The following is a 133,425-nucleotide window of genomic DNA, read 5'->3' on the forward strand; positions in this document are numbered from 1 at the left end:
CTAAATTCCAGAACCTTACAAAACAAATTACTTACCTCATTCCCCATAAAGATAGACCTAAAGTTTTCATGTGACTTCCTATTACCTTTCTTAAACAGAGGCACTGCTACAGAATTGTCCCATGAGTTAGGCCAACAAGCTTTCTGTACTACAAACGAGAAAATTGCAGCCAACATGGGTATTAAAGTTGTCCTTCCTAACTTCAGAACCTTTGTAGATATACCATCTGTTCCTGGACTCTAATTTCCATTCATCCTTGTCAACTGATCCCAAATTTCTTGTGGGGATACAGGCCTAATTAAGTCATAATCTTTCTGCCTTAAAGGATATGTTGCCGTCCCTAGACCTGGCTCTCTATCCTCTGAACCATTCGACTCATTCGCCCTAACATATTCTGATTCTCTATTCTCATAATAATCTGGCCATGTCCCAACTGCTGGAACGGCTCCTCTTATTCCCGGGCCCTGGACTTATAACTACTAACCAAAACTCTCTTTGGCTCTTTACACTATAAGACCACTCAATTTCCTCAATAATTTTCATCTGCCTCTCTCTCTTTTTAACTCTTTTAACCCTATTATAATCTGACCTTAGTTTCCTATATTCAGCTAACCTGCGCAAATTCGTTTCCTGATCCAATGGCATGTGACACTTTCGTTTTTTAAATGCTCAAATGGAATAAAGATACATGCGAAATAATAGTCACTCGCGTTAGTTTTTTACTCTGGTTTTGGGGCCCACTGTTGTAACACCGTCCTAATTTGTGTAATTTATCTTTGTTTTAGAGTTAGTTTTAATTGTTCATTTTATTTTATTTTCGTTTTCTTTCATTTCTTTATTCGTCTGAATTTTTGATCGTTTAGGCTTCTCATCGCGTATGAGTTAATTTCTTGGGGGGTTCAAGTTTAAACTTGTTCTTTTATTTCCATGGTGAAATGTTGTTCTGTTTAGTTTAATTTCTGTTTGATTTTTAATTGACATAGTTTTTAATGCATTGGCTACTAATGACACAGTTTTATTGGCTACTAATTTAAAAAAAAAACAGTCAATGCTAATTAGATGTAAAAATGCGAAGTAGCAGCCCAAATGGGAGTAGTCGTGGCAAGAGCAGCCACAGAAGAATTTCGGAATTCTATATTGTTTTATCAGCCTCAGATTTTTAACAACAAGCTCATAAATTCAGCGAATTAACAATCGTGTGATTATTCTGTGTTTCTCATAATCTGTGTTTCTGCGTTTTACTAAGGTCTACTGTCGTAGACCTTCTTTTAATCTTGGTCCTAGACACTTTAATCAAGCCTCATTTTTCGTACGGCACTTCTGACACACAAGTCAGAATGAGCTGTCTTTAGCAAAGCAAATAAATAAATAAAAAAATGGACTTACAATACTACTACTGCTACTACTAACAATTCAGGCTTACAATAAAATACGACACAATTAAAACTAAAACTTCTTAGCAACTTCTAAGAGCCGTCTTCAGCTAAGCAAATGACTAAATATAAAATTGGACTTACAATACTACTACTCCTAACAAATATCATGGTCTCTCCCCTACGGACAGCCAAGTAAAGAAGAACGACCACAACCCAGTATTTATACTTACAGCAGGACTCAAGTATCTCAGCTCTCACCGATGTCCAGTAGCTTCGTCATTGTGGTAAGCCAAGAGACTCGATCATTCGTTCAATCAATTTGAGCCAGGACTTATCCCACCTTCGTCCATACTTCTTGAAGTCACCAAATGGGTCTAGATCTGCCTTGATTCAGGCTTGCAACATTTTCTTCTGTCCTTCTTGTGACTTTTTCCATCCGGAAGAGGCGTACATCTGAGGACTTTATTGACGAAGGTGTGCTGTCCACGGCGATGTTCATGGCCGGATGATTAGAGTCTTATTTGTTTGATTATAGTAGCCAAATCATAATGTTAATGTCAAATTTTGTGAAGTTCATCATTACTGAATCGATCTCGAAGATTGATGCCAATGATTCTCCTTAGACATGAGTGGTCTAATGCGTTGAGGGCTTGTATGTCGGATGCTTGTAGAGGCCGTGTCTCAGAGCCGTATAGTACGACACGCCGAACGAGGGCCTGATAGATCCTTCTTCTTGTCTTCAAAGGACTTCTTCTGATTTCATAGAGAGTAGTCTAGCTGGGTGAAGACTCCAGTAGCTGCAGCAATTCTGGACTGAATTTCTGATGTGACTCTGATGTGAATTTCTTTTGAAAATAACTTTAAAGTGAGGAAGATTCCCCATTTGAAGTTGATACAGGAATGATAACATTTATTTCAATTAATCTTAATAATAAATGTCTATTCTGAAAACATATTTGTGGGAGTTTCATAATTAGTCTGAAAGCCCAAAAAGTATTGTATAACATCGTCTAGTAGAATCATGTGATTCCGGCTAAGATTAAAACAATCAGAATTATAAAAGGGACCTCATTCAAAGGTTCTCTAATACCCATCTTATGTTGTCTTTCATTACTCTTCTCCTGAGACTTTTCACTAAGCTATGTCCAATTCAAGTAAATAGATTTTGAAAACCAGTATTGCTTAAAACCAGTAATTATCAATCAGAAAGGAATAAAGCTCGGAAGAATAGGAAGATAAATCTGCAAATCCAGATTATAATATTGGAAGCACTGTATATAAATTATATACAGTATAATCACGACTCAGTAATATTTGGCTACTACAGTCTTGGCACGTATAAAAGCTCCACCCATATCCTCGTCCGTCAACAATTCATTGTAGCCTATATTACCCTAGAAGACGTACGTTGGATGAGACTTTCTCAAAATACCTTTGCAACCAACTCGAAACTTCGCATTCTACGTATAATTTCTAAAAACATCTAATAATAACAATACACTACTAATTACCGATTTTTATATATGTATTGGAATAAATTAATTTAAAATTATATTATTTAAAATTTAGTCTTATAAAGGTGAAGCCAAGTTTCACGTTCAAGAGAAATCTGACTTGTCTACCCGTGAAAAAATCTAATGTCGCTTATGTTTCTACGTTCTCCGGAGCGCTTGAATTTTGGTCCGGCTTTGTGTAATGGTTGAGATAAGGAATGATTGTACTGTATAAATGTATATACAGTGATTGGAAGCTACAGTGGTGACAGTGGTCAAATATAGTTCTGAAGCATCGGCGCTCCGAAAACTGAGGAACATTTGCTAGATGTTTACCAGAAAAATTGCCAACGGATTGTTCTGAATACCCTGCTGACTGACCGTATTTCAAACAGTAGGCTGTACGAAAAGTGTGGTTCAAAACCGCTCTCTAGGGCTATAATGACAGAAAGGTTGAGATGGCTAGGTCACGTTCTGCGGATGAAGGATGATAGCCGAAGACTGTCCTTTTCTGCCAACCGTCTAGGGCTAAACGGAAAGTAGGTCGTCCGCGGTTGGGGTGTTGTAAAGAAAGATTTCATGGAATGGGAACTTCCTGGGAGGGTTTAAAGAGGGAGGCTTTGGATAGATTAGGATGGAGGAGGAGCGTGCATAGCTGTGTCAGTCTCATGTGGCTTGGTGCTGCGGTGAGTTGTTACTATTAGTAGTTGTAGTTTATTAATGAATTTTCATCTGAGGTCTAACTTTCATCATCATGGTACTCGGACAAGAGCATATATTGAGGTTCTTTGCCTAGTTTCGATTAGGAGGGGCCTAATATATAGGGGCCAAGCTTTGGAATAAGCTTAGCCGAAGTTTTAAGGAATTACTCATTAATCAATTAAGTTTGAACTACGCCTGGGGCTGTTTGGTAAGTATACCTTGGAGCAGATTGAGATTGAATGGGAATAAAATTGATAATATTGTTCTGGAATGATTTTTTATTTATTCATTAGGCTATTGTTGCCTTGGTATTATAATGTTATGTTGTTTTACTGTGTTTGACTTTTTCTGTTTATAATTCTTGGTACTCTCATCGGTTTCACCCTCCAGCTCTTTATGTTATATATGTATTGTCGCTATTATATTCTTGTTAGCAGCACCCCTCGTAAGCAACGCTATTAGTGTGTTACCGATTGATTTTGTTTGTGCTTTTTTTAAAATAACTTCTTATTACTACTAAAAAAATGCTTCAGAATTGAGAGAATGTCTAGGCACAGAGTTCAAAGGTAATTCTACTGGAGTGTGTATTCCCTCGCTTTGGACTTGTGATGGTGAAAGAGATTGCCAAGATGGGGAAGATGAAATGGAGGGCTGTGCTGCTATTAAACCACACGTTAAATGTCAACATCACGAGTATCGATGCATCAACAAGATTTGTATACCAAAGGTAATTTCTTACAAAATTATCAGGTTTTCCTTTGAAACTTTGAAAAAGTTCGCTTTATTCAACACCCATTGCTTCTGCAAATAGATTCCCTGTAGAAGCATTATTAAGGAGCCTTAGCAAAAAGAGCTTTTGCTGCCGCTTATAGGGTTCGAGTCCAATTCAATTGACGTTGACAATTAACAATTGAGATTTTTTTTTTCAACGATGAATTGCTCTTTAGTTACATCAGTAAAGAAAAGAATTGTTTATTTTTTGATGAAAACCCCAAAAATAAAACAATAAAGTTTATATTTTTAATCAAAAAGGGATGAAGAAAGAGTGAGAATTTATTCCGGTGACATGTTGTGGCCTCGGGTGCTTTAGTATTGTCATAAGTTAACAGTAGCAATAAAAGTATTGATAAACAGAATGGAATGAAATAGAGTAAGCGGAATGTTAAGAAAAAGAAAATGCATAAAATAACTCGACTGTGCATAAACAAAATTAACAATTAAGCTGTCTCTGTCATAGAAGAACTAAGCCAAAAAATATAAATGTTTTTACTTTTATAACTTTAATAAATCAAATAATATTAACATTTTGATTACTAAATATCAGTATATGTATATTAAACTGACAATGCACAGTCATTTGTATTTTTTCAGAAAAGTGCAAATTTTTTTCTGGCCTTGGGAAGGCATAGGGGTTTTGCGCACAACTTATGTTAATTTCTGCTCGTTTTGAGTTTGACTCGGTTATTTATTGTAATTTCTGTTCGTTTTGGGTTCGATTTATTTATCAATGGTGATTTATAGTTGTTTTATGATTTGGCAATTATTTTACTTTGTTTCTGCTCGTTTTTTTGGTTAATGGAGCTCTTCACTTCACTTTTATAAACTAATATTGTGAAAAGAGTTTTTTTAATTGATTTCTTTTAGTTTTATATTCACATAGTCTTGTCAGGGAAAATATATAAAAATGCACTCAACGCCTTCGTTTTTTAAGAATCCATAGTCTTACCAGCCTTTTTTATGCTGGAGAGACCGTGTCAGTCATTTTTTCCAATGTACACCCTTTTATAATTATAGATACAAATACTTCTGTTTAAATTTGTTTCATACCTCTCGTGGTTGACCTGAAATGAAAAACTTTATTCCATTTGCAAAAAGACCTGTTCACTTTCTTTGATATCTTGGATACACTTACACTATTGTGATTTGATAAAAATCAGAAGTAGCCCCGAAAGTATGAACATAATATCCCCAGTCGTTCTTGGGATACTGCTGAGATACCTTATTGGGAATTAGCATTATCACGGTGCATTTTGATTTAATCTTAAGGCAACATTTAGTTTTTAAACATAATGGGAAAATGGGAGGGTGGGAGTGGAAGGCAGACTAGTTGTCCTCCAATCACTTTTGACTATTAAAAAGGGCATCAGCCCTTTCTATTTTCAATCGAATGAGCCCTTTTCAAAGTTCCCACGACAAATCCTTTGATACGAAGTGCCCTGATCTAAACAACAACAAAAAATAGTACATTATACCCACATCGATCTTTACTGTAAAAACGTCCACCCTTCCAATCACTTTCGACTATTAAAAAAGGCACTCGGCGTTTTGATTTCCAATCGAATGAGCCTTTTTGGAAACGACAACGGTTTCTATAAACACTTTATCTGCCTCCAGGGCATAAATTACAACCCTTACCCTAAGGTCATTCTCAAATACCTAATTTCCAGAACTTTCTACTACGTTGAACGAATTGACTATCTGATTGATTGAATGTGTTTGGAGGAATGGGGGCGTGAGAGGGAGGTTAGTTACGTTCCAATTACTTTTTACTACTAAAAAGTGCACTCGTCCTCTCATTCTCAAATGGAATTAGCCTCTTTTAAAGTTTTACAAAAGCACCATCTATATCATCTTATATACCCCCCGGATATAAGATTAAACATTTGCAGTTGGTGTTCCTGAGTGTTTGTTAACCTAAACTATATAATTTCCAGAACTTTCAACCATGTTGAATAAAATATCTCTATACTTGGAATGAATGTCTTTCGTGAAATGATGATTGTAAGAGTGGGATTAAATACTCTTCACTCACTTTCGACTATTAAAAATGGCAATTTCAATTTCCAATCAAATGAGCCCTTTTTTAAATATCTATAACAACTTTCGATATAAACTTTAATGCCCCCAGGGCATAACTTACAACCCTTGCACTGAGGGCTCTGAGGGGGTTATCATCCGAAAAGACCTAGATTTCCAGAACTTTCAACTACGTTGAACAACATAGATATCTCAAAATTTTGATTGGATGTGTTTTGGAAAATGATGGGCGTGAGAGGGACGTTAGCCACTATCCAATCACTTGCTACTATTAAAAAAGGCACTAGCCCTTTCAATTTCCAATTGAATGAGCCCAATTGAAGTTTCTACGACAACACTTTCAATAAGAACTTTATATGCCCCCAGGGCATAACTTACGACCCTTGCCCTGAGGGCTTCGAGAGGAGGGGTTGTCATCATTAAAGACCTAATTTCCAAAACTTTCAACAACGTTGAATAAAATGGTTATCTAAAAATTTCGATTGGATGTGTTTGGGGAAAACGTGGGCGTGAGAGGGGGGGGGATATTTGCCCTCAAATCCCTTTCGACTATTAAAAAGGGCACTAGCACTTTGAATTTCAATTAGAATGAGCCCTTTTTCAAGTTTCTACGACAAAGGTTTCAATAAAAACCTTATATGTCCCCAGGGCAAAACTTATAATCCTTGCACTGAGGGTTGTGGGGGAGTGTATGGGGAAAAGGTGGGCGTGAGTGGGGGGTGAGTTACCCTCAAATCACTTTTGACTATTAAAAAGGGTACTAGCCCTTTGACTTTCAAATTGAAGGAGCCCTTTTTCAAGTTTCTACGACAAAGATTTTAGTAAAAACCTAATCTCTATGTGTATCTTTGTGTATTATCTCTATGTGTGTCGTCTCTATTTGTGTGTCGTCTCTATGTATGTATAGTCTCTGTTTGTTAGTGATCTCTGTGTTTGTGTCACCTTTATGTTTGTGTCATCTCTGTGTGTGTGTCAGCTCTCTGTGTGTGTCTTCTCTCTGTGTGTGTCGTCTCTGTGTGTGTGTCGTCTTTGTGTGTTTGTCGTCTCTGTGTGTGTGTCGTATCTTTGTGTGTGTCGTTTCTGTGTGTGGGTCGTCTGTGTTTGTGTGTCGTCTCTGTCTGTTTGTTGTCTGTGTGTGTGTGTCGTCTGTGTTTGTATCGTCTGTGTGTGTGTCGTCTCTTGCGTGTGTCGTCTCTGTGTGTTTGTTATCTGTGTGTGTGTGTCGTCGCTTTATACGTATCGTCTCTGTGTGAGTGTCGTATCTCTGTGTCTGTCGTCTGTGTGTGTGTCATGTCTGGATTATTTTACGTTATGTTAGGGGAGCTAGTTGTCCTCAAATAACTTTCGATTATTAAAAAGAATACTAGCCCTTTGAATTTCAAATTGAATGAGCCCTTTTTCAAGTTTCTACGACGAAGATTTCAATAAAACCATATATGCCCCCAGGGCATAACTTATAATCCTTACGCTGAGGGTTGTGGGGGAGTGTCCTCCTCAAAAATATGTTTTCTATCTGAAAATCAACTACGCTGAACAAAATGGCTATCTCAAAATTTTTATTGGATGTGTTTGGAGGAAGGATGGGTGTGGGAGGGGGGGGGCTTGTTGCCCTCCAATCACTTTTGACTATTAAAAAGGGCACTACCCCTTTGAGTTTCCAATCGAATTAGCTTTTTTGAAGTTTCTACGACAACGCCTTCTATAAAAACCTTATATGACCCCAGGGCATAACTTAAAACCCTTGCCCTGAGGGCTGTGGGGAAGTGTCCTCCTCTAAAACATATTTTATATCTGGAATTTAACTATGCTGAACAAAGTGGCTATCTCAAGATTTCGATTGGATGTGTTTGAGAGAATGAAGGGCGTGGGGGGGCTAGTTGCCCTCCAATCACTTCGACTATTGAAAAGGGTACTACCTCTTTGAATTTCCAATCGAATGAGCATATTTTGAAGTTTCTACGACAATACCTACTTTAAAAACCGTATATGTCCCCAGGGCTTAACTTAAAATCCTTGCCCCGAGGGCTATGGGGGAGTGTCCTCCTCAGAAACATATTTTCTATCTCGAAATAAACTACGCTGAACAAAATCGTTATTTTAAAATTTTGATTGGATGTGTTTGGAGAACTGAGGGGCGTGGGGGGGGGGGGGCTAGTTGCCCTCCAATCACTTTCGACTATTAAAAAGGGTACTAGCCCTTTGAATTTCCAATTGAATGAGCCCAATTGAAGTTTCTACGACAATACTTTCAATAAAAACTTTATATGCTCCCAGGGCATAACTTGCGACCCTTGCCCTGAGGGCTGCGGGGGGAGGGGTTGTCATCCTTAAAGACCTAATTTCCAAAACTTTCAACTACGTTGAATAAAATGGCTATCTAAAAATTGGGATTGGATTTGTTTGGGGAAAACGTGGGCGTGAGAGGGGGGGGGGGTATTTGCCCTCAAATCACTTTCGACTATTAAAAAGAGTACTAGCCCTTTGAATTTCAATTCGAATGAGCCCTTTTTCAAGTTTCTACGACAAAGATTTTCAATAAAAACCTCATATGTCCCCAGGGCAAAACTTATAATCCTTGCACTGAGGGTTGTGGGGGAGTATCGGGGGAAAAGGTGGGCGTGAGTGGGGGGTGAGTTACCCTCAAATCACTTTTGACTATTAAAAAGGGTACTAGCCCTTTGACTTTCAAATTGAAGGAGCCCTTTTTCAAGTTTCTACGACAAAGATTTTAGTAAAAACCTAATCTCTATGTGTATCTTTGTGTATTATCTCTATGTGTGTCGTCTCTCTTTGTGTGTCGTCTCTTTGTGTGTATCGTCTCTGTGTGTGTGTCGTCTCTGTGTGTTTGCCGTCTCTGTGTGTGTGTCGTCTCTGTGTGTTTGTCGTCTCTCTGTGCGTGTCGTCTCTGTGTGTGTGTCGTCTCTGTGTGTGTGTCGTCTTTGTGTGCGTGTCATCTCTGTGTGTGTATCTTCTCTGTGTGTGTATGGTGTCTGTGTGCTTTCCGTTTGTGTGTGTGTGTCGTCTGTGTTTGTATATCGGCTGTGTGTGTGTGTCTTCTGTGTGTGTGTTTTATATCTTTTAGTGTATCTTCTGTGTGTGTGTGTCATGTGTGTGTGTTTGTCGTGTCTATATTTGTCTTGTCTGTCTGTGTGTATCGTCTGTGTGTGTGTGTCGTCTCTGGTTTATGTTAGGGGGGTTAGTTGTCCTCAAATCACTTTCAACTATCAAAAAGGGCACTAGCCCTTTGAACTTCCAATCAAATGAGCCCTCTTTCAAGTTTCTACGACAAGGATTTCAATAAAACCTTATATGCCCCCAGGGCATAACTTATAATCCTTACCCTGAGGGTTGTGGGGGATTGTCCTCCTCAAAAATATGTTTTCTATCTGGAAATCAACTACGCTGAGCAAAATGGCTATCTCAAAATTTTTATTGGATGTGTTTGGGGGAATGATGGGCGTGGGAGGGGAGGGGGACTATTTGCCCTCCAATCACTTTTGACTATTAAAAAGGGCACTAGCCCTTTGAATTTCCAATCGAATGAGCTTTTTTTGAAGTTTCTACGAAAACGCCTTCTATAAAAACCTTCTAGGCCCCCAGGGCATAACTTAAAACCCTTGGCCTCAGGGTTATGGGGGATTGTTCGCCTCAAAACATATTTTCTATCTGGAAATCAACTACGCTGAGCAAAATGGCCGCCTCAAAATTTTGATTGGAAGTGTTTGGGGAAATGAAGGGCGTGGGGGGGGGGGTAGTTGCCCTCCAATCACTTTTGACTATTAAAAAGGGTACTACCTCTGAATTTCCAATCGAATGAGCATATTTTGAAGTTTCTACGACAATACCTTCTATAAAAACCTTATATGCCCCCAGGGCATAACTTAAAACCCTTGCCCTGAGGGTTTTGGGGGAGTGTCCTCCTCAAAAACATATTTTCTATTTCGAAATCAACTACGCTGAACAAAATGGCTGTTTAAAACGTTTGATTGAATATGTTTGGGGGAAAGTGAGGCGTGGGAGGGGGGCTAGTTGCCCTTCAATCACTTTTGACTATTAAAAAGCGCACTAGCTCTTCGAATATCTAATCGGATGAGCCTGTTTTGAAGTTTTTATGACAACACCTTCTATAAAAACCTTATATGCCCCCAGGACATAACTTAAAACCCTTGCCCTGAGGGTTGTGGAGGAGTGTCCACCTCAAAAACATATTTTTTTATCTGGAAATCAACTACGCTGAACAAAATGGCTATCTCAAAATTTTTATTGGATGTGTTTGGGGGAATGATGGGCGTGGGGGGGGGGAGGTCTAGTTGCCCTCTAATACCTTTTGAATGAGTGAATGGACACTATTCACTTACATATCCATTTCAATAAGTTATATTTGAACTTTCTACGACAACTCCTTCGATACGCCGTGCCCGGGTATGGAGAAAAAAAAACAAAAAAAAACACATTGTGCCCACAACGTTCATGACTTAGGCAACGCTGGCACACTGCCTATGAAACTTCAAAAAAAGCTCATTTGATTGGAAACTGGAAGGGCTAGCACCCATTATAATTGTCGAAAGTGATTAGAGAGCAACTAACCCCCTTCTGACAAAAAGGAAACTTCAAAAAGGAATCATTTGATTGGAAATTGGAATGGCTAGTGTCCTTCTTAATAGTCGAAAGTGATTGGAAAGCAACTAACACCCCTTCCACGCCCACCTTTTCACCAAACATATCCAATCAAAATTTTGAGATAGCCATTTTGTTCAATGTAGTTGAAAATTCTGGAAATTATATATTTGAGTATGACAAACCCCCCAAACCACTCAGGGCAAGGGTTGTAAGTTATGCCCTGTGGGCATATAAGGGTTTTATAGACAGTATTTTCGTAGAAACTTCAAAAAAGGTTCATTTGATAGGAAATTCAAAGGGCTAGTGGCCTTTTTAATAGACAGTGTTTTCGTAGAAACTTCAAAAAGGGTTCATTTGATTGGAAATTCAAAGGGCTAGTGGCCTTTTTAATAGTCGAAAGTGATTGGAGGGTAACTAGCCCCCCTCTCACGCCCACCATTTCCCCAAACACGTGTAATCAAAATTTTGAGATAGACATTTTGTTCAACGTAGTTGATTTCCAGATAGAAATTATGTTTTTTGAGGAGGACTCTCCCCCCACAGTCCTCAGGGTAAGGGTTATAAGTTATGCGCTGGGGAATATAAGGCCTTTATAGAAAGCGCTGTCGTAAAAACTTCAAAAAGGGCTAACTCGACTGGAAGTTGAAAGGGCTAGTGCCCATTTTAATAGTTGAAAGTAATTAGAGGATAACTAACCTCCCTCTCACGCCGACCTTTTCCCCAAACACATGCAGTCAAAATTTTCAGATAGCTATTTTGTTCAACGTAGTTAAAAGTTTTGGACATTAGGTCTTTGAGGATGATGACCCCCTCAGAGTCCTTGGGACAAGGGTTGTAAGATGTTCTCTTGGGGGCATATAAGATTTTTATAGAAAGTCTTGCCGTAGAAACTTCAAAAAAAGCTCATTTGATTGGAAATTGAAAGGGCTACTGCCCTTTTTAATAGTCGAAAGTGATTGAAGAGCAAATAACCCCCCTCTCACGCCCACCATTTCCCTAAACACATCCAATTAAAATTTTTAAGATAGGCATTTTCTTCAACGTATTTGAAAGTTTTGGAAGCTATGTCTTTGAGGCTGACAAACCCCCCAAACTCCTCAGAGCAAGTAGGGTCCATTCGATTGGAAATTCTAAGGGCTAGTGCCCTTTTCAATAGTTGAAAGCTATTGGAGGGCAACTAACCCTCCTCTCACGCCCACATTTCCCCAAACACATCCAATAAAAATTTTGAGATAGCCATTTTGTTCAACGGAGTTGCAAGTCCTGGAAATTATGTCTTTGAGGATGACACCCCCCCCCATCCTTCAAGGCAATGGTTGTAAGTTATGCCCTAGGGGCATATAAGGTGGGGTTTTTTTATAGAAAATGCTGTCAAAAAGTGCTCATTCAATTGAAAATTTAAAGGGCCAGTGCCCTTTTTAATAGGCTACTCGAAACTGATTGAAAGGGGGAAAAAATCCCCCTGTCAGGCTTGAAATTTTGAGGCAGCAATTTTTTTCAACGTAGTTGAAAGTTCTGGATATTTTGTCTTTGAGGATGGTTGTAAGTTAAGGGTTGTAAGTTATGCCCTGGGGACAAGGTTTTTATAGAAAGTAGGGTCATATAAACTTCGGAGGGGGCTCATTGGATTGGTATTCAGATGTTCTAGTGCTCTTTTTAAGAGTCAAAGTGATCTGAAAGCAGCTACCCCTCCCCCCTACACACACGTCGTATTATCCCGGCTGTTTAACTTCAGAAGAGGCTCAGTCTTTCTCCCTGAAAAAGACTATATAAAACGAAATATAAAACGAAAAGAAATTAACCAAAAAAACTTTTGGCACGAAATAAGTCTTTCAAAATAAACTTAAAGAACATTGCCATTGCTAGAAATGATTCAGAAAATTGTCTTTTGCTGTGGAGAAGGACTGGTGTTTTGATTTAAAAAATGCCCTTGTGATGAGTTTGTAAAAATTCTTAAGAAGTATTAAATTTAATTCTGCTGTGTATGATGGCCTGAATCTTTGGACATTTAAAGCCACGACATTTATAGCTACCTTCCTTTTCTGCTTCATATAATTAATCAAAACAACTTTTTGAACAGAATAAGTTTTTCAAGAAAAAGTAAAGAACTCCATTAAACCAAAAAGGAACAAAAATGAAACCAAATAAATAAAACCCAAAACAAACAGAAATTAAGATAATTCGAAATCGAAATGAGCAGAAATGAATATGAGTAGTGTTCTAAACCATACGCTTTCTAAGGGCTATGTTTTACGTTTTACTTTTCTGAAAAAAATAATTTTAAATGTTTCTACTTATAACCTTAAGAAAACGAAAATCCGTTATGATTTTAAGGAATAAATATCGGCATATGTATATTAAACTGACAATGCACATTTTTCAGTAAGTTCATTTGAATTTTTTTCAATAAACTACAAATTATATTCTGGCTTTTAGAAAGCATAGAGTTTAGAATCCTACTCATATTAATTTCTGCTCGTTTTGAGTTTGACTTATTTTAATTTCTGTTTGTTTTGGGTTTCATTTATTTATTGATACTGATTTGTAGTACTAAATAAAAATGTAATTTTTACTTGCCTTTTTCTTCGAAGTATCCTCAATTACATCAAAATCAGTGACAAATTGAAAACAAACTAAGGCACAACTTATTAAAACTTGAGCAAATGGGGTAAATGGTGCATATTATGTACCCTAAGGTTTCATTCCTCCACATTCTCGAGGATTTTTGTTTGAAAAGGTGAGTGAGGTCAATTTAATGGTTTATTTTTATTATACTTGCGTGAGTATGACTCACGCAGAAATTTTAATCAAAATTTCTCGGGAAAAAATGTCACATTGTACCCGGATATACTCGATTTCTGTTAACTCATGGCTATTAATGCTACAAAAGCAAAAGAAAAACGGTTCAAATTCATTGAAACTCAAAAAAGAGGAGGGAGTTTTCAAATTTTTAATTAAAATTCACAAAAGGTGCCTCTTAAAATTGGGAGGGGGATTTTTCAATGAGATTACACAAAAAGATATTTCTCAAAATATAAAGGCAGCAACTGTCTCTCGCTTCTAAGTGTCGCTCTTGGTAGCAAAATTTAATTAAAAAAACAAGTTTTTTAAACTGAAAGTAAGGAGCGACATTAAAACTTAAAACGAACAGAAATTATTCCATATATGAAAGGGGCTGTCCCCTACTCAACGCCTCGCTCTTTACGCTAAAGTTTTTTATTGTTTAACAAAAATAGAGTTGTGAGAAAGTCAAACTTTAGCGTAAAGAGCAAAGCGTTGAGGAAGGGACAGCCCCTTTCATATACGGAATAATTTCTGTTCGTTTTAAGTTTTAATGTCGCTCCTTACTTTCAGTTTAAAAAACTTGTTTTTTTTATTTAATTTCTGATCGTTTTTTAGTTAATGCAGCTTTTATTTTGGCTCACCGTCATTGAATAAGTAAACAAAATTTGCATAAAAATTTTACTCTTCTTTTGCTAAATGTTCTGGACTGTCTCTAAATTTGGTTCTGACGTAATTTACAAATTAACTTACGTAACGAACTTCTATATTCGTATATTTTTCTTCTGGCAAAAAATACAAAGTTGCAGATTTTTGCAGATATGAGCTTGAAACCTATGTAATAGGGTTTTCTGATAGGCTGAATCTGACGGTGTGATTTTCATTAGAATTCTCTCACTTGTAGGGGATGTTTCCCCTCTCTTTAAAAAATCAGGTAAATTTTCTCAGGCTCATAGCCTTTGATGAGTAATACTAAACTTAATAAAATCTATATATTTAGAATCAGCATTATAAGCCCATTCTTTTGATACATTTATTGACATCAAAATTCCGTTTTTAAAAGTTTCGATTACTATTGAGCCGTATCACTTGTTTTTTTTTTTTTTTTTTTTTTACGTATATGTTATTTCGTATATGAGGGGGTTCTCCCCTTAGTCAATACCACGCTCTTAACGTTAAAAGTTTGTTTAATTCACAAACCCCTGAATCACAAAGGCCGTTTAATTAGAATAGATAGCTCTTTTGAAAGCACTAAAAAAAAACTGTTGCGTAAAGAGCGAGATATTGACTTGGGGGCGAACCCCCTCATATACGTAATAATTTATGTTCGTTTTAAGTTCTAATGTTGCTTCTTACTTTCAGTTGAAAAAACTTCTTTTTTTTAATTTAATTTCTGATCGTTTTTTTAATAATGCTTGGAAATCCGGCGCCCCCTTCATAAAAATGTCCCTTACCCCAAAGAAACATCCTCCACGGACAGATTCTCCCGAGTAATCCCCTCCTCCAGTCCCCCCCCCCCACCAGAAAAAATTCGTCCTGAAAATGTCTGTATACTTCCCAATAACCAATACAATATGTAAGCAATGGGCAAAGTTCATAACTTGCAGCCCTTCCCCTGGGAAGTGTGTGGGATTAAGCCATCCTAAAAGACATATTTATTAGATTTTTTGACTATGCTGAACAAAATGGCTATCTTAAAATTTTGATCTGGTGACTTTGGTGAAAAAAATGAGCGTAGGAGGGGGCCTAGTTGCCCTCCATTTTTTGGTCGCTTAAAAAGGGCACTATAACTTTTAATTTTCGTTCCAATGAGCCCTCCTACGATGTTCTAGGACCACTGGGTCAATACGATTACCCCTGGGAAAAAAAAAACAAATAAACACGCATCCGTGATCTTTCTTCTGGCAAAAAATGGAAATTCCACATTTTTGTAACGAACTTCTATATTCGTATATTTTTAATACGTATATTAGAGGGTTCGCCCCCTAGTTAATACCTTGCTCTTTAAGCAGAAGTTCAAATTTTGTTCTAATTCTTTAAAAATGACCTCTTAATCACAAATGCCGTTAATTAGAATAAATAGCTCTTATGAAAGTACTAAATAATATTTGGCTTAAAGAGCGAGGTATTGACTAGGAGGTGAACCAAATCATATACTTAGTGTTTTCTGTCGTTTTAAGCTTTGATGTTGCTCCTTACTTTCAGTTGAAAAACTTGTTTTTTTTATATATAATTAATGATCTTTTTTTAAATAATGCTGGGATATCCGGCGCCCTCTTCATAGCAATATCCCTTCCCCTATGAAAACTTCCTTAATGGAAAGATCCTCCCACATAACCCCCGACCCAATCCCCCCCACTACCAGAGAAAATCCCCCCTGAAAACGTCTGTATATTTCCCAATAACCAATACTATGTGTTAACATTGGGTAAAGTTCATAACTTTCAGCCGTCCCCCCGGCGACTTCGGGGAAGTAAGTCATCATAAAAGACATAGGTATTATATTTTCGACCCTGCTGAACAAAATGGCTATCTCAAAATTTTGATCGGGTGACTGTGAGAAAAAAATGAGCGTGGGAGGGGGTCTAGTTGCCCTTCATTTTTTTTGTCACTTATAAAGGGCACTAGAACTTTTAATTTCTGTTCAAATGAGCCCTCCCACGAAATTCTAGGACTACTGGGTCGATACGATCACCCCTGGAAAAAAAAAAAAAAAAAAAAAAAAAAAAAAAAGAAAAAACACGTATCCATGATCTTTCTTCTGGCAAAAAATGCAAAACTCCGCATTTTTGTAGATAAGAGCTTGAAACCTCTGCAGTAGGGTTCTCTGATACGCTGAATATGATGGTGTGATTTTCATTAAGGTTTTATAACTTTTAGGTGGTCTTTAACCCTTTTTTCGAAAATCATCCAAATAAAATCTGATTCTTTTGATGTATCTATTGGTATCAAAATTCCGTTTTCTACAGTTTCGGTTACCATTGAGCCAGGTCGCTCCTTACTTACAGTTCGTTACCACGAACTGTTTGATGAAAGCACCCTGCCTTGAAAAGAGACTTACCTATAAAGAGTTACGAAAAAGTTACGTTTTAATAGTTTGGACGATACGAAATTTTTGGTCCAGTGGCAACCCTGGTGTCAAATAGCGTAAAGCCACTATCTATGGAGTGTTAGTGAAGTTGTATTTTTGTTTAATTTATCCGAAGCTGACATAAAATAGTTGCCTTAGTGGGCTTTTTAAATTTCGCAAAACCAACTTAGCACAATTGTGGCCTAGTTGACTGGCCAAGGCCTTCAATAATAAGATCTTATTTACTCTAAGTAAGGGACTGCGTTCACACGCAAATTAGGAATTACAAGGGTGCCTGGTGGTACCTAAGGCCAGGTAAATGTTACTCCCCAAATCACTCTGACACTATAAAACACTTAATATGTGTTTGCAGGGTACAAAGAGGTCTGGAGCAACAAGAGGCATCAGGGTGGCTTACACAGACAAATTTCCAGTCTTGGATCAAACTGGATTTCAAAATGTTCAAATGTCAAAATTAAAACTTTTGACCCAAAAATGACAAAAATTAGCTGCAAGAATATACGTTAACAGGCTGCTTCCTGTACATGAAGTACATAATAAGGCGCTTTTCGCTTTTTTACTATTTGAGTATTCATGTGATGGTTTTAAGAAATAAAATTTATGATACTTTCATGTTTTTTTTATTTTTTGAGCTTTGAGGCAAGTAATGCTTCAGTCTAGCCTTTCCGATGGTTTCCATTATATGGGTGATTTTCTTGCGACTCGAAGAGTTTCTCACTGCGAAATTTTGTGTGCTAAATAATATTGATGCAATTTCTAGTTTCCACTCCGAACATCATATGTGATATGGTTTTCTCCTCCAAATCACAGATATTTTTGTTTTAATACAGTTTAGGGAAGGAAAAAATGTCTCAAAACAATCCTAGAAGTTAGATTAGAAGTTAGATAGGGGCTAGAGAGTTAGATTACGCATAGAAGATAAGAACAAAGGATTTTACTGCTACCCAAGCCAAAAAAAACTATTAATCTCGAGTCCTTAGATGTAAGAGTGTAATTAATGAAAGATTAAGAACATTTCAATTTATTAATATATATTACGTAACATCCGCCACTCAAAGCTACCAACAGTAGATTGATACAAGGAGTTTTTTCATTGTAAATATCTTTTCTTACTCACCAAAAAAAAAAAAAATAAATAAATGTCAAATGCGCTAAATATAAGCAACATGTTGTGAAGAGGCCATTGTTTTACGTTCGTGAATTTACTCCAAACGCATGATTATATTTTGATCACTATGGCCTGTGGCTGGATCTTTTCTTGGTTGCAGCTATTGCATCAACCATGATTTAAGTGGTTCAAAGTTGAAGAAACGTAATTAGATAAAAGTTAAACCCAAAGAGTATAAGCAAATTATAAGAGTGGGAACTGGCGCTAGTGCTGACAAAAGAAACTATAGACGCCATCTAGCACGTGCCGTATGTCGTAGGGTCGCCAAACACCAACTATTTTGTCGGAACTAGTGCCAGTTCCTAATCTTATAAGTTGCCCATACTCTTTGAGCCTAAAAGGTAAATCTTAGATATTCAATTCAATTTATTTATAACCTGTCGAAACAAAAAAGGGCGCAAGTCCCCTAAATGACAGAGTACATAAGAGAAACAAAAGGAACAAGAAAAGGAAACTTGTTCACTGAGCAAAAACAAACAGTTTTTACAATAATAATACACAGACATAATAACAAATCATATATAATAATTACAAGACAAGAAATAAATCAAAAGACATAAAAAAAACTCATAAAAATAAAGAAGACCAATCATGATTTAGTTTACTGGCGGAAGATTTAAAATCTTTTATTCTTTTATCAATAATTGTCGAAGGGAAAATGAGCTTGAATTTTTGGGACTAAAAAGAGTTACTAGTCCAAGGGGGCATATGTAAAAGGAATTTAGCAAATTTAAAATAAATCCGATTAACAAGTTTTTCTTTTGAAGCAGGAAAAATTTGCCAAATAGGAGACAGGGCAAGAAGGTGAGGCACAGTTAGACTATTATAAATTTTAGAAAGATGGAAACGATTAATGTGTGTAAAGTTAGAGACAAGTGACGCATAAGGTAACCTTGTCTTTTTTTCAAGATTTTGAATGGCAAGCTTAATAGTTTACTTAATTGAATTTCCAGTTGGCATTCCCAGGTAAATAAGGTTTTTAGAGAGGGGGATACAAGTTTCAGTAAGTTGGAGGGATTTATCAGAGTATCCTTTGAGGTTGAAACCGACAGCTACAGTTTTATCCACAATTAAACTTAAACCAATCTGCTGATATTCTAGTTTTAATTTCGAAAAAGTGCTCTCACAACCAGATAAAGAGCGACTCAGATTTAGGATATCATCAGCATACGTAAGTAAAGAGGCATCTAAACCCCCACAAATACAGGTGGTCACGATAGAACTTAGGACAGGAAAGACTGAGTTAGTACAAAGCGCGGGGGAGGCGAATCCTTCTTGTTTAATACTCCTTATCATCCTGAAAGTATTTGAACTATGTACCATGTAGGCCTAAAGACGCTTATACATGCTTCGAAGACATTTTATAGTTCATGATTAAACTATTCATTGTAGACCTTCTACAGGGCTCTGGAAAAAAATACATGAATCCAATGTTCTGGATATGTCTAGTGAACATAGAACAATGAAATCTCCGGAACCCTCTACATCTGCAAGAACCGTAAAAAGGGAAAAAAAAGCATTGCTTACGACTAAGTTCTTTCTGAAACCCGAACTGATGCGCAGGCATAGAACACTTTTGGGAAATATCTCTAAGAATAATAGACTCAAATATTTTAAAAGTGGTGCTTGAGACGGTTATAGGCCGATATGATCGAAAATCATCGAGATCGTTTTTCCCTTTTTTCGGTATAGGTGTAATCTGGCCAATACAAAACTGTTGAGGCACAATACCAGAAGAAATAGACATTTGAAAAAGTAACGAAAGGTGCTGCAACAAAAGACTACTATAATGTTCAAAGTGTTTAGCATATATTAAGTCACCACCGGCAAAGTTTTCTTGTTAATTTTTTTTAGATTAAGCTCAATATCAGACGGCGTCACTAAGAGCACAACGAATAGAATTAGCAAGCAAACGATCGAGCTCTTTTTCATATTTACTTTCAATAACAAGGTTAGGAGACAAAAACTCACTATTTTAATAATTAATCCAGCTTTTTTTTGGAATACTACCGACAGAAGTCCGGTCACTGCGTTTAAAACTTTTCTACAGAAGTGAAGGATCACTAGCTGTCGTATCAACATTTTTTTTAATCAACATTATTTTGTGGTCTTTAAGGGTTCTTGTGAACTTTCTTTTTGTCTTCAGTCGCAATTCGTTTATTATACCGGAGCGTGGTTTATCGGATTCGTTCCAGATTCGGAGCCAAAATTTAGCTGAATTACAAGCTGCAACAAGACTTTGATTTTTACCCCAATCGGTGATTTATGTCTTTTTGCGAACACGTCTAGATGGGACTGCACACTTTTCTGCGCATCGAAGCGTGTGGTTGATTTTTACAAGATAAATCGTAAGCTTTATTTTGATCTCGTACTCATTGACAAAAGACCTGCATTCTGAACAAAGTAGATGAACATGAATTTTAATTTTTCTGAGTAAAGTGTCACGCTCGGACATAAATAACTGAGGATCAGCGTGGGTCCATTCTTGAATATGAAATCCCTTTTCTTCATGCGTGGTTTTAATCTCAACATTGTACTCGATTGTGGCACAAATAGGTCAGTGGTCAGAGTAGTAGCCTTCACGAAGTACAGTGGCTTGTTTGATGGGAAAGCAACAAACAGTTTGATCGGGGTTTGAAGTTGATGAGCTGGGGCCAACGTAGACATGTGATTCATTTTCTTCAGTTAGTGAATACGAAGGAAGAGCGGATCTCTAAAGAAGAGGGCTTCTAGAGAGCCTTTTATAAGTCAAATCACAGTTAAAGCGATTTATTAATATCAAACGCGGGACTGTGGATTTTGCGTTTTTCTTGATCAGCTTACACAGTTTCTTGCAAGCCCCCCCCCCTCGGATTTCTCGTTACGATAGTTACATAGATGCGATAGATATAGATGCACATAGGCCTAATGGGGACATGAGAAAAATATAAAATGCCTAATATTAAATTTAAATTTAAATTCTCTTAAAATCCCTGCCACTACGCGTAGATTTGCAGTCAATTTCATGCAGGAAATTACTTAAATGCGGCGTCCCCAGTTTTCCCTCAAATAGTATTTTCTTTAGTAACAAACAATTTGATCTTTATTGTAGACATAATTCCAGTTAAAAAAACTCACATTCCTTATTCTTTCTGTAACTTCAAAAAGTATCGATTGCTGGACTTTGTAAGAATTTTGCAGGACATGAAGTTTGCGAAAGGATTAATTTGTTCTTTCTTTTCTTAATAAAAATATATACAAGATGACTACCCCAGGGTTTCCCCTTTAGATAAGATTGTTTCAAAACGTGTTTTTGAGTTTTTGGTTGCTATGGGCTAGAGTTCGTTCTCTAAACCAGACCCCAGCTTCTGATGGGCTTTGGCAGTATTATTAGCTTGTGAAAGGATTATTCTGTAGTTTTTTTGTTAACAAAAAATCGACACAGGATGGCTGAAAAGTCAAACCCCAGCTTCTACATATCTTAATTTTGATTCGTAATCAAAATTGAGCAAATTCAGTTTTTCGTTTAATCATTATAATAATATTTGAAACATGTTTTTTTGGTAAAATTTGAAAAGATAATAATGTAGACAAGCTGCTTACAAATTTCTTACAGAATGACTCAAGAATCCCAACATTCTTCTCCCTGTCAAATTCTTTGAGTCTAAAAATATTCCTCGAAGTCTCTGGATACTATTTGTCCCTGTAGTTGCCCGAAAACAATCTGGGAAGATACGTTAGGGGATACTGGCACATCACTTAACATAAGCTCTGAGACTGATAACTTGGCCCCTAACGCACCCTTTCATCCAACCTTAGAACAAATCTGACCTCCTTTAACCTATTCACAAAAAAGGCCAGCTAATACAGGGTGTTTAATGTTTCTTTTACCATTTTTTTTGACAAAAATAGACACATTTACATATCCTTTTTAAGACTATGGGGATTCCACCCTTTAGGACCCCTCCTCCAAGCTATGCAGCTTTATATGAAAAAAACAAGAAAGAATAAATTCCGTCGTTCTGGAACCACACGATCGTCAAAAGCGGCCCTTGATAGCGTGCTCTTATAGGTATCACAGGTTATACCTACCGATTAACCTCACTTACCGACAGAATATCTTGGGCCCCTCCAGATTGAACCTCCCAACCAGCTCAATTCACTCTCCCAACCATTTCAACTTCCTAATCAGCTCAGATGCACACTTCCTGGGCCATGCAGATTGGCCGGACTATATTAATGGTTGCATTGATATTTCCCACAGCCCCTAATTGTTAAAGGGCTCCATTGATATTCTGAATTCTGGTTTTTATGGGACGCTTCTTCCATTCAATCTGGAGTGTGATATTGTCCTTGATTATCTTAAGAGAGCCTTTCATCTAGTTGCGTCTTTCACTTTAAAACTCAGCTAAATCAAAAACAGAGCTCAAACATTCCGCCACCATCTAGTACTGCCTTGGAGTGTCATGCCAAGCATGTTTTTTTCTAGCAAACCGTGCAAAGGCACTGTACCTACACCACCTATGGTTTGGCTGGAGATTTTAGCACGATGAGTTAACCAAATCGTGTCCAACCTTAAGGTATCCCCAGATGATATAGCCCCTGAGCACTGCTCATTCAAATGCCACAGAAAATATTCTTCACAAAAGATGAAACTTATCATTTATCTTTATGGTCATGCTGCGAGATGTTTAAACACTTAAAAATATTGTATAATTACTTGTTCTAGTTTAAAAAAGAGAAAAACAAGTTGTTTTTCAACAGAAAGTAAGGAGCAACACTAAAACTCAAAATGAACGGAAACTATACCGTATACCCCAGAATTAACTGAGTTTATGCGAAATTACAAATAATCGCACAAAAAAGATACAGAATTCATGCAACCGAGGCAAACCATCATTTTATGAAAATGGAAAAAGGGGTATATGGTAATAAAATTAGAAATTAAAAACCTTAAGATTGGGGGAGATTTTGCAAAGAAAAAGGTAGCTTAGATATTTGAAGTACAACACATTATGCACAACATTTATGCGCAGCATTTCACTTATTGTCTCGTTTAAGGCCCATTCAAAATGAAATTTTACTAATTTGAGCTAATTTCATAGGATTTTCTGATTGGCTAAAAAATTCTATGGCTCTTTTCCACCAATTAAAATAATGTAAGTATTTTTTGGGTACTATATCCTGTGGTCATAATTTGGAACCCCTTATCATATCTTTGTTTTTGCCACAATCATATAAGATTTAATTTAATTTTTGCCGCTGGAAGAGGGGTTATGAATTTACTTCATTTTGAATTCATGAATTCAAATGAGTTTGAATTCTTTTATCCCAATAAAAAATACTATACGCAAACAATGGACAGATTTCATAACTTACAGCCCCTTTCCAACGGCTGTAGGGGGTCAGGTTACCCCAAAAACATAGTTATTTGATCTTTCAAATATGTTGAACAAAATAGTTATCTCAAACCGTTGATCAGAAGACTTTGGGGTAAAAGGGGGCATGGAAGGGGGGTTTTGCGCCCTTCAATCTTTTTGGTCACTTAGAAAGGGAACTATTACTTTTAATATCCGTTCAGATTTCCACTATTGTAATCTTCTAGGACCTTTAGTTCGATACGATCACCTGTTTGAAAAAAAAAACAAAAAAACAAATAAACACGCATCCGTACCTTTCTTCTGGTACGGATCTTTGCTGATAGAAGCTTGACTCCTCTGTAGTAGGTTTCTCCGATACGTTATATATGAGGGTACAATTTTCATTAAGATTCTTGAACTATTGGTGAGTGTTTCCCCCCTTTTTCAGAAATCAGGCACTTTTTCTCAGGTTGGTAGCTTTTGATGATAACACTAGACTCAATGAATCTTATATGTTTGGAATCAGCATAAAATGCCCATTCTTTTCATCAATCTATTGATATCAAAATTCAGTATTTTAGTTTTGGTTACTGTTGACATTAAAAGAGCGACATTAAATCTTAAAACGAACAGAAATTATTCCGTATATGAAAGAGGCTGTGCCCTCCTCAACGCCTCGCTCTTTACGCTAAAGTTTGACTTTCTCACAACTCTTTTTTTAAACAATAAAAACTTTAGCGTAAAGAGCGAGGCGTTGAGGAGGGCACAGCCCCTTTCATATACGGAATAATTTCTGTTCGTTATAAGATTTAATGTCGCTCCTTACTTTCAGTTAAAAATTTTTTTTTTTATTTAAAGGCTGCGAAAGCGGGGGTTTGGGGGCGGCAGCCCCCCAACTGTGCCTCCTAATCCCTGTACGTTTTAAGGTTCGACCTTGTAACTCAGCCTCTTTAACTCTTTAGAAAACGTAGTTTTTTTCAAATAATTTCTGCACGTTTTTGTACAGTTTATTACTTATTATTGCTTGACTAACTGTTAGCTGATCGTGTCAGGAGTTGAAGTTGGGGGCTGCCGCCCCCCAAACCCCCCGCTCTTGAACATTCTTGTGTTAAGGCTTTTAATTCCTGAATACTCAAATCACGTCGTACAGGGTGCCTCCTAATCCCTGTACGTTTTAAGGTTCGAACTTGTGACTCAGCCTCTTTAACAGCCCCCCCCCCAACTGTGCCTCCTAATCCCTATACGTCTTAAGGGTTGACCTTGTAACTCAGCCTCTTTAACTCTTTAGAAAACGTAGTTTTTTTCAAATAATACACATAAACAGGTTAGACATGCTTTGTTATGAAAATTTACGCGCAGATATTTTCATAACAAATCATGTCTAACCTGTTTATCTGTATTATTTGAAAAAAACTAAGGTTGTTCGTAAATGTAAATTCGGGGGATGATTTTTTCGGTCTGAAAATATCAAAAAGCCCTAACAGGTTGGATTCTGCTTCGAATGAGTCCTCATTCAACCGGATCCGTTGCCAACTGTGGCCTGTAGGCGTGGCTAAGAAAAAAAAGAAATGATGATGAATTTTAAGTGGCTATATTTGGTTTTTTGAAAACAGGGAAGGAGAGATCGGATTGAGCTGAAATTTTGAGGATAAGCTCCCGGGCCCTAGGAAAGCTTAACCTCTAAATTTCAGCCCAATCGGACAACGTTAAAGGGGGGCTGTGGTGGGAGGGTCCAAACTTCCGGCCCAGTTTACCCCATGAAGATAAAGTCGGAGGAGGATGAAATTTTGCAAGTTTCTTAGTTTGAGCTTGGGCTACAAAATGCAATTACCGCCGTCTCTCTGCGACCTCTAGGACCTGAAATCGCTTAACATTGTGGTGGGTCGCCTCTTTATAGAGGCACAAGTGTGCCTCCTTGATAGGGAATTTTAGAGAATTTCCTATTCTAACGCGTGAAATCTCGGAATATTAATTGGACGATAATTAACTTCCGAACTGTTTTGCCAGACAGTTTGCAATTTATGGTGTTAATTAGACCCCGGTGCCGCGCCGAGAAGGGAAGACCGGCGGCGGCGGGGCCAAAAATAGCGCGCCACGCCGTGCCGCCGGTAAGATGTTAGCGGTGGAGCGCCCGCGCGATCAATGTTGACCGCAAACGATAATGTTTTCATCAGCCTTTCTAAATTTACAGCTTAAATTTACAACAGATTCGAGCCTATTCGTGATTTCAAAAATTCACAGGTCGCTGGCTGGAAACTGGTCTTCTTCGTTATTCATCAAGAGAAGTAGAAATCTGGTAGAAACGAAATGACTGTGGCGTTTCAGAACCCTTGCATAATACGAGTATTTGAAGTATCTATTAGCTATGCATTCTTAACATGAATAATTATCAAAATTAGTAGTTTTTTTTCATCGAGCATTACTGCATACAAAACTTCAAATACCGTATCACAAAATTCGTCAGTTGTAACTTTGAATATAACTTTGAACTTGGAAGCTTAATTTTTTCATAATGCCCTTTGCTAAAATCTGTTTTGTCACCTTTAAAACAGTTGAAATGGGCGACTTTGATATTGATTTTTTTTTGTTTTTTTTTGGCTTTTTTGGATTCCTAAAAAGCCTTCTTGTATTAAAAACTGGTTTTTAATAACAATTTTTAAAAAATGCATTTTAAAGTGTTTTTTTTTGCTTCTTTATAGAATATATGTCATGTAGGCTAAGGCTGAACTGCTGCTTTTTTATTGGTTTTGGCTGCTCTTTTGGATATTCATTTTTCTTTTGGGGATTCATTCCAAATTATAAACTGATAAATACCTAATATCAGTCAAATTATAAACTGCATCTAAAATGAGTAAAATTATCAAATTGAAAAATTCATGATGAACACTTCACAGAACATTTCAATTACAATGAAACAAAAAACACTTCATGGTTTATTCGGTATGAAGAAAAATAAAGTGCCAGCTATTTTCTTGGGTAAAAAATGAAAAGCTCATCCGTTTTAAATGTAATTAAATGAAATAATATACAGACTGAAGTAGCTCCAGGAAGATGTCGAGATTTTCATCCTAGTTCGTCACTTTTAATCCAAGCAAAATGTTAGGACACTTAATATCAGTTATTGAGTTTAAGCTTTGATTTCCAAATGCTCACAAAAATTATCAAATTTAAGAAAGTCGCAACAATAAGTCACATATGGTCAAAATACTCAAAGACTCCTCTTTGATCCCCACCCAGGCACAAAGCTTCTGCTATGGTCATCTCCATGGAAATCTCCAAGGAGTTTCTTTTTAACATAGCTTTTAAGCGTAGTTAGGGGTATTTAGCCTTTTTTGCTTTTCTTCAAAGCTTTGAAAAAAGTGTTATAATAATCCAAATGTTACATTTGTTATATTTGTGCATATTTTTGGTAATCATTTTTGGGGTGATCGAATTTTTTAAACCACTGTAGATACTTAAGAACGTTACAACATCTAGTACCCTGAGGTCATAAGACTGTCAAAGACTCCTCCTTGAACCTCCCAAATTGAAAGCTTTTATCGTGTGCTGACCTTTTAATGTAACTTGGGCAGTGGAACAAGGGCTCAGTTGTCACTCAAGCGCAGCGTTAGGTGGAGGTGTCGATATCGCTTTTGTCACACCAATTTGATTTGGTATGAATCTGCCTGGTACTTGTGAATGAAAGTTTTCAAAGTAAACCCGTTTCATCAATAAGAAAAAAAACGGGTTGGACGCATATGTCCCTTTCCCTTTGGACGACAAAACCATGCAAGTGCTGTATCAAGTATAACTCACGAAAATCTTGTTAATTTTTGTCAAATTTTCAACTTTTTGGCATCCCTGCTTTCAATAAAAAAAAAATCAAGGTACTATCACTTAAATATAATAACTCCCTTTGCCACCCCCCTCTGGATACCATCTTGATAGGATACCGTCTCTGCTTTAAATAAAAAAAAATAATTAACTTATTGGCACCCCTGCTTTAAAAAAAAAATCGAGGTATTATCATTTAAATATGATAGCTCACTACCCCCTCCCCTCGGGACACCACCTTGATAGGATGCCGTTTCTGCTTTAAATTAAAAAAAATTACTTTTTGGCATCCCTGCTTTCAATAAAAAACAAATTCGATATATTGTCATTTAAATGTAATACCTCCTTACCCCCCCCCTCTGGATACAACCTTGATAGGATACCGTCTCAGCGTTCATTAGAAAAATAATTTACTCAATAATTAACTAGGTCAATTTATGGTTCAAACAAACACGCAAAATAACGTTGAACAGCTTAGTGTTCCTTGAAAAAAAATTGAGGGTATGAGTAAAGGGGTACAAAGACAAAAACAGAAATGTCGAAATTATTCAGATATACCTCAAATTACTGAAAAACTGAGTCATAGATTCGTCGTGGCATTCAATAAGATCCAAAGAATCTAATTAAAAGGGAGCACACAAAAAAGCCAAATTAGGCCAGTAGCCTATGAGAAATCGCAAAATACCCAAGATAATGAACAAGTCCTAATGGGGGGCCCTGGGTCTATCAAAATATTTCAATGGTTTTCCAGGGAATTTGATATCATTTTCTTCTGTCTCCACTTTAAATGAAAAAATTGTTATCTTTTTGGCATCCCTGCTTTCAATAAAAAAAAATGAGGTATTATCATTGAAAAATGATAGCCCCCTATCCCCCCCCCCCTATAGGCAAAAATTTACAATTTTTTTATGAAGCATATTTTTGGGGTAACTTGCGGTTCAATCTTTAATTACCCAACCTTGTACATAGCTTAGTTTATAGCTAAATTTTGTATCAATATAAGGTTTTTTTTTGGGGGGGGGGGGGTGTAAAAATGTTTAAGAAAGAAAATTGTATTTTCTATCAGGGCTCAACAACTGAGCAATAAACATTAAGAAAATCTTGTCTAAAAACAGCAAAACTAAATCTGCAAATTTACAATTCAGCTGTAGAAACAATCTGTCGGCTGTCAATTTCAAAATCAAACTGAAGCCTGAAGCTGTATGGTAGTGAATGCGTTCTATAATTCTATTCAACTTGAAAATAAAATTCTTGACTATGAATGATGTAAGAAATAGCGATTAGGAAACTTCATTCGAAATGACTTAAACTCATTTCATAAAGACGATTCTTTTTTTGTCAACATATAAAGAACTGTGTATATTGAAATATTTGCAATTGCATATTGCATCTGTCTGGTTTTTATGCAAAGTAACAAGAGACGAAAATTAATGAACAAGAGAGTAGTGAATAATTATGGTATGCAAAGTAATTTTTGGCAGGGAAAGTCACTGGTGATAAATCGCTAGGGGTGGCACCGTGAGTGGGTGATGTTCGGGGATTCGGGGAACAAATTTGTTTCGGGGTGACGCATAGATTTTTGGGGAAATACCCGAATATTCGGGGATAGTGCAAGCCCTGCCTGATTTCTAATCAGGAAAATCGAAATACTAAACCACACGAGAAGAAAAAGCTCCGACTTTGCGGTTGACGCAATAAAGAATTGCTGCAAAGTTAATTTGAAGTCGACCGAACGCCGCCACCTCTGCCGGCGGCGGCGTGCCTGTGGCACGCCGGCGGCAGTACGACACTTCAGCGGCGTTCAACCAGGCCTCTCGTCGGCGGCGTTTGGTCGATCCGTCGGCGCGGCGCCGGGGTCCAGTGTTAATGAACATGTAATTGTCTTTCTATTTCATATTAGCTCGCACATTAATTAGCTCCAAGTAGTACTAAATTTTGGCATTTTTACCATTTTTAGGCATTTTAATGTTGGCATTTCTAGAACATTCCAAATTACTTGACAATATTTATAAAACCTTGGCATAAACTCCCATTTGAAAAGTGTACCTCAACGCTGATACTTTGAAAAAAAGAAATGAATTTTATTGAAGAATAAAAAAACGAAACGCTCAAACTGAAAATTTAGCCGTTTCGGGTTCGACTAGAAACCCTACACATCTACGTTAAGTTGAAAGAAACTAGCGAAAGAAACCGGCTTACAGCGTGTCAATGCATGAACAACTTGTTATGCAGGGGGTATATCATACAAGTACCAAAGGTATTAAAAAAGAAAAGTTGTTGAATCTACCCTCATTTCCATCATAGGTTTTGTTGATATTCTATATTCAATATGTATGTAATACTGTTTAAATTTGTATTTGAATTCTTGAAGTACTATATTTTGGTATTAAAGCTAACCGCTAAAATTCCCTGAATTCGTGAAAGCTTCGAGAAGATCAGTCGATGAAGATCGATCATTCTTGGATTTCTTTCTAGTATAAAACTTATCTGTGAAGAACGGCTAATTTGAACATTTCAGAACCCTGACCTGTGTGGATCAGATACCCGCTGTAGCCATATTTATTAAACTATTTAGAGCCAAATAGCCCTCTATAGATTTGACCCGATGCCATAGAGCATCAAACGGGCGTCCAGGGGCGAAAAAGGGCATAAGAAAATGTCTGATTGCCCTTCCATCATTTTCAGCGAGAAAAAACGATACTAGAACTATCAATTTCGGATCGAATGGGCCCCCTTCTAAAATCTTTGACCACTCTTTCCATGCCAAGTAACCGCAGAAAAAAATAATCGTGGGAGGGACAGGCTCTTTAATAAGTCAACGAAACTTTGGATTTTCCAAGTGCTAAGACCCAAATGGACCTCATTCTGTATTTCTTTATAGGTTTGTTCTCTTCCTTCTTCTTTCTTGATGAATTGTAAAACAAAATTACACCAATTAAGTTAGTTGCTAATGTGAAAATAATAAATAAAAAGAAGACCTTGACTAAAAAATTGTTCAAATTATTTTTCTTGTTGCAAATCAAAGGCTTGTATAGCGTCTTTCTCCGCTTGAAGTTAAAAAAAATGATATATTAATAAAATGCAAAGCTTTTTGAATATATATTATATGCAAAAATTCTGTTTCATTGTCAGATTAGGTCCATCCCTTTTCATTGTTGGCCGTTATTATATATAGCATCATTTTATGATTTCTACTCTTCTGATTTCGTAATACAAAAAGCCAAAATAAATAATATATCCACTGATATGCAGTATGTGTATATTACCTTTTCAGGATACTAATTTAATTAAAGATTTCCAAGTACTAAGCTTTAGCATGATTTACTACATTGATTTTAACAAAAATTGATTTATTCAGATATCGCCATTTCGGTGAATTTTTGGTTTACTATCCTTCATTTCCTTTTGAAGAGGTTCATGTCCAACAGCGGCTATAATTAAAAATCTCGTGACTGAGCTTTAATAACTTTAATTAAAGTAGCAAGTTTATTTTTTAATATATATTAATGCATTAGCATAAATTGTAACTCTGAATAATGAGGTTTCCTATTTTATGTAAAATTCAAAAAACCCAATATGTCCTATTTCAAATATAGCCACCACAATATATGGCCGTATACACCAAATATCATAAGTAATCAAAGATAGATAGTGATCAAAGCAGGGGCAACAATTTACAAAAATGCGGGGGGGGGGACATATGTATTTTCAAAAATCTAGGGAGTGACAATTTTATTATTTTTTAATTATATTTCATTATTTATTATTATTTTTTTCCCCAATGAAAATACCAAAAAAAGGGTATTTTTTCACTGAAAATACCATAAAGACATTTTTTTAACAAAAATACCAAAAAGACATTTTTCTAAACTTGAAAGGTGGAGGGGCCAAAAAAATTTAGGGGGCAATTGGACTAGAAGATTTTCGATTCGATTTTATAATTGGGTTGGCTTGTTTCGCTATTTTTCTTCTTTTTTTTCAATATTATTTTCAGTAAATACTGAATCCAAAAATATAATCTTGACATATCTATAAATATATGCTGGCGTTGTTGGACTTTGAGGCATTATTCTGGCGTTGGTTTTTGTTGACGTTAGGCAAGGGCAAAGATTTTGATTGGAGGAAATGTAAACAAAATGGTATGCTGAGGTGTATGTCAATTTCAATCTTTCATGACAAATCAACACTGACACGATACTGAACCCCATTTGTCTGTAGTCCCTTCGTTCATAAAGAATATTCATATAATCATATATAATCTAAATAAGAAGGCTAGCTTTCAATATTTAGTGACATAAATTTTCAGATGTTCAATTTAATTAATGAGTTCTTTCCTCTTGTGTAGAAATTCGAACCTGTACACGAATCCTTTGAAATGCAAACTTTCAATCTATTCTAAAATAGCCTCTTTGATTTCTAAAGTACCACACTTTAGTGCCATCTACCACATTACTTGCACTTACAACAGCTCGTTGCAGCACCAAGCCAAGCTCATTGCAGCACCGCCTGAGACCAACACAGCTCCTCCTCCACCACAGTCTATTCAAAGCTTCACTCATTACCTCCTCACATATTATATTTAAATCCTTTCTTATGGCCTCTTTCCGTCATAGTTGCAGCAGTAGCTGCAACGTAGTAAAGGAGGAACCAAGGCCCATAGTAACCAAAAAAAAACATGAAATCCTCCAAAAACGGTGTCAGATTGAAACAAAAAAGTAGATTATTGGGATCATCTTGGCCGAAAAACCCTATACAGAAGACTTTCAGTCTCTGGTCTTGAAGAACAAGGAAATTTTTTATTTTTTTTTGCATGGGATATAATATCAATGTCCTCTTTATTTTCTCCACGGCTAGCGAGGTTCTGGAACATCATAGAGCTATTTAAGCGCTCATTTTATAGGACATACTACATCTAGTACTTTTGTAATTAACAAAACATAATATTGAAAATAATTTTTGACAATCCCATTCAGGAACGACATCTATTTGTTTGGCCCCACATATTTGGTTAAAAGTTTCAATCTGTGACAATCCTTCATCCGTAAAACGTGGCCTAGCCATCTTAACCTATCTTTTATTATAGCCCTATAAAGTGAGCTCGACCCACATTTTTGCTCACTTTATAGTTTGATGCAGATTCAGTCAAACTAAACAAATATAAGAAGTTAATGAGGAATTTCCTGAAGACAGTGATTGTATTGCAACGTCAATTTGTTCATTTTTATAGGAAAAAGAAATTTTTATCAAAATAGCCTATTAATTAATGCAAAGATTTTCGTAGAACTAAAACTTACATCCTTTCGCCTCAAATCAATCTATTGCTACTAATTTAATTTTTTCACATTGTGCTCTGAGGATGTCCCCTTTTTTTAAGAATTGGTTTTGTGCTTTAAACACCTGTACTATTAGTTAGAAACAGAAATGTTAAGCATCAAAATTGTCACTGTTGCATTTTTGATGCCTAAAAAACATTTCTTTTACAAAGAACTTTGTTTTAATAACTGAAAAAATAAAATTTTCGCTTTTTCAATAACTTATTATAATTAATTGTAATAAGCATGTTCAATGACATTGCAAGATTGTTATCTTGTTTTTCCTATTTTTTCGTAGATAAAGGCTTCTGGGCATTAAGTATTTCGTATAAATGAGTATTTCGGTTATACGAGTATACTCGTATAAACGAGTGTTTCGGTTATACGAGTATACTTGTATAAACGAGTATTATATGACTAATAGCCCTCTTCAGCAAAATATAATGTGTTTAACATTAATTAATTAACAATAGCAGTATAGCTCAATCAAAATTTCTGCAATAGAATAACGGTAAAGTAAAAAGATTTACATCTTCAGTGCATCGCCATCTTTACATTAATTTTAACGATAAAACTTGTTTAATGAAGTTTCATTCGGTTTTAACTCATATAGAAAATTTTGGCGCTTTTCATACTTTTTATTTTGTACCTGGTACTTTCTGTAACTTGGTAAATAAATAAGTCATAAGAATGTTTAAAATAGAATATTTTATTCAAGATGTTCTCAATTTTTTTGCTGAAACACCTTTCTTTGTTTTCACCTTTCTCTTCTTTCCCTTCTCCTTCTCTTTGGTCATATTGGCTGTCACCTCATCCTGAAGTTTGGCAAAGAAAGCGCGAGATGATTTCAACGAATTTTCAATCTTGTCAATCTCTTTCAACTGAAATAAAATTGGGTATATTAATAATTGTAAATAGAAATATCAAGCCAATTTTTTTGAATCAGTAACTCTAAAGGGAAAAAAACGAATAGTACAAAATTGACATAGAACTATGGCAAACTCGCAAAAATCATGAGAAACTACTTCAACCCCCCCCCCCCCATATATCTATAAAATTGACATCAAGCCTAATAACTGAAATTTAAAAAATATGTTTTTATTACTATTTGCAAAATTATTATTTATTTTAACATATTTACAAAATAACTCAAAAGCAAAAACTTGAAAAAAGCGAATAGTGCGAAACTGACATCGAGCTATGGCTTCAGCACTGCATAAAGATAATTAGCAGTAAGTTCACCGCAGATGGTTTCTGGCTCATCATTCTCGGTGCGAACAAACAGCTCCTCCCAGATACTCTTTCAGTAGCGCGTACAAAGAGCTCCTCTCATTTGATCTGCCATCAGCGGTCCAATTACCCTGGAACACGGATTTTGGCAGAAACTTTATCAAAATACCTTTAAAACCAACTCGAGTCTTCGAAACCTACTTTAATTCCTAAAAACATCTAGTAATAACATTGCACTACTAATTACCAATTTTCATGTATGTATTGGAATAAATTAATTTAAAATTAGTTTCTTTAAAATTTAGTGTTCCAACGTTGAAGCCAAGTTTCGCGTTCAAGAGAAATCTGACTTGTCTACCCATGAAAAGATCTAATGTCGCTTATGTTTTTACGTTATCCAGAGCACTCGCACCTCGGTCCGGGTCTTTATAATGGGTGAGATAGGGGACGATCATACTGTCTAATATTTATACACTGTGGGCTCGCGAAAATACTTTAAAGACTCCTTCCCCTCATATATCCATAAAATTAACATAAAACCTAATAATTGAAATGTACAAATTATCCAAGGATATTTTAGATTTTGGACATTTAGAACATTTTACCTTAGTACATCGTTATCTTATAATGTGTAAACAGGCAAAGAGGGAACTTTGATATGCTTCTTTTTATTTATTTTTTTCTTCTTTTTTTTTCTTCTATTTTTTTCTTCTTTTTTTTTTATTTTTAGCTTTCATACATAAAGCCAGCTAGGAAATGCTGTCTTGTATTGAAGAAAAAAATGGTAATTTATATTTTGCGTCTTCATCAAAGCACTTAAGAAAATGCTGGCATTTGACAGCACATTTTGGCAAAAGGCCAAAGTGAGCTACGATTTTTTTGTTGCACATAGACGTACCTACGTCTTGAACTGTACTCTTCCCAATATCTTACGAATAAAGGCGAACATAATTTTCCATTCTGTCTCCCAAAAATTTTCAGGCCGAATTTTAACAAAATTTTAATTTAGTAACCAATTTTTTCATTCATTTAAATCCGACTTTTCTTACTCTATATGGGAAAAACTGATTATATCCAAGATGAGTATAAATATTAGATTATTTATTTGAAATTTTGCACCCCTAAAATTTCTGCACCCGGAGCAAGCACCCACTCTATCCCTCCCCCCTAAGCCGCCTCTGTTGCTCTGTAACATGATGTAAAGACAAGGTTTTCATTTGGGGAATTAAGAGCATCAGCCTGTGATTTGGGAGGAAAAAAAACCCGAGGTAAGCAGACAGACATTAGTGCAAAAACGAGTATTTCTGTTCATTTTTTTTCGCAAATTTTATGCCAAAGAAAAAGGGGGTAAATCAAGTTCTAATTATAGTCACAAATTATAGTCACTAATTCACTAATTATAGTCACGCAACAAATAGTCAAAAATCCATTAATTGCAGTTAACACCTTGAAAACCTTCTTTTCCATCATATTCTTGCTCATCGGCTAAAAACCAGTTCAATACAGTTTTGATTTTAGCTTAAAACCAGTAATAAAAGTATATTTTCAAAATAATAAATAGCATAAAACAGATACAACTGCGCAAAACTAAACGGAATTCCCTCCCCAACCAAAAACATTAGTTGCGCTTGGCCTTCACCACCCCCACCACCCCCCCCTACACCAAGACAAGACTTCTTGACTCGTGCATGATCATTTAGATAGTAAGTAAATGTTTTATTGCTATTTTTTCCCGTCAGCTCGATACAGTTTTGTTTGTAAAATTTTGTTCTTTGCATTTAATACAAAAAAAAAAAAAACTTCTAGATTAAATAAGTAAAGTAGATACTCTAATAAAAGGTAATAGAAGTACATATTTCAAATACTAAACAGTAATAGAATAGATGCAACTCTACAAAACCAAGCTTAAGCCCCCCCCCCCCGACCAGAAAATACGTTGATCCTGACCCCCGCCTCCACAACTCGACTGGATTCCTGGGCTCGTCCACCATGATTTTAGCAGTTTGTTGGGCTTTTTTTTGCATCTTCAAAAAACAATATCCTTCTAGATTAAAATAGCAAGTTAAAGTAGACACTTAAAAAATAAAAAGCAGACACTTGAAGAAATAAAAGTATAGGCTTAAAGTAACGAAAGTAGATTTTTTTTTTCATCCCTTCAAAAATTCTATATTAAAGTAGCATATTAAGGTAGACACTTAAGATGTTTAAAGAAATAAAATAAAAACTTAAGTAACAAAAATAGATACCACTCAAGGACGTATCAAGGGTTCTTGTTCGGGTAGAGGGAGAAGGCGGGGGGGAGGGGGTACAAGAAAAATTTACAGACCGCATCAAAATTTGTTTGTGGACATTTTTGCCACTTTTCACAAGCCGGATTTTTTGGACGGAGGGGGGAGGGGGTCGGACCGAAAAACCCCCACCCCTTAGATATGGCCTTAATACCGCTACACGGAACTAAGCGGAAGCCCCCTCAAGATGGAGATGGGTGCTACCTTCCGCCTCCAACCAGCCCCCAAATGGCTTCCTGGGTAAGTCCCTTATCAATTTTTTTTTCCTTTTTTTTATTCCCTAAAATAAATAAATTTTAAGATAGATCAAAGGACAAAAATTGAAATAAACAAAGAAGTATAAAAGTCGGACAAAGAACAATAAGTAGAAGAACAAAGAAGAGAGAAGAATAAGTAGTAACTATTTACTTACCGTAGATATTTTGCCCTCTTTATGAGATTTGACGAGCTTTTCGAGTGCCGCAGTTTTATTACTGCTATCTTTGTTCTCCCTTTCTCTGTCTTCTTTTCTAAGTCTCTTATCGTGCTGCAGAGACTTTTTCATTCGCCTTTCTCGCTTTTTATCCGTAATCGTTCGTTCTGTCTGTCCTTTCACCTCCCCTCTTGGTTTTTCTGTAATAATTGTTTCAATTAGTAATTACTTAATTAAAACTAATATAATCAAATAATCAATACAACTTTAATAATTTTGTGAATAAAATGATTTTATTCTTATTTTGTAATTCTATTTAATATCGAATTTTAATATTTAATGACTGAGCGTCCCAATACTTAAAAACAAGTTCAAAAACAAAAACAAGTTAAAAACAAGTAAGGCTTTTATAATATGTAGTTTACATTTTTCAATCTTTCATTATTTCTTGAAATGAAGTAAATTTAAAAATCGGTTGGTGTGGGGTTTATCATTCCCAAAACTTAAAAACAAGTTCCAAAGGAAAAAAGTTCCTTTTTTGAGGTTGTAAGAAGTTGAAAGGGTTGAACAAGGACATCTTTTCAGGTAGCCTAGAAGACAAAAATGGTGGATACTGGATTAAGTGCCTGTTTTTGGAGGTTAGACACAACCCATACGCTTGTCATCCCATTACTTTTAGTTTTGTAGTGGATTATTTTTGGATTAACTAAGGCCCATTGTGGCTTGGACTATTTAAGGATGTGGAAGTGGTAGTGTAATGACTAGGTTATCCGTGCGGAAATCAGGCGTTTACACCGGACCCGGCATCGATATTATTAAAGACCTCTTTGGAACATATTGAGCAATCTCCTTCCAGCTGTCTGCCAATGAGAGTCACTGTGTTGACCATCTATGACCAAGCTTTCTAAATCGCTCGATAGGTTCAAGAGCTGACTTGGCCAGATTCCACCAGTTCTTCCTCTGTCCTCCTTAAAGTCTCCTGCACGAGCTAACAGGCTCGAAGCAATACACGGCCCAACCATTTCAAGCGCTTTTCTTTAATAGTGAGCCCAACATCCCTCTGTATGATGCACATTCGACATAAATTCACGTTGAATATATGGTAACATTGTTATATTCTGAGAATTCTTTGATGACAGGTAGGCTCAAACACCTTCAGTGTATTCTCCTGCTGCACTTTTACTGACCACGTTTCGCAACCATAGACAACGAACGGTGGAGACTAGTTCCATGTAAAATTGAACTTTCACTCGGACACTAACTTCGCAGCGATGCCATAGGGGTTTACAAAGGGAGGCAAAACTGTCTGTACTTTCTGCCTTCTCTATGAGACATCAGTGTCGGAAGATCCGTCACTACAAAGTTGACAGCTGGTTGAGAAAGGGTTGACTTATTCCAGATGAACTTGATTGACAGTTAGTGAGATTAGTCCTCTGTGGTTAATAGCCACGAATTTTGTTTTCTCGGTGCTGATTTTCATGCTGATCAGGTCTGTCCGGGCCGTCATGTCATCAAGCATGTTGGGCTCCTTCGAGGTCTGAGAGGAGGTCAACATCATCTGCATGATCAAGGTAAGTCAGTGAGAGATTCTGATCTATATGAAAGCTTGGATAAGAATGCAGTGCGTTTTTATGCACCTTAATTGAACGGAGTAGAAGCACCCTTGATTTGATCCGTACTCAACTAGGAACTCACCAGTTTCTACGCCATAGACTGGAACTCGGCCCACTGACTCGCGTTGTATGCCTTCATCAGTTCTATTGACTTCAGCGGCATTCCGTCATTCTCAAGGGTTTCCAAAGTTTCTGGCGAGTGACAGAGTCGAAGGCGGCAATGAAGTTCATGAACATCAAGGTCAGGGAGAGGGTAGATCCTTTAAAACTGCTAGACAATGAGGCGAAGAGCAAAGATATTATCATTACAACCTCTACCTTACCAAAAGCCGACGTGATTTCCTCTTGGAAGGGAAGGGATCTCTCCTCCCTTGTCCCTAATTAATAAATCTAAATTTATTATAAAAACAAGACAGTTAAAGAAGCTTCTCTGGGGATGACAACCGTCTCATGGTACCCGTGAGGGTAATATGCATAAATTGAACCTGTAACTGCTCATTTCAGTCACCATCCAGCCAATGGGCGTCCTTCCCGGTGTCTGACCATGAGGCAGCGTATTTTGTGGAATATCCTCCCATTTGATTGTTTGAACTGAAGTCAGTAAAGGCTGCTAAAACCATGCCATGAGGCTGCTAAATGCCAGTAAAGGCTGCTAAAACCAGGGTATGGGGATTGCTCTTAGACATTAACCCACCTTGGTACAAGAAAAGATCAGGAGCATTAGATTATTTTGCATTAACTGCGACTCCTTAGCCCATAGGGTTTAGATCAACTAAGTGGAAATTAGAGTAGCAATGGGTTATTTACGGATGACGCTACAGATACTACTCCGTTTTCTTTTTTTGGACTTTTGTAATGAGTTGATAGCGCATTAGTGAGGTTTTTCTGGGATGGTTGGAAGAAAGAAATTATTCCTTCCGGGCCAATTCTCAGAAACGCGGAGGATGGGTAATAAGTCTTTTCTATTTGTTTTTAAATGAATACAAACAACTTTTTTCCGAAAAGCAGGGCAAGAAGGGCATTTTTTTAAATGAAAATACAAGAGAGATATTTTCCAAAATCTGAGGAGGACAAACTTTTCAGCTTTCATCCAAAACAAACCGAGGTAAACTTAGGCAGGGCGAAAATCAGCTCGAGTCAGGAGTAATTCAGGATTCAGAAGTCATTCATGGTCGATTGAAGCTTTTCAATACAAATTCCTACCCACAAATCCCATAGTAAAGGCAGTCAGTACGAGCAAAAGCAAGGAAATTCAGACATTAATATGAATTTTATATATAGGGGGTTTTCATATATATTAGACATAATTTTTCCAGCCGGAAAAACAATATTTTCAACTTCTATCCAAAACAAAAATAGGCAATTATTCATGTTCATAGAGGGTTTTTTTTCATCGAGTAATGTGAAATCTGGTTCCCATTACGAAATTTGACTCCTATTAGAAAAGAGCTGAATACAACTATTTGGACGCTAAACTATTCCAATCAAGAGGAAAAGAGTACCCAGCGTTTTTCCTCCCCCCCCCCCCATAAGAAATGACTCACATAAACTTACTTTCGGGTTGTTTAAAGAAATAATCGAGTCACCTTCCTCCCATCACAACCCTTTAGTAGTAAAAATATCAGGTACAGGCCTGCAATATAGACCAGCTTGAGTTTAAGTGTTATTAGTTTAATATAATCTATACTATCAGCAATAAGTACATACTTTAATTATATACCTTTAATTAATAGTATACCTTCAATTTGTTTAATACACCTATACTTAAATATTTTCTGAGACCACACTGGGTAAGCACAATGAAACGAAAAAAATTGCAAAGAAGAGAAAACGAGGATAATAACAGCCAGTGAAGTATAGAAGAAGTGAAGTATAGAAGTGAAGTGAAGTATAGAAGGCAACTTTGCAAATATTTCAGTCGAGACGTCCACTTGACCATCCTCAATGCCGAATAATGGTCTAAGGTTCGGTTTTTATATTGCCCTTCGAACTTTTATTATTTTTTTTTATTTTATTCTGCACTGAGGAGGGTCGAACAGAGGAGTCGACCAAATATTTGCATAGTTCTCTTCTGCATTTCACTGGTTGTTATTATCCTCGGTTTCTCTTCTTTGTATTTTTTTTCGTTTTATCATTTTGGGAAGGAGGGTTGTAAGAGGGCCAGTTGCACTTTACTGAAAACGATTAATATTTCAGTTAATGTGTGTTTTATTTGTAATAATAGCAACAACAACACAGCAAAAAAGAATATTCCAAGGTTAATACAGGTTAACAAATAAAAGTGCCCCCCTCCTACTCTAAAATCTCCAAGTGGTTTAGGTGTCATTTGCGCTTTACTGAAAACCCAACATATTCTATACATTCAGTTATGTATACGGTATGTAGATTATGAACAAATTATGTAAAGCAATATACCTTTAATTTCTTCTGGCGCTAAAAGAGCTTGATCACTCACAGAAATAGGCACAACTTCGTCGACAGCTAGCGCAGGCGTATTCGTCAGTATTTTAACCTTGGGAGTGGGCTAGAAAAAAAAATGCAATTTTGCATTAGTTTATTTTCCTAAAAAAAAAATGGCTGAAAAAAAAAATGGATAGCGCGAGCTCATCAGCGGTGCTCCGCTGAGAAATTATTAGCCAAAATGGAATATGAAAAAAATACAGAAGAAAATCAGACCTAAAATTAGCCACATCTGAAAAGTCACCCAAAATGGCTAAAATGGAACACATATTTCAGCAAATTATATTAAAAGCATAAAAAATACACTAATAATTAGAATATTAATGCACTGTTAATTTATTCATAAATTGAGAAGATACTTTTGTGAATTGATATAAAAAGCCAGTATTCAGTTGACTAATTGTATATATTTTGTAAAAACCATACATTTTAAAGTAGAATAAAGTTTTGTTTTGAAAAGTGAGTATTCAAAGTAATGAGACACATCAAATATAGAAAGCTCAATTCCACAAAGGTCAAATTACAAATTAAAGTTTCTTTTTGCTGATTTTTCTTGCTACCATTTTTCCTGTAAATGGATTTTGGAGAATTATATTCAAAACCTAGCAAAAAATAATAAACCAATAATTAGAAATATAATAATTATTCTAATGCACAAATTCTAAAAAAATGCATGTATTCAGAAATATTCTAATGCATATTCTTCTAAGCTCGGTAAAAAGTTTTATTCTTTCTGAACTTCGACGAAAAGCATTTTCAATTAATCCCTAATTGCTGGCAATATTGCTAAACCACTAAGGGCGTAAATAATGATGAAGACCACACTGCCTTTCTATAACGCTAAAACAAAATGTAGAATAACGAGAAATTATTTTGAGAAAGTGAAAACCACTAAATGAATAAACTGCGTTAACAGCAATGCGGAGAATTCATTCGCAATCGAATTTCTTTTTATTTTAATTTCTATAATTGCATTCCATTTCTATTCAAACAGTGCCCGGTTCATCTAAAAATAATTATAATTTTGATACCAATAGATACATCAGGGGGAAATACCCCCTAAAAGTCATAGAATCTTACTGAAAATCACACCATCATATTCAGCGTATCAGAGAAGCCTACTGTAGAAGTTTCAAGCTCCTATTGGCAAAAAAGTGAAATTTTGTATTTTTTTTGCCAGAAGAAAGATCACGGATGAGTGTTTATCTGTTTGTTTTTTTCCATGGGTGATCTTATCGACCCAGAGGTCCTAGAATATTGCGAGAGGGCTCATTCGCGCGGAAACTAAAAGTTTTAGTGCCATTTTTAAGTGACAAGAAAATTGGAGGGCAACTAGGCCCCCTCCCACACTCATTTTTCCCAAAGTCACCAGAACAAAGTTTTGAGATAGCCATTTTGTTCAGCATAGTTGAAAAAATCTAATAACTATCTCTTTGAGTATGATTTATTCCCTCACAGTCCCCGGGGATAGGGCTACAAGTTGTGAACTTTGCCCATTGTTTACATGAAGTATAGGTTATTGCAAAGTATACAGACGTTTTCAGGGGGATTTTTTCTGGTGGCGGGGTCGGGGGACGGGGTTTACGTTGGAGGATCTTTCCATGGAGGGATTTTTCATGGGAGGAGGACATTTTCCATGAAGGGGGCGCCGGCCTTCCTAGCATTATTTAAAAAACGATCAGAAATTGAATTAAAAAAAACAAGTTTTTCAAGTGAAAGTAAGGAGCAACATTAAAAATTAAAACGAACAGAAATTATTACGTATATGAGAGGGCTCGCCCCATCGTCAATACCTCGATCTTTACGCTAAAATTTTTTATTAGTACTTTCAAAAGAGCCCTTTATTCCAATTAAACGGCCTTTATGATTCAGGGGTCATTCTTAAAGAATTTGAATAAAATTCAAACTTTAGAGTAAAGAACGAGGTCTTTAGGAGGGGGCAATCCTCTTTATATACGTAATAATTTCTGTTCGTTTTAAGTTTTAATGCTGCTCTTTACTTTCAGTTGAAAAAACTGAAGTGCCTGACTAAATCCAGCTATCTATTTGCTTCTTAGGTGAGAAGGTGGTTTGCTTGATTTCCGGCTTGTATTTCTCGAGTTCTTTAATTTCGGCTTAATAATAAAAAAAAAATTAAGAGCTAAAAGAAAAAAAAAAAAGCTGCAAAACTTATATTTAACACGGCGAATAAAAAAAATAAGCTGCAAAACTTAATTTAACACGGCGAATATTATTAATTATCAATAAATAATAATACTTTATCTAATCAATATAATAAGTTAGAAAAGAAAGTGAAGAAAAAACTCAGCACAGTAGAAGGCATCGGTAATAAACAATAACTGATGATATTCTACGCCCCTGGACAATGGAATCTGAGCAGACATATTTTGAACAAAATAATCCTGCGATAACAAGGCCGTATTCAGGGGAGGGGCTAGGGGGTTTGTCCCCCCTCCAAATGTTTTTCCGACTCGAAAAAAAAACGTAATAAAAATGGTTGGGTACAGCGGGTTCCATATATTCAATTTTTGCACCCTGTTCGTTTTTGTAACCTTTTGAAGAACACTCAAACAGAGCAGAAGAAACAATTAATCAAACAAACAAACAAACAAATTAAAAATAAATTGTTTGTTTCAGTGTTTCTCCTGCTCTATTTGAGTTTATTTCAAAAGGTTAGTTTTTTCTTAAATTTTCCTTTTTTTGCACAGAAGATGGCTTAGCGTAGGTCTTTGCCGAAATATCTGCTTTTATCCTTTTCGCTTCTTTTCTATCCACTGGCTGACATTACCCTCGTTTTCTCGACTATAATTTTTTTTAACTAATTTTTTTTCTGTTTGTCATACGCATCGATGCGTAATATATGCATTGCTTCAAATATGTACAATTTAAAAATATAGATAAAGTATATCTATATCTATAAATCTATATAATAAAGTTTATCTATAAAAATATAGATAAAGTATATCTATATCTATATATCTATATAATAAAGTTTATCTATAAAAATATAGATAAAGTTTAGAAACATAAAAACGAATAAAGTTTTCAGAAAAGGTCAAAAATTAAAAATCGATCCCTCTAAGTCGACTTCACATATCGAATCCACTTTCGACGTGAAACCGAAGTCAATGAGTATGGGTAAACATCAATGCCATCTAGCATTTGGCGACACTTGGTATTTTTCAAGTTTTGTAATCGTTTTCCTGTCAGGAACTGAGATCAGACCCTTATTACTTCACTAATTTTATTACTATACAAATTTAATCAATTATTTTTTAAGGTCACCAAACACTAGATGCCGTTTTCGTCGACACTAGTACCAGTTCTCACTCTTATAAGTTAGTCTTACTCATTGAGCTATATCTTGAGCATCAGGTTATTTTTCAGCGTCTAACTCCAAAAATCGAACAAACTCGCTCCTTACTTCCACAAAAAAAAACATTTTTTATATTTATTTACGAAATCTCAAGTTCAAATATAGAGACCTAAAGGTAATTTAGTTAAAAATTAATCAAAAAACAAAAGAAAAATGTCCAGCCTGCAGCCCTGCTTCTCAAGTTCAAATTAAATAATGAAATAATAAAATATGCCAGCTTCTGTGCATCATGATAATTCCCCAAAGCATCAAATTTCTCGAACCCATTTCTAAGAATATGTTTTAGTTACAATTTTTACTAGATGTTGCTGTGGTAAGAACCATATCTTGAGCATCGGCTAATTCTTCAGTGGATAACTCCAAAAACTAAGCAGTCACTCTTTACTTCAATTGAAAAACGTTTCTTAAACTAATCAATTACAAAGTCTCCAGATCAAATATACAAATCTAAAATTTGAAATTCACCTAAAAATTAAACGAAAACAACAAGAATATTGTTCAACCAGCAACACGGCTCCTCAGAAAAGTAAAGAGTTCAAATTAAATAGTTAAACAATAAAATGTACCAGCTTTGGCGTATAATGATAATTTCCTAAGGCGTCTAATTTCATAAAAAGGCTCTCCATAGCCGATTTAATTTTTTCATGTGCTTCATTGACATCGACCTCAAGCGGATCCAAAAGCCGAGGATTCTCTTCCTCTGTTTTCTCTTGAGCTTTTAAATATTCCTGAAAAAAAATTCAATCTCATTTATGTCTCTTCATTTATATTCATATGTAGTATATAGGCTACATACCGATTCAAAAACAAGAGATCTCGTATAAATACACGGTAAATCTTACCTATAATTATAATTATGGTTAACTTTATTATGGAATGCGATTACAGTTAGCCTATGATTGTGGAAGGGAAAAAATCAAGGAATGTGGAGCGGAGAGTCGAAGTTTTAGTAAATTTTGCTGAATAGTCGGAGTTGGGATCGGTATGTTGAAAATGCCTGGAGTCGAGTTGGATTAAACAGGCCTTTAAAAGGGGGTTGTGCAGTCGGAGCCATGAAGTTTAGTGAACTTCGCTGAATTGAGTCGCAATCGGTATATTGAAAATGTCTGGAGTCGGAGTTGGAGTAAACAGGACTTTAAAACAGGGTTGTGGAGTCGCAGTCATGGAATTTAATGAACTTCGCTGAATTGAGTCGCAGTCGGTATATTGAAAAGGTCTGGAGTCGGGAGTCGGAATTGGAGACGGAATGGGCTATAAATTATAATCGACTCCACAGCCCTGACAAAATCTCAGCCTATTTTACATTCTCATTTTATTTATACATTTTTATTTTATTATGCTTCTCCTACATTTTTATTTTATTTCCCTTCGGACCAATCTCAGGGGTGGGATCTTCCCTTCCCCTCTGTACAAGTAGTCTTTGTAGTTTTACCATGGACATTCCATAACGAATGCTACGCAATGTTACATAACGACCTCACATTGAATACTATATAACGATCTCGCTTTTGCGTGCCACATAAAACTGTCACTGTATCATATTTGGCACAAATACCACAAGCCGGTACAAAACCGGTAATATTAATCAAACCAATAAATCTGACACCAATAAATTTGTGTCAATCAAAAATCACACCCATAAATTCGACACGTAATAAAGTGCATTCTACCCACAAAAAAGGCGGTATCCAGTGTTTCGGCCATATCCCCGAAGTGTTTGTACGATTCGTAAAAACGCAACAAAAATGAATATAAACAAGTTTTTGATGTGTTTTTTAAAGTTTTTCGTAAACCCCCCTCGAAAAAAATACTTTTGTAACCCCCTCCCTCTCGAAAAGGGTGTCCATAACGTTCTACAATGGAGACACAAACATAGCTAAGAAGAGGTTCTTTAGTCAAAACCCCGAAGAACTATCCATAAACCGAAACCTGGTACATAAAATGAACGAACAATTTTGTTCAGTTACAAAACCCGTACAGAGAATTCCACTATCTAATCTACAAAATAGTGCAAAATACAGAGCAAATGCGCACGCTCTTCCTCCATCCCGATCTATACAAATATTCACTTTTTTTTTCTTTTTATTAAATCTCACTTCCTCTCCTCTCGGTGACAAAATAATCTTTTTCACTTAAATCTCAACCTTTAGTATCACCTACACTAATTTAAAACTTTCTTTTATTTTTTAATCAATTTTTATTTTGGGTATACAAAGATAATTGATGAAAACAAGGTATACTACTATAAATTACCATTCGGAGGACTTGCACAAAAAACCCTCAGAAAACGCATAAAAAATTTGTCCATATTCCTTCTTCTTACGTTTTTACGAGTCGGAAAAGTATTTCGGGGGGGGGGGGGTCTTTTATTTTTAATTAACTTTTATTTTGGGTATCCAAAGATAATTCATGAAAACAAGGTATACTACTATAAATTACCAAACGACAAAAATGTTTTTTTCGGAGGGGTGTTTTTCGGAGGACTTGCACAAAAAACCCTCAGAAAACGCATAAAAAATTTGTCCATATTCCTTTTTCTTACGTTTTTACGAGTCGGAAAAGTATTTCGGGGGGAGGGTCTTTTATTTTTAATTAATGTTTATTTTGGTTATCCAAAGATAATTGATGAAAACAAGGTATACTACAACAAATTACCAAACGACAAAAATTCTACTATCCTATGTGGTTTGGTAAACTACTACCAAACCACAAAAGTACCATTCCCTGTTTTCAGGGTGACATTCCACCATAGGCCATCCCTTTCACGTGGAAATACATTAATAATACATACACAAAAATTATTTTTGAAACCTAGTTCTCAATCAACTTCTCCAAATATTCACTCATTACCTTCTCCCATGAAGTTTCAAATTTATTTAAAGTAGCTCGTTATGGCCTCTTCCAATTCCATTCAAGGAAGACTATGGCTGGATCTGGCATTGGCTTTAAACATTGGATCTGACTTTTCCCCAGATCCATTGATACTAAACCTTGAAACTTTATTTCAAAATAATTAGAACCATTTTCTTTCAATTTTAGGAAATATGAACTATATTTCTGTACTTCTTTTCTTTCGTGAAACCAGATAAATCGTTGAAAACGTAACGTCACTGAATGCCTCTTGATCGTTGAAATGTTTCATAATGGAGGCCCGATATTTTAGTCAAACAGCATTATTATATAGAATTTCGCCTATTTATTTCCAAATTAGAGACTTATTGTCTTTTCGTGTAAACTTTATGAGTGTAAACTTCATGAAAATAAAAAAATGAAATGGAAACCCAACAATAAGAGTTTGTGAATTCTGATATGTTTAGCATTAATTAATACTAAATTAATTAACTGATTAAAACTGGGTATATTAAAAATGTTCGACACGTAGTTATAGCATATTCCGGCATATATGTTTGTTAATTCCAAACATATCAGAATTCAGACACTCTTATAACTTGGTTTGCGTTACAATTTTTTTTCATTTTCGTGAAGTTTACACTCAAAAAGATAATAAGTCACTACATCACCACAATCATTAGCTGAAATAAAATAATAAAATAATAATAATATATAAAATAAATAATACAATCATTAATAAAATAAATCTAATTTACAATGACAAGCGACAATGTGTGCTAGTTTGTAATAAGGAGTTATTATAATTTGAAGAATATGAGAATGATCATTAACAAACTGAAGGGTCCAGGTCTTAACAGCTTATGAGAGTAGCCCATACCACTTCATTCACTGTGTCGTTTACAATGCCTTAGCTTGTTCGAGGGACACCCACTCCTCAAGGTCACCCTCGTATACCATTTGTAATCACAGTTCTGGGTAGGAAAACTCGTCAAAGGTCCAATCTGGTGCCACTATGAGTCCACGTTGGCAGGGTTTCCCTTCCGGAGATAGAGGAAAAAACTTATGACAGTTTTAAACAATAAGTTTAGACTTGTATATTTTCTGCTCGTTGGCATGGTTTTTATGACGTTTATAAATGGTTCCAAGTCTTTTTTTATACTATTTATTTGCTATTGATTTATTTATTTTTCAATCTTCAAGTACTAAAAAGACTAGCTGATTTAAGACTACTACTACTGTCTACCCCAAGCAACTACCCCAAGCATATCCCAGTGCCGGCAGAGCTCCAATCTCTTGTAGGGTGCAGAAACATGTGGAAGAGGATATACGCAGCTGTGTTGCCTTCAGGCGGCATGGCCCTGCAGCGATTTGCTAGTAGTAGTGGTAATATTATAAGGTCTTTGTCGGGATTCAACTAATTGGGCTGAAAACGACAAAAGAAACATATCTGCTTCTATAAAAAGAGCAATACGGTAAAATTTTGCCTAAGAACTACGAGGTGATGCTATTAAACTATGACTATGATGTGACAACTACGACGTGATGCTATTAAACTATGACTAGGACATGACGACTACGATGATTTTAAAATATGACTATGACGTGACAACTATGACGTGATACTATTAAACTATGACTAGTACATTACGACTATGATGATGTTAAACTACGACTATGACGTGACAACTATGACGTGATGCTATTAAACTATGACTAGGACATGACGACTATGATGATATTAAACTATGACTATGACGTGACAACTATGACGTGATGCTATTAAACGGGCATCACGCGACTGAACAAAACGGGACAGAGGCGACTGAACAACTTAGCTGTTCTTCATGCCCCCCCCCCCCAAAAAAAAAAGAACAAACTATAAATTATCAAATTATTAAATAGGGATTTTGTTGAGCCGGATCAAGGGCGGGAAGGTCCAAGGGAGGAAAATTGACCAGGGAAAAGTGAGTTCGTGTTTTTAAATAACAAGGGAATATACGTTGAATATTATACAAAGTTTTAGTATGTTCACAACGTCATAATGCTGAAAAAAAAGACGAGGATAATAAATTCAAAATATTTTTTTCGCTATATTTTAATTTTTCTTTCGTTCAACGAAAAAAAAATATATATATCATATCATAAAGAACATTCCCATTTTTTATTTCTATTATATACTTTGATTTTCTTCCTTTTTTCTCCGATTACGACAATTACTACTTAATTGATCATACCTTCTATCCAACCTTATTTTCCATTATATACTCTCTTTTTCTCTTGTTGCATTTCTGGTTGGACCACGACACTTACTATTCAATTGATCACTAACTTTTATCTATCGTTCTTTCTTAAAGTAATATATAGGGTCGATATCTCAAACCTCAACAGATTCTAGAAATATCAAGGGTACATATTTCAATTAACAACCATTAAAATTGTTGAAGTAAAAAACTTAAAGTTTTTTATCTTTAGCTTGTAAAATACGTTTTAGATTTTTAGGTTTTTAGCTTACTTTTCACTGATCTCTCACCTTTTTTCTTAATTTGACACCCACTTCTACCAAAACCTACATAACTGCACACGAAGGCTCTTTTCGCTAAAAATTGCTTTTACCATACTTTTAGGTTTTTCGGTTTTTAGCTTACTTTTTTTTATTTTTCACCCTTTTTTTAATACTTTTACCATACTTTTTAGTGATTTTAGGTTTTTTTTCTTACTTGTCACCCTTTTTTTTAATTTGGCACACGATACTACCAAAACTACGTAACTGCATACGAAGGCCCTTTTTCACTAAAAATTGTATTCCCGACTTACACAATTTTTAAATATATATATATGGTTATATAGTTTCCACTAAATTAATTCAAACAGCCCAATTACACTTTCACTGTCCTTGGTACTTAAAAACCCGTAAATGAGTAACCCCAAAAAATTGAGGGAACTAATCTCACTGTCGGTTATGGCCACTCTTGTGCCCAGGACGAAATCTTAATTAGCAACCCCCCCCCCCCCCATCTCAAAAAAATTTTTAGGCCAAACTTTAACAAAATTTACATTTAACGAAATTATTAATTCATTTAAGCCTGACTTTTGTTATTTATATTGGAAAAGATATAGAAAAATGAAAATTTCGGTTTCAATTTGCTTATACACATTGTCGAATTTCTAGTGTATCGGAGAATATTATATGGGTTCGGATTCATCTTGTTAGTGGTAAAAGTTTGATTTTAGGTGCCGTGTATATTGCCCTCCCAGAATAGTTCGTATGTAGTAGAAGTGACATGAGATTTACTAAAGGATGAGCTTAAGCAATTGTGATCTCGTTTTGATAATGATTATTTTCTGGTTGGAGGTGACTTTAATGCTTGTGCGGGAATATTTAAGGAGATAAGTCAAGTATCTTTTGTTGATACGCTGGATCTGATACCTGATATTTATAAGACATGTAGAAGAAGCAAATATATTGAAAGAAGGGTTAATTTTTGGGGTAAAAGACTTCTGGAACTGTGTTCAGATAATCCATTAGTGATTGGAAATGGAGGATTTGGGATGGATGGGGAGGAGGGTGAGTTTACCTGTCTGTTGGGGATAAACCCTATTGTAATTGATTATGTTTTGGTTGGTATTGAGTTGTGGCACTGACAGTTGATGTTGAGGTTCTTAGGGTCGTGGGCTCTGACCACTTACCAGTTGAGATTAAGCTTTGCCTTGGAAGAGGAGTTCCAAGGAATAAAAAAGGTGATAGTCCTACTAGTAGGGTTACAAAGGATCTTCGTTTTTCAGGGAAGTTTTTCAAGAGGGAATGGAGTAAGGAGGAGCTGGAGTTGATGAAAGAGGAGTTTTTGAGGCCTGAAATAATTGAAAAAGTTGAGAGTTTGCATGATGAAACAAGAGATACAGATGAAATTTTGGAAGATTTAGGTTTTGTGATTTATGAGTTTGCTCGTGTGTCAGAGAAACCAAATATGAAAAGGAAAAATATTTTCTTTGATGATGAATGTAGTTCTTTTAAAAAGGAGTTGGAGGAGTTAGAGGAGATTGGAGGAGATTAGATTTGGTAAATGCTTGCTCTGTAGAGGAAGAAAGGCAGAGCTTGTTATTACGGTTTAAGGAAAGGAGAAGGGAATATAATAGGCTAAAACGGAGGAAAAACGGGAGAAAATTAGAGAGGAACAGAAAGGGATAAAGAAGGCTTATATGGTAGGGGATACAAAGCAACTTTGGTCAGGAAGAAGGCAGGAGAATAGAAAAAGAAAAGGCCAATTACAAATCCTTGAAGCTGATACTTGGCCTAGTTTTCTTGAGAGTATAGATGAAGATTCTAGTGGCCTTGATAGTGAAGAAACAAGTTTTGCTCCACAGTTTCCAATTAAAGAAAAAGATTATGAGTTAGTGAAGGAGGTAACCTCAGATGAAGTTAGGAAAGCTATTAAGAAGATGAAGAGAGGATCAGGGCCAGGAATAGATGGTATACCAGCAGTTTTTTTTAAAGAGGTTTCTTGGTGTTTTGTTTTTGCTAGTTTTAGTGAATTATTTTAATAGAATTATAAGTAGTGATGTATGGCCTTCGCTATGGAAAGTATCGATTATGGTACCCCTATTTAAGAAAGGTAGTCCTAGAGATCATGATAGCTATAGGTTGATAGCATTAGCGCCTGCACTTAGTAAAATTTTAGAAAAGATTTTGGACAATCGATTGAATGAATGGTTGGAGGGATATGGGGTAATTAAAGAGGAGCAGGGGGGTTTCAGGAGAGGGTATAGTACGTCGGATAGAGCATTTGTGTTAAGGGACTGATAGAGAAGTATGGATCAGGTAGAAAAACGCTGTATGTTGTGTTTCTAGACTTAAGAAAGGCATTAGACAATGTAGATAGACATCTCCTTGAAAAGTGTTTAAGAGATGTAGGTCTACCTTTAAGTTCTATTCGTTTATTTGTTGGTATGCATTCAGGGACTAAGTCTATGGTCAGGGTTGCAGGTTTGGGATTTTCCAGGCTATTTGACCCTAAGAAAGGAGTGAAGCAGGGCAGCGCCATGTCCCCGAGACTGTTCGGTTTGTTTTTGAATGATATGGTGGAGTTTCTGGAAAAAAAAACGGGCTCCAAAGCTGTGTCTTGGAAAAAATTAATTTTTCGGTGTTATTATTTGCGGATGACACTGCGTTGGTGGCGGAGTCGGCAAGGGAGCTTCAGATATTACTTGATTTAATTGAGGAATATTTACTAATGAAAAAGTTACAGCTTGACTTTATGAAAACTAAAGTGGTTGTTTTCAGTAAAAGGAATGAAAAAATAGATAATATATTTGCATTTGGAGGACAACAAATAGAAGTAGTTGAAAAAATAAAGTATCTTGGTTAGATTTTCCAAAGTAATGGTGGATGGAGTTCTCAAATTAAAGAAGTGTTAAATAGGGGAAGAGCTGCAACATTTTCACTTTTCAGGAATAAAATTAGTGGAATAAAGAATTTGTCTTTGCATAAGAGGGTTTTTTTACCTAAGATTATGCCAATTCTCCATTACGGGGCAGAGATCTGGAAACATGAGAAAGCTGCCAAGTTAGAAAGTGTTCAACTAGGTTATTTTAAGAGATTGTACGGGTTGCATAGAATGACCCACACCCAGTTTCTTAAAGGAGACCTTGGACTGTGGTCTCTTAAAAGTTATAGGACAGCCCAATTGATAAAATTTTGGCTAAGAGTAGTACAGTTACCCAGTGATAGTCTACTGAAGGCTGCATATGATGAGTCACTTCAGCTACATAGGAAAATATTTTGGTCTTTTAAAGTTAAAGAGATATTGGATAAGACAGGTTTTTCTTTCGCTTGGAATGATGGCCTTGGACCAACTAGTCAACAATTACAGTTGGACAAGGAAATCAAGGGGGTGCTGGAGGACCAGAAGATACAGAAATGGTGTGAGGAGATTAAGAATTCGGAAACTTTATAAGGTATTATAAAGAGGTTAAGATAATATATGGTCAGGAATTTTACTTTAAGTTAAATTTACCGTCTAGATACCTTACATATTGGATGCAGCTACGATCTAATTACCTTCCGATTCGTTCGAGATTGAAAGTTTTTGAGAGGAGGAATAGTGTCCCGGACGGCAGGTTTGCTTGCCCTCTTTGCCAAGAAGAGGAGGAGAATTTGGAGCATTGTCTGAGTCGCTGTCGAGGTCTTTTGGGGGCAAGGGAAAATTTATTTGGGAATGATGGAGTGCTGCTTCCTGATGCCTTGAAAAGTACGTCGTCACACTTTATTTGTCTAATGGGAAGATATCTTGATGAGTATTTTGCAAAAAGAAGAGAGTAGTTTTATTTTATTTTTATTTTTTTCTTTATTATTTTGAAGAGTGCTATAATTTGTTAATCTTGTGTGCCATTTTTTTACATGGCCACATTTTGGCTTGAAATAAAAGTTATTTTATCTTATACTTATTGCCAACTGCCACCTCTACTTTATTATAATAAAAGTAAAATTTCAAAAAATTAAAAAATAATCGTAAATATTAGATTATTTACTGGAAGTTTTGTGCCCCTAAGATTTCTGCTTCCATGGCAAACACCCACTCTTCCCCCCACCCCTAAAACCGCCTCTCAATGATCTTGAACTCACCTGCTCATAAATTTCTGCCAGACTTAGTTTACTTTTCTCCTGATCCAAGACAAGTCTTTTCTTAAAATCATACGGGTCTAAAACTGGCTTAATTTTTCGTTCCACATCGTCCCACGCTTGGTCCTTGATTCGTTGATTGATTATCTCCTCAAGCGTTCGATTAACCTCTTCAGTGATAATAGGAGCTGAAAAACAAGGTTAAAGTTTAAACAAGGTTAAAAGCAATTGCTGCCAAATGGGGAATAATACCTATCCACCACTTCCATATACCTATCCATACCTAGGCTCCACTTCTAATTTAAGATTCATTTGGACGTCATGACATCAAGAAAAGGCTGAAATTGTCTGCATTTAGAATACAAGCGACAGCGAGAATCTATATAAATAGAAGCCTGCCGTGTGCCGTGTGCCGGGGCCGATTATCTTTGATTGATTAATTATGAAAAATTAACAGATTATCGATTATCGTTGATTGATTATCTCCTCAAGCGTTCGATTAACCTCCTCAGTGATAATAGGGACTGAAAAACAAGGTTATAATAAGTTAGGATATATAGTCTAGGAAACCTCTGAAAAAAAGGGGCCAACCTCAAACAAAGTGCTGTACAAATGATTCTTTAACTACCCGACCAAAAAATATGTGCTGATTCCGAATCCAAAAAGTTTGCCGCTCTAGCTCTTTCAACAAATTTGAGTTTTTTTTAGGTTGAATTTGGGGTTAAGGTGAAAAAGCTTGATTGAGTAAATACCAGAAAATATGATTATATATATATATCTCATTTCCACGCTTTGTTTTTGCTGATGAACACGAAACTCAATTTTTTAAAGTAAAAAAATTGTTTGGGGCTTAAAGCTTTGAGACAGTGAAGCTGGGGGAGATATTCTAGGAAAATTCTGAATCCGAAAAGTCTACCGCTCTAATTCTTTCCCAAATTTAAGTTATCTGGGGTTGAATTTGAGGTTAAGACATAAAATATTGATTTAGTAAATACCAGCAAATGTGACCAGATATGTCATGTGTATGCTTTTTTTTGCTAATGAACAAGAAACTAAAATATTTAAAGTTTACAGAACTGTTTGGGACTCAGAACTCTGAGGAGGAGTGAGGTTGAGGGAGAGGTAAGTTCCAAAGGCGTATATTGGCGAAACTATTGCAACCTCAAGCCTGTGGTAATATTCAAGACTGGGTCCAGGTAAAGTCTAGTATGCGTGGAACCTTTAATTTTGTGAAAGTGAGTAATGAGGAGGAGAGCAAGCTGAAAGGCAAAGTAAGTAAGTAAATTTTGTCGCGCTTAAAGCCCTAGGGTCATGGCAATACAAAACCGAAAAGAAAATTCACTTTTGAATACTTGACATTAAATAACATAAACAAAGAAAAACACAAATCATAAAAATCTACGTCTGTGTTCCATTGCCAAACTGTGTACCTACGTGTTCCTGTGTTCCATCTAAACGTGTTCCTGTGTTCCATCGTCCGTGTTCCATTGCCAAACGTGTTCCTACGTGTTCCATCGTCTGTGTTCCATTGCCAAAAAATCGTCCTAATTTCAATACTCACAAAACATTCATCCCTCATTACATTCACCGGTTATCTCTCATCCAACAGATACTTTCCATGCACTTCATTTTTCAACTCACTCACTTCTTCACACTCATACATCACCTACACTCGCATCCATACTTTACCATCGGGTAAAAGTAAGGACCATCCTGCCCTTGCCTCCTCCCTAAATACTTCCGTCTACCTACCTCCTACCCCATATTTGGCAAAAGAAAAACCAGTACTCTTGCATTATATGGGCCTTTCTAAAAAGTCAATTTTGGTTAATGCAAATGAAATAAAGTAAAATAGGATGAATATAAAATAGTTTATAAACAAATTTGGACTATTTGCACATTAAGAGGGTTGGGGGCAAAGCATACCACATATTAAATACATAGTCTAACCTAGGTACTTCCCCCCCTAAACACCAAAAAACAACAGTTTAAATATAATTCCTGAAGTGAGAAACCCTTTGTTTATATCCCACAAGGCAGCGTAAACCTGTTTTTTATCACGCGTTTCGGTCTATTTCGTGACTTGTTTCCATTGTCTATTCCGTAACAGGCCCATATAATGCAAGAGTACCGAGAAACCTGTTAAAGAGCTTCCCTTAGCTGAGACGAAACACTAATTTCCAAATAAGATTTAAATATACCCAAATGCAACACAGATAATAATAAATATTAGAGTATTATAATTGCAGTCAATGCAACCCCATCCCAACCCCCTTATTGCCCAGATACAGCCCTAGCATCACAGTATATATAATTATCCAGTATGATCTTTCCCTATCTCACCCATTATAAAAACCCGGACCAAGGTGCGAGTGCTCCAGAGAAGGTTTTTACAGATAGAAACATAGGCGGCATCAGATTTTTTCATGGGTAGACAAATCAGACTGTGATCTAATCAGAAACAAGAGGAAACCTGCTTTTACGAATAATGCACTTTGTTGGAAACAATCGGAAACAGACTAACCCGCTAATGCAGAAAGAAGTGGGAGGAGCTTTTTGTTCGCACCGAGAACGAAGACCAGAAATGATCTGCGATAAGCTTACTGGATAATTATATGGACTGCGCCTAGCATATACCATATGCTTTATAATTTTTTCTCGTTGGCATTATTTTTTGAAGTCGTGCCAATATTGGTCCAAGATTCATTTCCTAAATTAGCTATAATAACAGAGAAGTAATGCCATTTGATTCTTCATTCAGTATTTTCCCAATTTAACAGTTTCCATCGTGACAATTGTATCCCAGCCCCCTGTCCCCTCAAAACATAATGTGCCTGTATGTTTGCGCTAGCATCAAATCATAAGATTTCTTTAGGGAAGGGGGAAGGGGGCTCGAGCCTGAAGCAGGCCGAGAGAGTTTTTCACGGGATATTTAATTTTTCGTTAGAATTTATTTAACATATTAGCCTATGTTAAATAACTAATATGTCATTTAACATATTAGTTATTTAACATATTTAACATAAATTAGTTTACTAACAAAAATAAAACCAGAAATAACGCTAAAAGAAAAAAAAGAAAAACTTTTTCATTTAAAAATTAAACATTCTTACATCGTCCGAAATTGTTCAACACACTAGGACACGTTCACTTTTCCAATCATATACCACCGGGGATATACATCAGGGATGGAATCTTCTGGGTGGGACTAGAAAAGGGTATAATTCCTAAAATAGTTTATTCTTTGGTCAAAGACCACTATCTGGGGAGCGTCAATACGCTCCGCAAATATGCGCTTTAATTTAAGGAATATTTACAATTATAATTTTATGTTAAAGCTATATTTCACGAATATTTAATTTGTTTAGTTTATTACAAACACATGTAATAAACACAAAACTAAATAACAATAAACACAAAAACCAAATAACAATAAAAGGAAAAGAAGAAGAACTTTTCTGCTGCATTAATTTTTTACACTGTAAAATAAATTTTTAACTTAAAATTAGTTTTGTGAAACATAAAGATAACGTAAGCAACGTTTAACATGTGGATTGAGAAATTATTAGCATTAAAGCTTGAGATTTTTGGGGGTTCGGACCAGAATAAGGCCCGAGAATTTTTCATAAGATACGAAAAAAAATGAGCAAAAAAGTGCATTTTAGGTAAAACGATGGATTTTCTTTTCACCTTGACGAGTAACATGGTCGAAAATAAGATCTTCTTCAAGCAAGGCATTTTCTGGCCTAGCTTCAGCCACCACTTCTCCGCCTAACTGCCACGATTTTGGTGCCAATGCTTCTTCTTCTAAGCTCTTAATAGTCGCTTGAAGCTTTTCTTGTCTTTTTTCAAAAGATGATTTTGACTCGTTTGGCCGAGTTTCAGTTTCTTTGCCGGAAGATTGTTCATCTAAGTCGAATCTAAAAAGAAAATAACAATAAATAGACATAAAAACATAAAGTCTTAGCTTAGGGGTGGAGGAGAGGTCCTCCCACTCCAAATTCAAACAATAGGAATGAAACATTGTGCTTCAGGTCAGAAGCGTAGTGGCACTTGGAAAACAACACCTTTGGTGACAACCACTTGATCAAACGAGGACCAAAGATGATCCTTGGTCATTTATTACCAAATAATATTATGCATTTACTTGGCAAAAACAAGTCTCAGAGCCACAGAAGGCAAATCAGAGATGTTCAATTTATACTTTATCCCAGTCAGAAAGACATAATATTACAGAAAAGAAAATAGAGGAAAGGAAAGTATAAAAAGAATATAAGAATAGCTTAGACATTTTCAAAAGATTGAAACCCCTTGAGTCCATTCGGAACCAAAGGCATCAAAATCGGAGCAAATAAAGCAGCAATTATCTTCTTATCAGATGGAGTGAATGCTCCACGCAGGGAAACACAAGAAGCCACAGGGAGCAAATAAAATGTTGATAATGCTTTATTTTGTTGCTTTAGTAAAATGCAATGTGTTATATTTTTTTCGGCCACTTCGTATGGAAGGGGTGGTCGTGGAGACTTGGGAGGAGTCTGTTTCGATTGTAAAAAGAAAGTTTTATTGGGTTTTTTTTGAAGGTTTAATGTTAGAGGGCAACCAATCCCCCTCTCCCCAAAGCAAGGGGAAAAAACTGTTTCCTCCCAACAGGATAAGACTTGCACCCGTTAGCTCCTGGGCCAAGAGAACCCTTATGCACAAAAGGGAAATAAGGCTGAGCGTTGGGGCCCATCAAAAATGGGCCAAAAAATGTTGTTTTTTTCTCGAATAGTTTGAAACTTTATAAGTCCTTGCGTCAAGGAGACCCGCAATTCGCAAAAAAATGTTGGTTAGCTGAAAATTGGGGCCGAAAAAGGCCCAACAAACGTTTTTTATGAGCGACATAAATTGGGGAAAAATAAATTGGGGAAACAATGGGGAATAAATTGGGGCCCTCTAAATTGTTACCCAAAAAAAGGATCAAAAACTGTTTTTCTGATTGGCTTGAAACTTTCAAGGACAAATGCCTGGGCTAAGGGCACCGCACATTTTTTGGAGGGAAGAGAGTTAGACAGCCTGGAAACGGGCCCAAAAATTTGCCCCTGATCAGAAACAAACTTACAACCGTTAGTTTACAGGCCAGACATAGCCTAATGTGAAAAACAATAGTTTGACGGCATAGGGGTATAGGTTTAGTACTTTAAATTTATTTGTCAATTTAATTCAAATATTGCTTCAACAGCCTAAATAGATTGCTTCAAAAATTACTATTAATAATTATATTATTACCCTTACTTATTACCTTTACCTTTGCTTATATTACCGTTACCTTTACTTAACGGCAATTATTAATAAATACCATTATTTAAAATTAATAATATTTATTTATGCATCAATTCTCCACTTGTTTGAATAAAACAACTAAAAACTTTTTCTTTTAAAATATAAAATTAAGTTGAAGACACAACTGTGATTATTAGTGTAAAGCAAATGTGATAAAATAAATTACACGTGTGATTTGTTGATTGAACCCAAGAATATTCTTTCTTCTCTGTAATGTTGATTAGTATCGTAATAATCGTGATCCAATAACGGTCCAAATTACATTTTGGGCTTGAAATCAGTAAAGCCCAAATGAAACTCAAGATTTCCAGAGGAATTGAGAGAGAGGGAGGTAGTCCCTAGTTCTTACTTGCGATGACTCTTATTTAAATAATCTCTTAGACCACACTGCTCTTCGATTTACGAAAAATTAAGCAAAAAAACGGGTTTTAATTTCAACAAAGCAGTGAACAAAAAATAAAAACAAAACAACACTTTAATTAGAAAAAAAATATTCTTAATATTTCGACTCCACGTCCGGGAGCCTTTCTCAACGGAAAAAAAACGAAAAGAACAAAAAAACAAAAAAAAGTTGTTTTTATAAAATAACACACACAAAATAACGACAACCAAACACACGAAACAAAAAAAAATAATTTAATACACTTTTAATAGATTCCCATTTATACATTGAATGTTGAGAGGAGAATAACACATTGTTTAGACTATAGACAGTCGCTTTGGTTTTATTCTTATTTATTAACATCAGTACTGGAAGTTTGTTTGTGATGTGAGTTTCTTATTTTTTTTTTTGTGTTTAGTTTTCGTTTTTTTAGTTATTTTTAAAAAAAAAACTGTTTTTTTTCGTTCTATTAGTTTTTTTTATGCTGAGAAAGGCTCACGGACGTGGGACCGAAATATTCGAAATATTTTTTTTCCAATTAAAGTGTTGTTTTGTTTTTATTTTTTGTTCACCGCTTTGTTAAGATTAAAACCGTTTTTTTTTGCTTAATTTTTCATGACTCTTATTTGTAAGCCTTGAGTAGCCTTGTGATACTATTTTGCTTTTAAGGCAAATACAAGACACACTACTCAAAATACAAATCGTTTTCAGCAATAGCGCTCTCGCCTTTACAGAGTGTAAGTGGAGATGGAAGTTTCTTGTTTAAAGTTTGACTTGCTTATTCATTTTAATTTCTGTTCCTTTTAGGATTCACCTATTCGTTAATAGCAGCACCGTTAATTTTTAGTTATGATTATCCACTTAAATTTGCTCGCTTATTCATTCTACTCATTCATTTATTCACTCATTTTAGCTGTGATCATTTTCAGCTTAAATTATAGTAAGACTATATGTCTATGTTTAAGGGTAAAAAGACTCAGCGTTTAAGGGTAAAAAGAAGTAAAAAGACTTTTTGCTTCTTTTTACCGCTTTCTTGGAAGCGTTTTAAATTAGTTGCAAACAAGTAACAGATTATGAATATTGGTACAATAAGAAAAAAAAGATTTCTACACCATTTCAACACCTGACCGGTTTCTACTGGCGCTCTTACACCGATTTCTACAGCAGAATAAACCAACGAGGCAGCAGATTACCTCAGGGATAAACAGACCACAAATCATGGTGGATGTAGAGACTATCAAGCAAATGATCAGTAAAATTCAAGTAACAGAATTCTTGGACAGATCATTACCAAATATTCCATCGGGTAAACAAGGGATTCAAGATTACCTTGGGCAAAAACTCTCCAGGTGGAGTTGCACAGGATATCTATCAGCAGCTAACTCCCACAAATCTTCAGCGAATTCAAGGAGCAAGTTAAGGAGCAGTATTGACTGTAGTGAGGCAAAGATCACATAACCAGGTCATGAGCATAACTGAAATCGTTAACACATTCAATCAAATATGTTACCTTAGCTAATGACATTTCATGAATGTTTGTGGACTGCAACTACTAGTATTGGTAATGTGGGTACCACATTCCAGCATGTACTACCGTATAAGGCTGTTGCAGCTCAGTGAAGGAAGCCTCACTTAATAAAGTAGCTAACAACTCGCCTAAAATCTACTTCTCCTCATAGGCTAACGTCTTTAGTCTATTATTGCCCAGCCAATATGTAATATGTTACCTCAAATATGTTACCTCAGCACTGAAGCTAATGACATTTCATGAATGTTTGTGGACTGCAACTACTAGTATTGGTAATGTGGGTACCACATTCCAGCATGTGCTACCGTATAAGGCTGTTGCAGCTCAGTGAAGGAAGCCTCACTTAATACAGTAGCTAACAACTCGCCTAAAATCTACTTCTCCTCATAGGCTAATGTCTTTCCGTGTTTTTTTTTCTGTTTTCACTCTTTTTTAAAATAAATTTCTAATTTTGGTCAATTATTGGTGCCCATATCACATTAGCCCCTCGCCCCCCCCCTCCAAGATTTTGTTCTAGATCCGCCTTTGAGTCTAAAAGCACTTATTAAGATCTTCACAGTTCAGCGGAAAAAGAAAATTAAAAAATACACCTCCCTAGGGGAAAACCATTTGCTTAAAAAAAAAGTGGACTCAATTCAAAAACCCAACGAATGAGAAAACAGTCTCATAAACTCAAATGAAACGACTGTCGAGAATACCGAGTAATATGGTTAAAAATCAATACTATTCTATCATATTTTCGACGTAACCCCTTAAATTAGGTATTTTTTTCAAGACCACACTGCCTTTCTATGATGAACAAGTAAATGTTCAGATGGGGATAAGTCCATTTATTAGATAGTGAAAACAGATAAAAAAAAGTCTGGATATTTCGACCACATATACGAGCGATCGTCATCGGCAGAAATACTAAGGCATTAAAATTAAAACTAATATATTTATTAATAACGTCCGGTTCATTCACTATATATACGAAATACGTCGTATATAGGGGGAGATGTGACCAAACCAACACATTGCCTTTTGCAATTAGAAGAGGAAGAAGATTTAGTAGAAGATTTAGTACTTTGTAGAAGAAGAAGAGGAGTTCATAAGAAATTCCAGTTAAATTTAACCAATATTAAAGAAGAAATTTACACCTCAAGACTGGTGATAAACCGTTATTTAACTCTCTCAGACAAACCTAGTGAATGAACCGGAAGCTATTATTTTAATCTGTATAATTATGTTATTTTTAACTTTATTGCTTTGGTATTTCTGCTGATGACGATCGCTGTATACGTGGTCAAAATATTCAGACTTTTTTATCTGTTTTCAGTGTCTAATAAATGGACTTGTCCCCATTTTAACGTTTATTTGTCCATTATTCTATCATATGATGAAACAGATCCTAGTGACAAAATGCAAGAGATCAGCCCCCAGAGACAAAAAAGCTTTGTCCAGAACTAAAACTTCATTTAGAACCGACTTCTTGAGGAAGTTATCCCGTCAAAGATATCGTTTTATTCTTTCGAGTAAAACTCCATGTGGTAAAGTACAAAACTGAAAACCTACCCCAAGAGAGAAACATCTTTCCTACACTGAACATTCATCTGAAACCGAATTCTAGATGGTATTATCGCATCAAAGACATCATGAATAATTAAGAAAAATCAAAGAGAATACTTGAGCCTATGGACAAACAATTCAAGAAAAACAGGAAGTATTTCGATCTCCATTTCACTGCCTTCACTGAAATAAAAAAAAAAATAATAAAAAAAAAAAAAAAAAAAACTTGCAGAACTGAAAAATAAACAAAAGAAAGTCATGAATAATAGCACAAACAAGAGAATACAAAACACATGAGCTAATATTACAACTTTAACTTGAAATCCAAGAATTAAAATTCATTTTCTCATTAAAAACGTAAAAAAGTGACTAAAAACAAAGTGTTGGTTTTCACTAATGTATCTAGTCAGCTTAAAACTTAAAACGTCTTAAACGCAGCTTGAAACGTACTTTAAAAGTCATCCGTTGATTCTTTCAAGCGAAGATTCACAGATGTATAAAATTAGAAGCTTAAACTGGGCAAAGGACTAATAGCATACTGGCCATTATATGTGCCTGGTGCCATTGAAACTTAAATTAGCCATTCAAAGCCTGCCATAAAAAAAAAACGAAAAGCAAAATAGCTTCTTCATCGTCCCAAATTAAATTTAGAAAACACACCTGACTTTCTTCGTCGAATCGATGAGAGGCTCAGACACATCATCTTCATCTTCTACGTGGATAGATTCTGCATTAGTTGATCCAACTCCACTATCAGCAGGGTTGTCAAAAAAATCTCTAAATCGAGGTCCTGACTCATCCTACATAAATATTAAATCCAATTTAATTTTTTTTGAAACTTTTATTTAACTTAATTTGTATAGGTTGCCATCAGAGAAGGTCAAATACCAGGGCCGTATCCAGGATTTTTGTTTTCGGAGGGGGTTTTAATTAAAAAAAATTGGGGGGGGGGGGGGGGTACACAAAAAAAAACTCAAAAAACGCATACAAAATTTGTCTATGTCCATTTTTGTTACGTTTTTACGATTCAGAGAAACATTTGTGGGTGGGGGGGGGGGTCAAATTCCCAACCCCCCCCCCCCTGGATACGGCCTTGTCAAATACTTCTTTATAGGTGATATTATAGTATTGAGCTGATTAGAAGGAGAAGTAGGCGTGGTCTGGAGATAAAGTAATATAAGTGGGTGTTTTTAGTATGAAGTGTGGTGCAATTAGGTCAAAAATTAATTACAAGCACTATCAGCAGGGTTGTCAAAAAAATCTCTAAATCTAGGTCCTGGCTCATCCTAAATTGAGATTGGATTCATTAAACTGTCCTAAATTTTTAATCTTACTACTGCATTTTCCTATTCCCCTGCTTTTTATGTTTACTAAAATTTGCTCGTTTACTCAAATTTACTCCCCATTTAATTTATTTATTTTCGGTACCTTCAGAGAAGTTCAAAAACCTTTGTATAAATGCTACAGTATCAATTATTTCTGAAGGAGAACCGAGGGTAGTCTCGGGATGAGTATTACAAGTGAGAATAGTTAGTATGAAGCATGAAGATCAAAATTGATTATAATTATATTTATAAAAAAAAAGAATATTAAGAATAAAAATATATTATTCAAAGATATGTTAAAAAATAATATATTTATGAACAACTAATAAATCAAAAATAAATATAATGAATAATAAAAAAATAATATAACAATCCATTAAAAGAACAAATAATGTTAAGAATCAAAATAAAAGGAAGTTCATCAGTGCTTTTATTTCCAAATGCAGGAAAAACTAAATTTTAGTTTTAGTTTTCTTGCCACCCAAAAAACCTAACATTTTTACGCTAAAGCGAAAGCGTAGGTTAATTATGTGATTTAAAAAGGTCTTCATTGAATAGGTATGATAAAAAATTTATATATAATATAAAATGTCTTAGAAAATATAATATATTTTATATCATAGAGTTCTTCTTTTTTCTTTTTTAATGGAATTACGAATGACATCGATGTATTGGTTAACACACAACACGTTTGACCAAACTTAAATATTATTCAAAACTTAATGCCGAAAAATAGCCCAGTAGTTCTAACTACCAAGTACCATTGTAACTATCTTATGATGCGGGGATTGGTTAGTGTAAGATGCTTAACAACGCTGGACATTTCAAGGAACTCGGATTTATTGAAAACTATACTTAAGAATAGTGAAAAAGGAAAGAAATTTTTGAAAAAACAGCATGCTTGAATATATTGCTTAATCTAAAGCTAGGTATATAAATAAAGGACATTTTAGTTTAGTCAAGAACAGGAAACTTATTTATGTCAACGTAGATCGCATTGACACTCCATTCCCAAGTTAAATAGGGAAAGCAGAATCAGGTCCCAACTTGAATGTTACTTTCTCTCTTTTTGCTCCCATTTCAAAAAGTACCGCATCCTTTTTTCTTTTTCTTTTTTTTGCGGCTAAGAACTCAAGTGGCGGATAAAATGGGTCCGCCTCGAAGTGCAAATAAATGAACCTGTACTTACCTTTGTTTACCTGTAATTACTTATATTGAACTGTAATTATTTATTTAACTGTAGTTCTTTGCCTGTATTAACACAAGTAAGTACAGGAATACTGAACATTTCAGTTAGTTCAGGTACAAGTGATTTTTTGCCTGTATTGATGTAAGTAGAGGTTTGCCGAACATTTTAGTTTAAGGACAGGTAATTTAGTTACGAATTTCTAATTTCTCCATTTCTAGTTGCTGTCGCCACAGCCGACAGTGGGAAAATTTCCCCGAAGGATTTATCATCGTTGATCCTATTTTTAAAAAAAATGCGCAATCTAGCATCTTGAGGAAAATCAGATGGCACTACTAGGCCCTGGCATTGATTCGTTGCATCAAAACTTGCAATATAAGTGAGGCAGAGCGTATGAAGTGTCTTTAACTTCGAGATGCAATAATTTTCCGAATCAATCAGACATTAGTTTCCGCCATATCCATTAATCCTATTTTCTTTTCAAAAAAAGGTTATAAAACAACCAAATTCTTATCTCTTTCTTGCACGAATGGCCTTTGTTAATAGAATACCTTTTGCTATACATTCCTCTGGTAATTTTACTGCATCACACCTTTTCCAAAAAAAAAAAAATGAAAAAAAAACTATTTATAATCTCCGTCTTCTAAGAATGACTTTTTTATTTTCATCTTAGCGATAAGACGTAAAAAGTTCCCTCTCTACTCTTTACTCAATCTTTTTGAATACAGATGGCAACGTGAAATCAATAAGATGACGATGTTAAATTTTTATTTACATTTTATACATTAACCTTTACACTTTTAAATTATATCTAGGCTAAAATTTTGCTGGTTTTTTCTTATTTCTATATTTTTCTTTTGGTGGTCAGAATATTTTCTTTATTTTTAAGATTCTCGATAGTTGAAATTAAGTTAGATAACTTAAATAAGAATCATTTGAATTTTGTTTTTGTTCTTCCTATAAATGGGAGCATATTTACAAAACGTGTCTAGTGGCATCTACTTGAGCTGTCCCGGCCATTAGCATTCCCATTCGTAAAAAACATGGAATTCATTTTGTTGATTCAGATCTTTATCAACTTCCAAATCAATGAAGTCTAGAAAATCAAATTTTAAATAAAGTTTAGAATGTTAAATTTCAAATTGAGTCCGAAAACTCTCAAATCCAAAATTTTTTGTTCAAGCTGATCTTAAAATAGGTGAATTTTCAAAACACATTAGGGAATGCGAGGTTCCAAACAGTTTGTTAAAGGTATTCTATCTTAATAACTTTATAGTAAATGCGAAAACTGCGATATAAATCGGATCCGATATATCAGTCTAAATAGCAAAGAGTTTCCAAATCACCTTCTTTAGTCATTCCATGTTTAATGGGTGTCAATTCCACGTATTTAAGTTAACGCCACTAAAGATCGTTGACAATACTCTACTCTCTTCACAGACAAAAATTTCCATACTACATTAAAGTCTCATAATTCTCAGGTTCAACAGCAAAGCTTCAAAATGTTCCCGGTGTTCAAATAACCCTGATAGCCCCTCTCAAAGGAGTACAAAATCGTGCTTTTAGAGTAATAACATCTAATAAATCAAAGTCAAACGTTCCCCTCAACCTTTACACGATAGGGCATCTATGTCAATGTTCTAAAAATGTATGCACTATACCAAGCTTGGAAAAGGGGGGAGAGGTTGTGGAGGCTTATGTCTGACTAAGCTAGGACCGCTCGCCATTGTCTTATTCGGCGGGATTACCTACTACAGGAAAATTCTCACCAAGGGACCTAAAAGACAGATTTGAATCCTGTATTGGCTCAGTGAATTCATCTCTATTTGGCAATACTATAAATACGGTTCGATCCTATCAGCGACGGTCTAACCCCAGAAAAGGGATGTGTTTTATTCAAAACTTTACAGGAGAGCCTCGACAATTTTGCAAGGAGGCGGCAGACTTACTGCGCTTGGAAAAAATTGTAAATGAATAGTGTTCCCCGATCAGTTTTTCATACTGATCCGTGTAGAGAGAATCAGCTCGATGCCGAAGCTTGTTTCGCTTTGAAAACATTGTTTTCAGAAAGATTGACCAGATTCTCGAAAAAATAGACTTTTCTGTAAATGCGCTTTACGAAGTCTCGTGCAGATACAATTTTTTACATTATAAGAAATATGATAGGAAAATTCGGCCACCCGATTTTCTTTAGATACAGTTGTTTTCAAAAGATCAGTAGACTGGGACATCAGCCACTTTAAAAAAAAGTCTGAACTCAAGCCACACCCAGGCATTCCCTAGCCAAAACTACTTAAAAAAAAGTGTTTTAAAAAAACTGTGTCAAAGGTAAACACTGATGACGGTGAAGGCACAGGTGATGAATCCAGCGAAAATTCAGGCCTGTGATTGGTCTTTCTGATGCAATGTTTTGGGCTGATGAGTGTGTTGGACCCTCTTGATTGGTTTGTCACGTTCACTATTTTGGATTTGGAAAGTCAGATCAAACAGCAGATCCACTGTAAAACAGTACTGCCAATCCACACAACCATCGGATGCACAACATCTTCGTTTCTACTAGTCAATTTAGCGCTAAAAATTACGTCACAAGCCATACTTAACTCAAAATCGAAAAAAGGTGCAGATACACTGTTTTGGCATTGAATTACCGACTGCCACAGGCCCGGAATCGCATGGATATGTAAAAAACACCACAAATTTATAACTGGAACATTAAAATCCTGCACAATTTTTATATCCTTACACTACGGTGGTAAATAAAGAAAAAATCATAAATACAGAAAATGAGCTGTATCTTCATGGCATGGGAAACAAACGAGACAAGAAACTCGACATAAAGTTGAGTGCACATTTGCTAACTCTTTATCGTTATATCTACTGCTGTATATCAACGCTATAACAGCGTATATATCATTATTATTTTTAAAATAGCTAAGTTATTAGTTCAGTTTAACATGTAGATACAATGTAAATACCTGGAGAGATAAGTGATGCGGTAAGGAATATTCCCTTACCTAAAATCCATAGAAGTGCCTGGAAAAATTTGACAAGTTTGGGCTTAAAAATACTATTTTCTACTCTTTTAATCCCTCTCCCTCTGGGAAAGGAGGGGAATGTCTCGTCCCCCTCATCCTGCACATTTTTCCGGGATGTTCCCAAAGAAACCCAATTCTGGTAGTTTCATTGAAAAAAAAAAACAAGAACTTATCCCCCCCCCCCATAGACTTTGAAAAGTATTATATCCCCCTCCTATATTTTTGTGACCAGAAATATCCGCCAAGAACCGTATTTAAAAGGATTAAACTTCCAATGAGTGTATCACTTTCTTTTTTTTATTCTTCTTTACAACATGTAAATAAACGAAAAACAGCACTTCTCATCATCTTTTGAAAAAGTTTCTGTCGACTGATTAAAAAATTTCAGTAAATACTTACATTATCACTACCTTCTACATCTGACTCATCTTCTGCGAAGTAATCAATTGAGTCATCTTCATTTTCATCACCTCCATTTTCTTCTTTCCTATCCTCGCGTTTTAAAAATTCTTCCATTTCGCTCAACTTGAAAAACTTGTCATCGACGATCGAGGGTTTATCAAACTTCTTTAGCATTGGTCCTTTAATAATCAAAACGGTAGTAAAAATAAAACTGCCGTGCCTTTTATTAAAATTCTTAAAGCGAGAAAATAATAAAAATAAATAAAAAATGAAAAAACATGAATAAATAAAAATAATAAAATAAAAACACGACCCCAAAGGTTTCCCTCTTTATTGTTATTTATACCGTTTCGTTCCTTTACTCCCTCTTGGTGTTTCCCTTAACCGGTTTAATTCATTTATAATTCTACTTGTTTTAATCGCTTTTTTAACTTTTTGATTCGTTGACTTGTGTGTACATCTTATTGGTTTTTTGGCCCTATTTTATATATTTTTTCATTATTTTTGCTATGTTTGATTTTAAGTTTGACTGCGCAGTGCAAATTCGACCAATCTGAGCTTGTAATATGCATTCTTTCAAGGCCGTGCCCAGGATTTTTTTTTGGAGGGGGGTTTACTAAAAAAAAAATCAGGGGGGTTTACATAAAAAAACCTCAAAGACCACATACAATTTTTTTTTTATATCCATTTTTAAGATTCAGACAAAAATTTCGGGGGGGGGGGGGTCGAACCGGGAACAACCATAACAGAGAAAAAGGATAGAACCTAACAAATGGGATAAGGGCCAGTGAAGTTCAGAGGACAAAAAATATCCCGAATATTTTGCCTATATAATCACAAAGCATTATCGGCTTAGACGATTTACTATTCTGAACTCGACAAAAGTAACTCAATTATATATTTGATTTTTTTTCATTATTTACTCACTTTTCTTTTATTTTAAAGCCTTCTGTTTTTATTTATTTTTTCTTTTAGAACTTCGTTGTTTTGGTTTTTTTCTGATTATCTTATTTTTTAAGTTTTCTTCTTCAAAAATTGGTTATTTTTTCAGTTACATAATCCTTTCTTGTTTGTTCCTAAGCGCTTTCATTGTTAAAACAAATGTGTATATATATATATATATATATATATATATATATATATATATATATATATATATATATATATATATATATATATATATATATATATATACAGCGCTAAAGTATGCCACCAGGCATGTCTTGATTGAGAGTTCATACTGTGAACACCTCTGTTGGATGTAGTCTGGATATAGCCTGATAATACAGTAAGACTCAATTGTGTTTCCCCATGGACTTTTCATAATCAACCTTGGATTTGAATTTGAACTTGGATTATTTAGTTATTTTATAGTCTGGATTATTCCCATGAGAATTTTATATAACCAGTCTACCTTAAGCCTGTGATTAATTCAGTGACCTTCACCTAATAAGCGAAAATTTTAAATCATTGACTGTTTGGAATTTTGGATCAATAATTAGGATTCAGTGACCTTGACCTAATAGGCGAATAGTTTAAATCATTGATTGTTTGGAATTTTGGATCAGTAATTAGGATTCATTGACCTTGACCTAATAGGTGAATAGTTTAAATCATTGATTGTTTGGAATTTTGGATCAATAATTAGGATTCAGTGACCTTGACCTAAGAGGCGAATAGTTTAAATCATTGATTGTTTGGAATTTTGGATGAATAATACTATATTTTATAACGAGTACTAATTACATCACCACAGTTGCTGTTAAATAAGTGAGAATAAAAATTTCACCGATTGGGTTGAAGATTCTTTCGCTTTTCCACTCACTGAACCTTGTTTTACGGACCTTCTTTCGTCTATGATATAAATTCACCCCACGCCCACTCTGTGATATGTCGAAACCAAAGAACTATTGTCCCGAGTGCCGACTGCTGGTAGGCACAAATTCTGTCCAATGCGTGTCAGGATGCGGCCGCCGGTACCACGCAGGCTTTAATAAATGTGCCCAAATCGGGCTAAAGGACCATACCGACGAATGGTTATGCATGGACTGTCATACAAAAAAAATCCCGTGACTCCAAAGTCGCAAGCACCTCAACCCCGACAAAATCCTAGCGCAAAGAGACCTGTAAGAGGAAGCGGAATCGGCACCTCTTCACCACAAATTACTACGGGACCTAAAACCAACCCCGAGCTACCAAAAGGGTCTAAGTCGTCTGCGGTAAGTGTAGACATTCTTAATTATGAATCCAAAACACTTCGTCTAAGTGAGAAAATTAAGACCCTGGAAGCCAGTTTATCGGTATCTCAAGCAGAAAATCTAGACAAAGCACTCAACGTTTCTGTCAGAAATGGAAGAAAAGAACGATCAAACTAAAGTGTTGACAGGTCATTTGGAGGTTAAAGACTTTCTTATAGCCCGGCTGAAACAAGAACTCTTGGTGGCTATCGAAACCCGCCCTTGTGACCCTTCGCAAACTTCCCGGGACCAAGTTACCGTGTCAACGCAAACGGACAATGATTTCGCTGTTGATAACCGAAATTCACCCCCCTGATAATGAAGTGCAAAACATAAAATCTAGCCAAAGCGTAGCCCGTGACTGTGTGATCTTAACAGACGAAAAGAATCCTGGTGATACGTCATCAGCTAGTGCAAGTGTACCCATTCCGACTCTCGCAGTGAAGAGTGACGTAAGAACGTACGACAGTAAAACGGACAGTGCCGCTCGTAAATACAACACGCTTTGCCGGTTCTTTGAACGAGGGTTTTGTAGACGGAAGAAAAACTGTCGGTTTTTACATATATGCTTAAATTTTAGATCAAAATGTTGCAACAAAAATGATTGTAGTTTTGATCACGTAAATTAGTGTTTTAACTTGTACCGACAGAAAATACGTTTTCGCTTATGTCACTCCTGACTTTCGGAAAATAAAAAGGCATGCGCCAACGAGCGCGCCATTATCGCTCCCTGATGGTAGCGCTTGCCGGTGTCAGCGACAACCTTGCAAATATCAGACAAAAATAGTTTCGAATCTCTACCAAGCTTTCAATCCCCATAAAGCCCCCCATCCCTGAATACCCCTACTTTAGTATCCCCTTTCAGTTTTCCTCCCCCTCCCATACGCACTTCTCCCCCACCTCTTCCCACCATGCCCTGGCAAAACCATTTTCGAAATTTTCAGATAGCAGGCAGAACGATCCACAGGTAATAGCTCCATGCGAGTTTCTAAAACTTCAAATAGTGAGACGAACGCTAATATATTTTCTGCTCCTTGGTCACCGTTTCCGTCTCGTAACCGTTTTGCAGCCCTTCAGGATGAATCAGATAGCCTAGTTATTAAATTAGATGAAACTGAAGTCTCTCTCCCACCTAAAGAGATTTTCCCAAAACAGACAAAAGTAAGCAAAGTTAAAGTTGTTGAAAAAAAAGTCCCTCGATCACATTTTAATTTTCCTTCTTTTTTGACTTTAAATGCGGAAAGTCTCAACGTTGATAAAATGGGGGAACTTGAGGGTTATGTTCATGTAACCGAAGCTGATATTATTCCAGTTACAGAAGTACATAAACAAAGTCCTGAACATCTTACAATACAAGGTTACAAACAATTTATTAAACTAGGACATCAGAACCATCCGTTATGTAAAAAAGGTGGCGGCGTGGCGTGTTTCGTACGTGAGCAGTTGGCGCCGCGGCTTCTGCAGATTCCCCATATTGATGACGATTGAAAGTTTCCTCAGAAGTCAAGGACTCAAGCAAATAGTAAAGTTTCCGACTACTAAAGGTAATACTAAACTCGACTTAATTTAACAAATTTGTCACAATATTATAATGAACCTTAAGACCTAACTCCCCTTGGTGGTAGCTACCACTACATGATAAAGTGGGCTCCGCTGCCTTCGTATAAAGTAAAATATGTCATTGATAAAGTTTCCTACTGCCCTTTTTCGGACAGGAATCTCTTAGAATTTGGAAATTGGATTACATCCGAGTCCTGGGATGAGGTAGCAAATTTAGAGTCCTCTGATGAAAAAGCTAAATTTTTGCAAGATAAATTAAAAAATAAATATGAAGAATGTTTTCCCGAGAAAACGTTCAAGCGGTGCAAGACAGATCGTCCTTACATAACCAAAGAAATTAAAGATTTGATTCAGTATAAAATTCAACTAAGAAAAGAAGGGAAAACAGGAAACGCCAATATGCTCCGCAACAAGTACGTAAAACGACAAGAAAAGCTGCGGCTGAGTATTAACACAAAAAATTGATAACCTTTTTGAATCAAAGCCTAGCGTGTGGTATAAGGAAATAAAACGAATTTGTGGAAAATCCTCTAGTGGTGTTGATTTTTGTTTAGATTCTAATGATGAAACAGTTGCTAACTAGTTAAATGCTCATTTGTCCCGATTAATCCAGTCTTTGCCGCCTCTTGATGTAAATAAAACGAACCAAGAGTATCAGAAAATTCGACATGATGGCGTACCTTTATCTACTATTTCTGAGTATTAAGTTTTTAGTAAAATAAAGAAAATTAAACGAATTAGTATAACTCCCATAGATATTCCGATTGAAATTATAAAAGCATTTCCTGACAAATTGACTAAGCCACTAACACACATTTTTAATTGCATTTCAACTTCTTCAGTTTACCCACAAATATGGAAAACAGGGTATGTTACTCCAATCCCTAAAAAAGATACTGAACTTAATTTCGATGGTGTGAGGCCAATCACTTTGAGCCCCTTGTTCAGCAAAATATATGAAAGTTTTGTAGCAAATTGGCTAAAAGCTGAAGTTGAACTCCTCCTTGATCCTCATCAGTACGGTAACAGAAAGAATACATCAGCATCTCATTATCTAGTCAGTCTTTAGATTTTATTTTTAAGCATGTTGATGAATCTGGTAAATGGCTAAACTTGATAACAATTGATTTTAAAAAAGGTTTCGATTTGATTGATCATAACATTTTAATTTCTAAGTTTTTAATCGATTTTAGAGTGAATGTTGCTGTTGTGAAAGTGATTCAGAGTTTTTTAATAAATAGGTTCCAAATTCTAAAATATAAGAAGTCTCTCTCTGAACCCGAGCCAGTTTTTTGTGGTGTACCTCAAGGTACCATATATATATATATAAATATATATATATATATATATATATATATATATATATATATATATATATATATATATATATATATATATATATATATATATATATATATATATATATATATATATATATATATATATATATATATATATATATATATATATATATATATATATATATATATATATATATATATATATATATATATATATATATATATATATATATATATATATATATATATATATATATATATATATATATATATATATATATATATATATATATATATATACATATATATATCATCTTATATTCAATTCAATTCAAACTTTTTATTTCCTCCGAATACGAAGAGAAAAATTTAAAAAAAAAAAAAAAAACGCTAATCAACAGGCCATAAAATTCTTTTAAACTATATAATAACAAGTACGCAAAGGCCGTCAATCAAACTTACCACACAAATTAACACTTCATCCAATAAATAATAAATTAAAACTTAAAATTAACACTTCATTCAATAATTAAAAAAAAAATAATTAAGCTTCGTGCGCAGCTTTATATAAATTATGAGAAAAAGAGGTAATTTGGAAAAAAAATTCCTTTTGCTTTTTAACCAAAACATCAACAGGGTTTTATATTTTATATGTATTCATTAAAAAAGTATTTGATTCAGATTTAGAAAAGCGGCAAAGGAACTTAGCAAAATTAAAAAAATGTGGTTTTTACATGCGCAATATTACTAATTCTAAAAACGGAGAAGCGATGAAAAAATTAAAATCTGAGGCAAAGCGACAGTATTATATACCCGAGCCAGTGATTTCCAAGAAAGAAGATCTCGAAGACAAATTACAGCCCCGAAACTAGACGCTATTCTGATTTTAACAGCTTTAGAAATAGAAGCATGACATAGAACTAAAGTTGGTCGATAAGACACACCAAGATATAAAAAAGAACGGTTTTAGAATACCATCATAAATACAAACAGATATTTACGAGATTACCATATCACTAGCTTTAGGACCAAGAATTAAAAACTGACATTTTCCAGTTTCCAGGGTGAAAACGGTGTCAATGCTCACTAAAAACCTTTGCTAAAAAATCTACATTTTGTTGAAGTGACTGAAGCGATCGACTCAAAAGGAGTAAATCATCTGCGTAAGCAATCCACGACAGAACATAACCTTTACCATAACTAAAAGTCAACTGAATTTGATCAAATAGCCCCGAAACAGTAATATTGAAAATCCAAGGAGAAATAATGCTTCCTTGCCTCAGCCCCCTACATAACTTAACATTATAATCACTAAACTGATTCTTCCACTTAATACGAATACGAGATGAGCCATAACACTTTTTTAAAACCAAAACTACTGGTAGTGGGACATTATTCTTCAGAAGTGCAGTCATAGCCCAAGAATGGATAATTGAATCATACGCCGCCGCAAAATCGGCAAGTGTATAAACTCTATCCCATTGCTTGCAAAAAGATATTATTCTTGAAAGGAGGGTATGAGCAACATCCATGCTTAGACCCTTGCGGAACCCAATTTGATTCATGCCTTGGTTACAAGACTCCAGATACTTTAATAAAACTAACTCAAAAACTTTGCTAATCTGGCACGAAACAGTAATCGGCCTGTAATCAGAACATCGATTCGTATTCCCTCCTTTTTTTGAAAGGGGTGAAGTGGTAGCACGAGAAAAGCTAGTTGGAAGAACTCCAAAAGAAAGAATAGTAGTAAAAAGAGTAGCGAGGAGAAGGACTGCTTTGGGGGATGCCCATTTTATATGGTTTGAATGTATACCATCATGACCAAAAGAATGCTTACTTTTTAGAGCTTTAATTCTACCGTTACATCTTCAACAGAAACAGATATTTTACTATTTGGGCAGGGCTTTGAAATTTCTTCCGATAACAAAGAGTCAAGCCGTGATTCAACTGTCGCATCACCGGCTGAAAAAAACATGATTAAAATGAGTTATCCAATCATCTAGTTTCAGAGAACTATTAAAATCTGGTGAACAATTATTATTACGACGTCTAGAATTAACCAAACTCCAAAGCTCATTCTTATCACTAGTAATCCTTGAACCAATTTCATCTTTTATAATTTCATTATGCAAACACAACTCAGCCCGAAAAACGCCTTTAGTTAATTTCATACCATCATACAATGGTCCAGATCGCGGTTTTCCAGCGTAATTCCAAAGGTAACAAGCTTGAGATGCATTCTTTTGGCTTTGCTTTAAAATCAGGTTAAGGTTCCAACCTAAAACACGAGATCCACGACGGAAAGAATCAGTCGTAAATGCTTTATTAGCCCCGACTTTTAAACTATGAACAATTTCAAGGTAAAATAGATCAATATCAATTTGTTCAACATCCTTAGAATAATTTACAATTATTTTAGCTAAAAGTGTATCTGATTCTTCATGATATTTGCACTTTTTTCCCGATCCCAGATCATTTTACTTACAATTTGACTAGAACGATGGATAATTTTAAAAGATGGAATTTGAATGTTTAAATGAAAAAAAAGGTAAAAATGGTCATTAATAGGCATATCCAATCGAACATGAACAGGCTGTGGTAATAACGCTGCATTTGAGACAAGCACACGGTCTAGATTAGAGCAAGAACCAGAATTATGGACATACGTAAAATCCGCATCTTTTGAAACTATAGTAAAAACCGAAAACAAAGATAAAAGAGTGGAGGAGCGGACATCAGAGATAGCAATGTTGCAGTTAAAATCCCCGCAAATAAGCCACTGGAAATCTGATGGAACTTTCGCCACACATCGCGATAATTCTAAACATGCAAAATTGAAATCAAAGTCCAAATCAATAGTATGATAATTTGTTGGTAAATAGCACGAGAAAACGATAATCCCTGGGATTCAAACAGCAACAAATTAACGATTAACGGCAAACACTGAAACTGGAACATTCTCTCGAATAAAAATGTAAACGCCTCCAGATGGGCGTCCACCTGTGGGTGTAGCTGGAGATATAAAACACTTAAACTGCTGCGACAAACTCGAAAGAAGACTAGCAGAGTGGTCCAGAAGGTGATGCTCTTGCATGACGCAAAATATCCAGATCGCGCAGCATAGACTGCAATACATGTTGTATATCACCAAATCCATTCAGATTCAGAGATATAATCTTTGCACTAATCATTTTTATTCTTTGCAACTTTTTCGGTTAACCGTTTACAGCAAAAGCTAAATCCAGTATGCTCATGAGATCCACAATGGAAGCAACAAGGTTCATTCTGGCAAGGGTTGTTCCTAGAATGAGAGAGTCCACTACCAAGACACTTGAGACAACGTTCCACGCTAGAGCAGCCCGACGATATATGCTCTAGCGACCTGCGTTGGTAGCACATTCGCGGTAAAAACTTATAATCAGTAAGCCGGAAACGTTTGTAGCCAATGTGAATCCCATGACGCAAATAATGAGACTTAGCCGTCGCCGAACGAAAGTATACACGATATGATATCGAAACACCGATGCTCTGTATCTCTTCGATACCTTGGTTAGAAGCACATACACTCTCTTGATCGATCGGGAAGTCCACTCGGGATAATAAACCGACAATTTTCGATTTGCAAACCTCAGGTGTGTGTGTGTGTGTGTGTGTGTGTGTGTGTGTGTGTGTGTGTGTGTGTGTGTGTGTGTGTGTGTGTGTGTGTGTGTGTGTGTGTGTGTGTGTGTGTGTGTGTGTGTGTGTGTGTGTGTGTGTGTGTGTGTGTGTGTGTGTGTGTGTGTGTGTGTGTGTGTGTGTGTGTGTGTGTGTGTGTGTGTGTGTGTGTGTGTGTGTGTGTGTGTGTGTGTGTGTGTGTGTGTGTGTGTGTGTGTGTGTGTGTGTGTGTGTGTGTGTGTGTGTGTGTGTGTATTCCTTTTAAGATATATATAGTGGTCTTTTTTGGACGTAAAATTCAAATTCGGCGATCATGCTGTGATAGTAATTTTAAAATTCTATTCTATTCATGTACGCTGTTTTGTGACATTTATTTATGTATGTGCTGGAAATAAAAATAGTCTACTCTACTCTGCCAAAGACAGTACTTTGCAACTTCCAAAAATAAAAAGTAGACTTGCAAAAGCCAAGAGCATTTAAAGAATATCAGTCAACCATAAAATAAACAGAAATTTCTCAGAAATAAAACGTGGGCCTACCGTCTCATCATGCTCTCTAAAAGCTAGAACGCTATTTGCGCTTAACTGAAAACAAAACATATACTTAATAAAGTTTTCTTTAATTATCCATGGCTGGTTACAGTCTGACAATGCAGAATAATTTCATCAAAACTTTCTTCCTTTTAAATACATTCGTTAGAAAACTACTTGGTCAGCTTTTCATTGATTTAATTAATATTTTAATTGAATTGAAGTTTTAATTGATTTGTCAGTTCAAAATATTGCTTAAGGGAACTAAACAGGTTGGTTAAAAATTTAATTAAAATTTGACTAATTTAATACAATTTAAAGTTATTTGTAAAATTATATTCAGCAAAATAATATACAATTTAAATCTATTTGTAAAAATAAATTCATTTGAAATTTAATAAATTTTATCTTAAATTTAAACTTAGTACCAGTTAAATTTATTTATCAAGATAAAATTTATTTGGTTTATCAAATTGAAAGTTTATTTGGAAACAGATGTGATTGTATTTTATCATATGGCATCTTATAATATCTTACAATATTCTATTGTATATTATTAACCCTTAATTGGATTTACTATAAAAAAAAAGAAATTTTGGTAAATAATAAGTGATCAAATTTAGTAAATAGAACATGTGATATAATATTTTGTTACAAATAGTTTATTTAAAATTATTCAAATTCAAGTATTGGCAGGTTCGAGTTTAAGAACGATACTGGCCTAAGACATCGCTAATTGTAGACAGAGAAAAGCCAAGACAGATAGTCCAAGTATTTGAGAGGCAAATGTTTAAATGGCTGGGGCACAGGTAAATTGCAGGGTGTGCATGACTCTCTTATTGGACCCATACTTGTTTGTTATAATGATCACCCTAATTGGTTCAAAGAGCCTCCAAGAAAAAGCTAAAAGAAGCACGGTACAGTTTGCTAAATTACCTTAAAATTAAGACAAAGAACATGCCCTTTTTATGTAAAATGTTTGGGGGCACGGTTTCCCCGAAAATGGGAAATGGGACCCCAAAAAGGGCAGAACAAAAATTTGCTGAATCATAGCAAAACTGATACCCTAACTCCATGGACCAAAGGGGCTCCAAAACCAGAAGAAAAAAAAATACACACATATAAATATAAAACTATTTGAGGAACACAGTCACCTTAAAATGGGACTGAAAAAGAACCAGAAGCAGTTTTCTTATCAACTCAATCTAGCATCCTTAAATCATTGAGCGAAGTGGATTCTATTGACAACAAAAAAAAATAGAGAAAAATATTTGTTTGCCCAAAAAACCACCAAAAGTTTGTTTTTCAAAATTTTTTTTTTCGTCCCTGATCATTTTGAAACTAACAGCCGTAAGTCCGTGGGCAAAAAGGAACCTAATGTGTAAAAAAACAAAGATTTATGGATATAGTCCATACAAGAATCGAGTCCAAAAGGGGCCAAAACTTTTTTTCTCATCAGCTCAAAATTATATCCTCATGCACTAGGCTCAAGAGTTCAATACAAAGAAAAAATAAGAAAAAGATATAGTCCCCCAAAAAAGGGGTCAAAAATTTTGTCCTCCAAACGAATCGAAAATTTCACCCATAAGTTCTTTGGCAACAGCAAACAAAACCCCTGGATACGGCCCTGGCTGCGCAGATCCTCAAGAAACGGGGCCAGGGATTGTTTTTTTCCGATACCTTGGGTCAAGGGGGCCACAATTCACAAGCACAAGTTGAGAAAAAACATTTTTGTGCCTAAAATGAGGCCATAAAAAGGGGCATTAAAAAATTTTCACTTACTCGGTGTGCCTGAAAATGAGGCCATAAAAAGGGACATTAAAAATTTTTCTCTGAGGATCTTGAAACTTAAAAGCCTAAATCCTAGGCCAAGTGGTTGCTACACTTCTAAAAACAAATTAGCTTGTTGGCAAAGGCCCCATCAAATTTTTGGCCCAAAAAGGGCGACAGTTTTGTTCTCTGATTGGTTGGAAACACTTTTTTGTTTGAAGAGGGATGGTGCTGCCGAGCGCAGAATTGGACCAAAAACCTCAGTTTCCCTGATCAGTATAAAACTTACAGCTGTAAGTCTCAATGCCAAAAAAAAGTAAAGAACAGCGAAAGATCGGTTTAAGTACCCCAAAAATAGGGCGCAAAAAGGACAAAAGACCTTTCTTTTCTGATTAGATAAAAAATTAAATCTTGTAGTTTTTGGGTGAAGAAAGTCAAAAGCATAGAAAATTGGAGAAGTAAAAAGATTAAGGTTGAGGGAGGGGACGTTGCCCAAGCTATACTCTTATTTGTGTTGACTTCCGTTCAGTCTAAACTTGAATCGATTATTTATTTCTAGTTGTTTTATGATACATCTATTCACTCATAACATTATCTGTTATTTTAATGCTTACTGTCATTTTAATTCCTGTTCGTTTTGGATTTCAAATAGTTCATTCATAGATGTCTGCTCGTTTTAGGTTTAAATATATCTCTTTACTTTCATTTGAGGAACTTCCTTTTTGGATTTTTTTTTATTTATTTATCATTTTATAGGATAATCCTGTCATTTCGGAGGACTTTTGAGCTTACCACTGTTAACTTTCTTTTCATTCTCTCCTTCCTTGTCAGTTTCTTCATCTTCATCACTTTCATTTTCATCAGCATCATTAAACAAATCATCAAAATTATCCTCTTCAGAATCATTTTCACTGTCAGTCTTGAGATCAAGCTCACTCAAATCACTATTTGACCTGTTTTCATAATCTTCTTCCTCTTCTTCAAAGGGTTCACCTGCTTCAGTGTCATTTTCTTCTCCAATGAAAGTTAGCTGATCTTTCACTAATAATTTTGATATAGATGCAGTAAGCACATTAAGTTGATTGTCACTACAGAGTTCCAATTGCTGCCATACTTGCTCTTCATCAAATCCATCTATTAATAAGCTATTCAGGTATCCCTTATGTTCTTTTTCTTCTTTAAATGTACTATCATACAGCTCTTTAGAAACATTTTTAAAGGCCTTTGCATTTTCTTTATCTAGCCTGCAAAAGTAGAAGAAAAATGTGCATTAAAATCATTTCAAATACTGAATTAGTATTTAAAACACAACCCAGGTACTCTACAAACCAGCTTTCAAGGTTGCATCAGCAGCTGCAACTTAGTAAAGAGCTGAAACTACATCCAATAATTGCTATAATCTATAAAACTGGTTTTAAAGTGCCTAAGTGACAGAAAACTGACTAGTGATAAATATTTCCTATGTAGTGTTTATCAGATTTGTGATATACACTATTTTAAAATTCCTACTTTCATTTATATTCAACCAAACGCTAATTTATGATTACTAGAAGACATTTTCGAAAATTTCAAGAAGACCCTAAACCCCCAAAAAAAGATGTACAACTGAAATATAATACATACCATTGAAATAGCCATAGTCGAAACCATTATTCAGAGGTTTACGTTCCCTCACATTGAACAACAAGGAAAGTGAGGTCTCTTAAGTTCACCATCTTGCAGGTGGTACCAGAAATAGTTTCAATTGTAGTAATTTACTATTTGTTGTTGTAGTAATATGTTATTATTAACAACTATTAACAATTTAAATACTACAACAAATTATTAAGAATTATTAACAACAGTAGTTTAATAATTAGCTTCTTCTTGGATGTAATTTTAAGTTTAGATACAAATTAGACTTTATGGAAAAACTCCTGCAATAACATTTTGTTCCCATGATGATTATGAGCCGTATAATAGCCCATGTTATAGCTACACTTGTGGATAAAATCAAAATAAAGCACAACTACAGCGCCAATAATATATGATATTTGTAACTCGTTTAATTGAGTAATCCTATACTTTTTAGCATAATCTTTATGAATGATCAATCAGAGTGATTATCTAAAGCATAATTTTTTGAAGTTAGAAAAGGTGGCTCGTTTAATTGAGTAATCCTATACTTTTTAGCATAATCTTTATGAATGATCAATCAGAGTGATTATCTAAAGCATAATTTTTTGAAGTTAGAAAAGGTGGCTCCTTTAATTGAGTAATCCTATACTTTTTAGCATAATCTTTATGAATGATCAATCAGAGTGATTATCTAAAGCATAATTTTTTGAAGTTAGAAAAGGTGGCTCCTTTAATTGAGTAATCCTATACTTTTTAGCATAATCTTTATGAATGATCAATCAGAGTGATTATCTAAAGCATAATTTTTTGAAGTTAGAAAAGGTGGCTCCTTTAATTGAGTAATCCTATACTTTTTAGCATAATCTTTATGAATGATCAATCAGAGTGATTATCTAAAGCATAATTTTTTGAAGTTAGAAAAGGTGGCTCCTTTAATTGAGTAATCCTATACTTTTTAGCATAATCTTTATGAATGATCAATCAGAGTGATTATCTAAAGCATAATTTTTTGAAGTTAGAAAAGGTGGCTCCTTTAATTGAGTAATCCTATACTTTTTAGCATAATCTTTATGAATGATCAATCAGAGTGATTATCTAAAGCATAATTTTTTGAAGTTAGAAAAGGTGGCTCCTTTAATTGAGTAATCCTATACTTTTTAGCATAATCTTTATGAATGATCAATCAGAGTGATTATCTAAAGCATAATTTTTTGAAGTTAGAAAAGGTGGCTCCTTTAATTGAGTAATCCTATACTTTTTAGCATAATCTTTATGAATGATCAATCAGAGTGATTATCTAAAGCATAATTTTTTGAAGTTAGAAAAGGTGGCTCCTTTAATTGAGTAATCCTATACTTTTTAGCATAATCTTTATGAATGATCAATCAGAGTGATTATCTAAAGCATAATTTTTTGAAGTTAGAAAAGGTGGCTCCTTTAATTGAGTAATCCTATACTTTTTAGCATAATCTTTATGAATGATCAATCAGAGTGATTATCTAAAGCATAATTTTTTGAAGTTAGAAAAGGTGGCTCCTTTAATTGAGTAATCCTATACTTTTTAGCATAATCTTTATGAATGATCAATCAGAGTGATTATCTAAAGCATAATTTTTTGAAGTTAGAAAAGGTGGCTCCTTTAATTGAGTAATCCTATACTTTTTAGCATAATCTTTATGAATGATCAATCAGAGTGATTATCTAAAGCATAATTTTTTGAAGTTAGAAAAGGTGGCTCGTTTAATTGAGTAATCCTATACTTTTTAGCATAATCTTTATGAATGATCAATCAGAGTGATTATCTAAAGCATAATTTTTTGAAGTTAGAAAAGGTGGCTCCTTTAATTGAGTAATCCTATACTTTTTAGCATAATCTTTATGAATGATCAATCAGAGTGATTATCTAAAGCATAATTTTTTGAAGTTAGAAAAGGTGGCTCGTTTAATTGAGTAATCCTATACTTTTTAGCATAATCTTTATGAATGATCAATCAGAGTGATTATCTAAAGCATAATTTTTTGAAGTTAGAAAAGGTGGCTCCTTTAATTGAGTAATCCTATACTTTTTAGCATAATCTTTATGAATGATCAATCAGAGTGATTATCTAAAGCATAATTTTTTGAAGTTAGAAAAGGTGGCTCCTTTAATTGAGTAATCCTATACTTTTTAGCATAATCTTTATGAATGATCAATCAGAGTGATTATCTAAAGCATAATTTTTTGAAGTTAGAAAAGGTGGCTCCTTTAATTGAGTAATCCTATACTTTTTAGCATAATCTTTATGAATGATCAATCAGAGTGATTATCTAAAGCATAATTTTTTGAAGTTAGAAAAGGTGGCTCCTTTAATTGAGTAATCCTATACTTTTTAGCATAATCTTTATGAATGATCAATCAGAGTGATTATCTAAAGCATAATTTTTTGAAGTTAGAAAAGGTGGCTCGTTTAATTGAGTAATCCTATACTTTTTAGCATAATCTTTATGAATGATCAATCAGAGTGATTATCTAAAGCATAATTTTTTGAAGTTAGAAAAGGTGGCTCCTTTAATTGAGTAATCCTATACTTTTTAGCATAATCTTTATGAATGATCAATCAGAGTGATTATCTAAAGCATAATTTTTTGAAGTTAGAAAAGGTGGCTCGTTTAATTGAGTAATCCTATACTTTTTAGCATAATCTTTATGAATGATCAATCAGAGTGATTATCTAAAGCATAATTTTTTGAAGTTAGAAAAGGTGGCTCCTTTAATTGAGTAATCCTATACTTTTTAGCATAATCTTTATGAATGATCAATCAGAGTGATTATCTAAAGCATAATTTTTTGAAGTTAGAAAAGGTGGCTCGTTTAATTGAGTAATCCTATACTTTTTAGCATAATCTTTATGAATGATCAATCAGAGTGATTATCTAAAGCATAATTTTTTGAAGTTAGAAAAGGTGGCTCCTTTAATTGAGTAATCCTATACTTTTTAGCATAATCTTTATGAATGATCAATCAGAGTGATTATCTAAAGCATAATTTTTTGAAGTTAGAAAAGGTGGCTCGTTTAATTGAGTAATCCTATACTTTTTAGCATAATCTTTATGAATGATCAATCAGAGTGATTATCTAAAGCATAATTTTTTGAAGTTAGAAAAGGTGGCTCCTTTAATTGAGTAATCCTATACTTTTTAGCATAATCTTTATGAATGATCAATCAGAGTGATTATCTAAAGCATAATTTTTTGAAGTTAGAAAAGGTGGCTCCTTTAATTGAGTAATCCTATACTTTTTAGCATAATCTTTATGAATGATCAATCAGAGTGATTATCTAAAGCATAATTTTTTGAAGTTAGAAAAGGTGGCTCCTTTAATTGAGTAATCCTATACTTTTTAGCATAATCTTTATGAATGATCAATCAGAGTGATTATCTAAAGCATAATTTTTTGAAGTTAGAAAAGGTGGCTCGTTTAATTGAGTAATCCTATACTTTTTAGCATAATCTTTATGAATGATCAATCAGAGTGATTATCTAAAGCATAATTTTTTGAAGTTAGAAAAGGTGGCTCCTTTAATTGAGTAATCCTATACTTTTTAGCATAATCTTTATGAATGATCAATCAGAGTGATTATCTAAAGCATAATTTTTTGAAGTTAGAAAAGGTGGCTCGTTTAATTGAGTAATCCTATACTTTTTAGCATAATCTTTATGAATGATCAATCAGAGTGATTATCTAAAGCATAATTTTTTGAAGTTAGAAAAGGTGGCTCCTTTAATTGAGTAATCCTATACTTTTTAGCATAATCTTTATGAATGATCAATCAGAGTGATTATCTAAAGCATAATTTTTTGAAGTTAGAAAAGGTGGCTCCTTTAATTGAGTAATCCTATACTTTTTAGCATAATCTTTATGAATGATCAATCAGAGTGATTATCTAAAGCATAATTTTTTGAAGTTAGAAAAGGTGGCTCCTTTAATTGAGTAATCCTATACTTTTTAGCATAATCTTTATGAATGATCAATCAGAGTGATTATCTAAAGCATAATTTTTTGAAGTTAGAAAAGGTGGCTCCTTTAATTGAGTAATCCTATACTTTTTAGCATAATCTTTATGAATGATCAATCAGAGTGATTATCTAAAGCATAATTTTTTGAAGTTAGAAAAGGTGGCTCCTTTAATTGAGTAATCCTATACTTTTTAGCATAATCTTTATGAATGATCAATCAGAGTGATTATCTAAAGCATAATTTTTTGAAGTTAGAAAAGGTGGCTCCTTTAATTGAGTAATCCTATACTTTTTAGCATAATCTTTATGAATGATCAATCAGAGTGATTATCTAAAGCATAATTTTTGAAGTTAGAAAAGGTGGCTCCTTTAATTGAGTAATCCTATACTTTTTAGCATAATCTTTATGAATGATCAATCAGAGTGATTATCTAAAGCATAATTTTTTGAAGTTAGAAAAGGTGGCTCGTTTAATTGAGTAATCCTATACTTTTTAGCATAATCTTTATGAATGATCAATCAGAGTGATTATCTAAAGCATAATTTTTTGAAGTTAGAAAAGGTGGCTCCTTTAATTGAGTAATCCTATACTTTTTAGCATAATCTTTATGAATGATCAATCAGAGTGATTATCTAAAGCATAATTTTTTGAAGTTAGAAAAGGTGGCTCGTTTAATTGAGTAATCCTATACTTTTTAGCATAATCTTTATGAATGATCAATCAGAGTGATTATCTAAAGCATAATTTTTGAAGTTAGAAAAGGTGGCTCCTTTAATTGAGTAATCCTATACTTTTTAGCATAATCTTTATGAATGATCAATCAGAGTGATTATCTAAAGCATAATTTTTTGAAGTTAGAAAAGGTGGCTCCTTTAATTGAGTAATCCTATACTTTTTAGCATAATCTTTATGAATGATCAATCAGAGTGATTATCTAAAGCATAATTTTTTGAAGTTAGAAAAGGTGGCTCCTTTAATTGAGTAATCCTATACTTTTTAGCATAATCTTTATGAATGATCAATCAGAGTGATTATCTAAAGCATAATTTTTTGAAGTTAGAAAAGGTGGCTCCTTTAATTGAGTAATCCTATACTTTTTAGCATAATCTTTATGAATGATCAATCAGAGTGATTATCTAAAGCATAATTTTTTGAAGTTAGAAAAGGTGGCTCCTTTAATTGAGTAATCCTATACTTTTTAGCATAATCTTTATGAATGATCAATCAGAGTGATTATCTAAAGCATAATTTTTTGAAGTTAGAAAAGGTGGCTCCTTTAATTGAGTAATCCTATACTTTTTAGCATAATCTTTATGAATGATCAATCAGAGTGATTATCTAAAGCATAATTTTTGAAGTTAGAAAAGGTGGCTCCTTTAATTGAGTAATCCTATACTTTTTAGCATAATCTTTATGAATGATCAATCAGAGTGATTATCTAAAGCATAATTTTTTGAAGTTAGAAAAGGTGGCTCCTTTAATTGAGTAATCCTATACTTTTTAGCATAATCTTAATGAATGATCAATCAGAGTGATTATCTAAAGCATAATTTTTTGAAGTTAGAAAAGGTGGCTCCTTTAATTGAGTAATCCTATACTTTTTAGCATAATCTTTATGAATGATCAATCAGAGTGATTATCTAAAGCATAATTTTTTGAAGTTAGAAAAGGTGGCTCCTTTAATTGAGTAATCCTATACTTTTTAGCATAATCTTTATGAATGATCAATCAGAGTGATTATCTAAAGCATAATTTTTGAAGTTAGAAAAGGTGGCTCCTTTAATTGAGTAATCCTATACTTTTTAGCATAATCTTTATGAATGATCAATCAGAGTGATTATCTAAAGCATAATTTTTTGAAGTTAGAAAAGGTGGAAGCTTGGAACAGTAGTTTTTTTGTCTGTACGATGAAACTAAAAAATATTCTAGGGGGCAACAATTCATGAAAATGCAGGAGGAAGGCAAATATTTTTGGTCAACTTTTTTTTTATTGAAGATACAAAGAAAAAATTTGATTATATGCATTTTCCCCTTCTTTTTTGGGTAAAGGCAAAGAATACAAAAAGGATATATTGCTAACTGAAAATTTAACCAGCTTTTTTCAACTACAATAATAAAAAAGAAAAATCGAAAAGATCCAAAATACCTTCATTGAGTCTTTAAAAAGCATTTTTTTTCTGTTTTGGTATTATTTTTAAGCGTCTTTACATTTCGTGGGGGGAGGGGCTCCCTGAATCGGCCCGTGTAAGCACACAAGTGGTATGCTATATTTTGCTGCATCATTATCTCTGCTTTCGTTTTTCGTTTTTTATAAACAAAAACGGAGTAAGCCACAGGCTTGTCTCATTAAAAACAGACACTAAACAAAGAATAAACAACAATAAACATAAAGACAATAAAGTACCATAATAACATAAAATAAACATAAACATAACAATAAACATAATAACAAACATAACAATAAACCTCTTAGGCTGAAAACATTACACAAATAAGCAAATACACCAGAATGCACAAAGAGACATATTCATGAGACTCTTTTTAGGGGCAGTGAGTAAAAAAGATCATGCAAACGCCATAAATACTATGGTTCTATATACTGCCCTTCATAAAAACAGGTTCCAACCAAAGCTGTTTCAAAAGCTGTACCATTATTTGTAGAAACAACATGATCAGGTAACATATTCCTTGATCACTGATTAAATAAAAAAAACAAGTTTTTTTAACTGAAAGTAAGGAACGACGTTAAAACTTAAAACGAACAGAAATTATTCCGTATATGAACGGGGCTGTCCCCTCCTCAACGCCTCGCTCTTTACGCTAAAGTTTTTTTTATTGTTTAAAAAAAATAGATTTTTGAGAAAGTCAAACTTTAACGTAAAGAGCGTGGAGTTGAGGCGGGGGAAGCCCCGTTCATATACGGAACAATTTATGTTAGTGTTAAGTTTTAACGTCGTTCCTTACTTTCAGTTAAAACAAACTTGTTTTTTTATTTAATTTTTGAACGTTTTTGAATTAATGCAGGTTTTGATTTTGGCTCACCGTACATGAATAATTAAAACAAAATTTGCATATTATATTTGGTTAAATGGCTTTCTCAAAACTTGTTTAATTTTATTTACGAACGTTTTTATTAGTAATAAATATATGTAACTTAGAATTAACTTACGTAACGAACTTCTATATTCATAAATTTTTAACACGTATGTTAGGGGGTTCGCCCCCTAGTCAATACCCTGCTCTTTAAACTATAGTTCGAATTTTGTTTTCCAGTTCTTTAAAAATGACCTCTTAATCACAATCAGTTGATCAGTTGAAAAACTTGTTTTTTTTTTTATTTAATTCCTGATCTTTTTATTTAATAATGCTGGCAAATCCGGCGCCCCCTTCATGGCAATGTCCCTTCCCCCATGAAAACTTCCTTCATGGAAAGATCCTTCCATATAGCCCCCGACCCTCTCCGGCCCCCACCAACCAGAAAAAAATCTCCTCTGAAAAAGTCAGTATACGTACCAATAAACAATAATATGCTATCTGTTAACAGTGAGTAAAGTTAATAACTATAATCCCTCCCCCTGGGGACTTTGGGGGATCAAGTCATCCTAAAAGACATTTTTATCATATTTTCGACCCTGCTGAACAAAATGGCTATCTCATAATTTTGATCGGGTGACTTTGTGAAAAACATGAGCGTGGGAGGGGGCCTAGTTGCCCTCCATTTTTTTGTCACTTAAAAAGGCACTAGAACTTTTAATTCACGTTCGAATGAGCCGTCCTACGATATTCTAGGACTACTGGGTCGATACGATCACTCCTGGGGAAAAAAAAACAAAACAAACAAACACATAAACAAGCATCGGTGATCTTCTTTCTGGCAAAAAAATGTAAAATTCCACATTTTTGTAGATTGGATTTTGAAACCTCTAAAGCAATATTCTCTGATAGGCTTAATATGATGTTGTGATTTTCATCGATGTTATATAACTTTTAGGGTGTATTTCCCCCCTTTTTTAAAAATCAGCCAAATTTTCTCAGGCACGCAACTTTTGATGGGTAAGATTAAACTTGATGAAACTTATATATTTGAAATCAGAATTAAAATCTGTTTCTTTTGATGTATCTATTGGTATCAAAATCCCGTTTTTTAGAGTTTCGGTTACCATTGAGCCGGGTCGCTCCTTACTTACAGTTCGTTACCACGAACTGTTTGATTTACAAAACAACTCAGTCCAACCTTTCTTAAAAATCTTTTTCTGATACAATTTTAATGAGTTCTGCCATGTGAGTGAATAATGGCTAAACTGAAATAAATCGCTAAAACATAAATTATCAACATCTTTAATAATTCAAAATGTATTAACTAAGTCCAATCTATCCCTCCTGAATTACAGATATGGTAGGCTCAGATTTCTTAGTCTACACTCATAAGGCAAGTACTTCAAATAAGGAACTAATTTTGATGCCCATTATTGCACAATTTCAATAAGCTGTGAAACAGATTGTCTTCTGGATACTGCACAGATGTGCAGCTTTCAACAACTCGTTTCGTCATTGTCTTAGACAGCTTAGTAAAGATTTGCAGGTTAAACCTTCTTTTGATACAAAGCAAACTCTAGTTTGCTTTACATGATACGGCTGATACTTGTTTATCAGACCTCAATTGATTATCATAGGCAGCGCAATCGCACTGCCTAAGTAAAGAACCATGTTGGCACAATGTATTATTTTTTTTCCATACCAGGGCAATTCGTATCGAAGGAGTTGTAGAAACTTCGAAAAGGGCTCATTCGATTGGAAATTGGAGTGGCTTGTGCCCTTTTTAATAGTCGAAAGTGATTGGAAGGCAACTAAAACCCATTCCACGCCCACCATTTTCCCAACCACTTCCAATCAAAATTTTTAGATAGCCATTATGTTCTACGCAGTTGATTCTAACATATAAATTATATTTTTGGGGATGAAACTCCCCAATAGCCCTCAGGGCAAGAATTTTAAGTTCTAGCCTGGGTGCATTTAATGTTTTTATAGAAAGCGTTGTCGAAGAAACTTCAAAAAGGACTCATTTGATAAGAATTTTGATTGGATTGGAAATTCGATTGGAAATTCAAAGGGCAACTGCCCTTTTGTAATAGTCGAAAGTGATTGGAGGGCAACTAACCCCCCTCTCACGCCCACCTTTTCCCCAAACAAATCCAAACAAAATTTTGAGATAGCCTTTTTGTTCCGCGCAGTTTAAAGTTCAGGAAATTATACCTTTGAGCAGGACACTCCCCCACAGTCTTCGGAGCAAGGGTTATAAGTTATGCCCTGGGGCATATAATTTTTTATTGAAATCTTCGCCATAGAAACTTGAAAAAGGGGTCATTCGATTGGAAATTCAAAGGTCTAGTGCCCTTTTTAATAGTCGAAAGTGATTTTTAGGCAACTATCACGCCCACCTTTTCCCCAAACACATCCAATCAAAATTTTTAGTTAGCCATTTTGTTCAGCGGAGTTGATTCGTAGTTGATCATAGGCAGCGGAATAGCGCTGCCTAAGTAAAGAACAATGTTGGCACAATGTATTATTATTTTTTTTTCTTGGTTTTAGACCAGGGCACTACGTATCGAAGGATTTGTCATAGAAACTTCGAAAAGGGCTCATTAAATTAGAAATTGGAGTGGCTTGTGCCCTTTTTAATAGTCGACAGTGATTGGAGGGCAACTAGCCCTTCCCCCCCCACGTCCATCATTCCCCCAAACACATCCAATCAAAATTTTGATATAACTATTTTGTTCAGCGTAGTTGCTTTTCAGATAGAAAATATGTTTTTGAGGAGGCCACTCTCCCCAAAACCCTCAGGGCAATGGTTTTCAGTTATGCCCTGGGGGCAAATAAGAACGATGTTGGCACAATGTATTATTTAGTATTTTTTTCCTTTAGACCAGGGCACTTCGTATCGAAGAAGTTGCCGCAGAAACATCGAAAAGGACTCATTCAATTGGAAATTGGAGTGGCTTGTGCCCTTTTTAATAGTCGAATATGATTGGACGGCAACTAAAACCCCTTCTACGCCCACCATTTCCTGAAACGCATCCAATCAAAATTTTGAGATAGCCATTTTGTTCAGCGTAGTTGATTTCCAGGTAGAAAATATGTTTTTGAGGAGGTCACTCCCCCACAACCTTCAGGGCAAGGTTTTTAAGTTATGCCCTGGGGGCATATAAGAACTATGTTGGCACAATGTATTATTTATTATTTTTTTGCTTTAGACCAGGGCACTTCGTATCGAAGAATTTGTCGTAGAAACTTCGAAAAGGGCTCATTCAATTGGAAATCAGAGTGGCTTGTGCCCTTTTTAATAGTCGAAATCGAATGAAAGCAAACAAACACCCCTTCCACGCTCACCATTTTCCGAAACACATATGGGGGCATGTAAGGCTTCTATAGAAAGAGTTGTCGTAGAAACTTCAAAAAAGGCTCATTCGATTGGAAATTCAAAGGGCTAGTGCCCTTTTTAATAGTCAAAAGTGATTGGACGGCAACTAACACCCCTCACACGCCCACCTTTTCCCCATACACATCCAATCAAAACTTTGAGACAGCCATTTTGTTCAACGTAGTTGAAAGTTCTGGGGAATTGGTCTTTGAGGAGGACAACCGCCCCCCCCCCACAGCCCTCAGGGCAAGGGTAGTAAGTTATGCCCTGTAGGCATATAAGGTTTTTATAGAACGCGTTGTCGTAGAAACTTCAAAAAGGGCTCACTTGATTGGAAATTGAAACGGCTAGTGCTCTTTTTAATAGTTGAAAGTGATTGGAAGGCAACTAACACCCCTTCCACGCCCACCATTTCCCCAAACTCATCAAATTAAAATTTTGAGATAGCCTTTTTGTTCCACGCAGTTTAAAGTTCAGGAAATTATATCTTTGAGCAGGATATTCCCCAACAGACTTCAGGGCAAGGGTTATAAGTTATGCCCTGGGGGCATATAAGTTTTTATTGAAATCATTGTCGTAAAAACTTGAAAAATGGCTCATTCGATTGGAAATTCCAAGGGCTTGTGCCCTTTTTAATAGTCGAAAGTGATTTGAGGGCAACTAACCCCCCTCTCACGACCACCTTTTCCCCAAACACATCCAATCAAAATTTTTAGATAACCATCTGGTTCAGTGTAGTTGATTTCCAGATAGAAATTATGTTTTTGAAGAGGACATTCCCCCACAGTCCTCTGGGCAAGAGTTTTACGTTATGCCCCGGGGGCATAAGAGGTTTTTACAGAAAGCGTTGTTGAAAAACTTCAAAAAGAATCATTCGATTGGAAATTCAAAGGGCTAGTGCCCTTTTTAATAGTCGAAAGTGATTGGAGGGCAACTAACCCCCCTTTTCCACAAGCACATCCAATCAAAATCTTTAGATAGCAATTTTATTCAGCGTAGTTGAAAGTTTTGGAAATTAGGTCTTTAAGGATGACAACCCTTCCACCCTCAGGGAAAGAGTTGTAAGTTATGCCCTGGGGGCATATAAGATTTTTATAGAAAGCGATGTTGTAGAAACTTCAAAAAGGGCTCATTCAATTGGAAATTGAAAGGACTAGTGCCCTTTTAATAGCCGAAAGTGATTGAATGGGAGCTAACCCCCCTCTCACGCCCACCATTTCCCCAAACACATCCAATCAAAATTTTGAGATATCCATATGGTTCAACGTAGTCGAAAGCTCTAGAAATTAGGACTTTTAGGATGATAACCCCATCAGATCCCTCAGTGCAAGGGTTGTAAGTTATGCCTCGGGGGCATATAAGGTTTACATTGACATTTGTTGTAGAAATTTCAAAAAGTGCTCATTTAATTAAATTGAAATTGCCCTTTTTAATAGTCGAAAGTGATTGGAGTGTAATTGACCCCCCTCTCACGCCAAACATTTCCCCAAACACATTCAATCAAAGTTTAGAGATAGCCATTTTGTTCGACGTAATTTAAAGTTCTGGAAATTATTTATTTAAGGATGACAAACCCCCCAGAGCGCCAAGGGCAAAGGTTGTAAATTATGCCCTGGGGGCATACAAAGTTTTTGTAGATAGAGTTGTCGTAAAACTTCAAAAGGGGCTCATTCAATTCGAAATTGAGAGGGCCAGTGGACTTTTAAATAGTCGTAAGTGATGGGAGTATGCCTAGCCCCCTCTCACGCCCAACTTTCCCCCAAACACATCCAATCAAAATTTTCAGATAGCCATTTTGTTCAACGTTGCAGAAAATTCTGGAAATTAGGTCTTTGAGGAAGACAACCACCCCCCCCCCCCCCCACCCTCAGGGCAAGGGTTGTAAGTTATGTCCTGTGGGCATATAAGACTTTTATTGAAAGCGTTGTCGTAGAAACTTCAAAAGGCCTCATTTGATTGGAAATTGAAAGGGCTATTGCCTTTTTTAATAGTTGAAAGTGATTGGAGAGCGACTAACGCCCCTCTCACGCCTACTATTTTCCCAACCACATCCAACCAAAATTTTTAGATAGCCACTTTATTTAATGTAGTTGAAAGTTCTGGAAATTAGGTCTTAGAGGATGACAACCACCCTCACAGCCCTTAGGGTAAGGGTTGTAATTTATGCCCTGGGGGCATTTAAGGTGTTTATAGAAAGCGTTGATTTTTCCTCTGAAAATTTTTCCCCAGCATACCAAACTATAAATAACAGGCCAAACTATAAAGTCTTGAAAAAACAAAAAGATTTAAAGTATTATTTTCTTTTTCACTGAAAAGACTATTTCAATATAAAACGAACATAAATTAATTAAAAAAAAACTTTTTCCAAAAAATAAGTTTTTCAAAGAAAAGTAAAAAACTCCATTAAACAAAAAATGAGCAAAAATAAAATCAAATAATCTACCAACCGTGAAACTACCACAAATCAGCATCGATAAATAAATGAAACCCAAAACGAACAGAAATTACAATAAATAACCGAGTCAAGCTCAAAACGAGCAGAAATTAACATGAGTTGGGCTTAAAACCCCTGTGCCTTCCCAAGGCCAGAACATAATTTGCACTTTACTGAAAACATACAAATGAATGTACATTGTCAGTTTAATATACATATACTGATATTTAGTAATCAAAATGTTAATGGGACACTCCCCCACAGCCCTCAAGGCAAGGGTTGTAAGTTATGCCCTGGGGGCATATAAGGTTTTTTATAGAAAGCGTTGTCGTAGAAACTTCAAAAATTCTCATTCGATTGGAAATTCAAAGCGCTAGTGCCCTTTTTAATAGTCAAAAGTGATTGGAGGGCAACTAACACCCCCCTCACGCCCACCTATTCCCCAAAGAAATCCAATCAAAATTTTGAGACAACCATTTTGTTCAGTGTTGTTGATTTTCAGATAAACATTATGTATTTGAGGAGGACTCTCCTCTACACCGCTCAGGAAAAGGGTTATAAGTCATGAGCTGGGAGCATATAAAGTTTTTATTGAACAATCTGTTGTAGAAAATTCAAAGAAAGCTCATTCGATTGGAAAATCAAAGAGCTAGTGCCCTTTTTAATAGTCGAAAGTAATTGGAGGGCAACTAACCCCCCTCTCACGCCCACTATTTCCACACACACATACAATAAAAATTTTGAGATAATCATTTTGTTCAACGTAGTGGAAAGTTCTGGAAATTAGGTCTGTGAGGATGACAATCCCCCCACAGTTCTCAGGGCAAGGGTTGTAAATTATGCCCTGGGGGCATATAAGGCATTTATTGAAAGCATTGTCGTAGAAACTTCAAAAAGGGCTCATTCGATTGGAAATTGAAATCGCTAGTGACCTTTTTAATAGTCAAAATTGATTGGAAGGCAAGTAACACCCCTTCCGCGCCCACCATTTCCCCCAACACATCCAATCAAAATTTTGAGATAACCATTTTGTTCCACGCAGTTTAAACTTCAGGAAATTATGCCTTCGATTAGAACATTCCCTCCACAGTCTTCAGGGCAAGGGATAAGTTTTTATTGAAATCTTTGTCGTAGAAGCTTGAACAAGGGCTCATGCAATTCGAAATTGAAAGGGCTAGTGCCCTTTTTAATAGTCAAAAGTGATTGGAGGGCAACTAACACCCCTCTCACGCCCACCTTTTCCCCAAACACATCCAATCAAAATTTTGAAATAGCCCTTTTGTTAAATGTAGTTGAAAGTTCTGGAAATTAGGTCTTTATGGATGACAACCCCTCCCCCCAAAGCCCTCAGAGCAAGAGTTGTAAGTTATGCCCTGGGGGCTTTCAAGGTTTTTATAGAAAGCGATGTTGTAGAAACCTCAAAAAAAGATCATTCAATTGGAAATTGAAAGGTCTAGTGCCCTTTTAATAGTCGAAAGTGATTGAAAGGCAACTAACCCCCCTTTCACGCCCACCATTTAACCAAACACATCCAATCAAAATTTTGATATATCCATTTTGTTCAACGTAGTCGAAAGTTCTGGAAATTAGATCTTTTAGGATGATAAACCAATCAGAGCCCTCAGCGCAAGGGTTGTAAGTTATGCCCTGGGGGCATATAAGGTCTATATAGAAAGTTGTTGTAGAAATTTCAAAAAGGGCTCATTTGATTGGAAATTTAAACTGCACTTTTTTATAGTCGAAAGTGAGTGGAGAGTAATTAACCCCCCTCTCGCACCCACCATTTCCCCAGACACATTCAATCAAAGTTTAGAGATAGCCATTTTGTTCAGCGTTGTTGATTTCCAGATCGGAATTATGTTTTTGAGGAGGACACTCCCCCACAGCCCTCAGTGCAAGGGTTGTAAGTTATGCCCTGGGGGCATGTAAGGTTTTTATAGAACGCGTTGTCGTAGAAACTTCAAAAAGGGCTCATTCTATTGGAAATTTAAAGGGCTAGTTCCCTTTTAATAGTCGAAAGTGATTGGAGGGCAACTAACTCCCCTCTCACGCCCACCTTTACCAAAAAACACATTCAATCAAAATTTTAAGATAACCATTTTGTTCAACGTAGTTGAAAGTTCTGGAAATTAGGTCTTTGAGGATGACAATTCCCCCACAGCCTTCTGGGCAAGGGTTGTAAGTTATGCCCTGGGGGCATATAAGGTTTTTATAGAAAGAGTTGTCGTAGAAACTTCAAAAAGGGCACATTCGATTGGAAACTGAAATGGCTAGAGCCCTTTTTAATAGTCGAAAGTGATTTGAAGGCTACTAACACCCCTTCCACGCCCATCATTTCCCAAAACACATCCAATCAAAATTTTTAGAAAGCCATTTTGTTCCACGCAGTTTAAAGTTCAGGAAATTATACCTTTGATTAAAACACTCCCCCCAGAGTCTTCAGGGCAAGGGTTATAAGTTATGCCCTGGGGGCATACAAGTTTTTATTGAAATCTTTGTCGTAGAAGCTTGAAAAAGGGCTCATTCGATTCGAAATTCAAAGAAATATGGCATATTTTAACAGTCTCGAAAGTGAATTGAGGGCAAATAACCACTCACTCATACTCACTTTTCCCACATACACATTCAATCAAAATGTTTAGATATCTCTTTTATTCAATGCAGTTAAAAGTATTGGAAATTAGGCCTTTAAGGATGACAACCCCACCCCCCCCAGCCCTCAGGGCAAGAGTTGTAAGTTATGCCCTGGGGCCTTTCAAGGTTCTTATAGAAAGCGATGTTGTAGAAACCTCAAAAAAAGCTCATTCAATTGGAAACTGAAAGGGCTAGTGCCCTTTTAATGGTCGAAAGTGATTGAAGGGCAACTAACCCCCCTTTCACGCCCACCATTTAACCAAACACATCCAATCAAAATTTTGATATATCCATTTTGTTCAACGTAGTTGAAAGTTCTGGAAATTAGGTCTTTGAGGATGACGATCCCCCCACAGCCCTCAGGGCATGGGTTGTAAATTATGCCCTGGGGCCTTTCAAGGTTCTTATAGAAAGCATTGTCGTAGAAACTTCAAAAAAGGCTCATTCAATTGGAAATTCGAAGGGCTAGTTCCCTTTTTAATAGTCGAAAGTGATTGGAGGACAACTAACACCCCTCTCACGCCCACCTTTTCACAACACACGTCCAATCAAAATGTTAAGATAACCATTTTGTTCAACGTAGTTGAAAGTTCTGGAAATTCGGTGTTTAAGGATGACCACCCCCCCAAAGCCCTCAGGGCAAGGGTTGTAACTTATGCCCTGTGGGCATATAAGGTTTTTATAGAAAGCATTGTGATAGAAACGTCAAAAGGGCTCATTCGATTGGAAACTGAAATGGCTAGTTACGTTTTTAATAGTCAAAAGTGATTTGAAGGCAACTAACACCCCTTCCACGCCCATCATTTCCCCAAACACATCCAATCAAAATTTTTAGATAGCGATTTTGTTCCACGCAGTTTAAAGTTTAGGAAATTATACCTTCGATTAGAACACTCCCCCCAGAGTCTTCAGGGCAAGGGTTATAAGTTATGCCCTGGGGGCATACAAGTTTTTATTGAAATCTTTGTCGTAGAAACTTGAAAAAGGGCTCATTCAATTCGAAAATCAAAGGGCTAGTGCCCTTTTTAATAGTCGAAAGTGATTTGAGGGCAACTAACCCCCCTCTCACGCTCCCCTTTTCCCCAAACACATCCAATCAAAATTTTGAGACAGCCATTTTATTCAATGTAGTTGAAAGTTTTGAAAATTAGGTCCTTATGGATGAAAACCCCTCCCCCCCACAGCCCTCAGGGCAAGAGTTGTAAGTTATGCCCTGGGGGCTTTCAAGGTTTTTATAGAAAGCGATGTTGTAGAAACTTCGACAAAAGCTCATTGAATTGGAAATTGAAAGGGCTAGTGCCCTTTTAATAGTCGAAAGTGATTGAAGGGCAACTAACCCCCTCTCACGCCCACCATTTAACCAAACACATCCAATCAAAATTTTGAGATATCCAATTTGTTCAACGTAGTCGAAAGATCTCGACATTAGATCTTTTAGGATGATAACCCCATCAGAGCTCCCAGCGCAAGGGTTGTAAGTTATGCCCTGAGGGCATATAAGGTTTATATAGAAAGTTGTTGTAGAAATTTAAAAAGGGCTCATTTGATTGGAAATTTAAACTGCACTTTTTTATGGTCGAAAGTGAGTGGAGAGTAATTAACCCCCCTCTCGCACCCACCATTTCCCCAAACATATTCAATCAAAGTTTAGAGATGGACATTTTTTTCAACGTAGTTGAAAGTTCTGGAAATTATGTATTTAAGGATGACAAACCCCCCAGAGCCCCCAGGGCAAAGGTTGTAAGTTATGCCCTGGGGGCATATAAGGTTTTACAGATAGATTTGTCGTAAAAACTTCAAAAGGGGGCTCATTCAATTGGAAATTGAGAGGGCTTGTGCCCTTTTTAATAGTCGAAAGTGATTGGAGGGTAACTAACCCCCCTCTCACGCCCACCATTTCCCCAAACACATCCAATCAAAATTTTCAGATAGCCATTTTGTTCAACGTAGCAGAAAGTACTGGAAATTATGTCTCTGAGGATGACAACCCCCCCTCCGCCAGCCCTCAGGCCAAGGGTTGTAAGTTATGCCCTGGGGGCATATAAGGTTTTTATTGAAAGCGTTGTCGTAGAAAAGGGTTCATTTGATTGGAAATGGAAAGGTCTAGTGGCTTTTTTAACGGTTGAAAGTAATTGGAGGGCGACTAACGCCCCTCTCACGCCCACCATTTTCCCAAACACATCCAATCAAAATTTTGAGATAGCCATTTTGTTTAATGTAGTTGAACGTTCTGGAAATTAGGTCTTAGAGGACGACAACCACCCTCACAGCCCTTAGGGTAAGGATTATGCCCTGGGGGCATATAAGATGTTTATAGAAAGCATTGTCGTAGAAACTCAAAAAGTGCTCATTCGATTGGAAATCGAAAGGCCTAGTGCCCTTTTTAATAGTCGAAAGTGATTGGAAGGCTTGGCGTTTTTATAGTAAAGAACGATATGAGTACAATGTATTATTTTTGTTGTTGTTTAGACCAGGGCCCTTCGTACCGAAGGAGTTATGGTAGTAACTTCGAAAAGCGTTCATTTGATTGAAATCTGATGCCCTTTTTAATAATCAAAAGTGATTGGAGGGAAACTAATCCCCCTCCCACGCCCATCCTCCCATTTGCCATTATGTTTAAAAACTAATTATTGCCTTAAGATCAAATCAAAATGCACTGTGTTAATGCTAATTCCCTATAAGGCATCTCAGCAGTATCCCAAGAACGGCTGAGGGTATTTTGTTCAAACTTTCGGGGCTACTTTTGCTCTTAAAATTTAACAAAATCAAAATAGCTTAAGTGTATCCAAGCTATCAAAGAAAGTAAACAGATTTTTTACGAATAGTATTAAATTTTCCATTTCAGGTCAACTAGAGGAGGTATGAAACTAAATTAAACACTACTATTTGTGTCCAGATTTTTAAAAGGGTGTATTTTGTAAAAAATGATGAAAATTTTTCTCCAGCATACAAATAGCAGGCCAAACTATAAAGTCTTAAAAAAAAGATTTAAAGTATTATTTTCTTTTTCCCTGAAAAGGCTATGTCAATATAAAACGAACATAAATTAATTAAAAAAACTTTTTCCACAAAATAAGTTTTTCAAATAAAAATAAAGAACTCCATTAAACTAAAAATGAGCAAAAATAAAATCAAATAATCTACCAAGCGTGAAACTACCACAAATCAGCATCGATAAATAAATGAAACTCAAAACGAACAGAAATTACAATAAATGGCCGAGTCAAACTCAAAACGAGCAGAAATTAACATAAGTCTGGCTCAAAACGCCTATACCTTCCCAAGGCCAGAACATAATTTGTACTTTACTGAAAAAAATTCAAATGAATGTGCATTATCAGTTTAACATACATATACTGATATTTAGTTATCAAAATGTTAATATTATTTGATTTATTAGAGTTATAAAAGTAAAAACATTTATATTTTTTTATAAAATAGTTTGTTAGAATATGAACGTAAAAAAATTTTGGCTGAAAGTTTAACCTTATGTCGTAGTTTATCTTATGTCGCGTATCTTATGTCGTAGTATATGTGTATATGTATATATGTATATATATATATATATATATATATATATATATATATATATATATATATATATATATATATATATATATATATATATATATATATATATATATATATATATATATATATATATATATATATATATAGCAGAAATTTTGTCAAAACCTGTTATATATATGCTGAAAAACAAACGCTAAAAATGGAAGCTAAAAAACGCTAAAAATTTGGTAAATCATTTATAAATATATAAAACAAAACTAGTCCCAAGCAACTACCCTGAGTGGAAAATCATCGATTACTTCCATTAGCTGAGTATTACAGGTAGCTTTTTGTTTATTATGCCCAGTGGCGTAAAATTTTCGCGTCAACTGTTGATAGGAGGGTCAATGGATCTTCCTGTGCACACAGGAGAGAGGGGGTCTAAACCTTCGGAAAGTGAATTTTTAGGCCTAAATCTTAAATTTTCAGCAAGTTATCTATATCTGCTTTTCTGTTTTTACTGGTAGATTGTGTTTTATTTTCATATATTACTGCAAATCATCATACATTTTTGGAGAAGCACTGCTGGTAAAAATTGGTTTATTCACTGAGAGATGAAAGTCAAAAACATGGAAACACCAAAACCGACTTACTTGAGGAAGGAGATGGGCTTGGGCAGGGTTGCCAAAATACGATCGAAGTCCAGCATTGATTCACTGCAAAAGAAAGCTTAGGTTGGAAAAACAGCTTAGGTAAACCTTTAACAATCAAATATTATAAACAATAAAAAAATGTATCAGCAGTAATGACCCAATAGTCAACACTGCTCTCTACAAGCTTCTGTTCAGGCCTAAGTTAGAGTTATGAATGTGCTGGGCATCCCCATTTTATAGAGGAGGTAATACTACCATACCCTTAAAGCAGTCCAGAGGCAAGCAACTCAAATATATTTAGGGACTTAAATCCCTCCCACATGAAGAGTGCTTGCACCACCTCAAACTACCTAGCCTTTCCTATAAGTAAAACAAGGGGATGTCATTACTGTCCCAAGGTCACCTCTAAAAAAAACATTTCCTGTCCTTCTCTTATTATCAATGATTGACTCTGTCTATGGTTGAAAAAACTGACAATTAACCCACCCACCCCCCCCCCCTTGCCCTTGGGGAAAGGGCTATAAGTTATGTTAGTCTCCCATTGTTTGCATATAAAGTTTTAATGGAAGGGATGGTGGTATAACCTTTGGAGGAGGCTCACTCAATTGGAAATCAAAATTACTTGTGCCGTTTTTAAGAGTCAAAGGTGATTGGAGGGTAGCCATTCCCCCCCCTTGTGCCCTTTTTCCCCGACTGGATCCAGTCAAAATTTTAAAATAGCCAGTTTGTTCGAAATAGTCCCAAATTCAAACGACTATAATCTAGGAGGTTGAAAATCCCCCATAACCCCAGAGCAAGGACTGTAATTTATGCAAGTTATCCACTGTTAACATATAAGGTTTTTGCAGAAGAGGTGGTCATCTCTGCCAGGTTGACAAACACTCATCAAGATGTTTTTTGAGCCCAACAATAAAGGCACTTCTTCTTCTCTTGAGTTATCAACCTTTAAAGTTCCCTCAAAGAAGAAATGATATTTTAAGCTAGTCTACACACATTCAAGTTAGTGATGCCAAGTGGAAGAGTTTTTGAGCAGCCCAAGAATCATCAGCTTGACAGTCATCAATCATGACTGCAGGGATTTGAGAATTTGCTAAACTGAGAAAGAGTTGCAGGAAAAGATATAGGGGAAAGTGAAAAAGTTTGTGATACCTTGGATGTGAAGGAAGATTTGTTTTGTGAGGAAGAATTAGCGACAGTACTAAATGGATTATAAAATAATAAGACACCAGGCGCTGATAGGCTGGTAAATGAGTTCCTTAAATATGGTGGCTCTGAGGTTAGAAATAAGTTACTGAAGATTATGAATATGATTTTTGAAAAAGGGGAAGTACCTAACGATTTTAAGAAAACCTTAATTAAGCCACTTTATAAGAAAGGTGATAAAAGTGAGTGTGGTAATTATCGAGGGATTAGTCTGGTCTCTGTAGCTAGTAAATTACCTAGTAATATGATACTTTTTAGACTGAGAGATTCTGTAGACAAAGTTTTAAGAGAAAAACAGTGTGGTTTTAGAAAAGTAGAGGATGTGTTGACCAAATTTTCACTCTTAGGTTAATAATTAAGAAGTACCTGAGTTGTCAAACATCTTTGATCCCCAGTTTTATAGATTATGAGCAAGCGTTCGATTCTGTTGATAGAAGAGCTTTAGTAAAGGTTTTATCTTTGTATGGTATACCAGACAAATACATTAAAGTGATTAGTGCTATGCACGAGAATACCACTGCTGCGGTTAAGGTAGGAAATGAGGTTAGCAGCTGGTTTTGTATTAAATCAGGAGTTAAGCAGGGTTGTGTTCCATCCCCCTTTATATGGATTATTTTGATGGACTTTGTTTTAAGGAGCACAGGAAAGGCAATGGGAGACCACGGAATCAAATGGGGAGGAAAAAGTCTCCTGGACTTAGATTATGCTGACAATTTAAGCATCCTAGATGAAAGTGTGAGCAAAATGAATAAACTTTTAGAGGTTTTGCGAGTTCAAGATTTGCTAGATGTTTTCCAGAGAAATTGCTTAAGGATTGTCCTGGGTACCCGGCTGACTGACCGCATTTCAAACAATAGGCCATGCGAAAAATGTGGTTCAATACCGCTTTCTAGGGCTATAATGAAAGAAAGGTTAAGGTGGCTAGGGCACATTGTGCAGATGAAGGATGACAGATTGCCGAAGATTGTTCTTTTCGGCCAACCGTCTAGGGCTAAACGGAAAGCAGGTTGTCCTCGTCTGGGTTGGGAGGACGCCATAAAGAAAGATTTAAAGGAAAAGAGAACTTCGTGGTAGGGTGTAAAAAGGGAGGCTGTGAATAAATTGGGATGGAGGAGAGTCCGTGGCTGTGTTGGCCTCAGGCGGCTAGTTGCTGCGGTGAGTTGTTAGTAGTAGTAGTAGTAGTTAGATAGATGTATGTTTCTTATAAGAGCATATGCGATTAAATTATAATAAAAAAAAACATTTAAAACAAGGAAGAAAGTGAAAAGAAAAAAACCTGACTAGCTGGAACTCACTGCAAATTATAAAGTAAGAACTTCATTAATAGAACTTTCTTTAGTTTTATATGAAGTCTAGGGCAATATCCAGGACTGTAGCAGGAAGGGGGGTATTGTGATAAACATGACTATAAAAGTCACAAACAGTATAAGAGGTAGCCTACTGTTCTAGTTGAGGGGCTTCTTACTATCTTCAAAAGTATTTGAGTTAGGTGAATGAAACTTTCAAGAAAGAATCCAGGGCCTAAAATATACTCTGAGAATGTATTACTACGCTACTATCACAGCCATTTTTTTTATTTCTAGGGCTTTGAAGATTGCATATACAATGGATTGCATACACAAAAAATGTTTTAGCTTAATTTTGGTTTTCAACCTCCTTTTCATTAGCCCTAGTTTTTAAAATGCAATTCATACAATTTCAGAACAGCTTAAGGCAAATCAAAGTTTTTTTTTCCTAAATTTGTGAAATAGATTTATAAATTATTAAAACCCTATAAATCAGGATTCAGCAAAAGCATGAGGCGAGGCACCAAAACCTTTTTATATGCCTCATTTGAGTAGTAGATCTATTTCTAAATGTTTAATTTTTTTAACATTGGAAGGGAAAGGTTTGGAGGCTCAGGATTCATTCCTGGGAGTTTTACTCACCTTGCTCAACAATTAGAATTTTACCACATAAAATGGTAAAATATCAGTTTAGCATTCCCACCCTTGAGGAGGCAACAGTATAAAATACTGAAAATTGCTTTAAAATTTTTAAACAATTATATCATTCCTTATTGCATACCAATAAACTTATCCCTGCCACATTGAGTAGGCCTATACATAATTTAGGCTATATATTTATCCATTAAGTGGGAGGTGTGAAAGTTTAGACTGGAAGCTGATCCATGTTACCCCCCCCCCCATTCAAGAAAGGTGGCCACAGCAAAGCAGAAAACTACAGACCTATCAGTCTTCTTTTAGCAGTGGCTAAGACCCTTGAGCAGATTGTGGATGCTGAATTTCTTACTCATCTCTTTATCAAAAATATAATGAATGAAAGAATATTTATTTCCCATCATACAGTTAAGCAACAAAACGCGATGGAGTATTGTGAAAATAAAAGAAAGAAAAACAACGAACTATGAACACGTAACATAAACATCAAAACAAAATCAAATTAGAGTCATTTTTTAGGGTTGTGAAGATGGCTGGTTTGAAAAACATTCGAACTGGGAGTCCCCTGCAAGGAGGGGCTCCATAACACCAAAACCTCAATCCACATAACCGTTTCTAAATCATCTAGGGATTTGTAGAAGGTACTTGGCAAACTTAAAGTAAGATTTGCGCAGAGATTGCTTATCAACATCAGTCAAAACGTCCCAAAAAGGCGTTAGATACAGTATATGCAGAAGGGCAATACTATTGTACAACTTGGCCAGTAGCTTATGTTTAAGGCCAACTTGCGAATGAACAATGCTAGCATATGCTGCACGTATTTTACTCTCAGCATGCTTAATAAGGAGCTTTCTTGTATTCCTAAGGGAGTACCCAATCGGTAAACCAAGGTAAACTAGCTCTGATTTAGGGGCAATATCTGAAAAACCTAGTCGTATGCTTTCTGGAACTAAAGAATCAGAGCAATTAAAAAATAGCACTTCCGATTTAGCAGCACTAATAGGCCTTAGCAGCAGCACGATAGACCTTTGTTATCATAGTGAGATGCAAGCTCAACAAAATTACATTGTAAACTGGTAATGAAACAGGACAGGTTCAAAAGGTCGTCGGCATAACAGAGTACAGATGTATCAACACCTTTAGATACGCAGCTAGTAGGAAGATCAACTTGGGCAGGGAGAGCGGCATTATTATAAATGGTCGGGGATGTTATTGCTCCTTGTTTTACACCAACGTAAACTGGGAGGTCTTCTTCAGCGAACGAGACACCGAGTTTCAACCGGACTTTCAGATGGTGATACATGTATTAGGGATGCACTATAACGTCCAGGATAACACCACGGTTATATAATCCAAGCATTGTTTGAGAGGGGAGAAGTGACACAAAGGCATTTGTAGGCATCAAGTCATGCTAATTGTAGAAAAAGCCAAGACAGATAGTAAGAGTAATTGAGTGGCAAATCTGGGATAAGCCCTTTTTAGGATTGTATAAGAATGATGTCATTTCATTTGTTGATAGATAAGTCTATCATCCATCCAGTTTTCATTCCTAGGGCAGAACTAAGGTAGGTAGATAGTCACAAAATTAAGGGATAAAAGATTGGATTGGTTTTCGAGTTTTTGATCGAAGATTGGGTAAATGAGCATTGTACTATGCCCCTATTTCAATTTTGGGTTGATGTGTGACTAACAATGTCCACTGGACTTGTATATAAAATCTGGGACTGAATTTGCTTGGACTCACCAGCGGCAAACAAGTGAAACCTATGCCTAATAGGCTTGGCCACTTGTAGTCTAATGGTGGAATACCGCGCAATGAATTGACACATGACCAACAAGTCCCCTTGTCTTGAAGGCGAGTGGTAAAATCTATAGTTTTTCAAGTGTTTAGTTAAATGGTACGGGTGAACGGCGGGAGTAAGTATGACTCTCTTATTGGATAAATACTCGTGTGTTAGCTTTTGGAAAGGCACACCTGCCTAGAATCTCAGGCAGGTTGACCAAGAATTTGAAATTGATATAGTACCGCTAGATTGTCTGGAATGAGAGGCAAACAAAACACGCCCGCCTATGGTCTTAGGAAGGTTTACCAAGAATTTAGAATTGATACAGGAGCGTTAATTTGCTTGGAATAACAAGCAAACAATCGTTTAAAGCCTAATAGTGAGGGCCCCAACTACCTAAAGTGTCAGGCAGGCAAGTGACCCAATTTATAAACTCAGACATTTGCACTAACAAAAACTTAATTCAATATTAGTTGGTCCAACAAGTTGCTGGAAATTACAAGGGAAATAAGCGTCCAAAACGTGAAAGGGTCTGTCTGCCTAGAGTGTTAGGTGAGTAAACCCATTTATTAGCTAAGACAGTTGCGCTAACAAAAAAATGAATTAAATATTGGTTGACCAAGTATTTAGTTGCAATGTCTGTGTTTGTGTCTTTGGTTTGACTGTCTAGGATTGTCACAAGCTTAGAGAGTTTTACTGAAAAAAAAAGCCCAGATAGTCAGCCAGAAATGTCCAAATTTTGGTTTAATAATTAATTAAAAATTTGCAAATGAAACCCCGGATGATAATCCACAGACCTTACATCAGGGGGTCACAATAGGGAAAAATGAAATTTGCTCAGAATGCTGGACTCAGCTGAGGCAATGAATAGATACTATTTGGTACAGGATAGGAGACATCAGGCACCCCCTCCCCACCTATCATGAAGAGAGAAGCTTGGATGCTAAGCGGTGGACGTGGGCTAGATTGGTACCCCATGTGAAAATGAAAAAAAAAATATTGTTGGTATGTGTGTAGTGCATGGTTACCCCATTACTGGCAGAGCTTTCAGTAGGGAAATCAGTTGACATCAATCTCCTTGAGACATATAAAATCATAACAGACTACTTGAATAAAGGAATCCCTGTGGACCTGATTTTATTTCACCTAGCCAAGGCTTTCAAAAAGGTGCCTCATACCATCTGAGATCAATCCTTACTCCAACAAATACCAACACAGACACAGTTGACTGGGCTATGGATTTTCCTGACTCGTCAGAGAGTCAACTCTTCATAGTCAATGGTGACGAAGTTTTCTCTGAGCTATGTGAAGTTGTATGCAGAACCTCCCAATGCACTGCCATGGGTCCTACCATATTCCTCATTTACATTAACAATATGGTGAAAAGAATAGGAACACCATTACTTTCTATGCTGACAACTCCAAGCTTTTAGGACCTGCAAATCAACAAAGTCTGCAGTGTGACCTTCTTCAAATCTAAACATGGGCACAGAATTGGCTAGTTGACTTCAACTTATCAGAGTGCAGTGTCCTTCACTTTGGTAGCAACAATCCCCATTGCTATGGTACGTAGCACAACATGCTCAATCCTAATTCACTGTCAAACTCAATGCTAAAGACAAGTTTCAAAGAAACAGACCTGGGAGTGCTGATGGATGAACATCTGTAGTTCCATGGGCACTGGCAACAACCAGTCCCAAGAGCAAATTCATCCCTTGGTCTCCTCAAATGCACCAACAACAACAAGCCACTCCCAGCTTCCATACAGTCTTTCTAGGGCTATAGTCAGGCATGTTTTGGACTTTGCTGGATGTCTCACCTGCTCTTCCTACAAGAATGATGCTAGCCTAATTGAAGGATTTCAGAGGCATGTCATGAGGTGTCTAACCAGCCTACAGGACCTCCTTTACAGCAACAGACTAAAGTGCTTGCAGCTGTCAATGCTTATTTTCAGGTGCTGCTGTGATTTAATGATGCTCACCTATAAGTATAACACACAACCATATAACCCCCTATTTACCAAACATTCAAGCTAGCACCATACAAGAGGCACTCACATAAACTGTCAAAACTTCCTGTTAATACATGTTTGTGGCAACATTTCTTCTCCAAATGTGTTATCAATGAGTAGAATAGCCTTCAAGCTGAAATGATGACAGCTTGATGACTTACAGCTGCATCCTTCAAGTCCAGACTAGACAAGGAATAGAATAACAAGTCATGGAAATATGAGTTCAAAAACCCACTGATGTAAACTTCATCATATGAGTGTCTTGCTAAGAGGATGATGCTGCTTGTCATACCCAACCATCTTACATACTCCATCTGAGGTTACAGCTATTAGGTGGTTTCAGCTTTAATCCACTAGACAATGGTCATCACAAACCATTCCTACTTTGAGGTCACTGTTACCAAGTAGGCTTGAATTGTATCTCTTCAGCAGACCTCTTTTACAGCATGTTAGTGGGACCTAACGCAGGGATGAAAGTTCAAAAGAAGGTACACCTTAAGTAATTTTTGGAATTTTATAGTGTTTCCTTCTACAGAGTGGGAATGCCAAAGGTAAATCTACAGTTACTAACATAATTTAGCTAGGATGAAAGTGAATACATCACTAGATGCCTTTTTTAATACTATTTCATAATTCAATAATTGCTTCTGGCAGTAATTACATTTTGAGCCCCTAAAGGGCTTAAACAGTCCATAGCAAACAAAAGTTTCAAAATATGATGATGTTGAGGCTAGACTGAAAAACCTGAACTAGAACAAATCTGTAGGGCCTGACAGAATACACCCTTGGACATTAAAGGAAGCTCATGCAGAATTGGCATTGCCTCTTGCAGCACTTTTCCATAAGTATCTGGATACAAAGATAGCCTAGTGTCTCAGGACTGGTGGAATGCTAATATCACCCTTATCCATAAAGGTGGCAGCCGATTAGACCAAACAAATTACTGCCCTATTACCATTACATCCATTGCTGGGAAAACTCTGGAAGGAATAGGGTAAGATGACTGGTAGTCGGCCGCCTGCCTAATCTCAGTCAGAATCTTTGATTGGAATGCATCGTGTCCAATACCTGGTCAAAAGACATTAATCTCAGCCATGGACGAGTATTAATCACTTTGCACACTTTTTGACATTTAATCTACACTAATTACTCTATTATACCACCTAGAAACTTGATTTTTTCACAGTTAGAATTGCCTTTCTTTTCTAAACAAGTATGTCATTAATTTAAATAGTTTTGCTATGCACACTGCAACCTATTTCAAATTTTTTGATAGCTATCAGGTCAGCCAAACATTACCCAGAACCTGGCCAGATAATTCTTGTCCAAAGAGAACACAATATACTGTTATCTCATCCACGGTAATCTGTATCTCGGTAACTTTCATTCTTTAACGTGGTTATCCAATAGGCTACTTGTCTTGCAACATATTAATTTTAAAAAGGTTTAATATCTTGGGATAAATTTGTTGGTTTTTTTTTCTGACAGAGGACCATTATTCAGATTGGAAAATCTAGCTTTCATTTGAAGTGTACACTAGGCTACTTTTGAGTGAAGGTACTTACACAAATGAATATAAGATGTCCAATAATCCCAGCCATTTAATTTTTATGAATTTTTTATTAATAAATTTCAATTTAGCCCAGGGGCTAAATTGTATTCTTTTATTGCACTATTGTAGACTTAGCTTGATTCTAAGTTATACATAATTCCGGGCTAACATGTTAAACAGGGGCATCAGCTATTTTTCTAAGTCCAAAAATATCAGCTGTTGGGGACATTTATTTTGGCACCAAGGGCCAATGCCATTCTTGTTGTAAATTCCCCCAAGAAAATTTCTTGCTTACAATTCTGCCTCAAAAATACTTCTTAGCATGATTCCATTTGAACACCATTGACCCCCATTCCCAACCAAATATCTAGCAACATAAGAACTTAACCCCCACCCCCCTCCTCCCTGTGGAAAATACATCCATGCTGAAAGTAAATCATATAAATCTATTTTGGAAAACTCATAAAACTCTGCAAAGTTTTCCCCAGGAAAATTCAGTTCAACATTGTTAAAAATAAATCCCTCTCACAAATTTTAAGAGGCACCATTTTTGTATCTTAATTAAAAAATTTTAATTTTAAATTTGAATTCCTTTCTAAATTTTAAATAAATTGGTACCCTCTCTTGCATTTGCAGAATAAATAACCATGCATTGAAAAAATTGAGTCGATTTGAGTGTAATTTGGCCTTTGCTCTTGACCAATTTTGAATAACACTTCTTTCTCATGCAAGAAAAAAAAAATAAACCCTTAAATTGATATTCATTCATCTTTTTAAAACAAAATTCCCAAGCATCCGGAGGAATGAAAAAAAATCTGGTGTAAAAAAAAAATACCCATTGTTTATGTATAGTATGTGTTATTGGGAAGTATGCATACATTTCTTGGGTGGAGGGGGGGGTGAATCTTCTGCTGGGAAGATTTTGAGAAATTTGTTTAGGAATTCTGGCACTTTCCCTCAGTTTAAAATTTCCCCTGTACAGTTCATCCCCCAGAAGCTTCCTTCCCCATGGAAAATATCCCAAGCAGAAGATTCACCACCCCTGTCCACCAAAAAAATGTGTGCATACTTCCCAAAAACAAATACAATACATAAACAATGGGCAAATTTTATAACTTAAAGACCTTTCCCCAGGGGCTGTGGAGGATCATGTTATTTCCAAAGGCATAGTTATTGGGCCTTTTAGCATTGCTGGACAAAATGACTATCTCAAAATTTTGATCAGACGACTTTAGGGAAAAAAGGGTGGGAAGGGGTCTAGTTGTCCTCCAGTTTCTGCTGGGATCTTCTGCTGGGAAGATTTAACACAGAAAAGAAAAAGTAAAACTAATAAAAAGAAATTTGTGCAGGAATTCTGGCAAATTCCCCTGTAAAGTTTATCCCCTGGAAACTTCCTTCTCCATGGAAAATATCCCAAGCAGAAGAATAACCACCCCCCTCCACCAAAAAAATATATTCATATGTCCCAAAAACAAATACTATACATAAACACTGGGCAAATTTTACAATTCAAAGACCTTTCCCCAGGGGCTGCGGAGGGTTATGTTATCTCCAAAGGCATAGTTATTGGGCCTTTTAGCTATTCTAGACAAAATGACTATCTCAAAATTTTGGACAGACAACTTTAGGGAAAAAAGGGGTTGGGAGGGGGTCTAGTTGTCTTCCAATTTTTTAGTCACTTAAAAAGAGCACTAAAATTTTTAATTTCGTTTTGAATGCGCCCTTTCCTGATATTCTAGGACTATTGGTTTGATGCAATTACCCTGTAAAAAAGACAACAAATAAACACGCATCAGTAATCGTTCTTCTGGCAAAAATAAACAAAATTCCGAAATGTCTGCCCATCTGCCAAAGTTAGAGCAAAGTAGATAGTGAAAACAAAAAAGGAGCTATATAGTGCCATAAAAGCAAATGTATACTAAAGAAAGTTTATTAAAAATGAGAAGTTAAAATATGATTTACAATTTATTGGTTGGTCATTTTTAATAAATTTTAATAAATCACCTTGTTGTTTATTGATATAATCCATTTTAACATTTAAGTTAGAATTATACTACACCATAAAAGATTATTTATTTTTATTGTTACACTTTTTACTAAAAAAAAAAACCCTGCACACCTTATTTTAAGGGCATAGGTTATAATTATATTTTGGTCTACCAAAGGGTGTGAGGGGGCCATAGAATAGTCCACTTTACCAATTCATTAAACACATAAAAATGGGAATTTCTAGCATAATTGGTGCCACCAAACAATTATTCTCCAAAATTTAGAAGGCTAGAGGGTGATTTTGTCTTTTTTTTTCAATGAAAGTGTCAAGACAAGTTAGCTTTTGAGTTCTGTGAAAAGGAGCAATAAATCTAGGGGGTAGATCCCCTGCCAAAATTGATACCTCTGCAAAAGAAATTGGAATTTGATTTAGCTTAAAGTCCTTCTTGTAATCTTATTCCCATTGAATTGAAATTCAATGTACATGCCCCATCAATATCAGTCAAACATGTCACATTAATACATTACATGTTGCTCATGTCAATTTAATAAACGACAAAAAAAACAATCAAATTGCATTTCATTTAAAAAAAATGTTTTAAGAATGGAAACAGCATAAAGAATTGATTGTCTTATCTCTATGCATAGGATTTATCAATGGATGATGTCATCACACAAAGCATGAATCAGACAGTCTGTGTCTGATTCATGCTTGTGTGCAAACAAATTTGTTTTTGTCTAAACTACTAATTAGGAGATGTCTAGTTGTTGCAAGATGGTGTATGCAGTGTTAGAGTTTGGTGGAACATTTTTTTTTTTTTTTTTTTTGGTGGAGAAGAATGAAGATGCAAAAATAGGTGAAAGAGATTAAAATTTGTGAAAGCATTATTGAAGATTTTGTGGATTCTAGCAAGAGGGGGTATAAACTAGAAACACTTCTTCTTGCAGGTCAGTCGCTAATCAATTACAGGCAATGGGACCAAGAGGTGACAAAAAGTTAAAAAAAGATTGTAAATAATAAAATAGAATTAAGGATGGAGAGAATGATTTTGCTTAACAAGGGCCACCAAAAGGGGGGGGAGCTAGGGGGTATGCCCCCACAGGGGTAATTTACTATGGGTTGGGGGCAGCCATCTCCAGACCCTAATTTGTAACCCCACCACCCCCCCCCCCAAAAAAAAAGCTGAAATTTAGATTCTACAAAAATCCTGTCAAATATAAGATAAGCATACATAATTCAAGCATCCACAGAAACAGGTCAGTTTTCTTTAGTATCCATTTGCTTTTATGGCACCATATAGCTCCTTTTTTTTATTTCAATATCTACTTTGCTCCAACTTTGGCAGATGAGCAGACATTTTGGAATTTTGTTTATTTTTGCCAGAAGAAAGATCACTGATGCATGTTTATTTGGGTTTTTTTTTCAGGGTAATTGCATCAAACCAATAGTCCTAGAATATTAGGAAAGGGTTAATTCAAACTGAAATTAAAAGTTTTGGTGTTCTTTCTAAGTGACTAAAAAAATTCGAGGACAACTAGACCCCCTCCCAACCCCTTTTTTCCCTAAAGTTGTCCAACCAAAATTTTGAGACAGTCATTTTGTCTAGCAAAGCTAAAAGGCCCAATAACTATGCCTTTGGAGATAACATAACCCTCTACAGCCGGGGAAAGCAGGGGAAAGGTCTTTGAGTTATAAAATTTACCCAGTGTTTATCTACAGTATTCGTTTTAGGGACATATAGATACATTTTTTTGGTTGAGGGGGGTGGTTATTCTTCTGCTTGGAATATTTTCCATGGGGAAGGAAGTTTCCAGGGGAAATTTTCAACTGGGGGAATTTGCCAGAATTCCTACACAAATTTCTTTTTATTAGTTTTCCTTTCTCTTTTCTGTAGAAAATCTTCCCAGCAAAAATTGGAGGACAAATAGACCCCCTCCCATCCCCTTTTTTCCCTAAAGTTGTCTGATCAAAATTTTGAGATTGTCATTTTGTCTGGCATAACTAAAAGGCCCAATAACAATGCCTTTGGAGATAACATGATCCTCTATAGCCCCTGGAGAAAGGTCTTTATGTTATAAAAATTGCTCATTGTTTACGTATTGTATTTGTTTTTGGGAAGTATGTCTGGGGGATGAACTGTACAAGGGAAATTTTAAACTGGGGGAATTTGCCAGAATTCCTAAATAAATTTCTTAAAATCTTCCCAGCAGAAGAATTAACCCATACAAAACGGGTTTTCTGTCGTGTCTCCAGTTTGACATATATAAAAGAGTGCATTTAACATAAAAGTACCATAGAATTTTACCAGAAACTCTCCACCCCTTCAGAAAACTCCCATGGGAAAAATGTCTGTATGTTTCCTAACAACAAACACTATCTGTAAGCAATAGACAAATTACAAAACTAAAAATGTACTTAAGCTTCTGCAATTAGGTTCTGATTGTTTTGTAGCTAGGGAGAGAAGGAGATACTTCAAAGGGCGCATTTTAATGCTAAAACATCTCAACTCCCAATGAGCCTTTGGATAAATACAAAATTAGCTCTATGGGAGAGACAAGAGGAGGATGGAGGTAGAAATTAATTTTAATCCAAAGGCAGTTCTAGTCTTTTTTTTAAATTGGAAGTGACTGGATACCAACCATAAGGGGTATATATCTAGGGGAGATTTTCCAGGGGGAGGGGTATTTGCCCTTCAATCACTTTTGACTTTTAAAAATTGCACTAAAACTTTCAATTTCCAGCAACTTAAACAGTTTCTGCATTTGAAAAGAAGCATTTTAGTTTGAAGGAAAGTGATGGAGTATATAAGGTTCATGGAAGGCATGTGGATTTTCATTTATTTATGGTTATACCATATTTCAAATAGCTAGAATACCAAAGACAACAGGGCAACAGTAGAATACCAGGACCTCAGGTATGTAGAATTTTTTTTATAAGTTGGCCAACTTGTTTTTTTATAGGTTGGCAAAACATTGACAATGCTTAAAATTCTACTCAAATAACAGGAATTGCATTTTCAGAATTAAAGCCAGAAAAAAAAGAAACTGAGAACTGAAAATTAAGGTAAAATTTAGTTTTTTCAAAATTTCAATAAGTAGACCAAATTTCAGGACCCTCCAGAGCGAGGAGTGGAGGTAGGTACTCCAAAATGACTTCCCAAGACATACTTTAGCCTGTAGATCTATCCCTGATAGTTTCATTTTCTGGTAAATTTGCAGGTGGCACAATAATTTAGCTAGGATGAAAGTGAATACATCATTTGATGCCTTTTTTATGCTCTTTTATAATTCAATAATTGCTTCTGTTGCAAATTATATCTTGAGTCCTTAAAGGGGCCCCAAAGGTATTTTATATGAATTATGAAAGAGCATAAAAAAGCATCAAATGATGTTTTCACTTTCATCCTAGCTAAATTATATGGTCCACTGCAAAGTTACCATGAAATTTACCCACCCCCCCCCCCCTAATATATACCCTGAATTTGAATATACCCTGATTTGTTGAAAACAAAGTTTCAAATTGCAAAATACAGCACTAGTTTTGTCAATGGCATTTGAAAATCTTGAAACATTAGGAAAATGGTTTATTACCTTAAATTACCTTAAATCACAGCTTGGAGTGAAATAAGTACTTTTGATCCTGTTGAATCACTCCTTGTGATGGCTGTTGTAGTTGGTTCAGTTCTGGTGGAAGATTCTGGTGCTTCCCAGTCAAACTTCTATGGTGTATCTTTCCACTCAGCATCCAGATGGCGTTTGAAAGCATCTGTTGATTCAGCAGCAACAGTGTCCTCCTTGAGGTTATTCCAGAGGTTCTCGATCTGATTCGAGAAGAAATTGCATCTTGCTCCAGTTGTAGCGTGATGATTGCGGATTCGTCTAGGGTGTCCTTGTGTTTTGTGGGAGGTGTCAATCTCCAGGATCTCATTTTCTTAATTGGTTCAGAGGAGTTTGTGCACCTGGATCTTGTCTCCACGTTTCTGTCTGTATACTAAGGAGGGGAGGTTGAGTTCCTTCAGCCGTTCACTGTATGTCTTGTTTTCCATGCCGGCAATCATCTTAGTGGCCCTTTGTTGGATTTGCTCAAGAACTGCCTTGTCCTTTTTGAATCGAGGGGTGGCCAGTATCGTCCCCACCTCCAGTCTAGGTCTTACTAATCCTTTGTAGAGTTTGGTGATTACGTGTTTACTCCTGCTGGTGATGCTGTGTTTGATGATGCCTAGGGCTCTACTAGCATTGGCTGAGATGTTCTGGGACTGGGAGCTGAATTTCAACTGGGAGTCAACGATGACGCCAAGGTCTCTCTCCTCCTGAACAGGCTCAATTGTGTGGTGACTTCCAGAATTTTGGGTCATGAGGTACTGATGTTTGGGGTTTTTGTGTCCAAAGTGTATGACCTTGCATTTTTCTGCGTTGAATTCCAGCAGCCATTTTTTGACCCAAGAGCACATGTGGTTGAGATCAGTTTGGAGGGATTGGATGGAAGAAGAGGTGTTGGCAGGATCTATGAGTTTCGAATCATCCGCATATAGGGTGGTTTTGTTGCTGGTGATGAGGGGTAGCTCATTTATGTAGATGTTGAACAGGGTGGGGCCCAGGACGCTGCCCTGGGGAACCCCACTAGTGACTTTGATTTCGTCAGAGAGGACATGGCTGTTTGGTCTGATTGTCACTTTCACTTGCTGTGTTCTGTCCCTCAGAAAGTCATCAGTCCATCTGACCACTTGTAGACTAAGAAACAGAGTAAGTAGCCTGTGAATGAGGTATTAGTGACAAACCTTCTCAAATACTTTAGCTAGGTCCAACAATATTATATCCACAGTTAATCCTCTCTCTAGTAGGTCAGTTACAAGACTATATGACTCAAGAAGGTTTGTGTCCACCGATCTCTTTGAGCAAAAACCATGCTGACTACTGCTGATAAGTGAGTTGGCCTCAAGATGGTTAATGATATGCTTGTTTATGATTATATGTTGCCCAAATTATATGTTTATATATGTGTTGCCCAATAAATGAGGTTTGAATTGTTACAAATAAGTATTTTTGGAATATATTACTCTTGAACAACTTATTTATAAACTAGTGATAAATTTTTAACAACTTTTCAATAACTTAACTACTGTTAATAACTTCTTTGTGTGTTACAAAAATGAAATACTTTTGGGGCCCCTTCAAGGGCTCAAGATGCAATTTGCAATGGAAGTGATTATTGAATTATGAAAGAGCATAAAAAAAGGCATCACATGATGTTTTCATTTTCTTCCTATCTAACTTATTTTGCCACCTGAAAATTTACCCATTTTCCTAGCCTAACCCCTTTCTAAGATAGCCAAAAGTAGCAAATGCAAAGGTAAAATTCTACTTTAGTTACTTTTGGCTATGTTGGAAAGGGGATGGGTTAGGAAAATGAAACTTCCAGGGATGGATCTAAATGCTAAGATATGTCCTGGGAAGGTACTTCGTAGTACCTACCTCCACTCCCCCTCCTCCCTCTATATAATGGTAAATTACTGCACATTACTAGTTGTTTTAGCTCACATTTCATCCTATATTACTATCATAATTTTAAATCACTGCTTACCTTACAGAACTTCAGCTTTTAACCATGTTCACTAAAATATACTCCAAAATCCTATTTTCATTTAATTGACAGTTCTTTAACTTATTTACTATCTAGCTGACATTGCTTATGGAACCCATTTGTGATGTCACAAGTTTGCTTATCATAACCCCTTTAACAGCAGCATGCAGATCCCATGGGATGGAAGACAACTCTGTGTTGATAAGCCATTTAAACATTATTGATTAGGGAAAGAATTAGACAAGAGATAGACCAGTAAAAAAAACAAATTGTTTTTAGAGGACAAATTATGTTATAAGAAGATGTTTTTATTTTTATAGGTCCATGCCCTCATGAAGCTTTTTAAATATTTCTGAAGCACTAATTGATAGAGCGCTACAAACATCAGAATCAACTTTAGAAGACAAGTTATGTCATGGGAAGATGTTTTTGAAATCCCCCTCCCCAAAACTCAAAAATTTCTAAAATTCTACTTAAGAAGCTTTTTAAGCAATTCTAAAGCACTAATAGATAGAGCGCTACAAATATTGGAATCAACTTTAGAGGACAAATTATGTTAAGAGAAGATGTTTTTGAAATCTCCCTTCCCCGCAAACTCAAAAATTTAAAAAATTCTACTTTGGAATCTTTTTTAAATATTTCTAAAGCGCTAAGACATAGAGTATTGCAAACCTCAGCATCAACTTTAGATGGAAAAGTATGTTGAGGTAAGAGGATCTTAAAACCCCTCCTCCTTCAAAACTCAAAATTTTCCGAAATTTTACTTTAGAAGCTTTTTTAAATATGTCTAAAGCACTAAGACATAGAGCACAAAAAACACCAGAATCGACTTTAGAGGACAAATTGCGTTATGGGAAGATATATATGAAATCCCCCTTTGCCCCAAACTCAAAAATTTCCAAAATTCTACTTTAGAAGCTTTTTAAATATTTCTAAAGCACTAAGACATAGAGCACTACAAACATCAGAATCAACTATGGAGGACAAGTTATGTCATGGGAAGATGCTTTTGAAATCCCCCTTCCCCCAAACTCAAAATTTTCTAAAATTCTGCTCTAGAAGCTTTTTAAATATTTCCAAAGCACTAATAGATAGCACGCTAAAAACATCAGAATCGATTTTAGAGGCCAAATTAATTCTACAAGAATTCCCCTTTCCCCCCAAACTCAAAATTATTTTATATCCCCCTTTGCCCCAAACTCAAAATTTTCCAAAATTCTACTTTAGAAGCTTTTTCAAATATTTCTAAAGCCCCAAGACATATAGCACTACAAACATCAGAATCAACTATGGAGGACAATTTATGTCATGGGAAGATGTTATTGAAATCCCCCTTTGCCCCAAACTCAAAATTTTCCAAAATTCTACTTTAGAAGCTTTTTTAAATATTTCAAAAGCACTAAGACACTGGAGCGTTACAAACATCAGAAACAACTTTAGAGTACAAATTATGTTATGGGAAGATGTTCTTGGAATCCCCCTTCTCCTCAAACTCAAAATTTTCAAAAATTCTACTTTAGAAGCTTTTTTAAATATTTCTAAATTGCTAAGACATAGAGCGTTACAAACATCAGGATCAGCTTTAGAGGACATATTATGTTATGGGAAGATGTTCTTGTAATCCCCCTTCTCCCCAAACTCAACATTTTCCAAAATTCTACTTTTGAAGCTTTTTTAAATATTTCTAAAGTGCTAAGACATAGAGCACTACAAACATCAGAATCAACTATGGAGGACAAGTTACGTCATGAGAAGTTTTTTTTTAAATCTCCCTTCCCCCAAACTCAAAATTTCCAAAAATTCTACTTTAGAAGCTTTTAAAATATTTCTAAAGCACTAATAGATAGAGTGCAAAAAACATGGAATGATGTTTTGTAGTGCTCTATTAATAAGTGCTTTAGAAATATTTAATTTTGAGTTTGGGGGGAAGGGGGATTTTAAGAACATCTTCCCATAACATAATTTGTCCTCTAAAGTTGTTTCTGATGTTTGTAGTGCTCTATGTCTTAGCACTTCAGAAATATTCAAAAAAGCTTCTAAAGTAAAACTTTGGAAAATTTTGAGTTTGGGGGAAAGGGGGATTTCAAAAACATCTTCCCATAACATAACTTGTCCTCTGAAGTTGATTCTGATATTTGTAGTGCTCTATCTATTAGTGCTTTAGAAATATTTAAAAAGATTCTTAAGTAGAATTTTAGAAATTTTTGAGTTTTTTTGTGGGAGGGGAGGGAGGATTTCAAAAACATCTTCCCATGACATAACTTGTCTTCTAAAGTTGATTCTGATGATTGTAGTGCTCTATCAATCAGTGCTTCAGAAATATTTAAAAAGCTTCATGAGCGCATGGACCTATAAAAATATTATTTGAAAAAAACTACGTTTTCTAAAGAGTTAAAGAGGCTGAGTTACAAGGTCAAACCTTAAAACGTAAAGGGATTAGGAGGCACAGTTGGGGGGCTGCCGCCGCCCAAACTCCCCGCTTTCACAGCCTTTAAATAAAAAAAAAAGTTTTTTAAACTGAAAGTAAGGAGCAACATTAAATCTTAAAACGAACAGAAATTATTCCATATATGAAAGGGGATGTGCCCTCCTCAACGCCTCGCTCTTTACGCTAAAGTTTGACTTTCTCACAACTTTTTTTTTAAAACAATAAAAACTTTAGCGTAAAGAGTGAGGTGTTGAGGAGGGCACGGCCCCTTTCATATATGGAATAATTTCTGTTCGTTTTAAGATTTAATGTTGCTCCTTACTTTCAGTTTTAAAAACTTTTTTTTTATTTAAAGGCTGCAAAAGGGGGAGCCCCCAACTGTGCCTCCTAATCCCTGTATGTTTTAAGGTTCGACCTTGTAACTCAGCCTCTTTAACTCTTTAGAAAACGTAGTTTTTTTCAAATAATTTCTGCACGTTTTTGTAGAGTTTATTACTTATTATTGCTTGACTAACTGTTAGATGATTGTGTATTATTCTTTTCTTTCTCGACAGGGTGTTTTAAGGGTCGACCTTGTAACTCTGCCTCTTAAACTCTTTAGAAAATGTAGTTTTTTTCAAATAATTTCTGCACGTTTTTGTACAGTTTATTACTTATTATTGCTTGACTAACTGTTAGATGATTGTGTATTATTCTTTTCTTTCTCGACAGGGTGTTTTAAGGGTTGACCTTGCAACTCTGCCTCTTTAACTCTTTAGAAAACGTAGTTTTTTTCAAATAATTTCTGCACGTTTTTGTATAGTTTATTACTTATTATTGCTTGACTAACTGTTAGATGATTGTGTATTATTCTTTTCTTTCTCGACAGGGTGTTTTAAGGGTCGACCTTGTAACTCTGCCTCTTTAACTCTTTAGAAAACATAGTTTTTTTTCAAATAATTTCTGCATGTTTTTGTACAGTTTATTACTTATTATTTCTTGACTAACTGTTAGATGATTGTGTATTATTCTTTTCTTTCTCGACAGGGTGTTTTAAGGGTCGACCTTGTAACTCTGCCTCTTTAACTCTTTAGAAAACGTAATTTTTTTCAAATAATTTCTGCACGTTTTTGTACAGTTTATTACTTATTATTGCTTGACTAACTGTTAGCTGATTGTGTCAGGAATTAAAGTTGGGGGGCTGCTGCCCCCCAAACCCCCCTCTTGAAAGCCTTGTTAAGGCTTTTAATTCCTGAATACTCAAATCACGTCGTACAGGGTGACTCCTAATCCCTGTACGTTTTAATGTTCGAACTTGTGACTCAGCCTCTTTAACAGCCCCCCAACTGTGCATCCTAATCCCTGTGCGTTTTAAGGGTCGACCTTGTAACTCAGCCTCTTAAACTCTTTAGAAAACGTAATTTTTTTCAAATAATATAAAAAAGAAGCTGAGTTTCTTTTTTAAACTTTAAATTCAGTATATAAAAAATTTCCTCTGACGGGGAATCGAACCCGGGTCTTCCGCCTGACAGTCAGGAGTATTGACCGCTCTATTAAAGAGACACAATTGTAATTGTTTTTTAGTAAGTGGAATCTATTTTTGACGCAAGCAAATCCCCACAAAACTATTTGAATTAGTAACCTACTTGTTCAGAAATTCTTCAGAAATTTTTTGATACAAAAATTAGGTTTCTAGGTGGTATAATACAGTAATTAGAGTAGTTTAAATGTCAAAAAGTTTTCAAAGTGATTAAAGTGTCCGACTACTGGGTGTCTTACCCTAAGCAATTTTAACTAGCTAATCAATTGCACAGGGAAAGAAAAGATATTGCAGTCTAATCCTAGCTATTATGAACGTTCTTTATTTATAAAAATTAATTAAGTAGTTTAATGGAAACCTCATTGCAAGAATATTTTAAAAGCGGCGGTTTACAAAACAGCGTTGCTGTAAAGGATTAAAATCTCTAATTCGGAATACCATCCATTATCTGCTATACCATCCGGTAACCCATTTCTTCCAATAAGAACAAAAGGAAATTATTCCTGGTATGCAGTTTAGAATATACCCATTACTGCCCCAGAAACTTTAGTTATTTAACATAAAATGGGTTCTGAAATTAAGAATTTCACTGGAAAAAAAACAATATTAAGCATTGCTTTAAAGTTGGTATTCCTTTTTTTATTACGCCGAAATTATTAATAATTTTTACTGATCATATAAAGCAAAATACTGCTACTTATGCTAACAACTCACTGCAGTACCAAGCTGCCTGAGGTAAACACAGCTACACATGGTCATCTATCCAGACATATTCAAAGCCTTCCTCTTTACACCCCCAAGAAGTTCCGATTTACATTTAATATTTCCTTACGACCTCCTCTCACCCCGTTCTTGGACGACCTGCTTTTTGTTTGGCCTTTGATGATTAATGATGATTGAATGACAGGACTGATCTTTAACAACAGGTCATCTTTTATCCGAAAAATGTGTCCCAGTCATCTCAACATTTCTCTCATTATACCCCTAGAAAGTGGGATTGAACTGTATTTTTGTACAGCTTACTGTTTGAAATACGATCAGTCAAACGAGTGCCCAAAATATTCCATAGACAATGTCTGTGAAAAACGTCCAACAAATCCTCTTCTGCCCTTCGGAGCTCTCAGGCTTCAAAATCATATTTGACCAGTATTATCACAGTAGCTTTTAAAATTTAAATCTTGGTTCACAGATTTGTTCCAATCTCTCTTCCAAATCTACTCTTCCTAACTATATGAACTATGAAAAAACACCATGGACATTGGCTATACTACTCTTGACATTTTCACTACACCTACTGTCTTGATTATTAATACTACCTAGGTAAGTGAAGCTGTCCCATTGATTGATCTTCTTGTTTCCCAACATCACCTCTTCATAACCACTTATTCCAAGTCTAAGCGACTTAGTTTTGCTAACCTCAAGTCCTACATTAACCAAAGCAAAGTTATTCTCGTACATAGCACTAATCACTTTAATGTATTTATCTGGTATACCATATAAGGATGGGACCTTCGCTAAAACTCTTACATCAGCTGAATCAAACGCTTGCTCGTAATATATAAAATTGAAGATTAAATGCGTTTGATGTCTCAGGCACCGCTCAATCATTAACCCTAAAAGTAAAAATTTGTTTAACGCATCCTCTCCCCTTCATAAAACTCTAGAACTCCTTCCTAATCCTAGTGCAAAAGGTTTTAGCACTTAAAAAAAATTCATATTCTAATTAAACGGCCCTTTTGCTTCAAAAGTTGCTCTTAAAAAATTGGGACAAACCGTCAAAATTCAGTGTAAAGAGCAAGGTTTGTAAGAGGGGGCAACCCCTTCATATACGGAATACTTTCTGTTCGTTTTGATTTTTAGAGTTGCTCCTTACTTTCAGTTGAAAAAGCTTGTTTTTTTTTGCATTTGATTTCTGATCGTTTTTCAAATAATGCTGGTAAATCTGGCTCACCCTTCAGGAAAAAATCCCTCCCCTTACGGGAAATTCCTCCTTGGATAGTTCCGTCCACGAAAAATATACCCCCGCCCCTGTAAAATTTCTTCCAGAAAATTATATCCTCGCTGGAAATCCCCCCTCCTCTCCTTAAAATTTCTTGCAGAAGATTTTGCCTGAAAAATTCTTCATAGCATACTTTTATTTAAAAAAAAAACTTTAAGTTTTAATCGTTTTTCCGATCCCTCAAGGAATCTCCCCTTTCGTGGAAACTATTTCCTTAACATCCAAACACAAACAAAATTTCCTAGGGACAATTCCCTCGGAACATCTCCTCATGCGAATGTGAATAGGCAGAGACAAAGTAAGACAAACAAACAAAAATCGTACGGGAATTCTGTTAAGTCTTCCGAGTGTAAAATTTCCCATGGAAAGTTCACCCCCAGAAATTTCCCTCCACACGGAAAATCATTCCCATGGAAACCCGTATCAAGGATAAAATCACCCCCCCCCCCTCCCCCAAAAATTTCTGCATGCCTCCTAGTAACAAATACTATGCGTAAACAATTGGCAAATTGTATAACTTAAAGACCTATCCCCAGGGAGGAGAAGGGGGGGGGTGTCATGTTATCTTGGCTATTGATAACATGATGTTAAAATGGCTATTTGAAAATTTTGATCAGAAAATTTTCGGAAAAAAGGGGGCTTGGGAGGGGGGCTAGTTGCCCTCAAACATTTTTGGTTACTTAAAAAGGGCACTAGAACTTTTAACTTCCGTTCACATGAAACCTCTCTTGAAATTCTAGAACCATTGATTTGATACAATCACTCCTGGGGAAAAGAAAAAAAAACAAATAATAATGCATCCGTAATCGTTCTTTAGACGGAAATACAAAATTCCACATTTTTGCAGATAGACGCTTGAAACCCTTACAGTTGGGTTCTCTGATACACTGAATCTGGTGGTGTGATTTATATTAAGATTTCTGGACTTTTAGGGGACACTTCCCTTTTTTTTGGAAATCAGGTAAATTTTCTCAGGCTCGTAGCCTTTAATGGGCAACACAAAGCTTAATGAATCTTACATATTTGAGTCAGCATAATAAGCCAATTCTTCTAATATACTTATGTATACCAAAATTCTGTTTGTTAGAGTTTAAGTTACTATTGAGTCGTGTCGCTCCTTACTTACAGTTTTTTACCACGAACTGTTTGATACTGCATTGGTTGTTACTAGCCTTAATACTGCATTGATACTAGATTGTTAAACCTACAAAATTGCAAGAGTCTGCATCCATTACTGTTTTACTGTTTTCCACCAGATTTACCTGGGCTAGGATACCATTTATCCCTATTTTTACCGATCTGGGCATTAACATCCCCTAATAAGGATGCCACATTTCTACCTCGGACCCTTTCTATTTTTCTTGTGGCTCTGAGCCACTGAGTCATCTGATTCACTACTATCAACATCAATTGGTCCTTGATGCTGCCGCACCTCACTGCAGCATCAAGCCACCTGAAGTCAACACAGCTACGCACACTCCTCCTCCATCCCAATCTATTCAAAGCCTAGCCCCAGGAAGCTTGATTGAACCACACTTTTCGTACAGCCTACAGTTTGAAATACGGTCAGTCAGCAGGGTACCCAGAACAATCAGTAAACGAGATCTCTGGAAAAGATCTAGCAAATCTTCATCCGCTTTTAGGGGTGCCCATGCTTCAAAACCATATTTTACCATCTGTCAGCCCTGTAGCTTCCAATATTCTGATTTTGGTTTGCAGACTTATCTTCCTATTTTTCCAAACTTTTTCCAACTGTAAAAATACACCCTTGGCCTTGGCTATTCTACTTTTAACATCTTCGCAGCTCTTACGGTCTTTATTAATAATACTGCCAAGGTAAGTGAAGCTGTCAACCAGATCCATCTCTTTGTTACCCAACGTCACCTTTTCATCTTCATTTATTTCTGGCCTTAGTGACTTAGCCTTTTTAACATTAATTTTCAAACCTATTTTAGCACCCTGAAGTCGCAAAACCTCTAAAAGCTCATTCATTATGCTCACACTTTCATCTAGGATGCTTAAATTATGAGCATAATCTAAGACCAGGAAAGTTTTTCCTCTCCATTTGATTCCGTGTTCTCCCGTCGCCTTTACTGTCCTCCTTAAGACAAAGTCCGTCAAAATGATCCACATAAAGGAGGATAGAACCCAACCCTGCTTAACTCCTGATTTAAAACAAACCAGCTGCTAACCTCATTTCCTACTTTAACCGCAGTAGTGTCATTCTTGTACGTAGCACTAATCACTTTAATCTATTTTTCGGGTATACCATACAAGGATTAGACCTTCGCTAAAGCTCTTCTATCAACAGAGACAAACATTTTCATATAATCTATAAAATTGAGAACCAAAGGTGTTTCTAAATCTTACTCACAAAACAAATCTTACTTTACATCCAAGGTATCACAATCTTTTTTATTTTCCTCTATATATTTTTCCTGCAACCCTATCTCGTGTAGCTCATTCTCGAAATGTCCTGCGCATCTCCTTTTAACTCTTTCCTTATAATTAATTGCGGCCCCCTTCCTATCCTATCTTGCACTTTTAAGTCGTAAAATGAGCAACTAGAATTTCATTATTAGTTCTTTCCTAATCTAAAAGACTTGGTAGCTTATTCATTATTAAACCCTACTCCCTACTTATGCACCCCATCCTTCCTGCCTGAGTTAAAAAAAAAGTCTATATCACCAAATTTAATGTTACCTAACCCGAGATATGAGTTTATGAAACTCCTAGTAAGTCCAGTTCAAAGCATCTAAATTCATCAGTCAAAATATCAAAATGATATCTTTTTTTAACGTTGTAACATTCAAAGTTGCAATTTTCATATTAATCAAATCATTTAAATTATTATGGTCCTCAAGAAAAGTAAAGATCCCAAACCAGTCCAGGATGGGGACTAATACATCTCCTCAAGGCCACACGAAGTACTTAAAGCTAGCTTAGAACCGCCTAAAATAGATAAATAATAAGCATGAAAAAGACCAATTTATTGTGTAGGTATTTTTTTATGTACATATTCAGTTAGATGTGGCTGTCTATCGTTCAGAGAAAAACCTTCAAAGAAAATTCTTTTAAAATATCTGAAAAGATTTTTCAAGTGATACGGATAAACAATTCTTGGGAATACAGCTAAATTTAAAATATGGTAAGTGAAGAGCTAAAAAAGAACAATTTAACCTAAAGTATTAGTACATTATTATAAATGAGCATTAGACCTAAAAAGTAGTTTCAAGGAACAGTATTTGAGTAGATCGTGTATGTTCAGATCTACCAAGTTTGAGCTTCAATAGCTCCTCCGGTGGAGTATATTTGCAAATATCTGACATATAAGCCATGTCAAAGTACTCTTGTGATAATAAAAGGGAATGTTGTTCCTGATTGATAACATGATTTTCCGTCTTCTGACCCCAATTTGATCGCTTTTATTTCAGCATCAACATTACTGTGAGAAATTTAAAAAAAAAGTTGGAATTTTCTAATAAGACTAATAGTCCTAAGTTGGGATGGGAGGATATCATAAGGAAAGATTTACGGGAAATTGGGAACTTCCTGGTAGGGTGTGGAGAGGGAGGCTTTGAATAGATTGGGATGGAGGAGGAACCTGCGTAACTATGTTTTTTTTTTTTTGGTTTATTATTTAGTATATTTGTTGGTTAGGTGTCGAGCAGACAATCATGCATAATTAAAAGCTAGCAAATACTTTTGTAAGACCAAAGGTGGACTCAGTTTTAACATAGCGTCACTAAAGTAAAAAAAAATGGATATTTCTCTTATTGATGGAGTACAGAAACGCACATCAAAACTGGAAAACCGATTCGAAAGCGATACTTTCCAAAACGAGGAAAGACATAAAACCCTAAAATTCTGCACTATCTAAGAATAAGGGGTAGAATAATACGGATCTTTGCACCTCCCAGTCTTTTCAGAGGCAACGCTATAGCGTTGCCTATAGTAAAGGCCATACGGCTCAAATGTTTTATTATTATTATATTTTTTCCCAGAGGCACTTCATATGGAAGGGGTCGTCGTAGAAACTTCAAAAAGGGCTCATTCGATTGGAAATTGAGAGTTCTAGTGCCCTTTTTAATGGTCAAAAATGATCGGAGGGCAACTAGCCCCCACCCCCACGCCCATTCCCCCAAGCACATCCAATCAAAATTTTGAGATAGTTATTGTGTTCAGCGTAGTTGATTTTCAGATAGAAAATATATTTTTGACGAGGACACTCCCCCAAAACCCTCAGGGCAAGGGTTTTAAGTTATGCCCTGGGGGCGTATAAAGTTTTTATAAAAGGCTTTGTCGTAGAAACTTCAAAATAGGCTCATTCGATTGGAAATTAAAGGGCTAGTGCCCTTTTCAATAGTCGGAAGTGATTGGAGGGCAACTAGCCCCCCCCCCACGCCAACCATTTCCCGAAACAAATCCAATCAAAATTTTTGAGATAGCCATTTTGTTCAGCGTAGTTGATTTCCAGATAGAAAATATCTTTTTGAGGAGAACACTCCCCCACGACCCTCAGGGCAAGGGTTTTAAGTTATGCCCAGGGGGCATATAAGGTTTTTATAGAAGGCGTAGTCGTAGAAACTTGCTCATTCGATTGGAAATTAAAGGGCTAGTGCACTTTTTAATAGTTGAAAGTGATTGGAGTGCAACTAGCCCCCCCCCCCCCACGTCCATCATTCCCCAAACACATCCAATCAAAATTTTGAGATAGTCATTTTGCTCAGCGTAGTTGATTTCCACATAGAAAATATGTTTTTGAGGAGGACACTCCCCCACAACCCTTAGGGCAAGGGTTTTAAGTTATGCCCTGGGGGTATATAAGGTTTTTATAGAAGGCGTTGTCGTAGAAACCTCAAAAAAGGCTCATTCGATTAGAAATTCAAAGGGATAGTCCCCTATTTAATAGTCAAAAATAATTGGAGGGCAACTTGCCCCCCCCCCCCCCCCAGGCCCACCATTACCCCTAACATTTCTAATCAAAATTTTGAGATAGCCATTTTGTTCAGCGTATTTGATTTTCACATACAGATTATGTTTTTGAGGAGGAAACTCCCCCACAACCCCCCGGGCAAGTGTTGTAAGTTATACCTTGGGGGCATATAAGGTTTTATAGAAAGCGCTGTCGTAGAAACTTCAAAAAATGTTTTTTTGATTGGAAATTTAAATGGCGAGTGCCCTTTGTAATGGTTGATAATAATCGGAGGACAACAAGCCCCTCTCTAACCCCCACCATTTTCCCAAACACCTCCAATCAAAATTTTGAGACAGCCATTTTAATAAACGTAGTTTTAAGGTCTGGAAATTAGGTCTTTGAGGATGACAACTCCCCCACAGCCCTCAGGGCAAGGGTTGTAATTTAAGGACTCTCCGAATCCTTCAATATTATTTTTATGGAAGGATACTCGTATAAACTTTAAAGAGGGCTAATTTGATTGGTTCACTTTTTAAGAGTCAAAAGAGATTGGAGGGCAACTAGCCCCCCCCTCCTCCACGCCCTAAATGCATCAGATAAAAAATTTGTTAAAAATAGTTGAAAGGTTAAGAAAAAAAAACTCTGGCGTCGACAAAACCCCCCAGGGCCCGGGGGCAGGAAGGGATTCTCGTATAAACTTCAGAGAGGGCTCGTTTGATTAAAAATTTGAAGTTCTAGTCCAGCTCTTATGAGTCAAAATCGATCGAAGGGCATATACCCCCCCACGCCCTTTTTCCACACCCCTCCCTTTGAAATAATTCTGTTTATACCTGAAGGCCCAATGAGAGTTAGAATGTTTTGGTATTAACACATCCCTATTAGGCATCTTCTTTCCTCCCTAACAAGAAAAGAAACAGAGTATGTAAGGCAGTGGCGGATCCAGGGGAAGGGCGAAGGGGGCGCCCCCCCCCCCCTAACGGAGTCTAAAGTAATTTAATTTAATTAATTAACGCACGATTGAGTTAATTAAACTTACTACCAGCGCAATTTTATCGGATCAACCTATTTTCCGCCCCCCCCTAAAAAATCATGGATCCGCCTCTGGTGTAAGGGCACTATAAATTTTAATCCGTAATTAAATGAACCCCGTTCCAAATTTTATACGACCACTTCTTCCACATAAAGTGCCCCTGGAAAAATAAATAAGTATTAATTCATTTAACCCTTATGGCTCTTTACTTAGGTAACGCTATAGCATTACTTCTGACCTAAAAAGTTGAGTAGAAATTTCAGCTTCCATTTTTATGAGTATCCGAAATTATCTGAGGGGAATATGTTTGGGGGAGCATATTCCACGGCTTGGAAATTTTTGCTGGGTGGTATTTAACGCGGGGGAATTATCAGCAGGAAAAGAAAATGTTTTTTGAGGGGAGAGGAATTTCTCGGGGGTAGGTTTTCCAAATGTGAATTATTCAGGGAGCGGACGACTAAACCCATTCGATAATATTCTAAATTTTACATCTGAAAGTAACGGGAATATAGAATCAACGGAAATGTCAGAGATAGCACTTCAGGTTCCTTTAGACGATTTTGTTTGTGCCTTAAAAAAAACATTTTCAAAAGACAGATTAATTTCATTTGTTTTACTTTCTCCGTGGCTGCTCAATTATGCAAGTGAGGGGGGAGACTTCCCCCCACCATTGTCTCCGCTAAGGTTTCAGTTTTTATCTCAAGGCTTAAAAATAAACGCAATGCGATAAAAGTATAACTCAAAATAACATATATAGAATAATATATGCACATAACACGGAACAATTAATCAAAATTGCATATTATGAGTTGAGGCTCACCCAAATGATGGCCCAGGGGACTCACCATTCCACAATCTATGAAATCAATCCTGCAATAGATGAAAATATAAAGTATTTTTGAATATTTTAATGTCTTCTACAACTCAAACGGTCAAGAATTTTACAAAACAATGAATCTGTTAGATCTCTTAAAACGGAAACAGAGGAGATAAGTGAAGTTCCGCCCCGTATCGGACGATCTCAAGCCTCACCCTCCCCCTCTCCTACTGTCAACGCTAAAGTTTTCTTCTTTCTGCCAACTACACCACCCCCACCCCAAATACTTTAATAAGGTAAAGTTTTGTATGGGAAGAACACATAGTAAATCTATTATAATTATCCAATTATAAGCTTAAAATACACACTCTGTGATAGAAACAAAATTGCTTTGACACACAAAATACTATTAAGGTAAATTCCAAACAGTCATGATCCCTTTGTGTCAGCAAGTGAAATGGTCAAAACACCCATATTGGAGCTATTTTTTCAATCCATTCATTGTTGCCCATCGCTGTCCACAAGTTATGCAAGCTGTCTATTGTTCATATATAAGTTTTTATCAAAGAGGTAATCGTATAGACTTTGAAAAAAGCCTCATTCTATTTAAATTGAAAGTTCTAGATCCGTTTTTTAAAGTCAATAATAATCGGACAGTAAGCAACTCCTCCCCCCCCCCATGCAATAAAAATTTGAAACTTTTTTGCAATCAAAAATGAACAGAAATTAATCAAAAAAATCTTTCCGAAAAATAAGTTTTTCAAAGAAAAGTAAAAGCCATTTTAAACTTAAGCTCAGGAGATATGAATACCTGTTGAAATTCAAACTCAAAACGACCAGAAATTACTATTAGAGAGTAAATGAAACCCAAAACGAACAGAAATTAAATAAACAATCATAGCAAAAACATACAACAAGTTATAATATAAATAAATAAATATATTTTAAAGCTAGTAATGCTTAGATTGAATATGAAAATCAAGCTTAAAATGAAAAAATTAGTTTGCTATTAAAGTATAAATGAAACTTAAAACGAACAGAAATTAAATAAACAATCAATGCGAACAAACCACAGTTTATAGAATTAGCAGTATGATCATACCCTATCTCACCCATTATAAAAACCCGGACCAAGGTGCGAGTTCTCCAGAGAACGTTTTTGCAGATAGAAACATAAGCGGCATTTGATCTGTTCACGGGTAGACAAGTCAGATTTCTCTTGGACACGAAACAAGTGGAAACCCGCTATTACGAATAATGCACTTTGTAACCATTTCTCATTGATTGACGGAAACAGACTAACCCGCTAATGCAGAAAGAAGTGGGAGGAGCTTTTTGTTCGTACCGAGAATGAAGACCAGAAATGATCTGCGATAAACTTACTGGATAATTCTATAAACTGTGTAACAAACATACAATATATATTAATGTAAATGAATAAATAAATCTTAAAACGAGTGAAACTTAAATTGAATATGCAAATCAAGTTTTAATCGAATAAAAATAACTACAATCAAGAGTTTGGGTATTGCCTCAGTGCAGAAGCCTAAAACCTACTGCGTCATTGGCGCTTCACTGAAAACGAATTATATTACAAATGTTTTCTTTTTTACTTAATATTGAAAATAAATATTCAAATTACAGTAAAATTTATAACGGATGAGCTTTCAGCAATCAATATCATCATACATCAAATATTCAGTTTAATTTATTAGTTCTTTCCAAGATTGGTCAAGACAAATATAGTTTCACTACAAAAAAAAATTAGATACTGCCCCCTTCTTTAACTGCGAAAACCTAAAGCCTTCTGCGTCATTGGCGCTTCACTGAAAACGAATTACTCTTATATTACAAATTTATTCTTTTCCAGTTCTTACAGCATTGAAAATGAAAATGAAAATTACAGTGAAAAAAAATCTTGAACTGATGGATCTTTCAACAAACAATTAATATCATTATATATATAATATTCAATTTGATTTTGTTTATACTTTCCAAGACAGTTCAAGACTCATATAGTTTTCAGTAAGGCGCCAATGACGCAGTAGGTCTTAGGGTTCTGAAGTGCGGCGGTACCCAAACTATTGTTTGTAGTTATTTTTATTCGATTCAAACTTGATTTGTATATTCAATTTAAGTTTCACTCGTTTTAAGATTTATTTATTCATTTATATTAATATATATTTCATGTTTGTTCGCATTGATTGTTTATTTAATTTCTGTTCCTTTTAAGATCTATCTTAAAAGGAAATTTTGTTCGCTTTAAAATCTATTTATTCATTAATATTATTACTTGTTGTATGTTTTTTGCTATGTTCATTTGCTATGTTCATTTAATTTCTGTTCGTTTTAAGTTTCATTTATGCTTCAATAGGAATATATTTTTTTTCGTTCTAAGCTTGATTTTCATATTCAATCTAAGCATTACTCGCTTTAGGATTTATTTATTCATTTATATTATTACTTGTTAAATGTTTTTGCTATTATTGTTTATTTAATTTCTGTTCGTTTTGGGTTTTATTTATTCTTTAATAGTAATTTCTGGTCGTTTTGAGTTTGAATTTTAACAGGTATTCATATCTCCTGAGCTTAATTTTAAAATGGCCTTTACTTTTATTTGAAAAAATTATTTTTCGGAAAGTTTTTTTTAATTAATTGCTCTAAAAGCCAGCATAATAACCATAGGGAACTTCAAAGAGCTCACCAGGCAAACTAAAGAGTCAGGGCATATCTCTTAAGCCCATGAGTTGGAAAATCTTAGAATTCCTTTTCGGAAAATTACCGTATCTTCAGAATACATAGAGGCGTTAAATCAAGAGTGGAGATAAAGACTAGAAGACCTGCAAGTGTCATTAGTAATCGAATACCAAGGAGTGACTATGATGCACTCTGGACGTTTTCGCGCATATATCGGCCACTTGTCATTTCCTTTAATATTTACATCATTTAAATAAAGTACAGGCAGGTAATAGAGCTTCCTAGAGTAACATTCACCCCACCAGCGTTTCAATTGGCTCCTAATTTGCGGCAAACAACTGCTTTCATTAATATGTGGAGCAGAAAACAGTTTGTGTTGAGCAGAATACAGGATGTGGATGTGTTCATTAATGTGTGGAGCAGTTGTCTTTTAAGAATACCTCAAGTACAATTTAAGGATTTTAAGTTGATATGTTACATTGGCTTTGCTAATACAATCAGGGGCAGATCTCGAGCAAAATTATGGGGGAAGCCCAATGTGACAAAGGTACCAATGATTCACCAAATTGACAAATTTATTCTAAAAAAGAGTGAAAATAAAAACAACAGGGAAAGAAGGAGGCAGAAAAATCTTGGGCGGGGGTCCTTCCCCGGCCCCCCAGATCCATCAGCGGTGGATCCAGGGGAGGAGTGAGGGGGCATGCACCCCCTCCTTATATAGTCTAAAGTAGTGTAATTTACTTAATTAACACAAGTTTGCTGAATTCCAAATATTTAACTTAATAATCTGTGCCTGAAATTAAAAGAACTTAAACAAAATACCTAAGACTCTAGCAATTGCTTTTACGATAACTCAGGTCTCACATTGGCTAAATAGGCCTTTCACTCTGGTTAACTTAAGGTTCGTAAATTCCAAAAGTTCTGTAAAGTAAGCCAATTAAGCTCCGTAACGTAAAAAACAAATTATATTATAAGAAATATTCCTATATCTTTGGTGTTTATAGTGAAATAAAGCATACAAAAGCTTGCCTTACGGAGCTTATGAAAGCATCAGTCTGACGGACAAAATTCTAATTTGAAAGCAATTCACTTCAGATCGTAGTAAAAAGCTACTGTCAGTAATTGACGAAGCGGCAATGTGAGATCGACATATTTCTCTATAGCAAGACCGAGAAATAAGAAGATGGTTAAATAGTTGCGTTTGGAAAGCCCGCATCCCTTAGTTAAAAGATGATAGGAAATTTTTAGTTGTTAAAACTATTTCTTTTACAAACGTACCCGGCGGTGCTGGATAATTTGTAACTTGGCTCTTTAAATCTCTTTTTAGGGCTCTATGCTACCAAATTTAGCTTGTCCAAGAACCTTCTTTAGCGGCCCACTTACTCTGGTGCCTTAAAAATAAACTTTGTTTTTTTTGTTTTTTGTAATTCAAAAACAGACTATAGTATTAAAAATATGTAAAATCCTTTTTTACTCTTCTTCTTCTTCTAATTCACAGCAGGCTCATATTTCAAACTCTTCTTCTTTTCTTTCTTTTATCGAGCGTCCTTTGGT

General features: G+C 35.6%; 1 protein-coding gene across 1 annotated transcript; it reads right to left on the reverse strand.

The window, feature by feature from the left end:
• Positions 1-33,205: 33,205 nt before the first annotated feature.
• Positions 33,206-120,795, reverse strand: LOC148948375 (U3 small nucleolar ribonucleoprotein MPP10). Its single transcript, XM_089093903.1, has 11 exons — positions 120,769-120,795; positions 100,404-100,466; positions 79,933-80,384; positions 68,086-68,267; positions 62,801-62,940; positions 57,051-57,280; positions 53,364-53,548; positions 44,458-44,619; positions 40,471-40,579; positions 36,443-36,642; positions 33,206-33,393 (listed from the first exon to the last, which is right to left on the reverse strand). Exons 1-11 carry the CDS (start codon positions 120,771-120,773, stop codon positions 33,226-33,228), a joined length of 1,896 nt encoding a protein of 631 aa, XP_088950029.1. The 5' UTR covers positions 120,774-120,795; the 3' UTR covers positions 33,206-33,225.
• Positions 120,796-133,425: the final 12,630 nt, after the last annotated feature.

Source organism: Artemia sp. Qi Xiang Cuo, chromosome 9 (genome assembly GCF_049724085.1).
Source record: "Artemia sp. Qi Xiang Cuo chromosome 9, ASM4972408v1, whole genome shotgun sequence".
Taxonomy (NCBI): domain Eukaryota; kingdom Metazoa; phylum Arthropoda; class Branchiopoda; order Anostraca; family Artemiidae; genus Artemia; species Artemia sp. Qi Xiang Cuo.

Excerpts from the sequence above, each read along its gene's own strand:
- LOC148948375 (XM_089093903.1), bottom strand. Across the intron at positions 62,941-68,085 it reads ATGTAGAAGGTAGTGATAAT|GATGAGTCAGGACCTCGATT; the intron begins GTAAGTATTTAC and ends ATATTTATGTAG. Across the intron at positions 36,643-40,470 it reads AGCGCCAGAAGAAATTAAAG|AAAAACCAAGAGGGGAGGTG; the intron begins GTATATTGCTTT and ends CAATTATTACAG.